Genomic DNA, 144179 nt, shown 5'->3' with positions numbered 1-144179 from the left:
CATGGAGTTCATGATTAAAACTTTATTAACAGTCGATATCTGTAATGTCAAATCCAAACTAAAGCCCAAAATATGTAACATGCAACGTGTCTAACATTAAATCAATAACAGCCGAAGGTAACGCCTGGAAAGTTCATCACAGACCCAGATATAGTCAGTAGTCTCCCAGTATCATGTGACAGGACTACTGTTGTAGTCGATATACATACACTGAAGAGCCAAAGAAACTGGTACAAGTGAGTAATATCGTTTAGGTTCCTTCGAGCACGCAGAAGTGCCCCAACACGACGTGGCATGGACTCGACTAATGTCTGAAGTAGTGCTGGAAGGGCATCATGAATCCTGCAGGGCTGTCCATAAATCCTTAAGAGTACGACGGGGTGGAGATCTCTTCTGAACAGCACGTTGCAAGGCATCCCAATAATCTTCATGTCTGGGCAGTATGGTGGCAAGCGGAAGTGTTTAAACTCAGAAGAGTGTTCCTGGAGCCACACTGTAGCAATTCTGGATGTACAGGGTATTGCATTGTCCAGCACGAATTGCGCAATTCCGTCGCAATTCACAATGGACGTGAATGGAATCAGGCGATCAGACAGGATACTTACGTACGTGTCATCTGTCAGAGTCGTATCTAGACGTACCAGGGGTCCCAACTGCACACGCCTCCCACACCATTACAGAACCTCCTCCAGCTTGAACAGTCACCTGCTGACATGTGGGGTCCATGGATTCATGAGGTTGTCTCCATACTCATACACACCCACCCGCTCGATACAACTTAAAATGCGTCTCGTCAGACCAGGCAACATGTTTCCAGTCATCGACAGTTCAATGTCTGTGTTGACGGGCCCAGGCGAGGCGTAAAGCTTTGTGTTGTGCATTCATCAAGGGTACACAAGTCGGCCTTCGGCCCCGAAAACTGATATAGATGGTGTTCCACTGAATGGTTCGCACGGTGCCACTTGTTGATGGCCGAGTATTGAAATCTGCAACAACTTGCGGAAGGGTTGCACTTCTCTCACGTTGAACGATTCTCTTCAGTCATCGTTGGTACTGGTTTTGCTGGATATTTTTCCGGCCGGAGATTTGATTTTTCACCGGTTTCCTGATATTCACGGTATACTCGTGAAATGGTCGTACGGGGAAATCGCTACCTCTGAGATGCTGTGTCCCATCGCTCGTGCGCCGACTGTAACACTACGTTCAAATCTTGATAACCGGCCATTGTAGCAGCAGTAACCAATCCAACAACCGCGCCAGACACTTGTTGTCTTCGTTGCTTACCGCAGATGCTGTGTCCCATCGCTCGTGCGCCGACTGTAACACTACATTCAAATCTTGATAACCTGCCATTGTAGCAGCATTAACCAATCTGATAACCGCGCCAGACACTTGTTGTCTTCGTTGCTTACCGCAGATATTGTGTCCCATCGCTCGTGCGCCGACTGTAACACTACATTCAAATCTTGATAACCTGCCATTGTAGCAGCAGTAACCAATCTAACAACCGCGCCAGACACTTGTTGTCTTCGTTGCTTACCGCAGATGCTGTGTCCCATCGCTCGTGCGCCGACTGTAACACTACGTTCAAATCTTGATAACCTGCCATTGTAGCAGCAGTAACCAATCCAACAACCGCGCCAGACACTTGTTGTCTTCGTTGCTTACCGCAGATGCTGTGTCCCATCGCTCGTGCGCCGACTGTAACACTACGTTCAAATCTTGATAACCTGCCATTGTAGCAGCAGTAACCAATCTAGCAACCGCGCCAGACACTTGTTGTCTTCGTTGCCGACCGCAACACCGTATTCTGCCTACTTACCTATCTCTGTACTTGAATGTGCATGCCTATACCAGTTGCTTTGGCGTTTAAGTGTAAATGATCTGGCGGACAGGGTGGACACCAATCTGCTGTTGTTTGCTGATGATAGCGTGGAGTACGGTAAGATGTCCAGTGACTGTATTAGGATGCAAGACGACTTCGATAACATTTCTAGTTGGTGTGATGAATGGCAGCTAGCTGTAAATGTGGAGGATGGGTAGGAAGACAAACCTGTAATGTTCGGATACAGTGTTACGAGTCTCCTACTTGACACACTCAAGTCGTTTCAATATCTGGGGGGGGACGTTGCAAAGCGATATGAAATGGAAGGAGCATGTGAGAACTGAGGTAGGGAAGGCGAATCGTCGACATCAATTTATTGGGGGAATTTTAGGAAAGAGTGGTTAAGGTGTAAAGGAGATCTCCTATAGAACACTGGTGCGACTTACTCTTTAGTACTGCTCGAGCGTTTCTAGTCCTTACCAGGTTGGATTGAAGGAACACATCGAAGCAATTCAGAGACGGGCTGCTAAATTTGTGACCGGTAGGTTCGAACAACACGTAACTGTTATGAAGAAGCTTTGGGAACTCAGATGGAAGCACCATTTAGAAAAGTTAGAGAACTGGCATTTGAAGCTGACTGCGGAAAGATTTCACTCCAGCCAACATACATTGCGCGTAAGGACGACGAAGATGAGATATGAGAAATTAGGGCTCAACGGGAGGCACATAGACAGTCGTTTTTCCCTCGCTGTGTCTGTTGGCTTGCGGATTATCGATGTAGATGAAAGGAAAGGTACTGAAAATGGCGCGAACCCAATTCAGCTCATTGTCAGTCAGACAAAATAGAGCGGGAGAATCATGTGGATCACGAGTGTCATCCACACTAGCAATGAAGGGTTAAATCATTTAACCACACCAAGAAAAATTTTTGAATGGTAGCTGTCTCTCAAAAACCTTCTCATATTTTTGAAATATACATGACGGCACAATTGAAAGTTGCCCGCCTCCTCCTTGAATGCGAATACAATATTTCGACATCGGAAATAAACAGGTATAACAATGGACAGTCTTATACAAAATCGATTGTTAGGATTCTCCTGCCAGTATTTCAATTTATTTTCTCTTGCCGATCGGCAAAAGTGACTTTCTCTACACAATAAATAATTCAAATTGTGGAAGCATATTGTGAAAACAGGTTCGATTAAGCAAACTCGTGAAATTTTCGGGGTCAAATAACAGCATAGAGGACTTCCAGTAAAGAGAGCAATACTGAGTCTGTAAGAAAACTGAAGCTCCTACGGATCAAAATGTAAAACTACAAAGAATTCCTTCAGTTAGCACCCCAGAAGTGATTGCAAACATTTGCCGAAGAATTATTCAGATCCCAAGATGAATTGGCCCAAGACGCGCAAGTAAATAGGAGGAGTTGGCAGTGGATTTTTTTTTTTTTTTTTTTTTTTTTTTTTTTTTTTTTTTTTTTTTTTTTTTTTTTTGTCATCAGTCTTCTGACTGGTTGGATGCCGTCCGCCACAAATTCCTTTCCTGTGCTAACCTCTTCATCTCAGAGTAGCACTTGCAACCTACGTCCTCAATTATTTGCTTGACGTATTCCAATCTCTGTCTTCCTCTACAGTTTTTGCCCTCTACAGCTCCCTCTAGTACCATGGAAGTCATTCCCTCATGTCTTAGCAGATGTCCTATCATCCTGTCCCTTCTCCTTATCAGTGTTTTCCACATATTCCTTTCCTCTCCGATTCTGCGTAGAACCTCCTCATTCCTTACCTTATCAGTCCACCTAATTTTCAACATTCGTCTATAGCACCACATCTCAAATGCTTCGATTCTCTTCTGTTCCGGTTTTCCCACAGTCCATGTTTCACTACCATACAATGCTGTACTCCAGACGTACATCCTCAGAAATTTCTTCCTCAAATTAAGGCCGGTATTTGATATTAGTAGACTTCTCTTGGCCATAAATGCCTTTTTTGGCCTTGGCGAGTCTGCTTTTGATGTCCTCCTTGCTCCGTCCGTCATTGGTTATTTTACTGCCTAGGTAGCAGAATTCCTTAACTTCATTGACTTCATGACCATCAATCCTGATGTTAAGTTCTCGCTGTTCTCATTTCTACTACTTCTCATTACCTTCGTCTTTCTCCGATTTACTCTCAAACCATACTGTGTACTCATTAGGCTGTTCATTCCGTTCAGCAGATCATTTAATTCTTCTTCACTTTCACTCAGGACAGCAATGTCATCAGCGAATCGTATCATTGATATCCTTTCACCTTGTATTTTAATTCCACTCCTGAACCTTTCTTTTATTTCCATCATTGCTTTCTCGATGTACAGATTGAAGAGTAGGGGCGAAAGGCTACAGCCTTGTCTTACACCCTTCTTAATACGAGCACTTCGTTCTTGATCGTCCACTCTTGTTATTCCCTCTTGGTTGTTGTACATATTGTATATGACCCGTCTCTCCCTATAGCTTACCCATACTTTTTTCAGAATCTCGAACAGCTTGCACCATTTTATATTGTCGAACGCTTTTTCCAGGTCAACAAATCCTATGAAAGTGTCTTGATTTTTCTTTAGCCTTGCTTCCATTATTAGCCGTAACGTCAGAATTGCCTCTCTCGTCCCTTAACTTTTCTTAAAGCCAAACTGATCGTCACCTAGCGCATTCTCAATTTTCTTTTCCATTCTTCTGTATACTATTCTTGTAAGCAGCTTCGATGCATGAGATGTTAAGCTCATTGTGCGATAATTCTCGCACTTGTCAGCTCTTGCCGTCTTCGGAATTGTGTGGATGATGCTTTTCCGAAAGTCAGATGGTATATCGCCAGACTCATATATTCTACACACCAACGTGAATAGTCGTTTTGTTGCCACTTACCCCAACGATTTTAGAAATTCTGATGGAATGTTATCTATCCCTTCTGCCTTATTTGACCGTAAGTCCTCCAAAGCTCTTATAAATTCCGATTCTAATACTGGGTCCCCTATCTCTTCTAAATCGACTCCAGTTTCTTCTTCTATCACATCAGACAAATCTTCACCCTCATAGAGGCTTTCAATGTATTCTTTCCACCTATCTGCTCTCTCCTCTGCATTTAAGATTGGAATTCCCGTTGCACTCTTAATGTTACCACCGTTGCTTTTAGTGTCACCAAAGGTTGTTTTGACTTTCCTGTATGCTGAGTCTGTCCTCCCGACAATCATATCTTTTTCGATGACTTCACATTTTTCCTGCAGCCATTTCGTCTTAGCTTCCCTGCACTTCCTATTTATTTCATTCCTCAGCGACTTGTACTTCTGTATTCAGTGGATACTGACTGCAAAGTCTTAATTTGAGGTCATTTGGTGTAACAGTTGTGTAGCAATTACCGGAGGATGCCGGTCATAAACGTGTGGGTTACCACACGTGGCTTTTGAATAACATCAGCGATGGTTTGCTAGACCCTTTCCATTACATCATGAGTAATGAAGCATCTTTTCAGTCACTTGAGTTCACAGGACACGAGATACTGCTCAACGAGGACCCCTAACATCGTGTGTCAATGAGCACTCCATGAAGAAACAATCGGCGTTTCGTGTGGTGCAACAGGAAAGCGCAGCATTGTACCGATATTTTTTGACACCATCCTCAACCCGGTTGCATGTATGGAAGTTGTTGATACATTTTGTGGTCAACTCACTGAATATGAAAGACAATACCGTTTCTTCCAGCAAGACGGAGCAACTGCTACGCATCTAAGGTATCCCAGGAACATGTTCACGCTGTTTTCACTGAGGAACGAGATGTCAGCGAACATGTATGGCCACCAAGTTCACCGGATCTAACAACATGTGATTCATTTCCTGCGGGTGAGGAAACAAATGGGCACGCAATGCAGGGGCTCAAAGACAACATCAGCCGATATGTTGCCGATATCGATGTCCGAACTTCGCGCCGGGTGTATCTGGATATGCTTAGATGTGCACAGCTACAGGGCGACAACTATTGAACCGTAACTCCTAAACGGTTTGTGTTAGCACATTCAAACTGCACGGTTGGCTGCAGGGCGTAATGGGAATTAGTATGCGGATACATGGTTTAGCGACGAGGCTTATGAGCAGTGCTAGCCCCGGCTTATGTGTCGGTTTAAGCTTTGACTGTTACTCTGCGTTTGGTTTCCCGCAGTTATTGCTGTTATGCCATGGTTCTTCTTCTTTCTACGTGTGGCAGCAGCGGTGTGTATCGATATTCGCACCTTGTACTATCTTTGGTCTGGTGCTGATAGTTTCCGGCTAGCCGGTGCGCGGCAGTCAGTCGGCTGGTGTGGATCAGCCAGGAAGTCTCCGTGCGGCGCAGTGGGCCGGGTCCGCTGGCAGTCTCTACTCCGTGTCAGAGTGTGTGGGATCTGTTCCGATTGCTACGAGGTTCGTGGCTCACGGACCCAGGACATCAGAGTCGAGTGGATATTTAATTACCGAAGCCAGTCTGTTCACATTGTGCCGTTGGTTTTCATGGTTGGCTGTTGGGGGTATTCCCGTGCGCAACAGAGAGTTTTAGAGTGGGCGAAAGTTTGGCCACAATCTGGTGGAGTTTAATTGTATTTTGGTTATTTCAAGTCCAGGTGCACCAGCGGAATTTTCTGCCTTGTGGCCGTTAGCGTTCCGGTTACCTGCCCTGGCCACTGACGTAAAATTCAGGCAGTGTCCTTTCCTCACCGTGTTGTCGCTGTCCAACACGTGTGTGTAATTTTGAGAGCTTATGCATACTTGGTTCTGTGCGGCTACGCCTTTTACGTTTTGGCTTTGGAGTTGCTTGTGCAGTGGTCGGGTGGAAAGCAAGTCGTCTTGTCAGTGGGTCCGTTGACTGTCTCTTGGTTGGGTTGCCGGCGGATCGGATATAGTTGGGCCGACTACCTGTCTCCCCTAAGAGAACGTTAATATTTCAAGTGCGGACCGACCCCCGGAAACTTCTGAGCGCCGCTGCCTGTACTGCCTTTTCTTATTGGCGTTTGTAATGGCTCATAGCCGATGGTTTGAATTTGTATGTTATTAGTTGGGTTTTAAATAATGGGCCTTCAGCCGCTTTAAAATTGAAAGTTCCTTACTTGTAAAGTCTTGCATTGTTTGGGCCTTCAGCCTCATTTAAAATATTTTTTGGGATAAAGCTTTGGGCCTTTTTCCTTTTTAAAATTCATTGTAGTTGTGATTTTCAATAATGGGCCTTCAGCCTGCGTAAAATATTGTTTAAAGATAAAGCGTTGAGCCTTCTCCCTACAAAAATTTATTTTAGTTGTTTTATCATCGGCCTTCAGCCGTTCTTAAATTGATACTCTTGTCTTTCAAGTATCAGACTGTGTGGGCCCTTCAGCTTAATTGAAGATAAGGTCTTCTGCCTTGTTTTTTTTCTTTTTAATTAATTTTACCTGCATTCTTAAATCATAGGCCTTCAGTCGTCTTTAAACTAAACTTGTTTGCTTTCCAATGTTAGATTTGTTGGGCCTTCAGCCAAGTCATAGAACCGACTTACGTGAGGCCTTCTGCCTTCTAAATATTCTGTTTTCAGTCTGAATTTTAAGTTAATGGCTTTCACCCGTTTTTAAATTCAAGTTGTTGTGCCCTTAAGGCTTAAAATAGTGTGGCCCGTTCAAAAATTTTGCTGTATTGTTTGGACAACTAAATATGTTGTTACAGGTGTTTGAGTGTAGCTGAAAGCCCCTTTTGGCCCCTTTCCACAATTCCAACTGTCCTGGGGATTTAAGCAGGGCGTTTCAGTCCACTTTCATTTGGATGGGTTCGTCAGTAAGCAAAATTGGCGCATTTTGGGGACTGAGGATTCGCATTTCGCGTTAGAGAAGTCTCTTCACCCTCAACGGGTGACTTCATAGTGCGCAGAGTTCACACACACAATAACCGGTGCGATATTCTATGATGGCATGGTGACTTCCGAACACTACGTGTAGGTTTTGGAAGTTGATTTCAACCCCATTACCTCTAGCGACCCTGATTTCGACAAGATGTGGTTCATGCAAGACGGAGCTCGACCCCATCGAGGCAGGAGAGTTTTGGACGTCCTGGAGGAGCACTTTGGGCACCGTATTCTGAATCTGGGGTATCCAGAGGCCATTTGGCATGGGCTGCGGTTGGCTGTCATATTCTCCGGTTTTGAACACATGCGACCCCTTTGCGTGGGCTATATTAACGATAAGGTGTACAGAAATAAACCCAAAACATTGCTGAGCTGAAAACAGCCATTCCGGAGTTCATCGACAGCATCAATGTACCGACACTTCAGCGGGTCATGCAGAATTTCGCTATTCGTCTGCGCCACATCATTACCAATGAGGGCAGGTATATCGAACATGTCATAACCTAAATCTGAATAACTGTAGTGATTTTTACATGTTGAATAAAGTGTGTCCATGTACTAATCTACGGTTTTTTTTGTATACACTGAAGCGCCAAAGAACCAGGTATAGCCACGCTTTTTCAAATACAGTGATTTGTAAACAGGCAGAATACGGCACCGCGGTCGGCAAGGCTTATATAGACAACAAGTGTCTGGGAAAGTTGTTAGATAGGTTACTGCTGCTAAAACGGCAGGTTATAAAGATTTAAGTGAGTTTGAACGTAGTGTTATAGTCGGCGCACGAGCGATGGGACACAGCATCTCCCAGGTAGCGATGAAGTGGCGATTTTCCCGTACAACCATTTCAGCCGAATGTACCGTGAACACCAGGAACCCGGTAAAACATCAACTCTCCGACATTGCTGCGGCCGGAAATAGATCCTGCAAGAACGGGACCAAAGACGACTGAAGAGAATCGTTCAACGTGACAGAAGTTAAACCCTTCCGCAAATTGCTGCAGATTTCAATGCTGGGCCATCAACAAGTGTCAGCGTGCGAACCATTTCATGAAATATCATCGATATGGGCTTTTGGAGCCGAAGGCAGACTCGTGTACCCATGCTGACTGCACGACACAAAGCTTTACGCCTCGCCTGGGCCCATCAACACCAACACTGAACTGTTGATGACTGGAAACATGGTGCCTGGTCGATGAGCCTCGTTTTAAATTGTATTGAGCGGATGGACGTGTATGGCTATGGAGGCAATCTCATGAATCCACGGACCCTGCTTGTTGGCAGGGCATTGTTCAAGCTGGTGGATGGGATATGTGCAGTTGGAGTGATATGGGACATCTCATACGTCTACATACAGACTCTTCTGTCTGAACACCTGCGTCCATTCATGACCATTGTGCACTCCGGCGGGCTTGGTCAATTCTAGCAGAACAGTGCGACACTCCACAGGTCCAGAGTTGCTACAGAGTGGCTCCAGGAACAGTCCTCTGAGTTTAAACACTTCCGCTGCCCACCAATATCACCAGACATGAACATTATTGAGCGTACATCATCTACATCTACATTTACACCCCGCAAGGCACCCAACGGTGTGTGGCGGAGGGCACTTTACGTGCAACTGTCATTACCTCCCTTTCCTGTTCCACTCGCATATGGTTCGCGGGAAGAACGACTGCCAGAAAGCCTCCGTGCGCGCTCGAATCTCTCTAATTTTACATTCGTGATCTCCTCGGGAGCCATAAGTAGGGGGAAGCAATATATTCGATACCTCATCCAGAAGGGCACCCTCTCGAAACCTGGACAGCAAGCTACACCGCGATGCAGAGCGCCTCTCTTGCAGAGTGTGCCACTTGAGTTTCCTAAACATCTCCGTAACGCTATCACCCTTACCAAATAACCCTGTGACGAAACGCGCCGCTCTTCTTTGGATTGGAGCGTATCTGGGATGCCTTGCAACGTGCTGTTCAGAAGAGACCTCCACCCCCTCTTACGGATTTATGGACAGCCCTGAAGGATTCATGGTGTCAATTCCCTGCGGTACTACTTCACACATTAGCCGAGTCCATGCCACGATGTGTTCCGACACTTCTGCGTGCTAAACGATATTAGTCAGGTGTACCAGTTTCTTTGGCTCTTCAATGTAGTTCAGTAATTGTCATCCTGTATGTATTTGATGTTGCTGTGGTTCAGTTCCAGCGTCTTCTATAAATGTATTTTTCATTGAATTTTCAGCGTAAATAAATGATTAAGTCCAATGCCGCTCTTTGTTTCTGTAATTTCACAGCATTTGCTTTTTACTTAGATGGGATACTTTTATCAGCACTACCCTCAAGGTGGTAGATTGAAAATATGTCTTTGGGTACTGTCGATGATCCACGTTTTGATGCTTTCCATTTGTGAAGTTGTCATTTTTCATGTGACGCTCGCCGTCTGTTGCATGGGCTGACGAGGAGCGCGGGGAGACTGGCGCCGGGGTGTACAAGATACGTTCCGAAGATGACGCCGACCTGGGGTCGGGGAAGGACTGGCAGCGGCTGTCCAACGGGGCGCAACATGGCGGCGCAGTGGGGCCAGCCGAGGGCGCTGCCACACCTTTCGAAGAGGCCGTCGCCTTGACAGGTGGGTGCAGCGCCAGGCGTCACACACTGCGGGACCAAACTACATTCACCATAAGAATACACCTGATGATGTAAACAAACACAAACGGCATGATTGGTCAGAAGCCGTAGCACACGTACACTAGTGTTGTTACACTCTTGGAAGTAGGTCCTAGTTACAGGGACAGGCAAAATAATGTGAACATTCTTAGTAATGGAATGGTTATGTTTGACGGGCAACAACGCAGATGAGGTACATGTCGTGCTGGACTGCGCGTGTTCAGTACGGACCAGGCATCAGTGCAGGTCGTTTACAAGTAGTGCACACTTCGTATCTGCGTCCACAGCTCGAGGTCTAGTGGCTAGCGTTGCTACCTCTTGATTCACGGGGTCCCGGGTTCAATTCCCGAGCGGGTTGGGGATTTTCTTTGCCCGGGCACTGGGCGTTTGTGTTGTCGTCGTCATTTCATCATCATCATTCGTGACAGTGGCTAGACTGGACTGTGCAGAAACTGGACAGTGTAAAAATTGGGACTTTGTATGAGCGCTCATAACCACGCAGTTGAGCGCCCCACAAACCAAACATCATCATCATTCGTAACTGCATTCAGAGACCGAGGTCCACGTGCAATGACAGATGTAACAGAGTTTCAAAGAGGGCAGATTGTGGGGCCGCGATTAGCTGGAACATCAGTAACCAAGACAGCCAACTTATTGAATGTTTCAAGAGCAACTGTTGCAGTAGTCATGACGGCCTAGATAAAACGTGGGCAGATATCATCGTGTAAACGTAATACTGGACGCGAATCAAAGCTAAATGACAGAGATCGTCGTACGCTAACACGAATTGTCTTGTCTCAAAACAACACAAAACAACTGCTGCTAAAGTGACTGCGGAGCTCAATAGCCATCATCCAGACCCCGTATCTATCGACAGTGTCCGCCGAGAATTCCATAAAGCGAATATTCGTGGACGAGCTGCCATAACGAAACCATCAGTGACGATATCCAGAGCAAGTAGGCGTAAAACGTGGTATCAGGAGCATAAATCTTGGACGGCTGATCAGTGGAAACACGTCTAATACTTCGACGAATCAACGTTTGCGTCATTTACAACTTCAGGCCGGGTTCAAATCTGGAGAACGCCAAAAGAAGCCTACAATCCTGACTGCTCGATTCCAACGTTTAATCATGGAGGTGGAAGTATGATGGTGGGAGCAGCCGTATCATGGTATTCTGCTGGCCCTACCATTACTCTCAAAGGCCGTGTTACAGACAACAATTATGTGAACACATTAGGTGATCAGATGCATCTGGTGATTCAAATTTTGTTCCCTAACAGTGATGCCACATTTCAGGAGTATATCCGCTCCTGCTCAGGTGAGTCCTTCGTTATCTGTAGCGATTCCCTGAGCAGTTTACGAGCTCTCGACCAGTGTTTTCCTCGTTCCCGTCTGGTGATGGCTATCCATGAGTCCCTGCATACTCTTGCGCGTTGCGGCCGCTCTGCGGTCTTCGTGTGGACCCCAGGCCATGTTGGGATCCCCGGCAACGAGAATGTTGACCGGCTGGCGAAAGAGGCGACTAGTGCACCATCTCTGGACGTTGGCCTCCCGGAGACAGATTTGCGAGCGTTCCTACGCCGCAAAATTCTGGACCTTTGGGACACTGAATGGCGCGCCCTGCCTTCACGCAACAAACTTCGGGCCATCAAGGGGGCTACCGGTGTGTGGCGCTCCTCCTTGCGGGTCTCTCGCAAGGCGTCTGTTGTCCTCTGCCGGCTGCGCATTGGGCACACTCGGCTTACGCACGGCCACTTATTGCGCCGTGAGGACGCGCCTCTATGTCGCTGCGGCTCCGTTTTATCCGTGGTTCATGTTTTATTGGAGTGTCCGTTTTTAGCTGCGCTCAGGCAGTCGTTCGCACTGCCTGACTCGCTCCCTGCCCTTTTAACAGATGACCCGGCTATGGCTGACTTAGTTTTACGTTTTATTCGGGCAGGGGGTTTTTATTCTTTAATCTGAGTGTTTCTGTTTTTATCTTATTGTTTTGTGTTGATTCTGGCCTTTGGCCTCCGGTTTTAAACTGATTTTTTAATGTGTTTCAAGTGGTTGGCTTTTCCTTTTTTATTTCTCTGGTCGGCCAACCACCGTCACACTCTGTGTGCTTTTAGTTCGTTTTGTCTGGTCTTTGTCTCAGTTTCTCTCGTTCCGTGTCGTCTGTGCTCTATTCTGTTACTCGTTTTTTATTCTCTGTGGGTGTTTTTTTTTAGTACTTGGACAAAGGGACCGATGACCGTAGCAGTCTGGTCCCTTTAATCCCCCAAACCAACCAACCTATATTCTGTATGTGCAGGATATCTTATTACTAAGTTACGTTAAACGAAACTAAGATATTCTAATATATTCACAGCCATCAATGTTTCTCTTAATCACTCTTTAGCTGTGTAGTTTTTGTTACAAAAATCATGTACAGACACACTGTTGTGCTCCGAATTGCGCGCTGTTAAAACGCAGTCTGAAAATGGCTGAGGCTGCTTCCCGCTCCGTAGTGAAATATGCGTGTCGATCGCGGTTAAAAACTGGCGAGAAATAGGTTGTACTTAATTTTTTTCATAAATTTACAGGAAAAATCGGCATTGAAGGTTTCCGAGGCACTATATTTGATACAGTTGAGGTACAAAGCAAGAAGGGAAAGCAGAAAGGTGGAAGGAGTATATAGAGGGTCTATACAGGGGTGATGTACTTGAGGACAATATTATGGAAATGGAAGAGGATGTAGATGAAGATGAAATGGGAGATACGATACTACGCGAAGAGTTTGACAGAGCACTGAAAGATCTGAGTCGAAACAAAGCCCCGGGAGTAGACAACATTCCATTAGAACTACTGATAGCCTTGGGAGAGCCAACCCTGACAAAACTCTACCAGCTGGTGATCAAGATGTATGAGACAGGTGAAATACTCTCAGACTTCAAGAAGAATATAATAATTCCAATCCCAAAGAAAGCAGGTGTTGACAGAAGTGAAAATTACCGAACTATCAGTTTAATAAGCCACAGCTGCAAAATACTAACGCGAATTCTTTACAGACGACTGGAAAAACTGGTAGAAGCCGACCTCGGGGAAGATCAGTTTGGATTCCGTAGAAATGTTTGAACACTTGAGGCAATATTGACCTTACGACTTATCTTAGAAAAAATATTAAGGAAAGGCAAACCTACGTTTCTAGCATTTGTAGAATTAGACAAAGCTTTTGACAATGTTGACTGGCATACTCTCTTTCAAATCCTAAAGGTCCCAGGGGCAAAATACAGGGAGTGAAAGGCTATTTACAATTTGTACAGAAACCAGATGGCAGTTATAAGAGTCGAGGGGCACGAAAGGGAAGCAGTGGTTGGGAAGAGAGTGAGACAGGGTTGTAGCCTATCCCCGATGTTATTCAATCTGTATATAGAGCAAGCAGTAAAGGAACAACAGAAAAATTCGGAGTAGAAAGAAAGAATGTGTGTGAAATCTTATGGGACTTAACTGCAAAGGTCATCAGTCCCTAAGCTTACACACTATTTAACCTAAATTATCTGAAGGACAAACACACACACCCATGCCCGAGGGAGGACTCGAACCTCCGCCGGGATCAGCCGCACAGTCCATGACCGCAGCGCCATAGACCGCTCGGCTAATCCCGCGCGGCAATGCGGAGTAGGTATTAAAATCCATGCAGGAGAAGTAAAAACTTTGAGGTTCGCCGACGACACTGTAATTCTGTCAGAGACAGCAAAGGACTTGGAAGAGCAGTTGAACGGAATGGACAGTGTCTTGAAAGGATATAACACGGAATCGGTATCGTAGTGGGGTGTTAATCTGGTGAAGTTTATGTATCGCTGATTCAAATCTCGCCTTGGTTATCTTTCGTTTTTCGTTCAATTTGAAATACCAAAGTCTCGTAATTGTAAATTTCATCATCATGTTTTTATAAGTAATGTACTCTTCTTGTTTCTAATTACATACTGCACGCGAAAGTCCTGTTTTCATTTTAAATATATATTCTTAACTTTCGATATTTTATGAAAGTTTGTTAATAAAGGCCTGCTTAAATTAAGAAAACGTACCAATTTTATTTTTAGGGTAAAAGTAAAAACCGAATATTCTTTGTTTGGACTATGACCATTTTATACCGCAGATTTAGTCTCACACAATCCAGAGAGGTAAGTGTCGTAAAAACGTGAAAAACGATCATTTTCACAGTATCGAGATCACCATACAAATGCTGCATTTTTACTTTTGCTACTATACCATTACAATATGATCCCAACAGAACTGATCTGGAACGAAGTTAAGGGATTTGTCGTGAGAAATAACAGACCGTTAAGCTACCAGACGTACTGGTACTAACGCAAGCAGGTTTTTAACATGTCACTGTCGAACGCTGGCGGCATATAGAACGTCTCGTCATAAAAGAAGAAGGGAAAATGCGGCGCCGTTGTGGCTTCGTAGATTCTGTTGTTGATGGACTCGTTATCAACGTAGCAGGTGACAGTTCCAGAAATGAAATGTATTCTTCCGATTTGGATAAGGAAGAAGCTAATGGATCATCAGACGACTGATGTAATTAATACCTTCAGTGGCGTCGGTATTCAAAAGTACGGTGAAATCGTTGCAGTATGCTATTGCATCACACACAGCGCGCTCAGAAAAATTGCCCTGTGTTTAAGTTAGCAATTTTCATCACCCTTGTTTGTTATTAAAATACTATGTTACGTGGTCACCAAAGAAGCATGCTGTAGTGCTGGAATTTTGTCGAATGTTATTTCATTCTCTTTAAAAGTTAAATGACGATCGAAGCTATATGGTTTCTCTGCTCGTCTCTTTTTACATATGAACTGCAACAGCTCACATAATTACAAGTTAGTAGGACCATCTGGCTGCCAGTGCTGTTCAAATTAAATTCGCCGGTAAAGCTGTTGTCCCGCATTATCGCGCAGTCTATGTGCGTGTAACACAGCATAAAACGTGTGCTTATGGTCGTACGTTATTGTACTGGACTCAGCTCGGCTTCCGTTCCACGTGAAGAGAAACCCGATGAGATTCAAGCCACACGCGGAGGGACACATGATGTAATGGTTACGTAAGGTTGATTGTTATGATGAACACAGTATATAGCTGAGAACAGGCGTGTGTACATATGCGCACGGGACGAAAAAAGTCAAAGAGGCATCTTGCTGAATACCGTTTAACGCCACCAATAACATGTATAACGGCCTTAATATGGTGAGTAAGAGCGTCCACGAGTTTCTAGAGGTGCAGCATATCTAGCTGAAGGTAATCATCCACTGCTGGATCCTGTAGGGCTACCAAATGCGAGAAAGTTGTTTGCCGGTTTCACTTTCTGTTCCAAATAATCTGGCACATTTTCTATGATATTAATAGAGGAAAGTGCCCCCTCTCACTTTTGGTTTTAAGAAAATTGAAAATAATAAAAAATTTAAAAGCATTCAATATTTGCATGCCCAGGTAACTGTGTGCATTTAACCGCCACTTGCTGCGCTGGCCTTGGATCGAATCTGCCCAGTCCATTACTGTCCAGGATCGCTGTGCCAGCCTGCCTGTAAGTCATTTTTAGGCAGAGTCCCACATACTACTACGTGAATACCTGCTGGTACCCAAGCCCCATCCCAGTTACAGATGTGCAGACCCTTAGAAAACCTTCAAATCAAATGGCTCCAAGCACTACGGGACAGAACATCTGAGGTCATCAGTCCCCTAGACTTAGAACTACCTAAACCTAACTAAGGACATCACACACATCCATGCCCGAGGCAGGATTCGAACCTGCGACCGTAGCAGCAGCACGGTTCCGGACTGAAGCGTCTAGTACCTCTCGGCCACGGCGGCTGGCAGAAACCTTCGCTCAGTTCCAAATACACTGACGGAAAAAGCGCAACACTAAGAAAGAGTTGTTCGACATAAACAACAATTGATAGGTGTGTTTCTACATGTAACAGATTATATCTGTTCAAAGTTCGATCCAATTGCGCCACTAATAGGATGCGTATGTAACGGTCGTAAACGCAACATACCTTAGAGATTGCACTTGGCGAGATGTTAGACAAAGATACCTTTAAGGCGACAAGTACTCCATTATCAGCACATCAATGGCTTTGGACGACGTCATGTACCAGGGCTATGAGAGCTGGATGTTCCTTCTGCGATACTGCACAGAGACTAGGCAGGAAGGTAGCATTGTACGTGATTGCTGGCTGCAGTGGGCACGAAAAAATACGGTTGCAAGAAGACCAGCTTCCGAGAGGGGAGAAAGTCGTGCTCGGCGTATGGCGGTGGCACATCGTACTGCATCTGCAGCAGCAGTTGGCACCGCAGTGACGTAGCGAACTGTTACAAATTGGTTACTTCGAGGACAGCTCCGACACAGACGCCATGTAGCGTGCGTTCCACTGACACCAAAACACCGCCATTTGCGACTTCAGTAGTGTCAAACGAGAGCTCATTGGAGAGCTTGGTGGAGGTCTGTTGTGTTTTCTGATGGAAGCTGGTACTGCCTCGGTGCCAGTGATGGCCGTGTGTTGGTTAAAAGGAGGTCAGTTGAGGGCCTGCAACCAACCAACCTGCCTGCATGCATGCCTGCTACAGACACAGGACATACACCTACTTCGTATGACAGCAGCAGCTTTCTAGTGGTTACCCCACGCTCCCAGACTGCAAATCTGTACGTCGTTCTCCTGATTCTTTATATTGTGCTGCCATTTATGAACAGTATTCCAGTGGGTGTTTTCCAAGGGGATAACGCTCTCCCACATACCGATGTTGTAGCCCAACATGCTCTACCGAGCGCCGACATGTTGCCTTGGCCTGCTCAATCACCAGATCTGTCTCCAATAAAGCACATGTGTGACGTCATCGGACGACAACACCAGCGTTAACTGTCCCTGTACTGACCGATCAAGTCCAACAAGCATGGAACTCCATCCCACACACTGACATCCAGCACAGTGCGTGCAGGTTTGCATGCTTGCATTCAACATTCTAGCAGTTACGCCGACTATTAATGTACCAGCATTTCACATTTGGAATAGTTCATCTCGCACTTACATTAACCTGCATACATGTCCAAAGGAGCAGGCACTGCAGTAACTACAGCCGTTAAGAAGCACGTTAACAGACAACCATCAGCTGTAGAATGCAACGATGACAATGAAAATTCGTGCAGGACCGGGGCTCGAAACCGGATTTCCCGCTTATTGCGAGCGGTCGCCTCACCATTTGGCTATCCGTGCATGATTCACGGCCAGACCCAATATTCCATACGTCGCCAATCACGTGCCCTTTGGGCGTGCGTGCATGTCCGAAGGAACATTGCTTCGTAATTCGTAATAACACAGGCACTGTAATATCGTATTTACCCGCCGATATCGGGCAAGCAATTTCCAGGTAAAATATCTCGCCTGTACGGGAATATCCATGATGGATGTACGAGTACAGGTCGTAGACGCATAGTCGACGGCAAAGGGAACTTTGGGTCTGGCCGTGAATCGTGCACGGATTGCCAAATGGTGCCGGCAATGTAGCTCAGCGTGTTCGGTCTGAGGTTAGCTGCCCTCTGTAATAAAATAAACTGAATCAGTGGAACGACTATGAACTGGAACAAGCGTCAGGGGACATCCGCCAAGAACAAATGCAACGAACTATAACGAACAAAATATACTACTGGTCATTAAAATTGCTACACCAAGAAGAAATGCAGATGATACACGGGTATTCATTGGACAAATATATTATACTACAACTGACATGTGAGTACATTTTCACGCAATTTGGGTCCATAGATCCTGAGAAATCAGTAAACAGAACAACCAACTCTGGCCGTAATAACGGCCTTAATACGCCTGGCCATTGAGTCAAACAGAGCTTGGTTGGCGTGCAAAGGGACAGCTGCCCATGCAGCTTTAACATGATGCCACAGTTCATCAAGAGTAGTTACTGGCGTATTGTGACGAGCCAGTTGCTCGGCCACCATTGACCAGACATTTTCAATTGGTGAGAGATATGGAGAATGTGCTGGCCAGAAAGGCCCGTACAGGACCTGCAACATGTGGTCGTGCATTATCCTGCTGAAATGTAGGGTTTCGCAGGGATCGAATGAAGGGTAGAGCCACGGGTCGTAACACATCTGAAATGTAACGTCCACTGTTCAAAGTGGCGTCAATGTGAACAAGAGGTGACCGAGACGTGTAAACAATGGCACCCCATACCATCACGCTGGGTAGTACGCTAGTATGGCGATGACGAATACACGCTTCCAATGTGCGTTCATCGCGATGTCGCCAAACATCATGATGCTGTAAACAGAACCTGGATTCATCCGAAGAAATGACGTTTTGCCATTCGTGCACCCAGGTTCGTCATTGAGTACACCATCGCAGGCGCTCCTGTCTGTGATTCAGCGTCAAGGGTAACCGCAGCCATGGTCTTCGAGCTGATAGTCAATGCTGCTGCAAACGTCGTCGAACTGTTCGTGCAGATGGTTGTTGTCTTGCAAACGTCCCCTTGTGTTGACTCACGGATCGAGACGTAGCTGCACGATTCGTTACAGCCACGCGGATAAGATGCCCGTCATCTCGACTGCTAGTGATACGAGGCCGCTGGGATCCAGCACGGCGTTCCGTATTACCCTCCTGAACCCACCGATTCCATATTCTGCTAATAGTGATTGGATCTCGACCAACACGAGCAGCAATGTCGCGGTACGATAAACCTCAATCGCGATAGGCTAGAATCCGACCTTTATCAAAGTCGGAAACGTGACGGTAGGCGTTTCTCCTCCTTACACGAGGCATCACAACAACATTTCTCCAGGCAACGCCGGTCAAGTGCTGTTTGTGTATGAGAAATCGGTTCGAAACTTTCCTCATGTCAGCACGTTGTAGGTGTCGCCACCGGCGCCAACCTTGTGTGAACGCTCTGAAAGGCTAATAATTTGCATATCACAGCATCTGTTTCCTGTCGGTTAAATTTCGCGTCTGTAGCACATAATCTTGGTGGTGTAGCAGTTTTAATGGCCAGTAGTCTAAGATAACAAAAAAAAAGAAGCTAGGTCACCGCTCGCGATTAGCGGGAAATCCGGGTTCAAGACCCGTCCTGCACAAATTTTCACTGTTGTTTTTCCATTCTACACCTAATGGTTGTCGATATTCGCAATTGCAAATATATTTAATGTATTTCGTGAAAACTGTAGTTGCCGCAGTGGCTGTTCCTTTGTAGATCAAGCATGTCTAAATGAACTTTGCATCGTTATTCAGAATAACACAGGCACTGCAATATATTATGAAAGAGGTTGAAATCATAATTTCATTGAACAACCTATTTTTGTTATAATTGAATGCGACAGGCTAGTCACAGCCATACGGCAACAAGGAGCAGTTATCAAACACGATTTAATTTTTCAAAAGGATCGAAGGTGGAAGCCGTTCGCAAGCCCTTCGTCTAATTCCAACTGATAAGCAGCTTAGCTGATGCTCTTTCGGGAAATGTTGGTCCAAGGCGAATTGTAGTTAGTCCTGACAACTTCGGCATGCTTTCTGGAATTATTGTGCAACACTCAGGAAAGTCGTGCGAAGATTTCTAGCAGACACTGATTTGAAACGTTTCAGCACGCAGAAAATACTGACACAGAGCCTACGCACGTATCCATTCAAAATCCAAAGCCGCCAGCCAATTTCAGGCTATGCGAAAGAGGACTGTCTTCGCAAACCATATTCTCTCAGCGACTGATAACGAAGGATTTGATGTTGACTGCATCAGGTTTACAGAGGAAGTACATTTCCATATAAATGAAGTCGTGAGTAAACAAAACTAGCGATTGTGGGGTTCCGAAAATCCCCATTTGTTTGGAGTGATACAACTGTGATCAACAGTGAACGTTACGTTACAATTTTGGAACAGTTTGCCGCCACACAGCTAGTGTTGGAGGATCAACCTCATCGCACCGAAGAGGTGTCTCGCTTTCTTCATGAATACCTAGGGAACAGAGTCACTGCGTTGAATTATTGCTAATTTATTGGCGCAGGGAGACATTGGCCTCCATATTCGCCCGATGTAACCGCTTGCGACTACTTTTTGTGGGGCACGTGAAAAGACACTGTCTACCGGAACCATCCCACGATTTGTATGGCATCTGAATCCATGCGAGGAGAAACGTGTGAAAACTCTTCCTCGCCGAACGGCGACCGTTATGGAGACTACAGATATTGTTACACGGTATTTGTGTGTAGTCGCGTGGTGGTGACTGTTTTTTTTTTATGTTGTTCCTGGCTGGATGAGGAGACGGTGGTTTCCTCTCACTGCAACACGAAATGTACACGTGGTTAAAATACACTTTATTACAGGAACCAACTGAGTACTTAACTTCAATGAAGTCCAGTCTGTACTAATTCTTCAATCTTGTCCGTGTCCACGTCACAACCGTATACAGTGACTGACGATCCCTCACAGCTAGCTAAGCTGCGAGGCGACGACTGTCACTGTGGAAGAGCACAGAGCGACGTGCTGGTCTGCAATGCGAACTGAGTACCGATGTGACGTACTGAGGTACTCCGGTTGGGATATTGCGACAGCTCGGTCGGTGGGGGCCTGTATGCATTTGGGAAGCTCACTATGTTTCCAAAACAGAGCGATTTTTTCGCTAAAACATCATCACGCAAATGACTAAGAATCCAATTAATAAGTTCAATACGGAGGTAGACTTAGAGAAAACTTTTGACAATGTTGACTGGATTACTCTCTTTCAAATTCTAAAGGTGGCAGGGGTAAAATACAGGAAGCGAAAGGCTATTTACAATTTGTACAGAAACCAGATGGCAGTTATAAGAGTCGAGGGGCATGAAAGGGATGCAGCGTTTGGGAAGGGTTGTAGCCTCTCCCCGATGTTATTCAATCTGTATATTGAGCAAGCAGTAAAGGAAACAAAAGAAAAATTCGGAGTAGAAAGAAAGAATGTGTGTGAAATCTTATGGGACTTAACTGCTAAGGTCATCAGTCCCTAAGCTTACACACTACTTAACCTAAATTATCCGAAGGACAAACACACACACCCATGCCCGAGGGAGGACTCGAACCTCCGCAGGGATCAGCCGCACAGCCTATGACTGCAGCGCCTAAGACTGCTCGGCTAATCCCGCGCGGCAATTCGGAGTAGGTATTAAAATCCATGGAGAAGAAATAAAAACTTTGAGGTTAGACGATGACAATGTAATTCTGTCAGAGACAGCAAAGGACTTGGAAGAGTAGTTGAACGGAATGGATAGTGTCTTGAAAGGAGGATATAAGATGAACATCAACAAAAGCAAAACGAGGATAATGGAATGGAATTAAGTCGGGTGATGCTGAGGGATTTAGATTAGGAAATGAGACACTTAAAGTAGTAAAGGAGGTTTGCTATTTGGGGAGGAAAATAACTGATGATGGTCGGAGTAGAGAGGATATAAAATGTAGACTGGCAATGGCAAGGAAAGCGTTTCTGAAGAAGATAAATTTGTTAACATCGAGTATAGATTTAAGTGTGAGGAAGTCGTTTCTGAAAGTATTTGTATGGAGTGTAGCCATGTATGGAAGTGAAACGTGGACGATAAATAGTTTGGACAGGAAGATAATAGAAGTTTTGGAAATGTGGTGCTACAGAAGAATGCTGAAGATTAGATGGGTAGATCACATAACTAATGAGGAGATATTGAATAGAATTGGGGATAAGAGCAGTTTGTGGCACAACTTGACAAGAAGAAGGGACCTGTTGGTAGGACATGTTCTGAGGCATCAAGGGATCATCAATTTAGTATTGGAGGGCAGCGCGGAGTGTAAAAATCGTAGAGGGAGACAAAGAAATGAATACACTAAACAGATTCAGACGGATGTAGGTTGCAGTTGGTACTGGGGGATGAAAAATCTTGCACAGGAGATAGTAGCATGGAGAGCTGCATCAAACCAGTCTCAGGACTGAAGACCACAACAACAACAACAACAACAATACGAAAGTTAGAAAAGCAATAGATCGGTCGCATTTTTTGCTGGATGATAAACTAGGTGTGATTTAAAAATGATGGCGGTCAAATTACCTAAGATTAAGGCACAGGTAGGCAAAGTAGAAAAAAGTATTAGGCTGATTGTGGATGGAAGGTAAGCGCCTAATGCCAAGTCGAACAAATATCTTAATAGTAAGTTGAAAGAACTATATGTGTTTGAAACCTCTTACAGTTTAAAGAATACTTATGAGTCAGCAAATTTCTTGAAGGATGTAGCAGTAGCAGAGGGAGCATGTCTGATATCTTTTGATATAAAAAATTTGTATACTAATATTCCAATTAAAGAGTGTCTTGAAGCGCTCAAGAATAATTTGATAAAGCATTGTAAGCTGAGCCACGCCGAACTTGTGGAATTTGTCGATCTACTAGAAACGTCACTATCGTTTAACTGCTTTCAGTTTAATAACAAGTATTACAGTCAGCGTGATGGCTTAGCAATGGGCAGTTGCCTAGCTAGTACGCTAAACAGCCTGGAAAGTAAGTTATTCAGGGACAACATAGCGCTAAGAGAGAAAACGGTTTATTATAAGAGATATGTAGATGACATTATAGCCATCATCATAGGTGATAGAATAGATATCAATGATTATTTAAATGCGCTGAATGCTATGCATAAGCAGATCATATTTACAGTAGAAGCTGAAAGTAATAATAATATTAGCTACCTAGACCTCACTATTACTAAAGCAGCCGGCCGTCATACGTTTAGCATTTACAGCAAACCAGTAGCTACAGGCGTTGTTATTCATGCGCAATCCAACCATCCATCTAAGTATAAAAAGTCCAATTTTTGCTCAATGATATATGGGCTGTCAAAGCTGCCATTGCAGCGTTAGACAAGAGATAGATGACACTTCCTGGCAGATTAAAACTGTGTGCCGGACCGAGACTCGAACTCGGGACCTTTGCCTTTCGCGGGCAAGTGCTCTATCATCTGAGCTACCCAAGCACGACTCACGCCCCGTCCTGACAGCTTTACTTCTGCCAGAAACTCGTCTCCTACTTTCCAGACTTTACAGAAGCTCTCCTGCGAACCTTGCAGAACTAGCACTCCTGAAACAAAGGATATTGCGGAGACATGGCTTAGCCACAGCCTGGGGGATGTTTCCAGAATGGGATTTTCACTCTCCAGCGGAGTGTGCGCTGATATGAAATTTCCTGGCAGACAGTCGTGCTTGGGTAGCTCAGAAGGTAGAGCACTTGCCTGCGAAAGGCAAAGGTCCCGAGTTCGAGTCTCGGTTCGGTACACAGTTTTAATCTGCCAGGAAGTTTCATAGCAAAGTACACTCCGCTGCAGAGTGAAAATCTCATTCAAGAGATAGATGTTCTCAAGCATAGAGCCTGCAGCAATGGTTATGATGCGGCCATGGTGGACAGGTTGTATACAAAAATTTTAAAAAAAGCAGGGGCAAGAAGGGAAGGCCGTCTAACAATAGTAGGGGTAAAAAGTATGTTCCAATGACATATCAAGGCCCGTCTTCTGACAGAATACACCGACAGTTTCGTAAGTCCGGCATGGTCCTGGCATTTAGCACGAAAAATAGTTTGCGCTCGAAACTTAGCCATACGATTGAAGACACCACCGATAAATTTAGGAACACAGGGGTATACAGATTAAAATGTGGCGGGTGTGATGGCTTTTATGTGGGGTAAACGGGGAGATGGTTTTTTACGCGCACTCGTGAGCACACGGGTGCCCACAATAAATCCGCTTTGGGTGAACATCTGCGGGACTCGAACCATAAACTTACTGATGTGCAACAAGGTATGAAAATCTTGCGTAAAGGACCTAAAGGAAGCAAACTCAACGTTTTGGAAAACATAGAAATTTACATCTATCTATCTAGAAATTTACAAAAACAGAAAGAGGTTTCCAAGCAAATTGTTGAACGACCAATTAGAATTTCTTTGACATATTTGATGCGGTGCTCTAGAGATCCTGTGCGGCGTGTTCAGAAACTATGATTGGTGTTGTGTATCTGTTATGCTCGGAAAAACCACCTATAGACTTTTCTGACCTGGCCTTCCTTAATTTCGTGTGCCTATGCAGGTTTTCATAGTCCGTCCGTACTACGTTCATAATGAGTGTATAGATGATGACAGCCTTTTCTAGTACGTTAGTACTTTTTTTAGCGTTTCAACCGTAGTGCCCAGACACGTAAAGCCCAGCATATAGGTTTTGATCACTCGTCACATTGTATCAAGTCGTGTTATGAACAGCTTACTATGTGTAAATTCCTGACTTCCATATATCAATAAGGGTAAATTATGTAGTTTTTATGGCGCTAATATCGATAATGCCTTTGCTTCAGATGTTTTTACTCTGTAATTGACGTACTTTATAGTATGTATAGTATGCATAGCATGTATAGTATGTACAGTGAGTGTATGCGAAAGTGTTCTTAGCATGGTATTTGATTAACAGTAATAGTAAAGTTGTATCGTAGTAGTAATGAGTGGTTACACTGTGGGACTGTGTGTGCACTGCTGGGACAGCGCTATCTGGTGGCCGGTCGTGAACCACTAGAACCGCAGCAGGTGAAACCAGCGCGGAATAGGGCAATGTGATGCCGACCGTTGTTAGTCGAGCAGCGGTCATGTACCAAGTAGTTTTATATTGTGATTTCGGTTTTACACATCTGATGGAAAATAATGACTATGAGAGCAGTTGTTTTTTATTTTTGTGACAATGATTTTATATCAGCTGGCCTACGTCATGTGTCGTTATAGCCAAATGGTTCATAAACGTTAACCTCCATTCAGGTATGTGGTACTGTACTAATAGTGATGTGTATAGTGTAACTCATGTAAGCCCTCCGTCAAACCTGTCACGTTATATCTTCACAGATCCGATGATGGCACCTTTGGTGAGCTGAAACCGGTCATCCAGTATTTAAGCAATCTTGGCTTTTGAATTATTATGGATTTTGTCAAAGGCTTCCTTTGTGGTGACCTCAATCGGATTGATGGAGCATGCTTCATCTTCGCTGCTTGACCGACCACGTTTAAATTCATGAATCGAAAAGTAAATTGTCTTTAATGGTGGTGCAGAGCCCGCGCGAACTTCATCCAGTTCTGATTTTATCTGTACAGTAATCCAACCCATCAAATGAAAATGTTTAATAACAGCATGGATCTCGATTTTCTTCTAATGATATTTTACTATAAAAATACAGCGACCAGCCACTTTTTTTTATTGAGCTTTATTTATGCCAATATGCATTTCGGGTTTGCACCCATCTTCAGCTGGCAAATTACATGTATCTTCAGTTTCTACAGTGGTACAATCTCGACAGCAGTTTGGATGCTGCAGCTGGCCTGTGCAAAAGCATCGATTCCAATCATTTACTTCAATTTCGCGAGTTTAAAGTTACGCACTATCAGTTGTTAATTTTACTTACGTTCTCCTCTCCTTGTTTTTTCTTGGCTTTTCTTCTTTTTTGTAACAGCACAAACATGTTTTTGTCACGTATTTTACACAGGCGCACTGCGTTATCCGGCATGTTGTCGACTGATAGTTTTTGTTCTCATACAAGCAGTATGAATTACTGCTTTGTATAAATGTGTTATATTAGTTTATTATCTTCAATACTGCCTAAGTAACAAAAAAAAAATTTATATACATCGTACTTAGAATACTTCTATCACCCAAGGCAATGTTTAGTAAACAGTAGCTTAGCTAGAACCCCAAAACTTTCGTAAAATATCACTCTGTCCATAGACAATCAGGCTTACAAAATATGAAGGCAGTACAAAAATGTTCCCTTCTTTCATGGAAATTTACCAGACTTATCAAATCACCCTCATAAAGCACTCCGGACTATTCTAGACCATTCTGGAATCTTCTAGAAAAAAACGTATGTTGATATTCGACAATACTTGTAAAAGCTCGAGATCATTATAGAACCATATCTAATTTTTCTCTCGAAAAGTATGTTGACTGGAAAGAGACAGAACGTGTTCTAGTGACCAACACAGTGTGATGGCAACGACTGCAGACACTCGTAGCTCTACAACCACAACGACTGCCGCTGTAAAATCTCTATACTGCACTACAAGAAAACCATCAGTACCACCAGAAACAAAAGTGCTCTATAATATTTCAGAATGTTCTAGTGTTTTCAGGGAAAATCGTAGAGTTTTCTGGAATGTTCCAGAATGTTTTAGGATTTTCCAGAATATTGTAGAATTTTCCAGAATATCCCAAGATGTTCCAGGATATTTAAGAATGTTCTCAAATCTTCGATTATACTTTTCTGGTGGGGATATAGTCCAGATCAGAAAGACATATACAGGCGATGACTAGATCCATGCTTCAACATACTCTTGGAAATCGTTTAAAGCAGATTAGGGAAAATGAAAGTGATGGGATACGAAATAAATTCTAGTACATTCTGGAACATTTTAGAGATTTCTAGAACCTTCTGGAAAATTCTTTATCAAACATTTTACAAAATTCTCCAATATACTCGAACGTTTTGGCACTTGATTCCCAGCTCTTCATCGACTGTCCATCAGAAGTTCATTGTTGTGAGGCCATCTTTTGACACCCACATCTTCGACCAAACACCGCAGTTCCAAACTAAAACCTTCTGCATGGTTGGGGCATGGAGGACTGTACAATCCCCTTAGGCCTGGGAGAGGATGTCCTAGTGCCATGCTTGGATAAGCCACATTTACATTCATTACATATATTAACTATGAGCTGTTCATGTACCATATGCAGTGGAGACTCAACTTCCTGAGTATGTCTGGTTTGTGGGCCAGAAGGCCGTAATGTTACCAGACGAAATGCGTACGTAAGTAAATATTGCTGGTAAGCGGTTAACTGCACTGTTAAGTCCTAATTGTCCTCCACCGGACACATCTTCGGGAAGCCCGCAAGATCAATCACAGCTGGTAGGGACGCGTGTGTTGCAGGGGTGGGCCGCTTCCATTACGTGCTGGTGACTGTCTGCGGCTTCTGCCTCATCTCCATGATTTTCGAGTCTCTGGCGGCGGCCTACGTCACACCGGCGGCCCAGTGCGACTTCGACATGACGTCATTCGAAAAGGGCTTCCTCAGCGGAACCATCTACGTGGGTGAGTACACACGTCACTAACACTGTGTCTCGCTGGTCGTGCCTTCTCCTTCTTCTCTTGTACACATCTGTCTTACGAGGTGAGCCGACTAGACATTTTTCATGTGGCTCTGTCCTCACGGAGAGAACCGTATCCGTTGCCGAGAGAGAAAGATAAAGAGAGAGACATAGACATAGAGAGAGAGAGAGAGAGAGAGACAGAGAGGTGGGGGGAGGGGCACAGCGGCAGGATCATGGCTCCCCCTTCCACACCCTCCCCAAAAGATTTTAGCAGAAGGGTTCGTAACACATATAAATAAAAATGTAAATGTTCCTTTTTTAAAAAATTGATGTATCTTCGAAAGTTCTTGACCAAGTGTTTTGAAATTTTGACAAAACACTGAATTTTAATACGACTGTGTTTTTAGTTACCTAGCTCTTTAACATATCTATATTTTTATACGTGTACTACCTCATGGCGCAACATGCAAGCAACCGGCAGCTCAGTCGTGAACAGTTCGTCCAAGGAGACACACGTTTCTCAAATTAGTGATTACGATTTATTGTCATAGTTACTGCTGGAAGAAAATGATGAAGAACACGTTCCACACTAACAGTTGCATAATGGAAACGCTCAAACACATCTCATATTTAGGACAAAGCTTGGCAGAAGTTTCTTTGCAACACATGAATCGTCTTTTATTTAAAGAATATGATTCATATTGCATAATACGTCAGAGTGAATTTTTAGCTCTTGGACTAAAACTTTTACATAAATTAAGTATCAATGCAGTCTACTGTCTTCATTCAGAGTAATATCTATTTTAATTCGAAATAAATACGCTGACTGCGAATATCTTGGCATCAACTGTGTTAGATAGAGATATTGTATCTGTTAGTGACATATGAAAATTTGTGTCCGAGCAGGACTCGAACCCGTGTATCCCACTTACCACGACCAATTTCTTTAAGCTGTTTAGCTATCCGTCCACGCTAGTTTATTTCTAATTAATTTCGGACGACTGTCAATCGTCATTATTGACTATTCATCCAGACGTGGAAGTAAATAATACCTATATGCTACTTTCAGGTTGAAAACATGAATGAAAATTCTAGCACTGACACAAACACTGAAACTCCTGCAAAGTGTCCTACAACAGCTGTTTCTGTTGGAAGTGAAGATGATTTATACGCTCAAAGTCCCAGGAAAAACATTAAGAAAATAATGAAATTGCTGCAGGGAAAAAGAACGATATTTACAAAACAAAGCAGCTTGAATGTTACCTGAAGTTAAAAGTAGTGGCAGTTGACAGATTATACATGTGAACATAATGAATTTAAAAGCTTATGTGACATGTTTTTGGCTAAAGATTTATCACAATTTATTTCACTGGCGTTCCCTTTCGTAAACGTTTTCATTTCGTCGGTTACATTACTTCCGTTTCGTAAGAATGTCCATTACGACCGGTAGTAGTAAGCAGCTATATAGTTTCGCTTTTGTGAGGATTCAATATTGCGCCAAGCGCAATGTTTCGCTTGACGTAAGAGAAATCAAAGGAGCCGCCACCTGCTTTCTTCTCTGTATACTCCATCTCCGTACTTTAGCTGATACGTCCCCTAACCTCCACTCACTACGTAAGGAGACCTCTTCCCGCAAATGTATCATTCACACTATTCCTGAACTCCTGTTTGATGAGTGGCGTAATACATGGAGGTGACAAAAGATATAAAATATCGATCTCCACATGTACAAATGGCAGTAGTATCGCGCACACAAGGTATTTTTACTCCGGCGATACGTGATTCGTGATTATGGGCGCACGACAGCAGTTAATAGACTTTGAGAGCGGAATGGTAGTTGGAGCTAGACGCATCTACATCTACATCCATACTCCGCAAGCCACCTGACGGTGTGTGGCGGAGGGTACCTTGAGTACCTCTATCGGTTCTCCCTTCTGTTCCAGTCTCGTATTGTTCGTGGAAAGAAAGATTGTCGGTATGCTTCTGTGTGGGCTCTAATCTCTCTGATTTTATCCTCATGGTCTCTTTGCGAGATATACGTAGGAGGGAGCAATATACTGCTTGACTCCTCGGTGAAGGTATGTTCTCGAAACTTGGACAAAAGCCCATACCGAGCTACTGAGCGTCTCTCTTGCAGTCTTCCACTGGAGTTTATCTATCATCTCCGTAACGTTTTCGCGATTACTAATTGATCCTGTAACGAAGCGCGCTGCTTTCCGTTGGATCTTCTCTATCTCTTCTATCAGCCCTATCTGGTACGGATCACACACTGGTGAGCAGCATTCAAGCAGTGGGCGAACAAGTGTACTGTAACCTACTTCCTTTGTTTTCGGACTGCATTTCCTTAGGATTCTTCCAGTGAATCTCAGTCTGGCATTTGCTTTGCCGACGATTAATTTTATACGGTCATTCCATTTAAAATCACTCCTAATGCCTACTACCAGTTAATTTATGGAATGAACTTCTTCCAGTTGCTGACCTGCTATATTGTAGCTAAATGATAAAGGATCTTACTTTCTATGTATTCGCAGCATGTTACACTTGTCTACATTGAGATTCAATTGCCATTCCCTGCACCATGCGTCAATTCGTTGCAGATCCTCCTGCATTTCAGTACAATTTTCCATTGTTACAACCTCTCAATATACTACAGCATCACCCCCACAAAGCCTCAGTGAACTTCTGATGTTATCCACAAGGTCATTTATGTATATTGTGTATAGCAACGGTCCTACGACACTCCCCTGCGGCACACCTGAAATCACTCTTAATTCGGAGGAGTTCCCTCAATTGAGAGTGACATGCTGCGTTCTGTTATCGAGGATGACATGTTGCGTTCTATTATCTAGGAACTCTTCAATCCAATCACACAATTGGTCGGACAGTCCATATGCTCTTACTTTGTTCATTAAACGACTGTGGGGAATTGTATAAAACTCCTTGAGGAAGTCAAGATACATGGCATTTACCTGGTAACCTGTGTCTATGGCCCCCTGAGTCTCGTGGGCGAATAGCGCGAGCTGGGTTTCACACGATCGTCGTTTTCGAAACCAATGCTGATTCCTACAGATTTCCAGTCTCCAGAAAAGTCATTATGCTTGAACATGATACGTGTTCCAAAATTCTAGAACTGATCGACGTTAGAGATATAGGTCTATAGTTCTGCACATCTGTTCGACGTCCCTTCTTGAAAACGGGGATGACCTCTGCCCTTTTCCAATTTTTTGGAACGCTACGCTTTTCTAGAGACCTACGGTACACCGCTGCAAGAAGAGGGGCAAATTCCTTAGCCTACGCTGTGTAAAATCGAAATGGTATCGCATGAGGTCCAACTGCCTTTCCTCTTTTGAGCGAATTTAATTGTTTTTCTATCCCTCTGTCATCTATTTCGATATCTACCATTTTGTCATCTGTGCGACAGTCTAGAGAAGGAACAACAGTGCAGTCTTTTTCTGTGAAACAACTTTGGAAAAAGACATTTAGGAGGAGCGTATGCGTTAGGGCAGTGTGGCGGAATTTGGCATGAATGGGATATGGCAGCAGACGACCGACGCGAGTGACTTTGCTAACAGCACGACGACACCGCCTGCAGCGGCTCTCCTGGGCTCGTGACCACATCGGTTGGACTCTAGACGGCTGGAAAACCGAGGTATGGTCAAATGAATCCCGATTTCAGTTGGTAAGACGTGATGGTAGGAAGCGAGTGTGGAGCAACCCCACAAAGCCATGGGCCCAAGTTGACAACAAGGCACTGGGTGAGGTGGTGGTTTTGGAAAAATTGGAAATTTTTGGTATGGACTATGGGACCAACTGCTGAGGTCATCGGTCCCTAGGCTTACGCACTACTTAGTCGAACTTTAACTTAGGACAACACACACACACACACACACACACACACACACACACACACACAAACACACACATGCCCGAGGGAGGATTCGAAGCTCCAACGGGGGGAGCCGTGAAGGTGGTGGTTTCTCTATACTGATATGGTCTTTGTTTACGTGGAATGGACTAGACCCTCTGGTTATATTCGGCTACCTTCAGCTATTCATGGACTAAATGTGCCCAAATAACGCTGGAATTTTTATGCATGACTACGCGCCACAATGGTTTGCGGTCGTTTTGAAGATAATTGGATAATTCGAGCGAATGATTTGGCAATCCAGGTCTCCCTATGTTAATCCCATCGAACATTTGGACAAGTAATCGAAAGCTCAGTTCGTGCATAAATTTCTACACCGGCAACACTCCCGCAATTATGTAGTCTGCAAAATCAGTAGGCTCAGTATTTCTGCATGTGACTCCCAACGACTTGTTGGGAGTCCATCCCATGTCGAGTTGCTGCATTGCACCAGTAGGAGATCTGACACGATATTAGGAGGTAGCCGACGACTTCTGTGCCCACAGTGTATAGTGGTTCTGCTGCTATCTGATATGTCATGACAGTGTCAAGGTCTATGAAATGAGCGGCTAGTACATGTTTCGGCATTAACATGGTGTTCCATCCTCAGGCATGATCGTGAGCTCGCACCTGTGGGGCTTCGTGGCGGACACGCGCGGCCGGCGGCAGGTGCTGCTGGTGACGCTCGCCCTCAACTTCGTGTGCTCTGTGGCGGCCGCCCTCATGCCCACGCTGCCCCTCCTCATATTCTTCAGGTTCCTCAACGGCGTCTGGTGAGTCCATCGCAGCCAACGGCGTCGCATGATGAAGTACTCGGTACTAAGATCGACGAATACATTGATTTATTCAACACAACCACGGTCTGTCGCAAAAATAATTAATGTAGAGTGATGAAGTTTTGGGAATATTTTGCTCTATGTAAAATAGTGAAGTGATTAGTATTGCTAGATCAGCCGACCAGCGTGGCCGAGCGGTTCTAGGCGCTTCAGTCTGGAACGACGCGACCACTACGGTCGCAGATTCGAATCCTGCCTCTGGCATGGATGTGTGTGATGTCCTTAGGTTAGTTAGGTATAAGTAGTTCTGATGACCGCAGATGTTGTCCAATAGTGCTCAGAGCCATTTGAACCAGTATTGCTAGATCACAGGTCAATGTGAGCGCGAGGTAAGCCATTGCAAATGTGAAATGCTGGTACATTAACAACCGGTGTAACCGGCTGAATGTTAAACGCAAGCCTGAAAACGTGCATGCATTGTGTGGAAAAGATGCCGAATGTCAGTTTGCAGGATAGAGTTCCATGCGTGTTGCACGTGGTCCGCCGGGCGGGATTAGCCGAGCGGTCTAGGCCGCTGAAGTCATGGACTGTGTGGCTGGTCCCGGCGGTGGTTCGAGTCCTCCCTCGGGGATGGGTGTGTGTGTTTGTACTTAGGATAATTTAGGTTAAGTAGTGTGTAAGCTTAGGGACTGATGACCTTAACAGTTAAGTCCCATAAGATTTCACACACATTTGAACTTTTTTTTTTCTTTTTTGCACTTCGTCCGTCTGTATAGGGACAGCTAATGCTGAATGGGGCTGACTTTGGAGTTTATGTCCAGTGATGTCCCATACATGCTCGGTTGGAGATAGATCTGGTGATCGAGCAGGCCACGACACTATGTCGACGATCTGTAGAGCATGTTGGGTTACAACAGCGGTAATTGGGCGAGGGTTATCCTGTTGGAAAACATCCCCTAGAACCTTGTTCATGACTGGCAGTTTAACAGGTCGAAGCACCAGAATGGCGTACTAATTTCAAGTCAGCGTGCGTGATATAACCGCGAGAGTGCTCCTGCTGCCTTACAAAATCGCACCCCAGACCATGACTCCAGGTGTAGGTCCAGTGTGTTAAGCACGCAGACAGGTGGGTTGCAGGCCCTCAACTACTCTGTCTGATCAACACACGCTCATGACTGGCATCGAGGCAGAACCAGTTTTCATTAGAAAAACACCACCCCTCCACTCTGCCCGCCAGTGTGCTCTCGCTTGACACCAGTGAAATAGCAAACGGCGGAGGCTCGGGACCAGCGGAAATTACGCGACAGGCCGTCTGGCTCAGACCTGTCCCTGAAGTAACCGATTTGTGTCAGTGTTACTGACGTACCAACTGCTGCTCAAATTGCTGCTGCAGATGCAGCACGATGCGCCAGAGCGATATGCTGAACACGATTTTCTTTCCTCTAGGAAGCTGGTCTTCTTGCAACCGTGACCACTCCTCAGCAATCATGTACAGTAGCCACATTTCTGCAAAGACTTTCTGCAGTGTCGTAGAAGGTACGTCAACTTTCCGTAGCCCCATTACACGACCTTGTCCAAACTCAGTGACGTCTTGATGATGGAGTCTTTGCTACCTTAAAGGCATGTTTTGTTAATAACTCACCGAGTCGAATTCAAAGGTAACTAACGCTAACGACCGGTACAACGTGTGTTTAAGGCGAACCTGATTTGCACCCTCGTGGTGGCGCTACTGGGGCCACTCTTATGCGACTGGCGCGATATCTTATAACATTAACTGCTTACGTAGCTTGTGCTATCTATTACTAAATGTGGTTTACTACGCGCAATGTTACAACAGAACAAATAGTCCTGTCACGGGAAAAGCCACGTCTAACACTCTTACTGCTCGTTATTTAAGTTCTGAAACTATTTTGTTAACCAATTATGGTACATAGAAGCAGTGCAATGTTACCCTCTGAAAGAAATTTTGTTGCTTTGACCATGATGTGCCTAAAGCAGGTTGCCTGTCGGACGTGAAAACCAGAATTACGTAATTATACAACATGTAACAGATAATATTTTACCTATTTAAACGTTCAAATGATAAAGGAAAACGGTCGCCAGCCTAATTAGGCATAAGAATGTGTAACATTCCTGTTCAAAAAATAGATTTAAGTATCTTAAATGGATAGACACAGTCTATACTTTCCCACACGAGAGTGCAAAGAGCCCACTCACAAGCATATGTTAACGTTGAAGAGAGTGCTGACAGTTATAGCAGAACAAACCTGTTTGCATGAGCACAACATATAATGACACACCCTTCTGCCAAACAGTTTCAATAACGTTATCATTAAAGTTTACTGTAGAATTATAAAATTGGGCATAAATTTAGTCTCTCTTTACCAATTACTTTTCTACCTGACTTGAAAATTAGAGTTCACTAGGAAATAATTTCTCACAGTTCCCTGGAGAAAACAAGTTACTATCTTTATAGGTAAAGCTCTTTTTGTTAATAACTTTCTATCAGTGAGCACAAAAGACAGAATATGGATCCTGTTAAACTGGCAATATATTCTTTAACACACATAGGGACCAATAATTTAGCAAATGTGAATATATAACTTTCAACAGTGATAGTTTTTAACTTTTACTGCACTGCGACACAAACTGACTTAATTATAAGACAATGACTCACCTTTTTGAATTTTTCAACAGGCTGCACTACGATCTTTACTATGCAAAACACTATGAGCCACAGTTATGAAAACACTTACTTTTGAAACTAACAGCAAATTGTTTTAATATCTCTTTTTACTATTCCATTACTTTAAAATGAATTATTCACATTATGCTTTTTGAAAGCTTACAAACATTGAAATAAGCAGTTTCAATTGCAAAAATATCTTCAGCAGACATCATTTACTATCTCACACACTTTTGCAACATTAACTTTAAATTTAATTACTTTGTTCTTACTATATTAAAGGGGCATTATTTAGTTAACAACTGAGCTTTAAGATTTTCGCAACATGGACACTAAGTAAGCAAATTTAGCATGGAAACGATCCTAAGTGGTTATGTGACTGGGGATAACTCAAGGTAAGATTTCAAAGTATAGTTTTTGGTTTACCTTATTATTTGTAACAAATAAAACATCCACATAAACTGATCCTTCACGTTACATTTCTACAACTCCTTATTTCCGTTGCAGTGATTGCGCAATGTGGTGGCGAGTACGACCTGGCAGGTGGATCAGCAGTTGATAATGATAAAGTTCTGTCACTTCCTGGTGGCGATGGCAGATACCAGCTCCAAAACAGAGCTAGCTATTAATCCATCCATCCGAGGCGATGGCGCATTGGGAAACGGCACACAAAGCCTCTCCGGCACCAGTACAATCCACTGTTGTTACATGTGCTATTGGCGGTTCAGTAGCTCGTGTCCGACTTACTCGTTGTCCCACCTCTTCCTTCATGCCAACCACATTTTGCGCGCGCTGCAATATTCCGTTCCGAGGGGAACCACAACACCTTTTATACATATAAAGATTAAGAACCCCAAGCGAAGATCAGCAATTACAAATGGTTCAAATGGCTCTGAGCACTATGGGACTTAACATCTGAGGTCATCAGTCCCCTAGAACTTAGAACTACTTAAACCTAACTAACTTAAAGATATCACACACATCCATGCCCGAGGCAGGATTCGAACCTGCGACCGTAGCGGTCGCGCGGTTCCAGACTGAAGCGCCTAGAACCGCTCGGCAACACCGGCCGGCCAGCAATTACTTAACAGCAACCAAACATATTAAATAAAACGGAACATTTGCACATATTGACATTTCTACAAAAAATTATTCACCTAAATTCCAAATATATTCAGGAAGTCTTGTCTCCGACCAAATGAGACAAAGTGTTTAACTAATAAAGAGAATACATTGCATAGCATTTTATCAGGTCATCAAAGTTTTTACAAAGAAAGAAGTAAACACTCTTATGATATCGATACAGTCAAATAATATTTACAACAATTTAACTACAGAATGCTAAATAAAACAAAAAGGCGAAATAAATTAATAGATCACTAGAGCTCTGGTGTTACAATCTGAACAGACATCATTCCGATGTAGAAATATGTCACACGGTTTCTTCTTGGCGCTGCAAGTTTTTTTTCCATCGGTGAAGATCGTAAGCTGGCCAAGTGCACGAGAGCCCGAAACAGAACAAGATGATTCACCAGAATGTCTAAGGGATCCAAAGCCAAGTTGTCCTGTAACGCAGTAATCCAGTACGCACCAGAGTCCACATGCGATGGCAGATTACCTCGATGAGTCAGGCGGTGCCACTAGCCATTTGATGATCAGTTGTGCCGTTACACGGCTTCTTTTTCTCTCTTTCTTTATTGTTATTTCAATTCCTCACGAAGGGGTGGGCTGGCGGCAGATGAAAACGCAAACGCTGCACAAATTTAAAAGATTTCTCAAATACATAAAAATCCCCGTGGTGTCTGTGGCATATAGCATGCGTATGTGTGATTGTCTAACACTGTCTCTGTACTGGAAACGTCACACACGCAAATGATCAAAACGACCCTGCTACTGACAACCTAAACCTAGGGAGTTCAATAAAACGAAGTATCGTGTTGTGGCTTTACTTCAGTTTAGCAAATCAAACCAATTAGTTCTACCAGGATGCTGCTAAAATGAATCACAGTTTGTATGCTGTAAATGGTTTCTCCTCAAAATTACTTCAATGATTTACTTCAAAGTTCTTTGCTGATTTACTTCAATTTTCTATATTCAGATGAAACTGTGAACAGATTTAATGAAAAATTAAATACCTAACAAACGAAAAATATCGTGGTAAATTGATTGTAATTTCTATTGCGAAAATAAATTACAGGGGTAATACCAGTCTCGGACATAGTACTGTCAGACGCCACTAGACCGCGTGACGAGCGAAAGATTGAGAATTTGACAGAAACATGATTGAAGACTCTCATTTATTGATTACTTGCCGTTGTTACACATTCCACATACGCTAAAATATATCTTAGCCGCGTTTCACAGTGATTTTAATTATTATAATCTACAGTGCCACACAAATGCTAAGATGGGTCTTGGATACAGGACCAACAACAGTCACTAGATGGCGGGCCGATCAAAAGATCGAGCAGAACACGAGATTTCCCGAACTGTGAAGTAAACGGTTCAAACAGTTCGGGTCATGCTCGAACACAGCCCTACTTGAAACATTGAAAACTGAACTCAAACAATAGGAGATGAATTTTCCAAAAATACAATGCAGTAAGTTGATAAATCGGTATGTCTTTTTTAAATAATTAGACATTTTTCACCAGTGATGACTAAATATGTATTTAAATTGAACGAAATATTAAAAAAATACCTAAAATATTTATTCATTAAGCACATGTACATATTTTTAGAGTCGAAATATGTCTTGCAGAAATTTAAGCGACTGATATGATAAAAGTATGTATTTTACCGTCAGATTTTAGCTACATTTTGCATTATAGGAATGTTTCATAGTCTGCAGTTTAAAACTAATAAAAGCATATTGTATGACGTAATACTTATCAGTAATCAATTTTTTGAAATTTTTGAATATTTCCAAAAGTCAGAACCAGAAACCTATAACGTGATTTTTATGAATGGTCCAGGTGAAGACACGTTCATTCGTCACATTCTGTGGACACCCCGTGATCAAATTGCCCTTCGATTTAAAGCGATTGCAGTTTCCCACGCGGCTTGCATTCGCTATAAAGCATCAACAATGCGCACGGGCAATCATTTTGTGTGTCAGATATTAAAAACCCTGGGCAAAGCTGGACACTGCAGCTAGTTTAAAACAAAGTTATCTTCGTCGCTGAAGGAGAACGTTATACACACTTTCATCTGGGTGTTGTTGCTGTTTCTGCGTTTCATCTTCAGGATCTGCGGGCCCTCTGCCGTGACGTACGCCTACCTGGGGGAGTTCCACTCGGACAAGACGCGCACCCAGGCCATCGTCTACGTCTGCATCTTCCTCTCCATGGCGCTCCTCGTGGAACCAGGTGAGTTGCAGGTTCTGTCTAATGATAGGCCGCGTTACGATTCATTACTCCAGAGGAAAACGCGAAGTAAGTCACTATCAAAACGTGTTGTATAAACACTACATTTTCACACAACACCGATGGAGGGCATCAATATTAATTGATTCACTCATTTTAACGATGTTTATTATGCTCACAGGCCAATTCCGAGAAATTTTTTTAAATCGTAACTGTTGGTCTTAGGCAGCTTAACTTAGTGGGCCCAAGTTGCGAGGAGCGTAGGCAACTTTGAAGATTAATGCAACACACTTTTTTCTCGGTCAGTGTCGGTTGAAAAAACGCTAAATTTGTTGTGAGACGTCGTGGAATGTTCCTGCTTCCCGTATAGTTTCATGAAGTTCCAGTAGGTGGTGGAGCTATACATAGCCTTCAAAATGGCGTCCGTAACGGAGGTGCGTTCCAGGCAGAGAGCTATAAGTGAGTTTCTTTTGGCGGAAAACCAGAACATCGCAGATATTCATAGGCGCATGCTGGATGTCGACGGGGACCTGGCAGTGAACAAAAGCACGGTGAGTCGTTAGCCAAGGCGTCTGTCATCACCACTACAACGTCGCACAAACCTGTCCGATCTGCCGTGTGCCAGCCAGCCGCAAATAGCTTTGACTGCTGTAATGCTGGAACGTGCGGACACTCTCACTCAAGGTGATGGACGGATCACAATCAGACAGCTCGCTGCTCAACGGGACGTCTCTGCTGGTAGTGCTGGCACACTCGTCCACAAGTTGGGGAACTCAAAAAAGTTTACGCATGGACTCGCGACTTCCGACTTCAATTTCTCAGTCCAATGAGAGATGCACTCCGCAATACATGGTCGATGGCAATGTTACGGCTCCAATATCGACCAGTGGAGTGGCACCATGCAGGTATACAGGCGCGCACATACAGGTGGCATAAGGCCGTCGCACTGAACGGAGATTATGTGAAAAATAGGGTTTGTTGTCAAAAGAGTGGGGAATAAAATGGTTTGTTGGAATCCTGAATAAAGCCAACTGCTCCCAGAAAAAATGTGTGGCGTAACTTGTTGACGCCCCTCAACAATACCTAAGCAGTCTGTTCCAGACACAGGTGTGTAGTGAAGCAAGTCTTCTGGTCCCATTTGTACATATTAAAAGTTTTTTTCGGATTAAGCTGATACAACAGCTCCATATTTAGCTGTAATATACAACCGCTCCCTTGATAAAATATGGGCTCCTACAGACTGATTAACGTGCACTGCTGTCGTCAGTTCCTGATGCAGGATTTGATGTCCCAGTATGGCTATGGAGATGACTCTGAAGCCATGGGCAGCCCTGTTGTCATGGATAATGTGCACTCATAATATCTCTTTATGTTTCAGCACTTGTTCCATTTTGCCCGGGTTATGATTCTGTAGCTGTGGACAATCCCCTTACTGCGGATCACCATGTGCTCCTAGCGCCTCTTCCTGATTCATAACCTGTTATTCCAGGTTTGGCCTTGGCAGTGAATTCGCAGTTATCGTCAGCACTGTTGCTATGGATCACTGCTCACTTCTTGCACCTCTTGATAATCCAGGACATAAAAAATGACTTCATTCTGGAAATAATCCTTTAGCCTTTCGCTAAGCTATTTCTGCACGATAACTTTCCTTCCAGGAGCGTTAGTCCTCGAAGGGTATGCACGAAAGCTTATGTGAAGTTCAAAAATAGGAGGGATGCGTTGGAGGAAGTAAAGCTGTGAAGGGCTTCCATGAGCCTACGCCTACATGCATACAGTTCAAACCGCTGTGCAGCACATAACAGAGGGAACTTTCATGTATAGAGTGTGAGAAGAATGTTTAAATGCATCTGTGCATGCTGCAATATAATTTAATCCTTTCCTCACAATCCCTATGAGGGCTTTACATATGTGGTTGTAGCATACTCCTAGATTCACAATTTAAAGCTTGTTCTGAAATTACAAGCTTATTATGGCTATTAGGCCATCTCAACCTAAAACGAGCTGACATAACATCTTCACTTGATAATGGCCTAAGGCCGAAATTGCAATCGTGAAATAAAGAAAGTGTTACAGTCACTGGCGTAAATATTATGTTTTTTATAAAATTCTACATGACTGTGGATCCCATGTATAAAAAGTTATTTACTTGTTCTGGAGCTCTGAAAGTAAGCTTTCTCAGGATAGTTCATGTCTATCTTAAAGTGTCTGCCACTCTAGTTTTTTCGCTGTCCGTAACACTCCCCTATGTGCCAAATAACCCTGTCGTCATTCATGCTGCCCTTCTCTATAACCGTTCAATACCCTCGTACTGATACTATACTCATGAGCAATATCTACAATAGGTCGGTCGAGTTGTTCGTAAGCAGTCTCCTTTGTAGACCGATTATATTTCCCTAATATTCTACCACTAAACCCAATTCTACAACCTGCTTTACCCGCTACTTAGCCTATGCTATGGTTTCATTTCAAATCCTTCCCAGATGTTACGCCATCGTAATTGTACATGTTGACCAGTTCCAGCTGTGATTCGTTGAAAGTATAGGGATAGAATACTAAATCTTTTTAGACTTTTGAAGTGCACAGTTTTACATTTCTGAACATTTTAGGCAAGTTGCCATTCTTTGCATCACTTTGAAATCTTATTTCGATCCGATTGTATTCTTGTGCAGCTTTTCTCAGACATTACCTCACTATAAATAACGGCGCTATCTACCAAAAGTCTGAATTTGCTATTAATGATACCTACCAGTTCATTAACATAGAACATGAACAGTAATGCTTGCAACGCACTTGCCTGGCACACACACAGAGTTACTTCTATATCTGTCAATGGCGGGAAACTTCCATCACTATAGGATTTCCCTCTGAGAGGTGGAAATTTGGGTCAAAGTCCTGGTCGAGTGCACGGTTTTAAGCTAGCGCTAAGTTTCAACTTCCAGGTTATGTGTTCCAGTCTTGGATTGTGGGGCTATTCCACAGCCATGAGCAACCTAGCTGCTGTGAATCCCTGTATACTCATGGCGTCGCTTCCTGATCCAGGACGTAGCGTTGTAGGATTGGCTTGGAAGTTGTGAAACAACTCAGTTCACTTAAGAAAGCCACGTCTTCCAGTCCAGGTGGTATACCTACAAGGTTCCTCTCAGAGTGTGCAGAAACAATAGTGCCTTTCTTAGCCATCATATACAACCACTCACTTGACGAAAGGTCTGTTCCTAAAGACTGGAAAGTAGCACAGGTCACACGAATATTCAAGAAGGGGAAATAGGAGTAACCCTTTGAATTACAGACCCGTATCGCTGACCTCAATTTGCAGTAGGATTTTGGAGCATATACTGTACTCGAACATTATGAATCACCTTAAAAAAAGTGACTTATTGATACATAACCAGCAGGGACTCAAAAAACTTTTTAGTGCAACATAGCTTTATTTCCATGAAGTAATGATTGCTGTCGACAAGGGATCTCAGATCGATTCCATAATCCTAGATTTCCAGAAGGCTTTTGATACCGTTCCTCACAAGCTACTATTAATCAAATTGCGTGCATATGGAGTATCGTCTCAGTTGTGTGGATTCGTGATTTCCTCTCAGAGAGGTCACAGTTTGTAGTGATGGACGGTAAATCATCGAGTAGAACAGAAGTAATGTCTGGCGTTCCGCAAGGTAGTGTCATAGGCCCTCTGCTACTCCTGATTTATATAAATGATCTAGGTGATAATCTGAGCAGCCCCCTTAAATTGTTTGCAGATGACGCTGTAATTTACCGTCTAGTAAAATTATCAGACGATCAATTCCAATTACAAGATGATCTAGAGAGAATTTCTGTATGGTGCGAAAAGTGGCAATTAGCACTAAACAAAGAAAAGTGCGAGGTCATCCACATGGGTACTAAAAGAAATCCGATACATTTTGGGTGTGCGATAAATTGCACAAACCTAAGGGCTGTGAATTCGACTAAGTGCCTAGGAATTACAATTAGGAGCAACTTAAATTGTAAAGACCACATAGATAATATTGTGGGGAGGGCGAAACAAAGACTGCGCTTTGTTGGCAGTCCCATTAAAGAGGCAGCCTACATTACAGTTGTCCTTCCTCTGCTGGAATATTGCTGCGCGGTATGGGATCCTTACCAGGTAGGATTGACAGAGGACATCTAACCAGCGCAAAGAAGGGCAGCTCGTTTCGTGTTATCGCGCAATAGGCGTGAGAGTGTCACTGATATGATACGCGAGTTGGGGTGGTAGTCACTGAAACAAAGGCGGTCTTCTTGCCGGTGAGATCTATTTACGAAGTTTCAATCACCAATTTTCTCTTCCGATTGCGTAAATATTTTGTTGACACCCACGTACGTAGGGAGAAATGATCATCATAATAAAGTAAGAGAAATCAGAGCTTTAACGGAAAGATTTAGGTTTTCCTTTTTCCCACGCGCCATTCGAGAGTGGAATGGTACAGAAGTAGCATCAAAATGGTTCGATGAACCCTCTGCCAGGCACTTAAGTGTGAATTGCAGAGTAACCATGTAGATGTAGATGTAGATGATTCTGCACAGGTGGGCAGCTGTTCACGGTTTGGACTCAAGATCCAGGAATTAATGTTGTAGAACTGGATTTGGCGGTGATTCCATAGCCGTGTGTAGCCTCACAGCCATACGGCACTTCATGTTGATGATTTCTCTTGCAATACGGGAACCTGCTGTTCGAAAACATTTCCAACTTACAGCTGCACATAGTCAGCTACACCCCACGATGGTTCTACTGTGCCCCTGCCTCAAGTAAGCCACCAAAGACTGACGGAGACATCTTCCATTCCACAATATCGCAGATGATGGGAGAGATGCCATAAGTGCATGGTGGTCCACAGTAGTGGGGCTGCCTTCATAAAGTGGAAGCGGCGCCAAGTCAGTCACATCAAAATTATCCGGACACCCCCAAAAACATGTTTTTTTTTTTATTAGATGCATTGCGCTGCCACCTACTGCCAGGTACTCCATATCAGCTGCCTCAGTAGTCATTAGACATCGTGACAGAGCAGAATGGTGCGCTCCACGGAACTCACGGACTTGGAACGTGATCAGGTGATTGGGTGTCACTTGTGTCATACGTCTGTACGCGAGATTTCCACACTCCTAAACATCCCTAGGTCCACTGTTTCCGATGTGATAGTGAAGTGGAAAAGTGAAGGGACACGTACAGCACAAAAGCGTACAGGCCGACCTCGTCTGTTGACTAACAGAGACTTCCGACAGTTGAAGAGGGTCGTAATGTGTAATATGCAGACATCTATCCAGACCATCACACACGAATTTCAAACTGTATCAGGGTCCACTGCAAGTACTGTGACATTTAGGCAGGAGGTAAGAAAACTTGGATTTCATGGTCGAGCAGCTACTCATAAGCCACACATAGCAGTAAGTGTCAAACGACGCCTAGGTTGGTGGAAGGATCGTCAACATAGGATGATTGAACAGTGGAGAAACGTTGTGTGGAGTGACGAATCACGATACACAATGTGGCGATCCGATGGCAGAGTGTGGTTATTGTGAATGCCCAGTGAACGTCATCTGCCAACACGTGTAGTGCCAACAGTAAAATTCGGAGTTGGTGGTGTTATGGTGTGGTCGTGTTTTTCATGGAGGGGGCTGCACCCCTTGTTGTTTTGCGTGGCACTATCACAGCAGAAGCCTACATTGATGCTTTAAGCACCTTCTTGCTTCCCACTGGCGACTGCATCTTTAACACCATCAAACACCCGTTCATAATTCACGGCCTGTGGCACTGGTTACATGACAATAACATCCCTGTAATGGACTGGCCTGCACAGAATCCTGACCTGAATCCTGTAGAAAACCTTTGGGATGTTTTGGAACGCCGACTTTGTGCCAGACCTCACCAACCGACATCGATACCTGTCCTCAGTGCAGCACTGCATGAAGAATGGGCTGCCATTCCCCAAGAAACCTTCAGCACCCGATTGAACATATGCCTGCGAGAGTGAAAGCTGTCATCAAGGCTAAGGGTGGGCCAACACCATATTGAATTCCAGCGTTAAAACTGCAACTCCCAGTACCAATTTATGATCCAGTACTTGGCGTTTCAGGACTGGCTTGGGTGTTGATTCTGCAGGACATAGGATCGTCAACTACTGTGAGTCACCATCTGCTTCTGGGTCTCTTCCTGATCCAGAGCTCAGTGTTTCAGGACTGGTTTGGTGTATCTGGAACTCTTGGCACCTCTTACTGATCCAGAATTTGACGTTTCAGAACTGGCTTGTGCAGTGATTCTGCAGAACGGCAGCCCAACTTCTGTGAATTACTGTCTGCTCATGGGGCTTCTTCCCGGTATATCGAGATTGCATTGATTGGTAATCACACATCTCCTGGCACCCTTTCTCAGTCCAGGGCTTGACATTTCAGGACTGGCTTGCAGGGTTATTCTGCACAACATGGACGTCTCAACTGCCATGAATCACCCTCACACCTGAGGGCTGTTTCTGATCCAGGACTGGCTTCATGAGCGTATCAGTCGCTCATGTCTCCACTTACTAATCAAGACTTGACTTTTCAGGACTGGCTTGGATGGTGATTCAGCAGAACATGGACAGCCCAGCTGCTGTGAATCACTATCTACTCTTCTGGTCTCTTTCTGATCCAAGGCTATTTCATCATTGGCTTGGTCTCTGTATCTCCAGCTCCTGGCACCTGTACCTGATACACTGTGTGCTCATGTCACCTCTTCCTGGTCCAGAGCTGAGTGTTGTAGGATTGGCTTGGTCAGTGTGTTTGCAAATCCCAGAACCTCTTCCTGATCCAGTACTCGACGTTTCAGGACTGGCCTGGGCGGTGATTCCTCAGCCCTGGGCTGCCCCGCTGCCTTGGATCACGATGCGGTCCTGGAGGGTTTTCCTGATCCTGGGCGCTGTTCCCAGCGCCGCCACCTTCCTGGGGCTGTGGCTGCTGCTGCCGGAAAGCCCCAAGTTCCTGCTCGCTGTCGGCAGGCACGACGAAGCGCTCGACGTCCTGCGCAAGATGTTCGCCACCAACAGCGGCCTCCCACCGGAGAAGTACCCAGTGAGCCAAACTAAAAGCACCTTCCCTGCTTCAGCATTACTTGGCGTCCTTAGGAGCCAAGCGTTTCAACACGGTCTGCACTTTCTAGACACCTAACTGTTGCACAGCTTGTTTCTCAGGATTCCATACCTCAAACGGAAAAAATATAGGATCGTTTCGTTTTCTGTATGTCTGCCTGCCTGCCAGGCGTCTGTCTACCCAACTGTTAAGAATCCTTTTTCTCAGGCAATCAGGTTGAAATTTATAGCCGCGCGGGATTAGCCGAGCGGTCTCAGGCGCTGCAGTCCTCGACTGTGCAGCTGGTCCCGGCGGAGGTTCGAGTCCTCCCTCGGGCATTGAAGCATCCCCAACTCTCTTGTGGTTCCCTTTTTAGGTACTCCATGTCGACGTTTGCTCGTAGATACGTATCGTCGATAGGTTTTCCGGCTTTACTTCCCCAGCGACGACTCTCCGATGAGGTGCGGGCCTTGTGTTTTGCTATTACTGAGAGTCTTGTAAATATCGCTTTTATTTAGTAATTAGTCCTGCTAAAACTCTCCCCTTTCATGATTAAGACAGCCTGCGCCACTTTTCGGCGGGAGTGGGGGCGTCAAAGAGTCACAAAAGTTCATATTAAGCAGTCCGTAAAACAGTAAACGTTCCCTTCAGTTAGCGTGTTAGTTAATGCCTACGCTTTCCGCTAGATGGTGTTGACTTACTGCTGAATAGCATTGGTTCCGAAAAACCTTCACTGATTAGTACTAGGTAAATGAAATAAGCACAACACACTTGTATTTCACTTTCACTCTGTATTCAAGGATTAAGATGGTGATGGGTGATGGTCTATTTAAAAGGTCCCTAGCCTGGAGGAATCTAAATAGTCCGTAAATGCCGATATGCATGCGCTCTAAGTCCAGATCCGCAACTAACGGCACACGACACTTTCAAAAGTCCACACGTTAATATCTGAATACCGATACCTCTGAATTCACTCGCACCAGCAGATAATTTGAGTTTCTGCCGTCTCTATGTCCGTAAAGTTCCAATTTAGCTTTAAAGTCCTAAAATCCCCTTAATACTCCGTTGCTACCAACAGTCAGAGATCATACACTGGATCACTTTTAATCTCCGTAACATTCTAACAGTTTATCGTGAATCTTAACACAATAAAGTCCAATCTAATTATTGTCTCCTGACTGACACGGGTTCCCCGCCCTTTAACGAAACAATCAAGAAAAAAAAGGCCGCAATAATGACTATCAGGCCTTTTTATCGGTTTTTCATCACAAGAGTTTAACGTCACTGCCTTCTCCATGACGGAGCTTCCGTGGATTAAACTACTTGCTGATATACTATAATTTTGATCTGCAGTTACCGAACTCTGTTTCTACACTATTTTCCCCTCTAAAAATTCTATTCTTAATTTTAAATTATTCTTTCTATAGCTTTTATCACTGCAAACTGAACCGGGGTGTTACAGCATGGATGTGTGTGTTTGTCCTTAGGATAATTTCGGTTAAGTAGTGTGTAAGCCTAGGGACTAACGACCTCAGCAGTTATGTCCCATAAGATTTCACACAGATTTTATTTATGCCACATACTAAGGTCTACGGTTCCTAGGTGGGGTAAAAAATTTATACTTCCAAGTCAATCCAGTCAACAGGTACGACCATTTATGTCGCATATTTTGATATTCGCAAATACATTCATTGAAACGTTCAGCTAGAGTCATGAAATTTGGAAAGATGCAAGGTTTCACTGTATAAGTACAGGAAAAACTTCTAAAATTGTTAAATTGTAATTATAAGCATATAAAATTTCTACTCTTTTAAGATCCAAGTCGTAAGCCGGACGCTTTCGATGAACTACGAGCGATTAGCAAAGTATCCGGAAAAAAGTGTAAAGTAATGAATTTTATGTTAACCTTATGTTATGCGTATTTATTTGTTGTACAGGGTGACCCAAAGGTTCGATAACAAAATGGTTCAAATGGCTCTGAGCACTATGGGACTTAACATCTGAGGTCATCAGTCCCCTAGAACTTAGAACTACTTACACCTAACTAACCTAAGGACATCACACACATCCATGCCCGAGGCAGGATTCGAACCTGCGATCGTAGCGGTCGCGCGGTTCCAGACTGAAGCGTCTAAAACCGCTCGGCCACACCGGCCGGCTGGTTCGATAACGTATGAAAAGGCATTAATTCAGGTAATAACACAGGTAGAGAGACAAAATTTGACAATCATTTCTGAAATGACGTCGGGTTTTAATGAAACCGAAAAACGAGTGCAAAAGCTGGCCAACAGATGGCGCTGGACAGCAACATGACAATGACGCAGCATGAGAATAGTGCATAGAGTGAGCTGCAATGGGAGGGGGAATTGAGAAGCGGCAGCAATCGCGGCATGTTCACTTTACATCTACATCTACATCTTCATAGATACTCCGCAATCTAGAGTACAGTGCATGGCGGAGGGTACCATGTACCACAACATGTAGTTTCCTTTTCTCTTCCACTCGCAAATGGAGCGAGAGAAAAACGACTGTCTGTACGGCTCCGTATGAGGACCGATTTATTGTATATTATCTTGGTGGCCCTTACCCGCAACGTATATTGACGGCAGTACAATCGTTCTGCAGTCAGCTACAAATGCAGTGCTCCAAACTGTCTCTATAGTGTATCTCGAAAAGAACGTCGCCTCCCCTACAGGGTTTCCCATTTGAGTTCCCGAAGCATCTCCATAACACTTAGGTTTTGTTCGAACCTACCCGCAATAAATCTAGCACCCCGCTTCTAAATTGCTTCAAGGTCTTCCTTCAATATGCCTTGGTACGGGTCCCAAACACTGGAGCAGTACTCAAGAATAGGTTGCGCCAGCGTCGTATATGCGGTCTAACCGAAGTCGATCGTTCGCCGTCCCCTACCAAAGTTCTCACGTGCTCGTTCCAGCAGTCCGGAACCGCGCGACTGCTACAGTCGCAGGTTCGAATCCTGCCTCGGGCATGGACGTGTGTGATGTCCTTAGGTTAGTTAGGTTTAAGTAGCTCTAAGTTCTAGGGGACTGATGACCACAGCTGTTAGGTCTCATAGTGCTCAGAGCCATTTGAACATGCTCGTTGCATCTGATATCGCTTTGCAACGTTGCGCATAGATATTTAAACGACTTGACTGTCAAGCAGTACGCCAGTAATCCTGTATCCGAACATTACAGACCTGATCTTCCTACTCATCCGCATTATCTTACATTTTTCCACATTTAGGACTAGCTAGGGTCATTCGTCACACCAACTGGAAACTTTGTCTAAGTTGTCTTCTGTTTTCCTAAAGTCAGTCAACTTCGACACCTTATCGTTACCACGGCATCATCAACAAACAAATGCAGACTGCTGCTCACCCCGTCTGCCAGATCATTTATGTATATAGAGCAACAGCGGTCCTGTCACACTTCCCTGGGGTACACCTGACGGTACCCTTGTCTCTGATGAACACTCGCCGTGGAGGACAACATACTTGGTTCTATTATTTGAGAAGTTTTGAGCCGCTCGCATGTCTGTGAACGTATTCCATATGCTCGTACCTTTGTTGACAGTTTGCAATAGACCACCTTGTCAAAAGCTTTCCGAAAATCTAGAAATTTTGAATCTACCTGTTGCACTTCATCCGCAGTTCTCAGTGTATCATGTGAGAAAAGGGCAAGCTGAGTTGTACACGAGCGATGTTGAAACTTCCTGGCAGATTAAAACTGTGCCAGACCGAGACTCGAACTCGGGATCTTTGGCTTTCGCGGGCAAGTGCTCTACCATCTGAGCTTCCCAAGCACGACTCAGCCCCCGTCCTCACAGCTTTACTTCTGCCAGTACCTCGTCCCCTGCCTTCCAAACTTTACAGAAGCTCTCCTGCGAGAGACCACCACAAAAGACAAGAAAATACACTTGGTTTTGTTAACTTTTTTTAACAACGTATTTTCTTAATAGGCAACTGATCATATAAAGTGTAATAGTCAGCCACCTGGATGCAAACAATTTTTTAAAAAAACTGATTAACCAGGTTTCGATAATTCTAAGACTATCTTCATCAGAATGTTAAAAGTTACCTAGAAAAATATATAAGGTATAAATAATACACATAAAATAGATAAATGTGTGAAAATTCTCAACTAAAACCAGAAAACTGCAATTACATGAAATCACATAACAACTTCAAAATTTCAGCACCAGTGCTCTCGTCAAATGACATGTTTGTGTTCCATGAGTCAAGAATAAAAATCATAATGAAAAATAGCTCATGGAACACAAATATGTCATGTGACGAGAGCCCTGGTGCTGAAATTATAATGTTGTTAGGGGATTTCATGCCTGTACAGTTTTCTGGTTTTAGTTGAGAATTTTCACATATTATCTACTTTATGTATATTATTTATACCTTATATATTTTTCAAGGTAATTTTTACCATTATGATGAAGATAGTCTTAGAACTATCGAAACCTGGTTAATGTGTTTTTTAAAAATGGTGTGTAACCGGTTGGCTGACTATTACATTTTATATAATTGCATACACGGTAGCTGAGCCCACAGTCGAAAAATGTTTAAAATATCAGGCAACTGATCTATAAATAGGGTCCAGAAGCTAAATATCTCTTTTAGCGGAATCCTAGCTATACCAGCGCATTTTCCGTAATTTGTACACAGAGATGTGCGGGCCGTATTTCCACAATAAACTTAAAAATGTAAATTTCGTTAATTGTCATTGACTTTTATTCACTACATGCGCTTTAAAGATGTACATTGAGGCGACAAAAGTCATGGGACAACAGTGTCCACATATACAGATGGCTATATTACAGCGTACATATAGTATACAAATAGAACGGTAGTGTATTGATGTAGTCTTTTGTACTCAGGTGATTCACGTGAAAAGGTTTCCGGCGCGATTATGGCCACACGACGGCAGTTCAGAGACTCTGAACGCGGAGTAGTAGTTGGAGCTAGAAGCATGGTACTTTTCGTTTCGGAAATTGTTACGAAATTCAGTATTCCGAGATCCACAGTGTCAACGGTGTGCCGAGAATACTAAACTTCAGGCATTCCCTCCCACACAGTCGAAGTAGTGGCTGACGGCCTTCACTTAACGACCGTCAGCAGCGGTTTTTGCTTAGACATGCCAGTGCTAACAGACAAGCAACATTTCGGGAAACAACCGCAGAAATCGAGGCGGGACATGAGATGAAATCTGGCTTTACTGGGCTATGGCAGCAGACGAACGACCCGAGTGCCCATGCCAACAGAACGACGTCGCCTGCAGGGTTTGTCACGTTAATGTATAACTACATTATTTGTACCAATGCTCCCATACTGTTGTAACGGAGTGTTAATTTCCTTCCTTTTTCATTGTTATTCTGCCTAAGGACGTTATTAATACTGATAATTTACACGTTGCCTTTGTACGCCAATTGTCACATGTTTCTCGGCGCGAGCGCCACCTGTCCTGTTTTCAGAGTTACTACGCTGGCCGATTACACTCATTCGGTTGTGAGTTCTGCAAGCTCCATGAGCTATTTTATATTAACGTGACAAACCCTAATTCTAGGGCTATATTTTATTTTTGACACATGGATCTATTCCGACAATTGTAAAAACGGCGATGGTACACTAGTCCTTACTAATGTAAAATTGTAAGTACCAGTCGTCGTTATCATACTTCTGTAATGCAAGAGTTCTCTAATTTGTCGTAAAATTTATTCTTGGCTTATAAGTTTCATACTTTTCTTATGTAAGCTATGATGTTCATTGACCTTAGGTTACCTTCTGAAGAAGACAAATTTATATTTGTCGAAGCCTAGGTAAAGAATTTCTTTATCCATTGCAACTGGTCGGCCGTTTATAATTTTATTTTAAAAAAATGTTTCTTTTTTTTTAATTTAAAACCATATCTATGAAAACTAGTATTTCACTTCTCTGTTGAATGTAAAGAAGTAGGTTTTAGGGAATGAAAGTTTCTATGGAAATCTCACCTCAGGAACGCAAAAGTAATCATGATTACTCAAAACCTTGAGCTCTAGCAACCAGAATCGCTTTATGGTCAGAAGTACATTCGGGAAAGATCGTGCTTCAGTAGCCTTACGTAGCGTGAAAAGTTTAGATTTACAGTTTGTCAACAACATAAAATTTCGGTTAAAGAGAGAAAGAATTCTTTGCAGTCCGTACAGTCTACCCGAGTGAAGCAGCGGTTGCTAACTTAGAAATTATATAGAGAGGCAACTAAGAATTAACAGAAAACATGCAAGTTTGTGTGTGCATGTGTGTATGCGAGTTTTTATTCAAATGACCCGTTGAAGTCAGCAGACGATGACTGATAAAGAAATTAGCAATTGAAAATAACGAGTGTTGTTGTTGTTGTTGTTGTTGTTGTTGTGGTCTTCAGTCCTGAGACTGGTTTGATGCAGCTCTCCATGCTACTCTATCCTGTGCAAGCTTCTTCATCTCCCAGTACCTACTGCAACCTACATCCTTCTGAATCTGCTTAGTGTATTCATCTCTTGGTCTCCCCCTATGATTTTTACCCTCCACGCTGCCCTCCAATACTAAATTGGTGATCCCTTGATGCCTCAGAACATGTCCTACCAACCGATCCCTTTTTCTGGTCAAGTTATGCCACAAACTTCTCTTCTCCCCAATCCTATTCAATACTTCATCATTAGTTACGTGATCTACCCATCTAATCTTCAGCATTCTTCTGTAGTACCACATTTCAAAAGCTTCTATTCTCTTCTTGTCCAAACTATTTACCGTCCATGTTTCACTTCCATACATGGCTACACTCCGTACAAATACTTTCAGAAATAACTTCCTGACACTTAAATCTATACTCGATGTTAACAAATTTCTCTTCTTCAGAAACGCTTTCCTTGCCATTGCCAGTCTACATTTTATATCCTCTCTACTTCGTCCATCATCAATTATTTTGCTCCCCAAATAGCAAAACTCCTTTACTACTTTAAGTGTCTCATTTCCTAATCTAATTCCCTCAGCATCACCCGACTTGACTACATTCCATTATCCTCGTTTTGCTTTTGTTGATGTTCATCTTATACCCTCCCTTCAAGACACCATCCATTCCGTTCAACTGCTCTTCCAAGTCCTTTGCTGTCTCTGACAGAATTACAATGTCATCGGTGAACCTCAAAGTTTTTATTTCTTCTCCATGGATTTTCATACCTACTCCAAATTTTTCTTTTCTTTCCTTTACTGCTTGCTCAATATAGAGATTGAATAACATCAGGGAGAAGCTACAACCCTGTCTTACTCCGTTCCCAACCACTGCTTCCCTTTCATGTCCCTCAACTCTTATAACTGCCATCTGGTTTCTGTACAAGTTGTAAATAGCCTTTCGCTCCCTGTATTTTACCCCTGCCACCTTTAGAATTTGAAAGAGAGTAGTCCAGTCAACATTGTCAAAAGCTTTCTCTAAGTCTACAAATGCTAGAAACGTAAATGCAAATGAAGCTAAAGGTAACGACGCAATTTGTTGCATCATATATCGATTACCATCTCACAAGAGTGAATAACATAACGTATAACGTTCACTGCCCCGTCAAATGCCGCATTTTTAGTGTTTACATGGCACTCACTAGAACTGCCTTACCACCCAATATACTGAATTATTAGCGCCGTTGCATTAAAAGCCAAGTAATTCGCGCTAACACCGCTGTGTGGCGCTAACTGTACATCCGAGCTACGACGACAAGAAAATTATATCAGTGAGCTCACATAATGTAACTGCAGATATTATTTCATAATAAATCACTTAAAGCCTTAACAGGTACGTGTCTCAGATTCCCCGGGAATGTGTTAAGCTATTATCGATCGCGAAATTAATCTGTGCCCATTCAGTTGGCGTCAGCTGTCGCTTATATAAACTTAATTTCATTAATGCACGCCGCCATGCATTCGAGGGTTGGATTCCCTCTCTTCTTCATCGAAGAGTTTCACTGCCTGGGCTACTCTCAGGGTGCGCCTTCGACGTGGAAGATCCTTGCCGTGTCGTCTGTTTGCCGCCGCCGCCGCTTGGTCGCCGCCTTCCGGTCCTTGCCGCCGCCGCCGCCGCCGCCGCCGCCGCCTGCCGGGGCTCGTCGCCCGTCGCCCCCGCCTGGTCGCCGCCTGCCGGGGCTCGCCGCCCCCGCCTGGTCGCCGCCTGCCGGTGCCCGCCGCCGCCGCCTGCCGGTGCCCGCCGCCGCCGCCTGCCGGTGCCCGCCGCCGCCGCCTGCCGGTGCCCGCCGCCGCCGCCGCCGCCATCCGGTGCCGCCTGGTCGCCACCATCGCCGCCGTCCTGACCCTGGTCTACGGCCGTCTTCGTCTTCATCCGTCTTCGTCTTTATCTGTCCCCGGTTTCTGTCCTCTCCTCTTCGCTCGTTTCGTTCTTGTTTCTCTCTCCCGTCATGTCCGCCCCCACCACCACTGTCACTACTACCACCACCGCCATTGTCTATACCTCCCCTTCCGCCGCCTCCACCACTATAACTTGGTGTGCCCAGTCCCACCTCCCTCCTTCCATTCCACCTCTCCTCACTGTCCCTTCACCCTCTATCTTTGTCGCCCCCTCTCCCGCTTCTTCCTCCCGCTCCTCTCGTTCTGATCCCTTCCCCCCACTCCCCCAGCCTGTCACTGCAGCTCCAGCTCGGGTGGTGGCCCGTCGGGCCACTGCCCACGCCCAGCTCTCCCCGTCACCTTCGCCATCGCCGCCGCCTCTGCCGCCGTCATCGTCATCGTCGCCGTCACCGTCACCATCTCCGGCGCCGACTCCGGCCCCGGGACCTGCCCCTACCCGCCACATTCCCGTTGTTCCCATCCCCCACACCTCCTCCACCGCCGTCAAGCGCCCCGGTGGCACCCCTGCTTCCTCTGCTTCCAAAAAGGCTGCACCTCGTCCTCCTTCCCCCACCCTTGATGCCATGGAAGTCTCCCCGCCTGTCCCTGCCCCCTCATCCTCCTCCTCTCTCCCTTCCTCCTACCGCTACCTCCTCTCCCGTCCTGATCCCTCTCTCCTTGAAGCCCGGAACCTCACCCTCTTCCTTCGCCAGCATTGTCCTGGTGCCCCCATCTCCCTCCTCACTCCTCGCCGAGATTCTGTTCTCATCTCCTCCCCCAGCCCAACCCTCCATACTGACATCCTCTCCCGTCTCCCCATCACCCGTTTTGGTCCCCACGCCTCCCTTACCCCTGCTCCTTCTCCATCTCCTACCCGCCAACCCCAACCCCCGCGTCGCCCGCCGACCCTCACCGCCGTGATCACGCGGCTCAGTCCGTCGATCACGGAGGAGGAGGTGTTGGCGGAGCTCCAGGCCCATCCCACGCTGGAGGTGCGGGCGGTCCGCCGCATTTTCAACTCGGCCGGCCCCACCCGCCTTATGCGGGTTTTCTCTGAGGACGCCCCCTCCATTGACCGTCTCCTGAAGGAGGGTGCCCTCCTCTTCCACCAGCGGTACAAGGTCGACCCTTCCCGTTCCCCTCCTCAATCCCTGCGCTGCCAGAGGTGTCTGCGCTATAATGCGCACCCCACAGCTGAGTGCCGCGAGGCCCCCACCTGCCCGCATTGTCGGCAGGCGCACTTCCTCCGGCAGTGCCCTAACCTCCAATCCCCTCCCTCCTGTAATACCTGCAATCTCCCTCATCCCACCTACTCCCAAAAGTGTAAAGCCCGACCCCCTCCAACCACTCCTGAACTCACCGTACCTGTCCGTCCTCTGGACGCCCCCACCCCCCCTGGCAATTCCCTTCGTCCCCCACCCACCGCTGAGGACATCATCAGGTTCCTCACCATCGTCCTCCAGAATGTTCATCCCTTTCAGCGCCCTCACACCCTCCAGCAGATCTCCCTTGCTGCCCGTTCCATCTTCCAACTCAAGATGTACGCCACCTACTCCAACAACCAGGCCCATTTCACCTTCTCCCGTCTTGACACCCTCGTTTAAATCCCAGTCATGGCGCGACAGCAACGTATCCTTTTCAACAACATACGCTCCCTTCCTGCCAACAAAAACCTGTTCCTGCACACCCTTGCCACCCACCGCGTGGATGCCTTCCTCCTCAATGAAACCTTCCTGCAACCCCAACACACAGTCCACACTTCGCCCTACCTCCTCCACCGCTCCGATAATCCCCTCCCGATTGCGCGTGGCGGAGTTGCCATTGGTCACCACCGCCAGATCCCCGTTCGGCTCCAACCTCTCCTTCCCGACCCCACCGAACACCTGATCCTTAGTCTCTTCTTCCCCGGCCTTACCGTTACCTGCGCCACCATCTATGTCCGCCCCAACGCTCCTATTCCCTTCGACTTCCTCTCCCACGTCGATCGTACCTTTTCGTCCTACGTGATCGCCGCCGACCTCAACATCCATAGTCGTTCCGCTGCCCAGTTACGGCGATGGCATCGGTTCCTCTCCACCCTTCAAGGTGACCTCGTCCCCATCCCCCGGCATACCCGTCCTGAATCCAACTCCACTCCTGATGTTATCCTCTCCTCCCCCAACCTCCTTGGCCGCATCACGGTGGATGTCCTGGAGCCTATTGGTAGCGACCATCTCCCTGTCCTCCTCACCGTTTCAGACGGTCGTCGCCCTCGCCCCGACCCTCGTACTGACCCTCCCCCTAAGTATGTCCACGACTATTCCCGAGCCGACTGGAATGCCTACCGGGATACCCTTTCCACCCAGGTCGATAGCCACCCTCTCACCTACCACCACCCTGACGATGTCACCCATGCCGCCTCCTTTCTCCAGCGGACCTTGTCTGAGGCCGTGGAGGCCCACGTTCCTACTGTCGCCATCCACCCCCACCGTCCTACCTTACCCCCACAGGCCGTTCTCCTCCTCCGTGAATCCCGTCGTCTCTACCGTGCCTTCCTCCGCACGCGTGACCCGGACACACTACGCCGCCACCGGCAACTCCAGCGACACGTTCGTAATTTGCTCGCGGCTAAGAAACGCCGGGACTGGCGACAGACATGCACCCGTTTAAATGCAACCCTACCAATCAACTCGTCCAAGTTCTGGTCGGCCTTCCGTCGCCTTACCGGAACTAAACCCTCCCCCTATTATCCTCTTCTCCATGATGATCACCCTTTCCCTGACTCCCTTAGTAAGGCCAATCACTTTGCCTCCTACCTCTCCGATGTATTTTCCGTCCCCGATGATCCCCAGTTCGATTACTCCCTCTTCCCAGATATCCGCGATCGAACTGACACCTCTTCCCCTCCCCTCGCTCCTGGCTTCCAGTACTTGGACAACATTACACACACGGAACTCAATGCCCCTATCACTACACAGGATCTCATTGCTACACTCCGCACAAAACGCAACACCGCTCCTGGTCACGATCGTGCCACCTACCGTCACCTTCGTGAAGCTCCTGTCTCTTTCCTCTCCACCCTGGCCAGGCTCTACAATGTAGTCCTGTCCACCGGTTACTACCCCGACCTGTGGAAAACCTCCCGTATCCTCATGTTCCTTAAACCTGGCAAACCGCCGTCCGCCGTCTCCTCCTACCGTCCCATCAGCCTTACCTCGGTCTTCAGCAAGGTCCTAGAATCTATCCTCACCCGCCGCATCCACCAGCATCTCCGCCAGCACCGCCTCCTTCCCGTCACCCAGTGTGGCTTTCGGCCATCCTTCTCTTCCGACGATCTTCTCCTTCACCTCACTCATCTCCTTTCCGAACAGCTTAATTCCCGTCGCTCCGCCATCTTCCTCTCACTTGACCTCGAACGCGCTTATGACCGCGTCTGGCATTCCGGTCTCCTCTTCAAGCTCCAAACCTTCGCCCTTCCCATTAACTACGTCCGTCTGATCGGTTCCTTTCTCTCCCGCCGTCCTTCCTATGTCACCATCCATAACACCGATTCCTACACCTTTTTCCCCTCCGCCGGTGTGCCCCAAGGCTCCGTCCTCTCCCCCCTTCTGTACCTTTTGTACACAGCGGACATGCCGCCGCCGTCGCCCCCTGTCCACCTCCTCCAGTTTGCCGATGACACCGCCTTCCTTGCCCTTGCCCCCACCCTGCAACGCTCCCAACGCCTTCTCCAATCCCATCTTGACCGGTTCACCGCTTGGTGCAACCAGTGGTTGCTCAAGGTCAATCCCTCCAAAACCCAGGCGATCATTGTAGGCAAAACCACCCCTTCCTTCCGCCTCCTTGATTTCTACCTCACCGTCTATGGCCGTCCTATCGCCCTCACTCCCACCCTTAAGTACCTTGGCGTCACCCTCGACCGTCGCCTCTCCTGGACTCCCCATCTCCAGACAATCCAAGCCAAGGCACGTTCCCGACTCCGTCTCCTCAAGCTCCTTTCCGGCCGCACGTGGGGTCTGGACCCCTCCACAATCCTCCACACCTATAAATCCCTCATCCGCCCTATCCTTTGTTACGCCCATCCAGCCTGGATCTCCGCCCCCCCTACCTTCTATAAATCCCTCCAAATCCTTGAACGCCATGCTCTCCGCCTTGCCTATCGCATCCGTCTCCCCTCCCCCACGCGGATCCTGTATGATCTCATCCCCTTCCCCCACCTCCTCCTTTTCCTTGAAAGGATACGCATCCTGTACACCTCACGTAAACTTGATCCCCCTCACCCGCTCGTTTCCCCGCTCCTCTCCCACCCCCGCCCGCTGCCGCGCCTGTATTCGCACGTCCCACCCGGTCTCCATCTCTCCACCCTCCATACCCTCTCCCAAGGTGGCTTCCGCCAGCTCCCTCTCCCTGATGATGTCCTCGTCCCCTCCATCTACCCCTCCTATCAACTTTGACCCTGCCCCACCCCCCACTTCCCGTGTCCTTTCCTTTCGGCACCCTCCCTCCCTTCTCTTCTCTTCCCATCTTTTTCCCTCCCCCTCTTCCCCTGGGCTTCCTCTCCCCCTTCCTCCCTCCCCCCTATCTCCCCTGCCCGTGGCATCTCTGCTCTGCCCTCTCGCTCTCCCACTCCCCTTCCTCCTCCTCCTCCTCTCTTGGCAGGTCCCCGGACTCGCACACGTATAGTGAACATTCGCGCGCCGGAGATCGTCGCCTTTTGTGCTTCGTGTGTGTGACGTCATATAGTGTTTTTGGTGTCCGCCGTCCCACTCCTACGTTCACTTGTGCCGTCGGACTCACCAGTGTTTTGTGCGCCGTGCCAACGTGTTTTCAGTGTTGTTATCGTCACATGTGAACGACTCCGTGTTTTTTATGTCTCTGTGACCTCTCTCTTTTGCCCGTCACTCTGTTCATTGTCATTCACCATGTTTTATACTCTTGTAAACCGCTATGGCTGAAGAGCGGCGTAGTGTGCCGCTGCCAGCCTACCTGAATTGTACAGGTTTTAAAATAACAATAAAGTAAAAAAAAAAAAAAAATGCACGCCGCTTCAATTCAACGGTCGTCATTATTGGTATTATCTCGTCACTAAGTTTTGGAAGGCAAATAATGCCTATAAGAAATATTGAAACACGAACATAAGAGCAAGTAGCAATTGTGGTGTGGTAAGCCTAAGATATTAGAGATGGGGAATCCGAGACATGTATTTGTTTAAAAACAAATGAAACAGTACAATGTAGTGCTTAGAATCAATGAATCAGCTTGTCCTTTGTAGTCATATAGGCCTACAGATTATATCATCTTGAATGTCTACATTGCCACATAAACACAAATGAGGTGCGAGAGCGCCAATCATCGCAGAAAGTATGAAACTTTCAGTCAGGTGTCTTGGCAGTTTCGTACCTCCTGCACCAAATGCACTGCTTTTGTGTCATGTGACTTTCCAGTTGGCTGAGGACAAATTTTTGTAAGTTGGACATAACAGATCTTGCCAAACTCGTTTCCCTGTATTCTAGTGGCTAATTTTGATAGGTTTTGTGAGTGATAATCTGTATGTGCTCTTGAAAAAGCGTATCATGAGATACAATTTATTGAGATAGCATTCTCTAAATAGAGGCACTGAATTAAGGAGTTATGCCCATAAGGTCTGCAATACTTTATCTATCATTTATTTAGTGACTGGATGGTAACATAACAATAGGGTCGCATACCTGTTCGCACCATTTTGCCAACATGAATTATACCTAGAAAAGTGCTTTTACAAATTCTTCCTATTGGCAGCTGCCAGAAGCAATTGATTCTTGTAAACTTGGAATTAAATGACAGAAAAATGAATTTTTTTTATCAGTCCAGTGGTCTTAATTCAGTCGCATTTGTTATACTGCATAATTATACGGATCAGAGCAGCGAATATACATTTAGAAACAGGCTATAAAACATCAAACGATATCAGTAAGATGTATTGCTCGGCTGTTACCCAGACTATCTTGCAAGAATATTTTCAATGAATACTGAGTACTAGTGGTTCCCTACGTGTACCTATAAAGAAGGATCATGTTTTTAAAAATAAACAGTGTGCTTATGTTAAACAAAGAAGGGCATAATTATCACACAAGAAACTAAAATAATTATTATATCAACATTTCATGATACAAAGTTGCTGATAAACATACCTCAAAGGTCAATAGTGTGAAATATGTGGAAGCGTTACCAGACTTCAAAAGAAAACTTAGAGAGTACATTGTGGAGAAATATTTGAAGGCCAATCCAAAAGAACTAGGACAGCAATTGTCGCTATAAACCAGTTTGAATAACATTTTCATTTATACCATTGATTAAAAATTTCTAGATTTTTTATGAAGCTTATAATTTATTAATTTTAAACATACAACTGTAGAACCTTCCAAGTCCTCTAACTGTGATTTGCATTTTATTCACAACTGTTTTGATTTATTCGGTATCACTCGAGACATTGATCAGAAAATAAATATGTTGTCTAGACTATGTTCACAATGAACACATTAAAGAAATGAAATACACCTACTGGAAACCTTGGCTCACTTCACAAGTAAAAACTGAATCCCTATTATTTAACTTTTTTCAACTATTCCCTTGTGGTCCATGAAGTATAGCACTCCTTGGTGATGATTCACATTTCTTACTCACAGTTAAATTATCCTTGTCACACAGAGCAGGACTGCAAATCTTCAAATGTGTGTGAATTCCTAAGTGACCAAACTGCTGACGTCATCGGTCCCTAGACTTACACACTACTTAAACTAACTTATACTGAGAGCAACACACACACCCGTGCCCGAGGGATGACTCGAACCTCCGGCGGGAGGGGCCGCGCAATCCATGACATGGCGCCTCAAACCGCACAGCCACTCCGCGAGGCAGCAGGACTGCAAAGTGGCTGATGCACACAGATCAGAAAATACCGTAACAGACTGGAGGATGTAACACAATGGTCAAGCATGGTAGCTTTTCATCAAATATTCACAAGTCGCCTGGGTACAACTCATATATGTACACTTGACAGAACTGGAAAAGATGTTAAAACATTTCAAAGTAATGCAGAGATCGGTATGTCTCCTTGAAATATAAAATCCAGACTAAAATTTAAACCAATTCCTACAGTGTAACGCCTTTGTGATACCAGTATAATGTCACATCTGGCTCCAAACCACTTACAATTCTTGCTAAAGAAGTTTGATTGATATACAGGTATATATATTCCCTCAAGTACTCACAGCAAGCAGAAGTATTACCATTTTATTATAAACTTCCCCTGGAAACGAGAGATGAAGTTAAGTTGCTGTTGGATTGCAGTTTTTATCACAGAATCAGGACGCCAAAAACAAAAGTATCAAACTACCATTGTTGATTTGCCTGAGAATTATTTATGATACACAAGTACTAAGATGCCTGTATTGTGAAATATCCAAACATAGCACATTTACAAAAATAAACATACAAACATCGACATGTAGAAATCAGATAATTGTTCTCAAACACATAAATAAATAAACATAAAATAATTAAAGTCACTGAATGGTAAGCAAAAACGTAAGTGTCTTCTGTGGGCAACAAATTTGAGAAAATGTGCTTGAAGGTACCTACCTGTAAGATTTAGTGGACTAAACAAAATACAGTCAAATACAAATTCAGGGCACATAGTCCAGAGTAGAACAAAATCGATTGAAATTTTACTGTTTCATTTTTGAGTAGACCTACTGTGGGCATACCTATTCTAAGTTGTAGTTTGGAAATATCATTTTTGATCTTTTTTCGCTTGAAACACGGGATCGTCTGTCTATTATTGTTTACCCCTGCTTTGAAAATAGGCGCTCGCATGGAACAGAGGTGGCCATAATACAAAGATGTCGTTTCATTATTTCAAACAGAGTAGGAAACAACATGGTTTTCTTTCCGTCACAGCAGTGGATCTTGTGATACGTGTGTCAGCGTCATCTTGATACATATATTTATCAAGCTCGACTATACTTGCAGCACGTGGACTGTGTATACTGTGGATCAACCATCTTCCAGCTTGGTCAAACTCTTGCCAAATGTTGCCACTGCTAGAGCTGAGCCGGCCGGTGTGGCCAAGCGGTTCTAGGCGCTTCAGTCTGGAACCGCGCAATCGGCTACGGTCGCAGGTTCGAATCCTGCCTCGGGCATGGATGTGTGTGATGTCCTTAGCTTAGGTAGGTTTAAGTAGTTCTAAGTTCTAGGGGACTGATGACCTCAGATGTTAAGGCCCATAGTGCTCAGAGCCATTTGAAGCATTTGCTAGAGCTGAATGTGCTCACCACAACTGGTTTGGCTGGTAGTGGACTGTCTGTAAAACACCGAGTGGGTTTATGTCGTATTGCACAGCAGTTGTTAATTAAGGCATCTTTTGTTTCTTGTAACCAATGCCCAGGTTTTGGAAGTCCATGGTCCCTGAAGCGAGAATCCAATAATGTTCCTTCACAAGTAATTGTTGTATCTGCAGACTTTTGAACGAAGCGGGTACAGATTCCATCCTCAAGTTCAGCAGTTACTGTATTAATGGCTTCATTGCTTTAACCTAAGATTGTCAGTCTCAGACAATGACTCTGTAAACCTTTGCTTAATAAGAGAACTTTTGACAAGGTTACATTTCTTACGCTGTTGATTTCTACTATTACTTGCTCAAAAGGAGATACTATTTCGTAAGATTTTTCAATAACTGGCCATTCTTCATTGAACAGTTTTGTTTGTGAATCCACACGGAGGATGGCGAAGGTGCTTTGCAAAGGCTCTTTGATTTTCAAAAGCCTGTCAAACATTTCATACGTGGAATTCCATCTCGTAGGACAATCACGTTTCGCTGTCGAAATAGGGAAGCCCATTTGCTTCTGAATGTTGTGTAATTTCTCAAGTACTTGAGGACTTCTTTTGAAAAATTGCACTATTGACTTCACATTTGCCCTTCTGTCTGTAGTTGGTTCAAGGCTCGCTTGCACAATTAAATTCAGTGTATGTGCAAAATAAGGTACATGCCACCATTTGCACATCACAGCCTTCACCATATTAGGTACATGATCTGTAGCGCAAGCTACAATTTTATTGCTAATACCAAAAGTTGAAGTTACGTTTTGTAATTCACTGGAAATGTTTTCAGCTGTATGCCCGTCGTGGAATTTTAAACTAGATAACAAGTATGACTTCAGATTGCAGTTTTCATCAATGACGTGAGCATAATTCTCATTTTTCATAGATGTCCATCCATAGGTAGTAATGCAGATCTAGGATGCAGCTTGCACTGCAGATCTTACTCGCACTAGTGTCTTGTCGAACACTTGAGAAAGTAAATTGTTGGAAGGCGTTTTTCTACTGGGAGGTAAATAGTTTTCATTTGATAAATAAGTCATTTTTCTAAACTCTACACTCTCAACTACATTAAACGGAAGATTTCTTTAACAACAAGTTTTAAAATCTGTTCGTCTATTTTCTCTCGTTTGGATGAAGGTACTGGTCTTGATGCAAATCCAGTAATCTTTGAAACTTCCTGGCAGATTAAAACTGTGCGCCGCAACGAGATTCGAACTCGGGACCTTTGCCTTTCGCGGGCAAGTGCTCTACCATCTGAGCTAACCAAGCACTCCTCACGCGCTGTCCCTACAGCTTTACTTCTGCCAGTATCTCATCTCTTACCTTCCAAACAATACAGAACCTCTCCTTCGCAGGAGTAAATAAACGATGTCATGTCGTATAACATGACTCATGTCATCCGACATGGCATTCGTCATGTCGTGCAATATAACACAACGTGTCATTAAAATTTAGGGTGCATGCATCTCTAGACTGTGATACTTCCTTTGTAGATGCATCACACTCTCTAGAAGCACATAGTGTCTATTTGTTTTTACAGTTCTCAGCATACATGTGGCAGCCGGTGGAAAACAAATCCACGTCTTCGGTCCCGGGATCGAATACCGCCGCTGCTTAAATTTTCGTTAATAATCAGCATTGGCGGCCGAAGACTTCCGGTATAAAAAGTCACCCTCATTCTGCCAACGGCCTTGTCAAAGAGGGCAGAAGAGCGGACAGAGATTCTGGCCTCTCTTGTCCTAGGGGTGGGAAACTGCCCCTAAAGGCGAAATAGCTATGATCAACGGCATGAGGATGGAGAAGGCAATGGAAACCACTGCATTAAAGACATGTAACGTGTATCCACAGGACATATGGCCTGTAATTGAAGAAGTGTCATGACGATCTCTCCATTGGCAAAAGACTCCGCAATAGTCCCCCGTTCGGACCTCCGGGAGGGGACTGCCAAGAGGGAGGTTACCACGAGAAAAGGGTTGAATAATCAACGGAAGGATGACGTTCTACGAGTCGGGGCGTGGAATGTCAGAAGCTTGAACAGGGTTGGGAAACTAGAAAATCTGAAAGAGGAAATGCAAAGGCTCAATCTAGATGTAGTGGGGGTCAGTGAAGTGAAGTGGAAAGAAGACAAGGATTTCTGGTCAGATGAGTATAGGGCAATATCAACAGCAGCAGAAAATTGTATAACAGGAGTAGGATTCGTTATAAATAGGAAGGTAGGGCAGAGAGTGTGTTTCTGTGAACAGTTCAGTGACGTTCGTTCTTATCAGACTCGACAGCAAACGAACACCGACAACGATAGTGCAGGTATACATGCCGACGTCGCAAGCTGAAGAAGCAGAGATAGAGAAAGTGTATGATGGAAGACGGGAATGCAGTTGTAGGGGAAGGAGAAGAAGAAAAGGTTACAGGAGAATATGGCCTTGGCTCAAGGAATGAGAGAGGAGAAAGACTAATTGAGTTCTATAACAAGTTTCAGCTAGTAATATCGAATACCCTGTTCAAGAATCATAAGAGGAGGAGGTATACTTGGAAGAGGCCGGGTTATACGGGAAGGGCCGCGCGGGATTAGCCGAGCGGTCTTAGGCGGTGCAGTCATGGACTGTGCGGCTGGTCCCGGCGGAGGTTCGAGTCCTCCCTCGGGCATGGGTGTGTGTGTTTGTCCTTAGGGTAATTTAGGTTAAGTAGTGTATAAGCTTAGGGACTGATGACCTTAGCAGTTAAGTCCCAAAAGATTTCACACACATTTGAACATTTTGATACTGGAAGATTTCAGTTAGATTACATAATGGCCAGACAGAGATTCGGGAATCAGATACCGGATTGTAAGCCGTACCCAGGAGCAGATATACTCAATTAACAATATAGTAGTCATGAAAAGTAGGCTGAAGTTTAAGACATTAGTCAGGAAGAACCAATATGTAAAGAAGTGGGATACTTGAGTACTAAGTAACGATGAGATACGCTTAAAGTTCACTAAGGCTGTAGATATAGCAATAAGGAATGATGGAGTTACACTTGAAGTTCACTAAGGCTATAGATATAGCAATAAGGAATAGCTCAGTAGGCAGTACAGTTGAAGAGGAATGGACATCTCTAAAAAGATCCAAAAAGAACAATCACAGAAGCTGGGAAGAAAAACATAGGTACAAAGAAGGTAACTGCGATGAAACTATGGATAACAGAAGTAATACTTCAGTTGATTGATGAAAGGAGGAAGCACAAAAATGTTCCAGGAAACTCAGGAATATAGAAATAAAAGTCGCTGAGGAATGAAATAAATAGGAAGTGCAGGGAAGATAAGACAAAGCGGCTGCAGGAAAAATGTGAAGACAGTGAAAAAGAAATGACTGTCGGAAGGACAGACTCTGCGAACAGTAAAGTGAAAACAACCTTCGGTGACATTAAAAGCAAGGGTGATAACATTAAGAGTGCAACGGGATTTTCAGTGTTAAATGCAGAGGAGAGAGCGAATAGGTGGAAAGAATACGTTGGAAGCCTCTGTGAGGGGGAAGATTTGTCTGATGTGAAGAAGAACCAGGAGTCGATTTAGAAGAGATAGGGGATCCAGTATTAGAATCGGAATTTAAAAGAGCTTTCGGCTTAAGGTCAAATAAGGCAGAAGGGATAGATAACACTCCACCAGAATTTCTAAAATCAGTGGGGAAGAGGCAACAAAGCGACTATTCGTGTTGGTGTGTGGAATGTATGAGTCTGGCGACATACCGTCTGACTTTCGGAAAAGCATCTTCCACACAATTCCGAAGACAGCAAGAGCTGACAAGCGCGAGAATTATCGCACAATCAGCTTAACAGCTCATGCAGCCAAGTTGCTTACAAGAATAATATACAGAAGAATGGAAAATAAAATTGAGGATGCGCTAGTTGACGATCAGTTTGGCTTTAGAAAAAGTAAAAGCACGAGAAAGGCAATTCTGAGACTGCGGTTAATAATGGGAGCAAGACTAAAGAAAAATCAAGACACGTTCATAGGATTTGTCTACCTGGAAAAAGCATGCGACAACGTAAAATGTTCGAAATTCTGAGAAATGTAGGGGTAAGCTATAGGGAGGGACGGATCATATACAATATGTACAACACTCAAGAGGGAATAAATAATAAGAGTGGACGACCAAGAACAAAGTGCTCGAATTAAAAAATGTGTAAGACAAGGATGTAGCCTTTCGCCCTTTCTGTTCAATCTGTACATCGAGGAAGCAATGATTGTAATAAAAGGAAGGTTCAGGAGTGGAATTGAAATTCAAGGTGAAAGAATATCAATGATACGATTAGCTGATGACATTGCTATCCTGAGCGAAAGTGAAGAAGAATTACATGATCTGCTGAACGGAAAGAACAGTTTAATGAGTACACAGTATGGGCTGAGAGTAAATCGAAGAAAGACGAAGGTAATGTGAAGTAGTAGCAATGAGAACAGCGAAAAACTTAACATCAGAATTTATGGTCACGAAGTAGATGAAGTTAAGGAATTCTGCTACGTAGGCAGAAAATAACCAATGACAGACGGAGCAAGGAGGACATCAAAAGCAGACTAGCTACGGCAAAAAAGGCATTCCTGGTCAAGAAAAGTCTACTAATACCAAATATCGAACTTAATTTGATGAAGAAATTTCTGAGAATGTATGTCTGGAGTACAGCATTGTATGATAGTGAAACATGGATTGTGGGAAAACCGGAACAGAAGAGGAACTAAGCGTTTGAAATGTGGTGCTGCAGACGAATGTTGAAAAGTAGGTGGACTGATAACGTAAAGAATGAGGAGGTTCTACGCAGAATCAGAGAGGAAAGGAATGTGTGGAAAACAGTGATAAGAAGAAGGGACCGGATGATAGGACATCTGTTAGACATGAGGGAATGACTTCCATGGTACTAGTGGTAGCTGTAGAGGGCAAAAACAGTAGAGGAAGACAGAGATTGGAAGACACCCAGCAAGTAACAGAAGACGTAGGTCGCAAGTGCTACTCTGAGATGAAGAGGTTAGCACAGGCGAGGAATTCGCGGCGGACCGCATCAAACCAGTCAGAAGAACGATGACAAAAAAAAGAAATGTAGGTTGAGAGATAAAACTTGATAGCTATTTCTGAAATGACGTAGGGGTTTTATTGGAACCAAAAAACGAGTGCAAAAACCGGCGAACAGATGGCGCTGGACAGCAACAGGCAGCATAGAATGAGCTGCAGTCAGAGAGGAAGTTGAGAGGTGCCAGCAATCGAGGAACGTTGCCTTAATACATGCATCTACATCTACATAGATGCTCCGCAAGCCACCGCACGGTGCATGACGGAGGGTACCCTGTACCATTACTTGACATTTCCTTCACTATTCCACTCGCAACAGAGTGAAGGAAAAACGACTGTCTGTATGCCTCTGAATTAACCCTCATTTCTCGTATCTTATCTTCATGGTCCTTACGCGCACCGTATGTTTGCGGCAGCAGAACAGTCCAGCAGTCAGCTTCAAATGCCCGTTCTCCAAATTTTCTCAATAGCGTTTCTGAAAAAAAAAAAAAAAGTCGCCATCCCTACAGGGATTCCCATTTGAGTTCCTGAAACATCTCCATAACACTTACGTTTTGTTTGAACCTACCAGTAATAAATCTAGCACCCCGCCTGTGAATTGCTTCGATGTCTTCCTTCAATATGCCTTGATGTGGATCCCAAACACTCGAACTGTATTCAAGAACAGGTCGCACCAGCGTCCCATATGCCGTCTCCTTTACAGGTGAACCACCCTTTAATAAAATTCTCCCAATAGACCGAAGTCGACCATTCCCCTTCCTTACCACAATTCTCACATGCTCGTTGCACCTCATTTTTTTTATTGATTTATTTATTGATTTATTTAACCTGGCAAGATTAGGGCCATCAGGCCCTATCTTACATCTAACCAGGCATTCTACTTATTTTACATTCATACGTTTTAGTAGGCACGTTAAACTACATCTAGTACAAAAAGTGAAATAAACAATTAGAAAGGTACACCTGGAAAAATACATACATATAGAGTTTATATTCGTAGATCATAAGTACTGTTATAATTAGACATTATTGAAGAGACAAATTTTAGATAGGAGTGCTGGCAGCAGGGAGTATGAGGGAGACTCATGGTGAAGGGAGGAGAAGAATAGACATGATGGAACATAATTAAGGAAATATAAAGGAAAAGAAGATTCCCTGGCTAATAGAGATAGATGAAGGGGAAGGCATCTCAGGAGCAAGATAGGAGACGCTAGCTTTGCTGTTTGACAGATGAGAGGATTGACCTGGTACATTAATTTTGTGGAGAACTTTATGAGGATGATAGTAGGAAATGCTTCAACTTCTTCTTAAAAGTAGCAGGAGATTGAATTTTGCGCAAGGTAAGGGGCAGTTTGTTCCAGAGGAGGACAGCGGCAACTGAGAAGGAGTTTGCAAAAGTTATTGTTTTGTGAGTGGGCACAGTTAGGATACCAAATAAGAGTGACCTCGTGTTTCGATTATGATGGCACGACAGGTTTTTAATCTCTGAAGCAAGGTACTGGGGTGCTTGCGCGACGAGGAGTCGGTGAAGTAGACATAGAGTGTGGTAGTCACGCAATTTGTCCGGCCGCAGCCACTTTAGCTCGGAGTATGAAGCACTAACATGATCATATCGGCGAATATTGCAGGTTTAACGCACACAGGCATTCATGGTTAGCTCTAGCCGTCTTTTGTTTTCACTACTCGTGCCTTGTTGAATCACATCACAATAGTGGAGGTTCTGTAGAACGAGTGCTTGCACGAGCTGGCGTTTCAGGTCCTGTGGAAATATGTTCCGAAACTTTTTGAGAGCATAGAGACAAGCAGACGTTTTTCGGCACACTGCGACTGTATTCTCCGCCCAGTTGAGATGCTCATCCAAAGTTACACCCAAGTTCTTCAATATTTTCTAATATGGTATCGGAGTACCGTCGAGCAGAATAGGAGGTAGCTGTTCGCGGAAATCTGAACTTATTAATTTCTGATGGGCTATTAAGATTACTTGCGTCTTTTTTGCATTTAGTTTAAGCCCCAGGCTATTCGCCCATGTCACTACCGAAGACAGATCATCATTCATCTGAGCGATTGCAGTGTTTACGTCTTCAGGTCTGACGCTTAGGTAGAGCTGGAGGTCGTCGACATACAAATGATATTTACAGGAGGACAGAACCGACGAAATATCGTTGACATATAAAGAAAACAAAAGTGGTCCTAAAACTGATCCTTCTGGCACTCCCGAGGAAACATGTTTCCAGGAAGATTTTTCATTTACGCAGACAACACATTGCTGTCTGTCTTTTAAGTAGCTTTCAAACCATCTCATTGCACTATCAGAGAAATTAAGCTGTTGCATTTTTCTGAGCAATATGTCAAAGTTAACAGTGTCAAAAGCTTTGCTGAAGTCCAGTAGCGTCAATATTGTTGCCTTTCGATTGTCGATGGCACATTTCAGGTCATCTGTTACTTTAATTACAGCAGTGTTTGTGCTGTGATGTTTACGGAATCCAGATTGAAATTTGTCATATAGGCTGAATTCATGCAAGTGTTCAGTGATTTGGTCATGAACAATATATTCGAGTGCTTTGGAAACAGCAGGCAGTATGCTAATTGGTCGGTAATCACTAGGCAGTTGCGGGTTTTCGATCTTAGGGATGGGTCGAATTATGCTTCAGAAGAGATTATGCATCAGAAGAGATTCTCATTATTGCCTTTCTTGCCGTATTTGTTGTTACATGTTTTACATGGAAGCTATCGTTGTTAGTTATCCTGTTTGGGGATTCTTGTGGACGGTAATTATCAGCCGTGTAATTATCAGAGGTGCAGAGAAGAATTCATTTAATTCGTTAGCTGACACATGAAAAGTAGTTTCCGATTTTGCCTTTCCGACCCCCAAGCTACGGAGATTCTTCCATAGAGTCGTGGGCGACAGATCGCTGCATACAAGGGAGCGAGCGTACCTGATTTTAGCATTGCGAATGCATTGTTTCACTCTGTTCCGTAGGTTTCTGTATTCTTCGAAACGCTCGGGTTTCGGATCTGCCTTGAAACGCCTGTGGGCAGCATCCCTATTACTCATCATTTGACGTAATTCAGCTGTCAGCCACCTGTCGCTTTGCAGCGTTACGTCCAGACAGCCAAACGATTTAACTGTATCAAGCACGATACTAATGATACTGTACCCGAACATTACACGTTTTGTCTTCCTACTCATCCGCATTAACTAACATTTTTCCACATTCAGGACTAGCTGCTATTCCTCACACTAACTGGAAATTCTGTATAAGTCGTTTTGTATCTTCGTACAGTCACTCAGCTTCGACACCTTACCGTAAACCAGAACATCGTCAGCAAACAACCGCAGATTTGTGCATACAGAGAACAGCAGCAATCCTATATGTCTCCCCTGGGTCACTCCTCAAGTTACCCTCGTCTCTGATGAACCCTCGCCGTCGAGGACCACATACTGGGTTCTACTACTTAAGAAGTCTTCCACGTGCTAGTACCTTCGTCACCGCCTGAAATGGGGCGCAGTGTCAAACGCTTTCCGGAAATCTAGTAATATGGACTCTGCCTATTGCCCTTCATCCATGGTTCTCAGAAAATGACAAGCTGAGTTTCGCACGAGCTATGCTTTCTGAAACCATGCTGATTCTTGGACATAAGCTTCTCAGTCTAGAGAATATGTTCAAGGACTCTGAAGCAAACTGAGGGATATTAGTCTGTAATTAGTCTGTAATTTTGCGGGTCCGTTCTCTTCCCCTCCTTACACTACTGGCCATTACAGTTGCTACACCAAGAAGAAATGCAGGTGATAAACTGCTATTCATTGGACAAATATATTATACTAGAAATGACATGTGAATACACTTTCACGCAATTTGGGTGCATACAAATCAGTACCCAGAACAACCACCTGTGGTTGTAATAACGGTCTTGATACGCCTGGGCATTGAGTCCAACAGAGCTTGGATGGCGTGTACAGGTACAGCTGCCCATGCAGCATGAACACGATACCACAGTTCATCAAGAGTAGTGAATGGCGCATTGTGAAGAGGCAGTTGCTCGGCCACCATTGACCAGACGTTTGCAATTGGTGAGAAATCTGGAGAATGTGCTGGCCAGGGCAGCAGTCGAACATTTTCTGTATCCAGAAAAGCCCGCACAGGACCTGCAACATCCGGTCGTGCATTATCCTGCTGAAATTTATGGTTTCTCAGGGATCGCATGAAGGGTAGAGCCACGGGTCGTAACACATCTGAAATGTAACGTCTACTGTTCAAAGTGCCGTCAATGCGAACAAGAGGTGACCGAGACCCACAGATTCCGTATTCTGCTAACGTCATTGAATCTCGACCAACGGGAGCAGCAATGTCGCGATACGATAAACCGCAATCGCGATAGGCTACAATCCGACCTTTATCAAAGTCGGAAACGTGATGGTACGCATTTCTCCTCCTTACACGAGGCATCACAACAACGTTTCAAGCAACGCCGGTCAACTGCTGCTTGTGTATGGGAAATCGGTTGGAAACTTTCCTCGCGTCAGCACATTGTAGGTGTCGCCACGGGCGCCAACCTTGTGTGAATACTCTGAAAAGCTGATCATTTGCATATCACAGCATCTTCTTCCTGTCGGTTAAATTTCGCGTCTGGAGCATGTCATCTTCGTGGTGTGGCAATTTTAATGGCCAGTAGTGTATCTTGGCGAACTGTTTCGAAAACAGAGACATCCCTTATCACCTTCTGTACTGCTCACAATATAAATGCTTCTTTCCATATCGAGATTCAGTTTATCAAACGTTCATAGACTCATCAAGAAATAATTTTCTTCTTGTATAAATACAATATATGCAAAACTCAACGAAGAAGGTTACCGGCTTACATCTTCCCGGTGTACGAGTATCAAGAAAAGCTGAAGTCATTGTGGTTGAGACGTCTAGTCCAACATTCACTTACTTAAGGGATGAGGTCACAACACTCGGCAATGAGAAAACCAACAAATGATCATGGTGAGGACTAAGCAGTAATTTAACATTACGAAACTGGTGCACGAAAAAATTGTTTCTTAAAGAAGAACAGAATAACGGAAACCAACTCTAATACCATAACATATATGCAAGCGGAACACATTTATTACATGCATTCAGGAAACATGTATTGAAGCTCACTAAGTCTGCTTCGTAAATAAATGAAAGCAAAACGTGTTTGGCGTAAAATCAAACAGCCTTTAATCTGGTTTCACAGATGGACCACATCTTCAGCGAGATGGTAATAATAATCTAAAAGCAAATGTCCGGATTGATAGACTCATCATTGCCGAACCCAAATCGCTACGAATAGAAACTTAAAGTTTGGCGTCGTTTAAGTACTGATTTTTGGAAATTCCCCGGCCAAGATTAAACGTTTTTTGAAAATATGTCACTATTAAGGCAATTTTAAAGCTAGACCTATGAAAATTAATATTTGGTTTCTTCGTCACAAATAAAGAAATACGTGTTTCAGCATTTTCAGAAATTTAACTCCTATGGAAGTGAAATAGTGGGCGAAAGATTTTTTTTGAAAATGAAACCATTATACAGAACTAACAAACTAATTGTGAAGCTACATCTATGAAAATTGGTGTTTAGCTTCCCAGTTCCAATTACAAAACATGTGTTTCAGTGTTTTCGCAAATTCAGTCCCTAAGGGGGTGAGATATGGGATGAAATGTTTTATAAAAAATTTCATTACGAACGCATTTTAAAGCTGTCTATGAAAGATTGAATTTGTCTTCTTGGTTATAAATAAAACAATAAGTATGTCACTGTTTTTGGAAATTCAACCAATGCAGGGGTGAAATAGGGGGTGTAAAATTTAAGAAGATATTTTGCTTTTTAAAAACAATTTAAACTAAATCTATGAAAACTGGTATTTCACTTCTCTGTTGAATATGAGGGAATGAAAGTTTCCACGGAAATCTCTCCTCAGGAACGCAAAAGGCATGATTAATCAAAACCTTGGATTCCAGCAACCAGAATAAATTTCTGATCAGAAGTCGTTCGGAAAAGACCATGCTTCTGTAGCCTTACGTAACGTGAAAAGTTTAGATTTACAGTTTGTCAATGAGATAAAATTTCGGTTAAAGAGAAAAAAACCTTTGTAGTCTGTACAGTCTACTCGAGTGAAGCAGCGGGGGCTAACTTAGAAATTATAGAGAAGCAACTGAGAATTAACAGAAAACATGGAAGCTTGTGTGTGCGTGTGTGTATGCTTTTTTTTTTTCCTTTATTGAGTTTCGATTTCCTCCGAAGGTGGCGGGCTGGCAGCAGCTTAGTACATCGCTCTTCAGCCTACAGAATTTTTAAAACATAAGAAGAAGATAATAAACAATAAAAGCAGGCGATAAAAACGGTGACTTAAATTGTAAAATAGCGGAAAATTGTGGAGGTTAAAACATAAAACAAATGGTTGGAAATGCTAATAAAATACACAGGAAGCAGACAGGTAAAATAGTATACAGCAATTAAAAAAACACTGCAACAGTCTGGTTTCTGTTTGCAAGAGATATAAAAAAAATCACACCCAGCGACAGTGTGATTTCTGTTCGCAACACTTGAGAAAAGACACACATCACTTAAAACATTGCACTAAAAAGTAGGCAAGAGCATGACACACCACAGCCAAGGACAGATGGGGGGGGGGACCTGGATAGATGAGGGGGGAAAAAGGGGGGAGGAGAGGAAAAACGAAGTGGGTGGAGGAGGGGAGGAACTGACAGAGGGAGAAGACTCATAAGGGAGCAGGGCACATGTGAGAGGGAGTGGGGAAAGGCGGAGGAGGGGAATACAAATGGATTTGGGGGAGAGAAGGGAGGCAGAGAGAGGGTAGAAGGGGAAAAACAGGATGGAAGGGGGAGAAGAGGAAGCCCGGGTAAAGGACAAGGGAAGGGAGGGGGAGGTGAGGATCAGAGTTGATAGGAGGGATAAATGGAGGGAGAGAGGGCATCATGTGTGAGGGGGAGTCGACGGAAGCCACCTTGGGAAAGGAGATGAAGGGTGTAGAGGTGAAGGGTAGAGGGGACACAATGGTGAAGATGTGGCAGAGGGTGGGGTTTGGAGAGGAGAAACTAGGGGATGAGGGGGATCAAGGTGGCAGGAGGTGTAGTGGATGCAGGTATGTTCGAGGAAAAGGAGCAGATGGGGGAAAGGAATCACGTCATAGAGGATTCGCGTGGGGGACGGGAGGTATATAGAGAAGGCGAGGTGGAGTGCATGGCGCTCGAGGATCTGGAGGGACTTATAGAATGTGGGGGGTGGGGTGGATATCCAGATGGGACTGGCATGCAGAGGATGGGACGAATTAAGGATTTGTAGGTGTGGAGGATGGTAGAGGGGTTCAACCCCATGTCCGGCAAGAGAGGAGTTTGAGGAGGCGGAGGCAGTTGTGGGATTTGGACAGAGCTTAGATGAGGGAGTGTATGCGTATCTTTGAACAAGTAATAAATTACTTGTTGAAATCAGGAGACGATGACTGATAAACAAATTACCAATGGAAAATAACGAGTAGTGGCATGCAAATGAAGCTAAAGGAAATGACTCAATTTGTTGTATCATATATCAATTGCGATCTGACAAGAGTTAATAATATAACGTATCACTTTCACTGCCCCGCCAAATGCCGCATTTGTGGTGTTTACATGGCACTCACTAGAACTGCCTTACCACGCGATCAGCTGAACTGTTAAGCACCGTTGCTTTAACAGCTAAGTAATTCGCGATAACGTCGCTGTGCGGCGCTAGCTGTACATCCCAGCTACGACGACAAAGAAAATAATATCAGCGACCTCACGTAATGTACGGTAACTGCAGATATTATTTCATAATAAATCATTTAAGGCATTAATAGGTAAGTGTCTCAGTTTCCTCGGGAATGTGTTAAGTTATTATCGACCATGAAATTAATCTGTGCCCATTCAGATGGCGTCAGCTGTCGATCATATAAAGTCAACTACAACAAACAGCTTCGCGTTTCGGTATTGGGCGTCGGTATTGGCATTGCATCGTCACTAATTTTTGGAAGGCAGTTGTATGCCTTAAAATATTAATTAAGCGCAGTATCGAGTAGAAATGGTAGTCCTACTGCACTGTAAATGTGATCTGAAACATTCTGGGCAGAGTTAAGTATGTGGAACAAGGGAACTACAATTTGATCTACCTGGCAGCTTCAAAGAAATTTAAATCACAATATAGGCCTTCATGGCCTGTTCGGGAGGAGTTTAGTTATATATATATTTTTCTAGGTAGCTTTTACCATTCTGATGAACATAGTCCTGTTAGCTGACTATTAAAATGTATATAATTCCATACACGGTTGCTGAGCCCACAGCTACAAAATGTTTAAGGTATCAGGCAACTGAACTACAAGTAGGGTCCAGAAGCTAAAAATCTCTTTCAGCACAATCTTAGCCATACCAATGCATTTTCCGTAATCTGTACACAGAGAAGTCGGGCCGTATTTCCACAGAAAATTTAAAAAATGTAAATTTCGTTAACTGTCATTAACTTTTATTCACTACCTACGTTTCAAAGATGTACATTAAGGCGACAAAAGTCATGGGACAACGGTGTGCACATATACAGATGGCGATATTACAGCATACATATGGCTCGTTGCTGTGGTCTTTATTCCAGAGACTGGCTTAATGCAGCTCTCCATGTTACTCTATCCTGTGCAAGGTTCTTCATCTCCCAGTACCTACTGCAGCCTACATCCTTCTGAATCTGTTTAGTGTATTCATATCTTGGTCTCCCTCTGCGATTTTTACCCTCCACGCTGCCCTCCAATACTAAATTGGTGATCTCCTGATGCCTCAGAATGTGCCCTACCAACCGATCCCTTCTTCTAGTCAAGTCGTGCCACAAATTTCTCTTCTCCCCAGTTCTATTCAATACCTCCTCATTAGTTATGTCATCCACCCATCTAATCTGTAACACGACATTTCGAAAGCTTCTATTCTCTTCTTATCTGAACTATTTATCGTCCGTATTTCACTTCCATACATGGCTACACTCCATACAAATACTTTCAAGCACGACTTCCTGCCACTTAAATCTATACTCGATGTTAACAAATTTCTCTTCTTCAGAATCGCTTTCCTTGCCATTGCCAGTCTACATTTTATATCCTCTCTACTTCGACCATCATCAGTTATTTTGCTCCCCAAATAGCAATACTCATTTACTACTTTAAGTCTCTCATTTCCTATTCTAATTCCCTCAGCATCACCCGATTTAATTCGACTACATTCCATTATTCTCGTTTTGTTTTGTTGATGTTCATCTTATTTCGTCCTTTCAAGACACTGTCCATTCCGTTCAGCTGCTCTTCCAGGTCCTTTGCTGTCTCTGACAGAATTACAATGTGATCGGTAAAACTCAAAGTTTTTATTTCTTCTCCATGGATTTTAATACCTTATCCCAATTTTTCTTTTGTTTCCTTTATTGCTTGCTCAATAAACAGACTGAATAACATCGGGGAGAGGCTGCAACCCTGTCTCACTCCCTTCCCAACCACTGCTTCCCTTTCATGCCCCTCGACTCTTATAACTGCTATCTGGTTTCTGTACAAATTGTAAATAGCCTTTCGCTTCCTGTATTTTACTGCTGCCACCTTTAGAATTTGAAAGATAGTATTCCAGTCAACATTGTCAAAAGCTTTCTCTAAATCTACAAAGGCTAAATATAGGTTTGCCTTTCCTTAATCTATTTTCTAAGATAAGTCGTAGGGCCAGCTTTGCCTCACGTGTTCCAACATTTCTACGGAATCCAAACCTTCCCCGAGGTCGGCTTCTAAAGGTATACAAATAAAATGATAGTGTATTGGTGTAGTTGTCATTTGGAGTCAGGTGATTCATGTGAAAAGGTTTCCGTCGTGATTACAGCCGCACAAACGGAATTAACAGACTCTGAACGCGGAGTGGCAGTTGGAGCTAGAAGCGTGACATATTTGATTTCGGAAATCTTTAGGAAATTCAGTATTCCGATATCCACACTGTCAAGAGTGTGCCGAGAATATTAAATTTCAGACATTATCTCTCACGACGCATAAAGCAGGGGCCGACAGTCTTCACTTAACGAACGAGAGCGGCGGCATTTACTTAGAGATGCCAGTGCTAACAGACAAGCAACATTTCGTGAAATAACCGCAGAAATTAAGGCGGGTCGTACGACGAACTCTGACTTTACTGGGATATGGTAGCAGACGAACGACGCGAGTGCCCATGCTAACAGCATGACATCGCCTGTGCCCCTCTCCTGGGCTCGGGACCATATCGATTGGATTGTAGACGCCTGTAAGACCGTGGCTTGGTCACACGAGTCCCGGTTTCAGTTGGTATGAGCTGATGGTAGGTTTCGAATATGGTGTAGACCCCACGAAGTCATGAGCCCAAGTTGTCAACAAGGCACTGCGCAAGCTGGCGATTGCTCCATGATGATTTGGGCTGCGTTTACATGGAGTGTACTGAATCTTCTGGTGTAGCTGAACCGATCATTGAGTAGAAACAGTTATGTTCTGCTATTTGGAGACCATTTGCAGCTATTCGCGGACTTCACGTTATGGATGACAGTGCGCCATGGCACTGACCAGAATTGCTCGCAGCTGGTTTGAAGAATATTCTGGACGATCCTAGTGAATGATTTGGCCACGCAGATCGCCCGACATTAATGCCATCGAACTTTCATGGGGCATGCTAGAGAGGTCAGTTGTGCACAGAATCCTGCACCAGCAATAGTTTCGCAATTGTGGCTCAGTATTTCTCCAGGGGCCTTTCAACGACTTGTTGAGTCCAAGCCACGTCGAGTTGCTGCCCTATTCCGGGCTAAATGAGGTCCGACGCGATGTTAGGAGGTATTCCATGAGTTTCGTCACGTCAGTGTAAAGACGTTTAAAAAGGGTCCTGAACCCGAAAATTTGAATATGACGTTTTCTGAAAAGTCACATTCCTCACGAAGAGGGTGAAATAGGGGATGAAACATTTTTTTGAAAATACGTCGTTACTTATGCTATTTTGAAGCTAGATCTACGAAAATCGATATTTGGTTACTTCGTCAGAAAGAAAGAAATACTTGTTCCAGCATTTTTCGAAATTTAAACCCTTTGGAAGTGATATAGTGGGTGAAAGATTTCTTTGAAAATGAAATTATTATTACGGAAATAACAAAGTATTTTTGAAGATACATCTACGAAAATTGGTGTTTAACTTCTCAGTTAAAATTAAAAAAAATATATTGTTCAATGTTTTTGGAAATTCAGTCCCTAAGGGGTGAAATATGGAATGAACGGTTGAATATGACCTCTCGGTTACAAATAAAACAATAAGTATGTCATTGTTTTTGGAAATTAGACTCCTGTCAGAGTGAAATAGTGGATGAAATGTTTTTAGAAAATATTCTGCTATTTTAAAAAAATTTTAAAACGAAATATATGAACATTAAGCTAAGTCTATTAACGGTTGAATTTGGCTTCTCGGTTACAAAATGGCTCTGAGCACTGTGGGATTTAACATCTGATGTCATCAGTCCCCTAGAACTTAGAACTACTTAAACCTAACTAACCTAAGGACATCACACACATCCATGCCCAGGGCAGGATTCGAACCTGCGACCGTAGCGGTCGCGCGGTTCCAGTATGTAGCGCCTAGAACCACTCGTCCCCTCCGGCCGGCCTTCTCGGTTACAAATAAAACAATAAATATGTCATTGATTTTGGAAATTCGACTCCTGCGAGGGTTAAATAGAGGATGAAAAGTTTTAAGAAAATATTTCGATAATTTAAGAAAATTTTAAAACTAAATGTATGAAAATTTGTATTTCACTTCTCTGTTGAAATTAAGAAATATGTGTTAGGAAATGAAAGTTTCTATGGAAATACTACCACAATAACGGAAAAGGCATGATACAGGAAAACTTGAGCTCCAGCAACCAGAATCGCTTTCTCGTCGGAAGTGTATTCCGAAAAGACCATGCTTCTATGGCCTTACATAGCGTGAAAAGTTTAGGTTTGCGGTTTGTCAACAACATAAAATTTCGGTTACAGAAAAGAAAATCTCTGCTGATACAGTCTACTCGAGTGGACTCGTTTAAATCAAAAGACGATGGCTGATAAAGAAATTACTAATGGAAAATAACGAGTAGTGAAACGCAAATGAAGCTAAAGTAATGACGCAATTTGTTGCATCATATATCGATTACGATCCCACAAAAGTGAATAATATGACGTATTACGATCACTGCCCCGCCAAATGGCGCATTTGCGGTGTTTACATGGCACTAACGAGAACTGCCTTACCACGCGATCTACTGAACTGTTAGCGCCGTTGCATTAACAACCAAGTAACTAGCGCTAACACCGCTGTGCGGCGCTAGCTGTACATCCCAACTACGACGACAAAGAAAATTATATCAGAGAGCTCACATAATGTAACTGCAGATATTATTTTATAATAAATCATTTAAGACCTTAATAGGTAAGTGTCTCAGTTTCCTCGGGAATGTGTTAAGTTATTATCGATCATAAAATTAATCTGTGCTCATTCAGTTGGCGTTAGCTGTTGCCAATATAAAATCAACTTCAGTCAACTAGTGGACATGGATATGGCAGTCATAGTCGTTGCTAATTCATCACTTGGTAGTCCTGGTCGTTAATAATTCATCACAAAATTTTTGGAGACGCATGCGTGCGTCTAACTATGTCTTAAAACAAAATGGAATTGCTTGTGTTTTATGTAGCTTTCATCAATGTTGTTGCTTCTGGAAGTATAAACTGCCCCCACAGGGTTATGAATAGGAATGCTTCCTGTAAATTGTATGTTTTTTCTTTCCGAATCGCTTTTTTGTTGGTATGAACTGCACGTAATGTTCTCATTACCGTACACGCTCCTGACAGCAGTGCCACAGTTGTTGTTAAGCATTTGCAAATGTGCACGCTCCAGCTCAGCAAATCTATATGGCAGTCATAGTCGTTTCTAATTCATCACTAAATTTTTGGAGACTCATGTGTGCGTCCAACTATATATTAAAACAAAATTGCAACTGATGTGTTGGTAAATGTGCCAACACCTTGTAGATAGAGGAGGCCTAAATGCACGCTATCTAACGCAGACGGGCGTGAATTCTGGAACAGGGTAAGTAGTGAATGTTTATAAGAAACGTATGCCGCTCCTCGAATACTTAACTTTTATTTCTTGTTGTGAATACAATGTTCTTGATGAGACATTTCATACGATCACTATCAAACTGTGTAAGGCTAATGGCGCCTTGCTAGGTCGTGGCCATGGACTTAGCTGAAGGCTATTCTAACGGTCTCTCGGCAAATGAGAGAAAGGCTTCGTCAGTGTAGTCGCTAGCAAAGTCGTCGTACAACTGGGGCGAGTGCTAGTCCGTATCTCGAGACCTGCCTTGTGGTGGCGCTCGGTCTGCGATCACACAGTGGCGACACGCGGGTCCGACATGTACTAAATGGACCGCGGCCGATTTAAAGCTACCACCTAGCAAATGTGTGGTGTCTGGCGGTGACACCACAGCAACAGCAAGGAACTCACGTGTTGTACGAAAAGTGTGATTCAAAATCTTTGGTGGAGGACCGTTTGTAAAACAAATGAATTACACTTTCGACGTACCTGGCAGCTTTCAGGAGATAATGGTAGTCATAGTCGGCTCTAAGTCAGCACTAATTTTTTGGAGGCGCATGGGTGCGTCTAACTATGTATTAAAACTGAATTGTAACAGCAAGGAACTCACGTGTTGTACGAAAAGTGTGATTCAAAATCTTTGATGGAGGTACGTTTGTGAAACAAGGGAACTACACATTTGACGTACCTGGTAGCTTTCAAGAGATTTACATCCAAAGTTTCTGACACATACGCCCATTTTATTCGTTAGTGTTACTGCCCTCAGAAATTTAAGCCCCGCCCAATGACGTTACAGAGTGTCAAAGCTATAGACCCCGGCGCCCGTAAATGTATGCATATACAGTGTGATGACGTTACACACTTTCTAGAACAATGGAAAAGGATAAATGCATCTGTTTTAGGTAAGGGTCACTGTACTGGAAACGAAAATTATAAGCGAAAACCGTTCTGATACATATGACAATGGAGTACATGTACTGGCATTGATGTTGTTAAGATTGTGTGACAGGCAGAGGTGATAGCATGGACCAAAACACGAAAAAAAGAGCTGTAAACACGGACTCTAAAGCTGCGAGAAGTTTTCGCTACTAGGAACCAGATCTGCTCTATTGAATAAGGTATGCATTTTAGAGCCCATGTTTACTGAACATTTCTTATTTTCGTCCATACTACCTTTTACGGCGTAAAGTCAAGCGCGGCACGCCAGTCGGGAACGACAGGGAAGAGGAGAATGTGGGAAGAAGTCAGCCAATCGCACACTGACCGACCTCCCTTCCAGGACGACAACGCTCCAGCAGCGGCCCCTATGTGAAGAGGACATAAGCGCTGCGCCCGACTGATGGCGGCCCACTTCTATAGCAGCATCAACGATAGCCACTTGATAGCAGCGTCGAAAGCAGTTCAGGACACACTTTTGTCATTTAGAGATCAGCAGTCAGTGCAAAGACATTATTTCGTATGTCGCCCTTTGCTTGCAACACATCTGTGTAATTGCCGAAGTTAAGTATCTGCAATTGTCTTTTTGTAATAAAACTCATTAATACGAGTTGTTTGACTGTTTGTCCAGCGAACTGAGTAGGCAGGCTTCCTAGACACAAGACTACAATCTAAGCGACAGCATCACCGTTACATGTATTTCACTATCAGAGGTATCGTAACAGTTTTCACTTATAACTTTTGACTCATTTGTTTCCAGTACAGGAATCCTTACCTCAACATGATAAGCTGATACATTTATCCTTCTCTGTCATCTATCTCTCTATCTACCTATCTATCAAGCTTGTAACATCGTCGTGGAATCACCCTGTATGTACATACACTAATGACCCAGAACATTATAGCTCAAATGGCTCTGAGCACTATGGGACTTAACTTCTGAGGTCATTAGTCCCCTAGAACTTAGAACTACTTAAACCTAACTAACCTAAGGATATCACACACATTCATGCCCGAGGCAGGATTCGAACCTGCGACCGTAGCAGTCCCGCGGTTCCGGACTGTAGCGCCTAGAACCGCTCGGCCACCGCGGCCGGCGACCGTTTACACTACAAGTGGTTGATGATATCGCTGTTCCTGTGGCAGACAACGCTGCGCGTAATTCTCGACTTCAGGCAGTGCGCGTGCTGTGTCACGACAGTTGAACATCCCGTGGTCCACTGTACGAAAGGTGCTTCGAAACATTCTCAAACGGTATCTGAACAACATCCATATCGTACAGCAGCTTGCACCACAGGACGCACAACGACGTGTTGACTTCGATCTGCACTTTCTTGCAAGGGGCCTGGCCCAGGAGCATGCTATGGACAGACGAAGCTCATTTTTCTCTGGTGGGTGAGGTGAACACACAGAATAGCCGAGTGTGGGGATCTTCACCTCCAGTTACTGTGCATGAAGTTCCTCTGTACGGCGAACGTGTCACCGTATGGTGTGGCTACGTTCATCATTGGCCAATTCCTTTTTGAACAGACTGACGCTCAAGGACCAAACGTGTACAGTGTGACTGGCCAGCGTTAGTGGGATATGCTTCGCCAGCATGTCATACCCGCCCTACAAGAGAGAGACGCATTGAGTTCAACAGTTTTCATGTAAGATGGGGCCCTACTGCACATCGTTTGTGAAATTCACCTGCTTCTCCGAAACACATTAGGAAACGATCGAATTACCAGCCGATCCTTTCCAAATGCTTGGCCGGCACGATCACCTGATCCCACTACCTGTGATTTCTGGTTGTGGAGCCACCTGAAGGACAGGGTTTACCAAGGGAACATTCACACACGTGCTGATCTGAAGCGCAGCATATCGAGAGAGGTAGCCAGTCTACCTACGAACATACTTCGTTCTGCCGTGCCGATTGCAATCCTGCCCTTCTGGAGACTGACGGGCGCCATATTGAATCTCTTTGTAGCAATAATGGTACTGGTATGTAATGGTATGATGTACCGTAGCAGCGCATTAAAAGTGTTTCAAGTGGCTCTGTGCACTATGGGACAACATCTGAGGTCATCAGTCCCGTAGAACGTAGAACTACTTAAATCTAGCCAACCTATGGACATCACACACATCCATGCCCGAGGCAGGATTCGAACCTGCTACCGAAGCGGTCGCACGGTTCCAGAGTGAAGCGCCTAGAACCGCTCGGCAACGCGGCCGGCGTGTTTCAATTCAACCGATTCTGCATTATTTGTCTTCGACATGTCCTTGACATTAATGCTATAAAGTTTGGTGCTCGTACAGTAATTAGTTTCCGAGTTATAACGTGTTGAATAAGAAAAGTTTAATTACAGTGGTGGTGGTGTGTTGGGGCTTATGGACGCTCAACATCGAGGTCATCAGCGCCCTGACACACATTAAAAGGAACGAATGTGGACAGACCTAAGAAAACTAAAGCACACACTCAAAGAAAGCAGGAAAAGAAGGAAAATGCTACATAAGAAAGTAAAACCTAAGGAAAGGGGAAACATAGCAACAAGAATGTCACAGGAAATTGTTATTGGCTGGCCACTTACATAAAATATGGGCGAGCTTGTCACACAGTAAGCAAATTAAAATCCCCTCCCTAAAATCTTTGTAAAAACATTTGACAGGGCACAGAACTTTAAAACTTTAACCACATTCGTCCGAGTGTTGCCTAAAAGAGATGGCAGGTCCGCTGGGAAGTCAGCCGCGACCCGCTGGTCAGAAAATAAAACACAATCCAATAAAACGTGGCGCACAGTGACCTGGACGCCACAAGCACCACACATTGGAGGGTCCTCTCGCCGGAGTAGGAAGCCGTGCGTCATAGGGCTGTGGCGTATCCGAAGCCGAGTGAGGAGAACCTCGTCCCGCCGATGGGGCTGAAAGGAAGTACACCACACACGCGTTGTGGGCTTGACTATACGGAGCTTATTGTCAGTCACTTCCAGCCACTCGTCCTCCCACCGACGCATGACCCGTGAGCTCAACAGCGAGGTGAGTGCGTGCAAGGGGATAGCACACTGAGATACGTGTGGATCGAGACACGCCTTCTCGGCTGCGAGATCTGCCCTTTCATTCCCAGCAATGCCGACATGCCCCGGAACCCAGCAGAGAGCTACAACCTTCCCCAGTCGCTGTAGTCGGAGGAGGGCATCCTGGATAGTCGGGACAATTTTGTCTGCCGGATACAAACGAAAAAAGGCGGTCCAGAGGTGGATGGGCAACAAGACGTTGAGCAGGCGAGCTGGGAGCTGCAAGAAACTCACAAGCCTGGCGCACCAGCAGGAGCTGCCGCCGGATGGTAAGTGGCGGTTCGCCAGCCTCAGCACAGAGGCTGGGTACGGGACTGGTCCGATAAGAATTATAAGCGCCCGGTGTCTGAGTCTGTTCGAGCAGCACGAGCATTTCGGAAACTGCACAACTTGTCCAGTGTTCGAGGAGTGCTGTGGTGTGTGTCTTCAATACGTGGGGAAACCAAGGTGAAGCTACGTCCAGACATCGTGGAGTTCGGTGGCCACCTCTCAGCACAGATGTCGGACGTCGTAGGCTGGGACAGGCAGCGAACTGTGGTGGAACTAACATCAGACTTTAATGCTGCGCAGAGTACAAGTGTGCCTGAACACACAGTGCACCCAACATTGCTAACGATGGGCCTCCGCAATCGAAGACCCGTGTATGTGCCAATGTTGACACGACGACTTCGACAACTACGGCTGAAATGGGCAATGGACGATGGCGCAGTACGAGAGCTTTGCACGGTCTGATGACGACACATTCTTCATTATGCTAATGGGAGGGTACGAATCCGTCGCCTTCCAGGGGAACACCTCCTCGGCACATGTTCTGTGCGATGGAGACAATCTGGCGGCAGTCCCGCTATGCTCTGGGGAACATTCGCGTGGGCTTCCATGGGTCCAGTAGGCACCATGACGGCCAAGCAGCATCGTACACTCGTTGCAGACCACGTACACCCCTTTATGACGACCACCTTTCCCGACGGCAGTGGCATTTTTCAACAACGTAATGAGCCATGTCATAAGGCCCGGAGTGTGATGGAGTGGTTTGGGGAACACAGTGGCCAGCTCCAGTTGATGTGCTGTCCCCCCCAAGTCGCCATATGTGAAACCAATAGAACACATCTGGGATGTGATTGAACGTGGCGTCAGAGCTCATCACCCCCTTCCCCGTAATTTACGGGAAGTACGTGTGTGCAGATTTGGTGCCAACTCACTCCAGCGACCTACCAACGCCTCACTGCTTCCATGCCACGTTGCAAGGCGTCCCAGATATGCACAATAATGTTTGGTGGTCAGCGGAAGTGTTTAAACTCTGAAGGGTGATCCTGGAGCCACTCTGTAGCAATTCTGGACGTGTGGAGTGTCGCAATGTCCTGCTGGAATTGTCAGAATGCACAATGGACATGAATGGATGCAGGTGATCAGACAGGATGCTTACGTACGTGTCACCTGTCAGAGTCGTATCTAGATGCGTCAGGGGTCCCATATCACTCCGACGGCACACGCCCCACACCGTTACAGAACCTCCACCAACTTGAACAGTCCCCTGATGACATGCATGGTCCGTGATTCATGAGGTTGTCTCCATACCCGTACACGTCCATCCGCCCGATACAATTTGAAACGAGACCCGTCCGACCAGGCAACATGTTACCAGTCATCAGCAGTTCAATGTCGGTGTTGAGGGGCCCAGGCGAGGCGTAAAGCTTTGTGTCGTGCAGTCATCAAGGGTACACGACTGGGCCTTCGGCTCCGAAAGCCCATATCGATGATGTTTCGTTGAATGGTTCATGGCCCAACATTGAAGTCTGTAGCAATTTGCGGTAGGGTTGCACTTCTGTCACATTGTAAGATTCTCTTTAGTCGTCATTTGTCCCGTTCTTGCAGTATCTTTTTCCAGTCACATCGATGTCAGAGATTTGATATTTATCGGATTCCTGATATTCACGGTACACTCGTGAAATGGTCGTACGGGAAAATACACGCTTCATCATTACCTCGGAGACGCTGTGTCCCATCGCTCGGGTGCCGACTATAACACTACGTTCAAACTCAAATCTTGATAACTTGCTACTGTAGCAGTAGTAACAGACCTAACAACTGCGTCATACGTGTCAGCCCCTCCATTCTCGCACAAGCATGGTGGCCAACTCAAAAGGTCTACTGTCACCTCTGCATTGTTAGTATTTAGAATCGAGGAGATCGCAGGAGCGAGGAACTGCAATGTTATCCGTACGCCTGGGTAAGGTTACCCATTAATACGGGCGCATCTGGGTGACAGAAGTGGTCGAAAACGCTTGACAGAATCAAGCTTGAAAGAAGAGCGGTTTAAAGGGCAGAGGAAAAAAAGTGCCAAGGGAAAAAAACCTCTGCGACAGTGTCAGGGTGGGTAGTAAGGGCAGTAGCGGTTTCTCGCTATTTGCGACAGATCGTGCAAGGTAAGGTTATGTTAGCGGTTGGGTATCATGCATCAGTACCATAGAAGCAATGCCAGATTGTCACGGAATGATCGGTCCTGTCGAGGAGGTGAGCGCTGCTGCTGCTGGGCCGACGATGTCTCCTGGGCCAGCTGCTGCTGCTGCTGCTCATGTAACAGCCATGTCGTTGTAGGTTTGTCAGTTCGATGGTCCTCGAAAGAACTGGCAGTGTGGTATGTGTTGGGAGTTTGTTTGTGAGTCATGTTTGGCTTCCCTACGATTGCCAGTTCTCATGGCAGACGCTCAGCTAGCAAGCTAGTCAGTGGCTAATGTGGAGGGGCTCGCCTCATTGTGTCGTTTGAGTAGTTACGAAGTTACCATAGATGGCTAGTCCCTAAGGAGTGTCTTTGGGCGCTTGTGTTTCCATCTGTGGTTGTGACCGTAGCTGCCCAGGTGTAGGATGCGAGGATTGTTCGAGTGACTTAATTTCTTGTACAGTCGTGTGGCGAATTTTTTGAATACCTCCTGCAGAGTCCCCAATCGGTATTCTCGGTGAGGGTCCGCTGTCCGTGTGTATCGGGGAGCGTTGCTTATGATACGTCACGCCTTGTTCTGTATTTTCTGGAGGCGGTCCAGGTGTGTGGACGCTGCGTATCCCCAGACAGATTCTGCGTGTCATCAGTGGTCTAATCAGTGTCGTGTATAATGTCCTAGACACCCTCCTATTCAGTGTACTGTTCCTCTTGTGTTGTTTCAACCTCGCGTTTGCCCTGTTGGTCATGTGTTGTATGTGGTCCCCCCATGTAAGCTTCCGGTCTAGCCAAACACCGAGGTATCTGACTTTCGCAGTAAAGCGTATTGGGCTCGCATGTAGTGTAATTGGCCTGCAGTTTTGGTTTCTGCGCAGTAATTTCGGCCTGCGAGTGAACAGAAGTGCCTGTCACTTGTCGACGTTTACTTTAATACGCCACTTCTCCAACCGAGGCTCGGCGGTTCTGAGTGCTGTCTATAGTCCGTTATTAATGTTTGACGGTTTCCAGTCTTGCGCAAGGATGGCTGTGTCATCCGCGTTGATGGCAACCGTCGTGTTTTTAACAACTGTGTCAGACGGTTGTTGTCTTATATAGGCGTTGCCGACCGCAGCGCCGTGTTCTGCCTGTTTACGTATCTCTGTATTTAAATATTCATGCCTATACCAGTTTCTTCGCTGCTTCAGTGTGTAAACATTAAATTTCCCAGACTATACAGGAATGTCTGAAGACTCTATCCAGTAAAACGCCAAATTGGACACTTTATGCACTTTCTCGATGCCACTGGGGAAACACCTTTTATGACACTCATTTACAAAGTGGGTCGTTGTCTGAAAGTCACCACACATACGGTGAATCGAAAAGCCTCACTTGTGCATTTTTTATTTACTCATCCCTTGTTCAACCTGGTATCTGTTCAGCTGTACCTACATTTCCATAGGACGCTGAAAGCCTGGAACTTTAACAGTTGGGTTGTCTGTAAGTTCGTGGTTCTGGGTTTCCGTGGTTTGCCACACACATTTCCTCTAAGCGTCGTGGCTGAACCCCGTGGAGAGAATTTGCACTCCTACTTGATATGATGATCTTCTGGATTTGGGGCGTTTGCTATGCAAAGAGGGATTGATTAGTTTTTAGAAACTTGGCTACGGTTGTAGAGAGCTGCCTTTTGACTATGGTGAGCTGGATAGACAGTACTGGCAGCCATGGCAGTGGAGCCCTGCCTTTCATAGACCATTACCCTGAGTGCAACTAGACATCAGTTAATACACCCGGGGTCAGCTCCCCCCCCCCCCCCCCCCCCCCAACTCCCCCACATTATTACCAACTTTAGCACCTAATGAAACTGCTGGATGAAAGATATTTCTTGATACATTTTTATTTTTAAAATGATGAAAGATGGATGATAATTAGTTTGTGTGTGTGTGTGTGTGTGTTAGAATGAACGACGAAGGAATTCGAGCTGCATCGCTAGTGCTACCCACAACTCCTTCTCAGATAAGAAAGCTAACTATCCACAGTGAGGGCAGACACTTGTTACAAAACATGCTTCACTTGGATTACACCTCTCCATTGCGGCACTGGCTTGACCTGCACACTGCAACTCTATTTAGAATCAACTAAGTTAAAATGTGTGCACTATAATTATTGTTCGTAAATCACTAGGTTGGAGAACCCCTTTTTCTCAACTATCAGAAATTGGGAGACTTCTTCTGTTAATGCTTTGTGTCTCACCATAGCCACTGATAGTATCAGTAATAACGATAATAATAATAATAATAATAATACTGTTTGAAGCACTATACTAGCTCTTATGTACTTTCTTCTGTGTCGTACTGTCAATTAATTTATTTATCTGTTTCGAAGCGAGTAATAAAGCAATTTCCTGGGTACTACTGGAACTATTGCAACTCGCAGAAGAAATTTTTTTGAGATGTTTAGCATTTCTTATGTATATATCTCACTTTTATCATCAGCGATACGTGGCACAAAGTGCGAGATATGTGTGTAGTGGATGGACTATATGAGAAACCTGTAACCTCTACCGCATTAATGCTGCTAACTGAGAAAAAGTATTTATTGATAACTTATATAATCAACAGTAGAGTCTTAGAAAATTGTGACGACCTTTGGAAAATAAATTAGTTTCGTGACTGAAACAGAATCGAATCTTTCAATTTTTACCCCTCAGAAAATTTCATTTTACCCCTCAGGAGGTAATCAGGTTCGAAATATGGCTCTGAGCACTATGGGACCTAACTGCTGAGGTCATCAGTCCCCTAGAACTACTTAATCCTAACTAAGGATGTCACACACATCCATGCCCGAAGCAGGATTCGAACCTGCGACTGTAGCGGTCGCTCGGTTCGAGACTGTAGCGCCCAGAACCGCTCGGGCACTCCGGCGAGAGAGGTAATCAGGCCCCAGGTTGGAAACCACTGTACTAGAGATTATTGACAATCGATCTCCAACACAGCATTCAGGAATGGAGCAGAGAAGGAGGGGAAGAGATATTGGTACCAGAAGTACCCTCCGCCACACACCGTAATGTAGATAGAAAGGTAAAAATTGACACACATGCTTGGAATGACATGGGGTTTTATTAGAACAAAAAAAAAAAAAAAAGAAAACACCCCATTTTACATTGTATACCCGTTCGTGTCGTAAAGTTAGTAATGATGAAAAAATACACCTATGGATTAAAGGACTTGGTGTACTTGCTGAGAATGTAACTCTAACTGGTGATGTAACTCTGTACTATAATTATTAACAAAGTGATCTGTAGCGTCAGCCATATAGCTTATATAGGGAACGAGTGACCTTCGTTACGTTACGCGCTGATAACGGACTTAGACTCTGCAGGCACCAGCGAGAAAGCGTTGGTGATGATCGTGTGCTCAGTCGCCACTTTCGTCACGCTTGGCCTCCCAGGTCCCCAGACCTCAGTACGTGCAGTTATTGGCTTTGGGGTTACCTGAAGTCGGAAGTGTATCGTGATCGACCGACATCTCTAGGGATGCTGAAAGACAACATCCGACGCCAATGCCTCACCATAACTCCGGACATGCTTAACAGTGCTGTTCACAACATTATTCCTCGACTACAGCTATTGTTGAGGAATGATGGTGGACATATTGAGCATTTCCTGTAAAGAACATCATCTTTGCTTTGTCTTACTTTGTTATGCTAATTATTACTATTCTGATCAGATGAAACGCCGTCTGTCGGACAATTTTTGAACGTTTGTATTTTTTGGTTCTAATAAACCTCCCTGTCATTCCAGGCATGTGTGTCAATTTGTACCTCTCTATCTGCATTATTCCGTGAGTTATTCGGTTTTCAAATTTATACTGACTTTTTGATCACCCGGTAGACGACTTAAGTCGTGTGTCGCTGGGACGCCTCTGACCTCGCCGCCCGTGCCTGTGTCCAGGTGGCGGCCCTGCAGGGGGACGCGCTGACGTCATCGCCAGTGGGCGTCAACACCAAGTCGCCGCTGGCCATCGCGCGCCACATGTGGAGGCAGACGGTCCCGCTGTTCAAGCCGCCATACCTGCTGTACACCGTCGTCGCCTGCTTCATCCAGTTCGGGCTCTACGCCAGGTGGGTGTCGCCTCCAGTTAACGTAGTCGTAAGTGTCTGATCCAGTCCAGGGGCAGGTAACTAACAGGCCCTATTGCATCGGGAAGACAAGTGTCATCAACTTTTGCCGTACGTGTCACGACTTTGGGCCGTTCGACTATTCGAGCCTGTAAGAGTAGTGTGCTTTACGCTCCAGTACTGTTTGAAGACCTGGTCGATGTTAGTGTCACATTGACGTTTCATTCAAAGGTGGTAGGCCTCGTTTGCACTCAATTCCAGAGACCAAGAATATGGAACATATTATCACATACGTGACTCAGTCAAACAAAGGCTCTTTTAACGACACGAGCTATTACAGCTATACCTGCACGACTACTCCGCATTCACACATAAGTGCATCGATTCACTTTCATACTATATCTCTACTGTTCGACTCTCGAACAGCGCGCGAGAAAAATGAACACTTAAATCATTCCCTGCGAGCCCTGATTTCTTTCATTTTGTTAAGATGATCGTTTCTTCCCAGTAGATGGACGTCAGTGGAATACACCGAAACGCCAAAGAAACTAGAATAGGCATGCATATTCAAACACAGAGATGTGTAAACAATCATAAGACGGCGCTGCGGCCGCCAATGCCCATATAAGACAAGTGACTGGCGCAGTTGTTAGATCGGTTAATGCTGCTACAATGGTAGTATCAAGATTTAAGTGAGTTTGAACGTGGTGTTACAGTCACGCACGAGCGATGGGACACAGCATCTCCGAGGTGGCGACGAAGTGGGGATTTGCCCGTACGACCATTTCACGAGTGTACCGTGAATATCAGGAATCAGGTAAAACAACAAATATCCGACATCACCGCAGCCGGAAAAAGATCCTGCAAGAACGGGACCAACGACGATCGAAGAGAATCGTTCAACGTGACAGGAGTGTAACCCTTGATGACTGCACGACACAGAGCTTTACGCCTCGCCTGGGCCGTCAACACTGACATTGGACTGTTGATGACTGGAAACATGTTGCCTGGTCGGACGAGTCTCGTTTAAAATGGACGCGTACGGGTATGGAGACAACCTCATGAATCCATGGGCCCTGTATGTCAGCAGGGGACTGTCCAAGCTGGTGGAGGCTTCGTAAAGGTGTGGGACGTGTGCAGCTCGAGTGATATGGGATCCGTGATATGTCTGGATACGACTCTGACAAGTGACACGTACGTAAGCATCCTGTCTGATCACCTGCATCCATTGTGTATTCCGACGGACTTCGGCAATTCCAGTAGGAGAATATGACCTCACACGTCCAGAAACGCTAGAGAGTGGTTCCAGGAGCACTCTTATGACTTTAAACACTTCCGCTGGCCACCAGCCCCCCCCAGACATGAACATTATTGAGCATATCTGGGATGCCTTGCAACGTGCTGTTCAGAAGAAATCTCCAGTCCCTGGTACTCTTACGGATTTATGGACAGCCCTGCAGCATTCATGGTGTCAGTTCCCTCTAACACTACTTCGGACGATTCCATGCCACGTCATTCTGCGGCAGTTCTGCGTGCTCGCTGGGTCCTACACGATACTAGGCAGGTGTACCAGTTTCTTTGGCTCTTCAGTGTATTCGTCTAAAGCATTCTGCAATTGGTTTTGATCTTCTGATGACTATACTAGACGATAAGCGAGAGCATCAACTGCAGACAACCTAAGATGGCTTCTCAGATTTCTCCTAAATCGTTTATATAGATAACGAACAACAGTGGGCCGGTATCACTACCTTGTGGGACACCAGAAATCATTGCGACATTTCTGACAGGAAATCACGAATGCAGTCGCACAACTGAGATCATAGTCCATAGGCACGCAACTTGATTCGAAGTCGCTTGTGAGTAATTGTACCAAAAGTCCTCTGAAAATCTAAAAATATTGAATCAGTCTGAAATCCCTGTCGGTAGATCTCATTACTGCATTTACTGCATCATAATAAAAAGCGTTGTGTTGCACAAGAACGATGTTTACTGAACCCATGCTGTTTGTCAATAGATTGTTTTCTTCGAGGTAATTTATAATGTTCGAGAGTCCTACTGGAAATCGACTTCCGTGGTATGGGCATGTAATTCAGCGAATTAGTCCTATGTCCTCGAGGATTCGTGTGACCTGCACAACTTTCCAGTCTTTAGGTATGGTTCTTCCGTTGAGCGAGCGATTGTACACACATCAAAAAACGTTTCGCATCACCTCGGTTCAGAGAGTTCCGGAACCTGCACAGAAAATTGAAATAGAGATCAACATAAACATCATTTCCGCCCTTTTTATGGCTCATGAAAACCACACATTGCATGTTATACCACCACACAGCGAGACCTTCAGATGTGGTGGCCCAGATTGCTGTACACACCGGTACCGCTAATACCCAGTAGCACGTCCTCTTGCATTGATGCATGCCTGTATTCGTCGTGGTGTACTGTCCACAAGTTCATCAAGGCACTGTTGGTCCAGATCGTCCCACTCCTCAACGGCGATTCGGAGTAGATCCCTCGAAGTGGTTGGTGAGTCATGTGGTGTCACCGCCAGACACCACACTTGCTAGGTGGTAGCCTTTAAATCGGCCGCGGTCCATTAGTATACGACGGACCCGCGTGTCGCCACTGTCAGTAATTGCAGACCGAGCGCCGCCACACGGCAGGTCTAGAGAGACTTACTAGCACTCGCCCCAGTTGTACAGCCGACGTTGCTAGGAAAGGTTCACTGAGAATTACGCTCTCAATTGCCGAGACGATAGTTAGCATAGCCTTCAGCTAAGTCAATTGCTACGACCTAGCAAGGCGCCATTTATCCTTTGCTATGTATCTAATGAAGCATGTACAGTAACAAGACCAATGTTCACCAATTGTGGATTAAAGTTAAGTATTCCAGCAGCTACGTACTTTTCTTTATAGCATTCATTACGTATCCTGTTTCAGACCTCACGCCAGCCTGCGTGAGTTTAAGCGCGTGCCTTTCGGTTACCCGTCACTGTGGATTGGCTGTCTTGCCAGTCCACAACAAGTCACATCGTCCATAAGCAGCCCTTTTCAGTCTCCCAGGCATGTTCGATAGGGTTCCTGTCTGGAGAACATGCTAGCCACTCTAGTCGAGCGATGTCGTTATCCTGAAGGAAGTCATTCACAAGATGTGCACGATGGGGGCGCGAATTGTCGTCCATGAAGACGAATGCCTCGCCAATATACTGCCGATATAGTTGCACTACGGTCAGATGCCTTTACGGCGCTTCCCTTGACGACCAGCCATGAATGTTGGTCCCACATAATGCCACCCCAAAGCAGCAGGGAACCTCCACCTTGCTGCACTCGCTGGACAGTGTGTCTAAGGCGTTCATCCTGACCGGGTTGCCTACAGATACGTCTAGTTGACGGCGTATGAGACACTCATCGGTGAAGAGAACGTGATGCCAATCCTGAGCGGTCCATTTGGCATGTTGTTGGGCCCATCTGTATCGCGCTGCGTGGTGTCGTGGTTGCAAATATGGACCCCGCCATGGACGTCAGGAGTGAAGTTGCGCATCATGCAGCCTACTGCGCGCAGTTTGAGTCGTAACACGACGTCCTGTGGCTGCACAGAAAGCACTATTCAACATGGTGACGTTGTTGTCAGGGTTCCTCCGAGCCATAATCCGTAGGTAGCGGTCATCCACTGCAGTAGTAGCCCTTGGGCGACCTGAGCGAGGCATGTCATCGACAGTTCCTGTCTCTCTGTATCTCCTCCATGTCCGAACAACATCGCTTTGGTTCACTCCAAGACGCCTGGACACTTCCCTTGTTGAGAGTCCTTCCTGGCATAGAGTAACAATGTGGACACGATCGAACCGCGGTATTGACCGTCTAAGCATGGTTGAACTACAGGCAAACACGAGCCGTGTGCCTCCTTCAAGGGGAATGACTGAAACTGATCGGGTGTCGGACCCCCTCCGCGTAATAGGCGCTGCTCAAGCATGGTTATTTACTTCTTTGGGCGGGTTTAGTTGCATTTCTGAACAGCAAAGGGACTGTGTCTGTGAAACAATATCCACAGTCAACGTGTATCTTCAGGAGTTCTGGAAAGCGGGGTGACGCAAAACATTTTTTGCTAAATATGGAGCTATTACATCAGCATATTCTGAAAACAACCTGACCAATATGAAATCTGGGCCACATATCTTTATTAAGTGGTTTTAGTTGCTCTGGTACACTGAGGATATCTTCGTTTGCGTCACGTTTGCTGAGGTTCTTTATCTGAATTCTGGAATATTTACTTCATATTCTTTAGTGAAGGAATTTTGGGAAACTCTGTTTAGTAACTTCACTTTAGTAGCACTGGCATCGGTAATGTTACCGTCGTTATCGTGTAGCGAAGCTATCGACTGTGCCTTGCCGCTGGAGTACTTTACATACGACATCATGTGCATTTTATTCTTGTAGAATAGATCTATAATGTTAGCATTTCTGTCTTCTTCCCTTTATTACTGCAGATTTTTAGTAAGTTATAAATAAATTTAATTAGATTAAATGGAGAAACTAATTAATCCTAAAGATTTCGTACCTTGGGAAACAGATGTATTTGTTTACATAACTAAGGAATCTATAGAAAGGGAATAGTATCTGTTATTATTTAGTTATTTAGAATATAGTGTTGACCATATTTATTCTGCAGAAGATGGAAATATAATTGGCCTTGTTATATTTTTGGAAATTATTATATTCTCAAATATATAGCAAGTTTAGTTGGACTTAATTACGAATATCCTCCATTAATGTCGGATTTTTTTAAACAGAATAATATAAGTATTCCAGAGAAATTCGAAAGAGTTAAAGCAGACACATAAAATATGTAGCTGATTAGATGCTGGTCAATAGCGATTTTAAATCGCTGTTTAAATTTACTAAATCTACCTTTATGCACACAAAAATTTAACAACGAACACAAGTCTTTCTTAGTGTTTATTTGGTGTTGTTTTACTTTTATCGAATCTAACTTTAATCTTGTAATTTAGATCTATATTTTTATTTCTAATTTCTTCTTCCAACAAATAATTGGAACAATAACAATCTGGCATCTTTTCGAATTTAAAAATATATCTATCTTTTCCACAATATTTTTTGATTGTAATGTAGGAAATATCTATGTCTGATCCTTATTCTAGATCTTCTAGTCGTTTACAGTTTTTTTATTTTCATATTTCCTAGTATTTGACCCATTTTTACATTTTCGATTGTTTCTTTAGCTTCTTCTTGCACAATAAAATCTCTTTGTCTTGGAAAATCGTTATTATTTTTAAGTGAATTATTTTAGGGAAAGAGTGTCCATTAAAACTGGAAAGACCATCTATCTTTATTTCCAAAAATGGTTCTTCCTTGGGATGGTAAAAAAATTTTAATTCTTGTCGAAGGCTGCTGTATGGCATACAAACAAATCCTTCTTTTTTTAAATTTTCTCTGCCTTTACTTATGGCTATAAATTTATATTTATTAGGCCCTTTAACAGTGGATACCGATTTTTTACCATTTTGTTCACCCAATACGACAACATATGTAAACTTGTTTTTATCGTTTACAACAAAAGCATAAATTTTGTAGACTCCACTTGTAGGAAAGTCTATCCATTGTCGTTTAAAATAATTTTTTGTTTCTTCTTCTGTTTCTCTCATTTTTGTTCCTTCCCCAAAATATTTTTGTATTCGACTTTTATAGATGTAGTACTACCCAAAATTCTACCTTTCTTTCATATGTATTTAAATTTTCTAATTTTTGTTCTCTCTTTTCAATAGGTTGCAAATATACTACGTTAAATGGTTTAATTTCTTAAATGGGATATGGATAAATTTTGTGGAAATTATATATTCCTTTTCTGGATACAAGTGGAATAATATAGTTTGTCTTTATTAGTCCCAATTCTTCGATATTTACTTCCTTTGGTATTGTAGAAAATAAAGAAGTAGATTTAGAGAAATATGTCTCCCCAGATTTTGTAAAGCATGTTTGTTTTACAGAAATTACATTCTCTGACTCTTCTGAAATTTCTATACAGTTAATAGGTTGCTGTTGTCGTGGTCTTCAGTTCTGAGACTGGTTTGATGCAGCTCTCCATGCAACTCTATCCTGTGCAAGCCTCTTCATCTTCCAGTACCTACTGCAGCCTACATCCTTCTGGATCTGTTTAGTGTATTCATCTCTCGGTCTCCCTCTACGATTTTTACCCTCCATGCTGCCCTCCAGTACTAAATTTGTGATCCCTTCATGCCCCAGAACATGTCCTACCAACCAATCCTTTCTTCTAGTCAAGTTGTGCCACAAACTTCTCCCCAATCCTATTCAATACCTCCTCATTAGTTATGTGATCTACCAATCTAATCTTCAGCATTCTTCTGTAGTACCACATTTCGAAAGCTTCTGTTCTCTTCTTGTCTAAAATATTTATCGTCCATGTTTCACTTCCATACATGGCTACACTCCACACAAATACTTTAAGAAATGACTTCCTGGAACTTAAATCAATACTCGATGTTAACAAATTTCTCTTCTTCAGAAACGCTTTCCGTGCCATTGCCACTCTACATTTTATATCCTCTCTACTTCGACCATCATCAGTTATTTTGATCCCCAAATAGCAAAACTCCTTTGCTACTTTAAGTGTCCCATTTCCTTATCTAATTCCCTCAGCATCACCCGATTTAATTCGACTACATTCCATTATCCTCGTTTTGCTTTTGTTGATGTTCATCTTATACCCTCATTTCAAGACACTGTTCAATCCGTTCAACTGCTCTTCCAAGTCCTTTGCTGTCTCTGACAGAATTACAATGTCATCGGCGAACCTCAAAGTTTTAATTTCATCTCCATGGATTTTAACTCCTACTCCAAATTTTTCTTGTGTTTCCTTTACTGCTTGCTCAATATACAGATTGAATAGCATCAGGGAGAGGCTACAACCCTGTCTCACTCCCTTCCCAACCACTGCTTTCCTTTCATGTCCCTCGACTCTTATAACTGCCATCTGGTTTCTGTACAAATTGTAAATAGCCTTTCGCTCCCTGTATTTTACCCCTGCCGCCTTCAGAATTTGAAAGAGAGTATTCCAGTCAACATTGTCAAAAGCTTTCTCTAAGTCTACAAATGCTAGAAACTTAGGTTTGCGTTTCCTTAATCTTTCTTCTAACGTACGTCGTAGTGTCAGTATTGCCTCACGTGTTCCAACATTTCTACGGAATCCAAAGTTAAAACTAAAAGCAGATAAAACAAATTTAACTAATTTTTCTGTTTCCTCTTTATTTTTTGTTTTAATTTTTATTTGTATTCCATTTAATATTTTCGTATATTTGTTGCCCCACTAGATATATTGCAAGAGATTGTTGTAAATAAACAACTGTTCGGTAACGAATCGGTAAATTTTTGCCACATTTTAGATAGTGGAACAGAATAAACTGAGCTTTCTCGAAATATTTGCTAGTGTTTGTCTTTAATTCTAAATAGTCTGTTAATGGATTGAATTCCTGTTCTCTTTGGAAATCTGGATTAATGTAATTATAAATTGTTGCTTCCAGTCTTGTAATTCCATTTTCTTCAGCTAATTTAGAAGCGAATGTTTCCTTTAATTTACTCTCTGTGCAATGTAAAAAATCTAAATCATGGCTTCCAAGCTTTTGTTAACTCCTGTTTATTGTATATTTTCACTGTAGAATTAGAATTGATCCACGTTATACAGTCTTTTCCAACAGAATTATCGTTGTTTACTATAACATCACAGTCTTCTTTACATTCTGCTTGTTTTTGAAAATTAAAATTATTTGTTAAATATTTGCACATTTATCCTTAGTTAAAAATTCCTGCAAAACCTTGTGTTATGTCTAAATACAGTAAATAATAGTGTTCCTTTTTAAGTTCTTCCAAAATCTCTGGTAACTTTTTAAAAAGTGTTTCGGGTTTAACATCTGCTAATTCTGTTTGTATGGAAAAGCGATAGGATTTTTATATTTTTTGGATAATTTTTATTCCTTTGCTAATAATTTGTTTAGTTCCTTTAATTATTTGTGTATTGAAATCTAATAAATATGGAATTTTGGCTTTAACTCCATGTCTAGCCAGATTAAATTTAGAAAATCTAGATCTTAAAAAACTGTTAAAATTACCACATGCTGTTTTTTTTACAAGGAGCTTTGCATTTTTCATTTCTCCTTCGCAATCTATAAAATCTGTTATTTTAATAACCATAATATTATCACAAAAAAGATTCTGTTATCGGTTTAAATTCTTCTAATTTTTGTTCCACATTTGTAAAGATAATATCTCCAATATTTGTAACAACATTATTATTGTTTAAATTTTGTTAGTAACCATAATCGAAATCTTTCATTGGTTGGTTTTACTTTGTTTCTCAAACGTTCTGTTATAGAATATTTCTTTTTGTTTGTAGCACTCATTTTAATGTCAACTCCCATTTATACAGGAAAATACTATTAGTTTTGCAAAAACTAAATATGATTTAAAAAAGGTTAAAAAAAGGAAGAAATAAAACGTATCTGAAACTAAGATGATAAAAGCATAGCAATGTGATTTTCGTACCTATATGAGGCAGGGATTGACCCAGTGAGCCAGAACCTATCTTTTGCTCCTACTGTCATTCATCGCTGTAGGAGTATATAATCACTCATTAAGACCATCCGCGGACAGGCAGGGTGACGACTCCAGCGTGCGACCAAATGGTGTAAATTGTCCTGAAGATGACCCCATCGTGGGTTGAAACTGGTTGGCGGCAAAATAAATAATGCGATTGTGACTGTCATTCTGAATAATTGATTATAAGTAAATTAATCGCTGTTTATCTCCATACAACTATGTTGTCTAATAATTTGCTGGTTACTTTACCATTCGGAAACGCCAAATCTGACTGTGACTTGAAACACCATGAAACTTGGTATGCGACCCATGTGTTGTGCACTCTGAAATAGGCAGCTCAACAGGTCTACACCATACATGTGTATGTCCATCACTTGCATTCAGACAGAACCGGCTCTCATCGTTGAAGTCAAAGCATCATTGCACTCTCCAGTTGACTCTTTCACAATATCTGAGTAGCTGTGCCTGGCAGTGCCGTGGTGTTGGTAATAGTCTGGCCTGCGAGATCTGTGGTCAGAGTCCTGTTGCAAGCAGAGATTCTGGCGAAACATGTGCCCAGATTTTTTACCTGGATGATGTTGAGTTGGCCACTGCTGCTGGCACAATGCATCGATCTCGACGTGTGTTTATACATCCAGAGCCTGGTGTACAGGTGTGGACATGTTGGACAGACCATTGTTGAAAGCAATGATACACCACTGATGCACTGTGCCCAACATGTGCAGCAGTCCATCATGATGTCCATCCACCTTCCTGCAAGCACACAATTCAATACTGTTCATACGGGTGAATTTGTTCAGTAGGAGGCATGGTCGAACCCTAGAATGAATGTTGCACTGTTCATCTATAAACTCTGCACAGTTGCCACCTGCAGAGACAAAACACAGGGTGCACATCTGTGCACTACCTAATGGCCAATGACTGCGACAAAACAATCACTACCACTAAAACCCATCCATAAGCACTTATTATATGCTGTGCCAGTGAAAAAGGTCCTTGAGGGTGTCGCATTTTTTCCAGTAGTGGAGATGCAGACGTACATGAAAGACTCAATCAGTTCTCAGTGTCAGACACAGCAGAAGAATGGAGCACCTCAGCCCTACACCTTCCCATCCTGAATTGAGCCATTCATATCAAACGGTGATACACAGGGTGATTTTTCCACTGTGTCTAACTCTAGGGACTGATCAATGAGGGGGTACAGAACAGAAAAGGTCTAATGAACTTATGTTCGAAAATGTATGGTTCCCATGCTAGAGACTATTTATTCAATCATGCTTTGTTATAGAGACTGCAGTCTAATATGCACTGTCCCATGCAGCCACAGTTACAGTATGCATGGTTTCCTCCTAGAGGGTGGTACTGTTCTTTACACTTCATACCCTAGTGCCCTCTCCTGCCTTAGTAATTCGTAATGCTGTGTCCAATTCACTTCCCTTGCTGAATCACCTTGTAGTGGATGTGATACAGCGCTGTTTACAATGGTTCCATGTTTAAATCGACAACGCGTGGAGATGGTGTTTACTTATGGAAAGGCAAATGGCAATGGGCGACAGGCAGCAAGGTTGTATCAGGAGACCTATCCACACTGACAACAACCACAGCATTCAATGTTTGCAATAGTGTTTCGCCATTTGTCTAGGACAGGTTCATTTCAGGAAGTAGGATATCATGATGGATGTATCTGAAATCTTCGCACACCAGACTTGGATAGAAATATGATTAACACTGTGAAAGGTGCCTGCTGTGTCAGTACCAGGCAGTTAGCCTGCCAGAGTGAGACATTCTCCATGACAATTGTTACTACCCTTATCACTTACAGCGTGTGCAAGACTAACTAGCGACAGACATCCCACATCGAGGGCAGTTTTGTCACTTGTTTGTTAACCAGGCAACAACAGTTCCAGGATTTGTGTCCCCTGTCCTACTCACAGGTGAGGCCACCTTTGCACAGAGTGGTATCCTCAACTCCCATAACAGTCATCTGTGGGACAGTATGAAAAACCCCTATAGTATAGAGACAGTGTAACATCAGCATCGGTGCAGCCAGATTGTGTGGGTTGGGATAACTGGCCACCATATTTTGGGACTAGTCTTCCTTCCACATCGCCTAACAGGCTAGAATTGGCAGTGTTTCTCGCAGGTGACTTTGCTTTCCCTGCTGGAAGAGGTGCCACTGATGATTCAAGGGGTTATGTGGCTGCTCCATGATGGTGCTCCAGCCCACTTTGTCATTAACATCTGGATGCATCTCAATCATGTCTTCCCTGTTCAATGCATCAGTCGAGGGATCCAGTTACATGCTCTGCTCGTTCACTGAATCTAAGACCATTTTATTCCTGGATATAGAGACATCTCAAAAGTATCATGTATACAGAGCCCATTCCTAATGTGGAGATGCTGGAGCAACTTTTTCATGCTGCCTTTGATACTGTTCATACGTAGCCTGCCCGATGTGAAGGCTTGAGATACAACATGCTATAGTGGTTACACGCATGAGTTGAGACACATGGAAACCTTTTACAACATTTACTGTAACTGTAGAGGCATGGTACAGTGCATATTAGACCGCAGTCTCTGTATCAGTATATACTTGAATAAATGGTCTCAATGCATTTCCAGACATAATTTCATTAGACCTTTTTTGATCCTTATCCTCTCATCGATCAACTCTTAGAGTTTGTACACAGTGGAAAAAATCACCCTTTATATACATAATAATGTGTGACTACACTGCTTCCGACTGTTTGTTCTTTCAGCAGGTAAATGTAACTTACTAAATTAGGAGGATAGTCGCTACTCTGAAAAAGGTTCTGATTCAAAACCTATATTAAACAGTGCATATTAACCTAGTATTGGTAGTTTAATATTTACTTGATTATAATTGTATTTTTCAAGCAAATAGTTGTCTTCATATGTTTCAGTTGAGGCCTGTACTCAATATATCGGTACCTCCTCTACATCTTTACAATGAATGCCATTAATCGTCAGCAGTTTTTAATCTTTGAATCTAGATAGTGAAGTAAATGGGCTAAAAAAGCAGTTGAAACAGAATAAAGGAAACAGTATTATATTTTCGTGGCCACAGTCAATAATCTGAAAACGGAAACGTTAATGCAGAATAGAAGGGAGTGCCAGAGAGACTTACATTCAGTTATTTCGTGATCACTGTACTGTAGTGCTGCATCTTGACGCCTCACCGAAGAATTCTCCAAACACTTTGCTCCAACCAATGCACAGCAGCTGCAGCTATAGATTTTGATGCACAGCGTTCTGTGTTAGGTTCAGGTGAATTTGTCATGTCAGCTATATTTCTCAGTTCTGTGATGATGAAGCAACAGACAGGAGATCTATGTTTAAGCGCAGACCTGTCTGCCTGACGACTGGATCCAAAGTGTGAACCATTTTGTGATGTGGACTGCATTATCCTACCATGTGCAAAATGGATACACAACTAACTCTCTGCTGGTTTCAGCTGATAGCCATTTTCAATAAACTCCTCAGTGCTGAAATGATGATGCTTCCAAGGCCAAACCATGGCTGCCAGAGAAAATCCTATGTGTAATCAGATCAATGTTATTGCTCAAATCAATCTATTCTCTATGATGCATCGCTGTGACACTTCAAGATGGGTGAGGTTATTGTGCTGCACCAAGAATCTATGGGTGGAACATCCAAAATAAAGGAGAAAGTAAATATCTGGTTGTGAAAATAGCCAGTATGTGTCATATTTTTCAGCCACAAAATGTATTTTACTTGTCAACCTACAAGGGGTAGTCGCACCATTTTAACTATCATCTCAAAAATTTAAGTTCTGTAAGCAGCGTTCTGTTTCAATTCACTTAAAACTTCCAAGCTAAGAGGCCTTGTTTCACGTATAAAAGTATTCTCTGAAATTTCAACTGTGGGATACCTCTTTGGAGTCGCTGTTTTACCTCCGAAGGTATCTCTCACAGTCAAAGGTGAAACATCTGGGAATACCCTTGGTTCAGAAATTTAACTGAAGTAAATATTGGCTGTGAAGGTCTACACTGTATAAATATTTGTTGTTTGCAGGTCTCTAATTCATCAACTGCCTGCACTGTTTGGTATCAGTTTTCTCGCAACATGCTACAATACAATGGTTCAGGGATTTCAGTGTGTACCAGAACTGCAGATGCGTACCAGCAAATAAATAAGAGACTCATTACACGATTTTCATTTTTTCGAGTTCATAATTAAAATCTCATGACTGGCTGCTTTTACTAACACATTCGTCAGATCAGCAAGTTGTCACAACATGCAGGTACTCATTCATGACCCATTTCTCACATGTGCATCAACCCACCAACCTGCAGTTCCAACGGCTTCCTCATCTGGCTGCCAGAGCTGCTAAACCGCATGGGCCAGTACGGCGAGGCCTACCCACACCACCCTGCCACCGTGTGTGACGTCATCGCCGTGCTCGCGGGCCAGCTGCCACCACCAGTCGCCGTGGAACTGCTCCAGGCCAACTACTCCAGGTAAGCTCAGCGTGCGACGCATAGGGTGAAGGCAGGAGCTCAGAAGCCATCCCTAGTGCAGCTGTTGGGTGTCTGTTCAGCTCTCGTCTGATAGTGTCCCACTGAGGCATTCAGGAAATGTCATTGATGTTGTGGTCTTCAGTCTGAACACTGGCTTGATGCAGTTCTTCCCTGCCCTGCACAAACCTCTTCATCTCTGCATAGATATTGCAAACTACACACATTTGAACCTGATATCCATAGTCAAACCCTGGGGCATCTCAAGAGTTTTTACGACATACACTTCTCTGTACGATCGAATGGGCTATTTCTTCACATCTCATGATGTGTCGTATCAATTGATCCCTATTTTTAGTGAAGTTGGGTCAAGATTTCTTTCCTACTCCATTCGATACTGTACCTCTTCTTCTCTCCTACTTATCAAATCTTCAGCATTCTTCTGTAGCACCACATTTTAAATGATTGTATTCTCTGCTTGTGTATATATTTTACTGTCCACTTTGCACTTCCATATAAGGTTACACTCCAAGGAAATACTTTCAAAAAGGCTTTCCAACGCATCTGTAATAGCTGTTGTCGAACTTCACATTTATAGAAACACTTTTCTAGCTGTTACCAGTTTGATTTTATATCATACCCAATTTAGCTGTTGGCTGCCCAAGTAATCAGTTACCAGCGGAAGAATACTCCTGTGGAGCACAAAAACGGCGAATACGTTCCTCTTTAAAAGACTCTGACAGAAAATTTGGGGAACCAGCTGCCTCAGTACTCATTCCAGCTTCCTTACCAAATATTTTGGCAAGCGAACATATCCGCCCTCTTTTGATGCAGACTGTTGTAAATCCTTTTACCCAGTCTCTCTTTGTAGTTACAGCTTCATGCCTTCATAGTCAGCACTTCCCTGTCTATGTGTATCTCTTACTAACAGTCTCCTTTATTCTCCCATTGATTTAGAGTATATCCCGCTACCCCTGCTTCTCTCTCAATTACAATCGCTCCTTTTGTCTTTCATTCTCACTGCCATTGCCTCCACCATATCTCAGCATCTCAATAATTCTGGCAGGTCCAGCTTGCTTTTAGCCCTATACCAACATATTTAAATTTTTGCTCCAAAAGGCACCCTCCCTTACACCTGTGTGTTATAGTTCACAGGTGTGGAAGGGGTAATTCCTACGACCCTCCTCAAGCCTATGTATGGTTTCCCCTCATCTGTATTTTTCATTTCCACTCCCTCCTCTCTCTTTTTCTCACACTGCTTCTAATTCCGGGTACTTCTGTAGATATTATAAACTAACACACAGTGTTGTACCCTTTAATAGTTTTGGGTAACGCTTGTAATAACAATGCTAATGATTTAGCTTCTGCGAATAACTACCTAAATTTCAGCCAAAAGCGGTGTACGATGAAAGATGGAAAGTATGAGAAAGACCAAGTACTCAGTAACAGAAATTTACAATACCACAGGAGTTGTAAATCGACAAGAGACAGATTTTCCGGTTAGCTCTGTAACTGGTATGCTACAATAACACTACGTTAATTAGCCAATATGTATGCAAGTCGTTACTCAAACTAAATCTTTAACCCTAGGACAGACATGTGTTTCAGCGTTTTCATTATTTTCAGCACCTAAATCGATACTGTGTAAAGATTTAGTGTTCAAATGCCTCTGTGATGCCATAATTGGTTTAGTCTTATCTTCATAGTCGCTATGAGAGAGATGTGTAGGGAGTTATACTAATTCCTATACACGTAGTACTGGTTGTAAGTAGGCTTTTATGGGATACTTGGAGTCTAATCCTCAAGTCATGTCAGTTCATCTCTTCCAGCATTTCTGTGAGACTGTGAGTTAAACGAACCTTTCACCATTCTTGCTGCCCTTCTCTGTATACATTCAGTATCTCTTGTACGTCCTACACAGTCCAGTCACATTAACGTGCTCATCACTTATGTTTGCCATCAATATGCAGTAGCCATTCACAGATGGCAGGCGGGAGCAATAGCAGTGGAAGGTGTATAAAGGGAGTCAGAGAGGCTGTGTGGAAAAGAGTGCAGTCATTGACGTAATGCAGAAGTGGAGAAATTTCTTTTCGTTTTTTTTATTTGTGGTAAGGTCTTATGGGACCAATATGCTGAGGTCATCTGTCCCTAAACCTACACACTACTTAATCTAACTTAAACTAACTTACGCTAAGGACAACACAAACACCCATTCCTGAGGGAAGACTCGAACCTCCGATGGGGGGAGTCGCACAGACTGTAACAAGGCGCCTCAGAATACGCGGCCACCCCGCGCGGCCAGAAATGGAGCGATTTACCTGATGTCCATAAGGGCATCATCATTGACTTTTGGACCAAGGGTGGAGATATTTCCGAAACAGCTAAGTCTGTAAAGTAGTCACGTAGCACTGTGCTTAAAGTACGACATTCACAGCAAAATGGCACTATCCAAAACTGGAGTCAAGGCAACTGCGTTGAACCACAGCCAATAGGTGATTGGTGGACGATGGCTATGGAGATGTGTGTGGGCGAATAGATACGCAACTGTTGAGCACCTGACCACCCATATAAACCAAGGGGAAGCCACCAGCGTCTCCTCAACGACCTTTCAGCAAACGTTGCTGTGTATGGGTCACAGCAGCAGGTGCCCAGGTCATGGCCCCACGCTTGCTGCTATGCTCTGACGATGAAGGATGGAATTTGAATGGCAATACCACAACTGGATATCCACTGATTGGTGACAGATGGACTTTTCAGATGAATCACATTCTATGCTCCTTCGGACATATGGCTGTTGGCACTGGCCTATTCTGGGTCGCTATGTGCCATGATAGGCGAGAGAAATGGTGAGGGAGTGGGTAGATTCATGTCGGGGTGTGCAGTGAAACAATGGTAATGCCCTGGTCACCTCACAGTGTTAGACCAGGATGGTGGCTGAAGACACCTAGGTGGCTAGGAGGTCACAAGGTAGTGCCTCCCCCAGCCGGATCATAGGCAGCCTGCAGTCAGCTGGCTGAAGTTGCTCAGAGGGCAGAGGCCAGCTGGACCTCATCTCCCCATGCTGACGAAACTTCCCCGAGTCTCGCAGCTGCCACGCCACAGATATGGTGTGCCTCATGCCAGCACTCGATGAATTAATCAGTGGCAAGTTGCCAACCAATTTAGATCACTAGCGGTGAGTCGTGCCTTTTTTGAAACACAAAATATTGCCATTCTCTCAGGTTCAAGAAGCGGACGGAATTCTTTGAACTCCTAAACTCGATTATTTATACCATTATAGCTAAGCTTCTGTCAAAGTGATACTGAAGTGGGACTGTAAGGTTGCTTCATTCTATCTGTAACGTCAGATTTTCCTAGTTCGCTCTACTGCTCACGCACAGCTTTGTAGGCCCAGTTAAATTTGCCAGTGTCTGAATTACAAAATATTACCTCACTCTTCGTAACCCCATGTTACAGTGTTGACACTTCTGCACGCTTTGACCATGTCCTAGTATAGCAAGCCCTCCTGGCTGGAATGTTTTGATATAATGTGAACAATACCTTCCAGTGGCTCACTCGATCAGAACATTGGCTGGGCTGACCTCCACTGCCTGACAGCACATAGCAATAAAACTTTTAAAAAAATGCCAAATCACAGGCCGACCTTTTCCGGTGTGCAGCAGAAGGGTTCAGTCTGGAGGAGGGAGCATTAAGGTATTGGGAATGTCATCGCGGCATTTCCTGCTTGATCTCCTCATTCTGGAAGGGACGATGAATCAACACAATTGTGCGTCTATCCTTGAGGACAATGCCCACCCCTACATGCAGTTCGTTTTTCCTTGGTATGATAGCACCTACCAGCAGGACAACGAAATGTGTCACACAGTTCACAGTGTATGTGCGTGGTTCAGAGATCACCAGGATGAGTTTATTGTGCTCCCCCGGCTGGCCACCAAATTCCCCAGGCTCCGTCGGGCTGTACCCACCGTGGATTCTTAACGGAGAAATCTAGCACAGCTGACTAAGGCACTGGAGTCGACACGGTTTCAAATAGCTGTCAGTAGCCTTCCAGAACCTCACTGACTCGCTTCCTGCATGTCTTTCAAGGTCTGCATTGCAAGCGGTGGATATTCGAGTCTTTCGACGGGTGGTCGTATTAATGTGACTGGACAGTGTATTTAATATGTATCTATCACACTTGAGTAATACTCTGCAGTGGGTCACACGACTGTTCTGTAAGCAACCTCTTTGCCTGCTGGTTCCATTTCCCTAGTATTTTATCAGTGAGTGGAAGTCTGCCATGGGCCTTGTCTGTGGCTGGGCGTGTGTGATCATTCCATTCCGTTTCAAATGCACACAAACTGTTACAGCTAGGCATTTATACGAGTTGACTGATTCCAGTTGTGTCTCACTGATATTTAGTCCTTTGATATGACAATCTTTTTTTTCTTTTTTAGGGTACACAATGTTACATTCCTGGACGTTTAAACCAAATTGTCAATGGTTGCACCACTTTAAAATCTTACCCAGATATCGCTGAATATCTGGCCAGTTCTTTTTCAGACACTGCATTTTAGTTAACTGCGTCATCTGCAAAAAGTTAGAGATAGCTTTTCTACTTTTAATAATTTTTTTTTTTTTTTTTTAGTCGTCAGTCTTCAGTCTTCTGAAGTGTTTGATGCGGCCTGCCCTGTGCCAACCTTTTCATTTCAGTATAGCAGTTGAAGTTTATTTCCTCAGTTATTGGCTGGATGTATTCTAATCTCTGTCTTCCTCTACAATTTTTACCCTCTACAGCTCCGTCTAATACCATGGAAGTTGCTCCCTGATGTCTTCGCAGGTATCTTATCGTCCTGTTCCTTCTTCTAGTCAGTGTTTTCCATATAGTCATATCCTTGTCGATTCTACGAAGAACCTCCTCGTTCCTTACCTTATCAGTCTATCTGATTTTCAACATTCTTCTGCAGCACCACATCTTATATGCTTCAATTCTCTTCTGTTCAGGTTTTCCCAAAGTCCATGCCTACCAGGTTATTAATATACAATATGAACAGAAAAGGGTGCCAACTTCCTACCATTTAGGATGCTTGAAGGTACTTCTAAATTTGCCAACAGCTGTCCATCGAAGGCAACATGCTGCATCCTTCCTACCAGAAAATTTTCAATCCAGTCTGAAAATTTTTTTGTACTTCATATAATGGTTACCGAGTATTGGTGTGCTTCTGAATCAACTGTCTTTCGAAAGTTTGGATATCTTGCTACTTTAGACCACAATTTTTTTTAATATTGGCGATTTTAATATGCACGCTTGAGTAAAAACGTTTACCATGTCCACTTTTACAATTTTTGAGTTATGCATTGCTTCTTATAGTTGGAACAGCAACATCTGCCCTGTGCTGGAGTGCGTGTCCAGTAACGCAGTGGGCCTTGCCCATCGAGTGTCGAATGTATGGTGGACTGGGATTTCGAGTTTCACATTTACAGTAAAGCTGCAGATTTAGTGCGGGCATTGGATATCGAAAGAAAGCAAAGACAGATGCTTGTACTGAGGCGGGATCGACAGTTTGAGTTCAGTAACGTCACTCAGTCCGGCGGTGGCCCACAGCTGCTAAGAGTTGACATCGGAAGTTTCAGCATTTTATCCGAACTGAGGTCGCCTGAAAACCATGAATAGTTTATCCAGACATGTCGCCATGAAAGACTCCGAAGGCAAAAATCTGCAGACGACAGAAGTAGGTCACATCTCAATAGTGCATTACATAGTTGTCGTTCCAAGGTTCAAATTAAAGTTTGTGTGCAGTACAAGAAGAAGTGTGAGAGTATTTTCAGCATATTGCTTCACATTGAAATGATCTGCACACGTTTTCTTTCTGGGATAGAAAGGTATATGTACATAAAATGCTTTGACGAAAATTTTGACCTGTTTCCCTAATGCCAAAAAAAAGAAAACCTTGCAAACATGTGAGGAATTTAAAACTGATAAACGGTTGTGAATAAGAGACGAAGGATAGCACTGATAAATGAACGTGAGGTGCATATGCAGAAGGTAGAGGCAACAACAGAGCGCCTCTGGAAAGCAAAATAAACTTCAAGAAACATGCTCATCGCACGTGCGACATGCCTCTTCTACCTAAATCTGACATTATAGAATGGAGTTGATAAACAAGATGAGAAACACAGTACCGTAGTTGAAAATGAGTAAACCAGTAGCTCTTGTGCTGGAAATGAAGCAAATGCTGTGCTTTCGTGAATGTTTTTGCACACTTCCTATATTAGGTACTACCTGTTACGTGCATATCGATAGTTTTGTTTTGATGAGTGGTGATGCGTAACTAAGGTGCTGTATGTGCTACGACGTCAGCTACCCTCACTTGTCTGCCTGTTGGGCTACGCATAGCTGTCGACTGCAGCTCTGTCCCAGCTGCCCCAACGCACGATGACGACGTGGCATGTGCAGCAGCAGCGTGCGTCTGTGCACCGTGCTATTCAAGTAGCTGTACATTATGCAACAAGTTTAATAATTTTTTAACACGGTCTATGTTCACTGATGTGAAAGAAGATGTTCTGTTTCCTACTTCACTCTCTTAGGACTTTTTATGTTTTTTACTTTCTAAAGTACCCTGTGTCCTTCCTGAGGCTTCAGGCTAATTCCACATCAAATTTTATCACAATCATTTTAGCTGTTTAGTCGTGACAATGTAGTAATATTATGAGGGCTTGTTGAAAAGTAAAGCCTCCGAATTCTTTATGTGAAAATTCTTAAACCTTTGTAAATTAAACAAACTTTATTAACGTTCTACATATTTTTTCTTCATGTCTACATATATTTCTCAACATAGTCACCTCTGCTCGCAGTGAAGTCCTCAAAGGTGTTCTTTAAGTTTTGGAAGCAGATGAAAATTGAATGGGGTCCAGTTTGCAGTGTATGGGAGCTGCTCGAAGACAACTGTTTATCCTCAACCAACACACTCATTGCTTTATTCTGCTCAGTTTTTTCTCGAATTATTTCATTTCTAACTCCATATTTTCTTGTCTTTGCTACTGCTCTCCTCATTACCTCCATTTGTGTGGCAGTAATCTTACAAACATATTTCTCTTGTAGTGCCGATCTGTCCGTACCATACACTGTAATTAGTGCCTTAACTTCAATCTAAATTCGCATTTTAATTTTCATACTTGCCTCTTTCTTTCCTGCTAATGCGTCTGATAGTACAGTCTTAGTTCTGTTTAGTACCTCTTGTTCTATTCTCCCGTTAGTACCTAGTATGGTGTGAAAATATTCTAAATTGTCTATTTTTTCAAGAAGCTTGCTGCTACAGAGTATATTGAGTTCTTCTTCCTGTCTGTTCAGTTTTGAAGCTCACATTACTTTGCTTTTTTCTGCATTCACTATCATTCCCTTCCTCTTCAGTTTCTTCATACCATTCCACTACAGCCAACTGAAGTGTTTTTGGAGTTTTAGCCACCAGTTCTATCGCGTGTGCCTGGTGCTCACAGGGAGAAGTCAAACCTAGCAGTTACATACATCCTCCCGGCACAGAACACGACTTTTCTAGATTCGACTTGTTTGCTAGTATCTACTGGATACTACAGTCACCTGTAAATTTATCCTGTAGAGCTGGTCCTGCTAGTCAGTGCCAGTTAATAATTTTCTTCACCATGCTTGGATCCTCTTCCCCGAATATTTCGTGAATTGCTGGAAAAAAGAGCTCATTTCTGTCTTCAAACAACGTAAAGCATTCGTTACCAGAGTTACATCATTTCAACTGTGCATTGTCAGATTAACCGTTAATACAATGTGTTACGGCGTAAATGAAGCGCCGGAGCGCCAGTCGGGAAGGAAAGAGAAGGGAAGGCTATAAGAAGAAGTCAGCCAGTCGCACGCTGACCGAACTTCCCTCCAGGACGACAACGCGACAGCAGCGGCCCCTGTGTGAAGAGGACATAAGCGCCGCGACCGACTGGTGACAGTCCGGTTCAGAAACGGCTTCGGGGTTACCCACTTGGATAGCAGCGTCAATGGTAGCGACTTCAGTAGCAGTTCAGGACAGACTCTTGTCAGTTAGAGGTCAGCAGTCACTGCAAACAATTTCGTATGCCGCCCTTTTCTTGCGATACATCTGTGTAATTGGCATAGTTAAATATTGTACTTAATTAATTGTAATAAAACTCATTAATACGACTTGTTTGATTGTTTGTCTAGCGAACTGAGTATGCAGGCTTCCCAGACACTACACAATGTACTTTACAGTGAGCACCAGGCTCCTCTTTCTCTCTGGTCCATGTACAACAGAGTAAGTCCATTAATTTACATTTTACGTAACTGCTAATGTAGGCTCTTCGGTTATTCCTTGGGGGGGCCACCGTAACACCTTCCAACAGTGACTGCACGGAATAACATGTCCACGACAGAAAATGACGACTTACATTCACCATCGTACCCATGTGTGGTGCAATTCAAGTGTATACTCGTATTCTTGGCTCTGAATTAACAGAAGCCTGGCAACAGCGTTTAGCTCCATTCTAGCTCAGTTAACAGGATAACAGTTTTCTGCTTTATATTCGCAAGAATATCATCCATTTTTCGAAGAGCCTAAGAGTGTAGGCCTACCATGGCATTTCACAACGAAATGGAATGTTACCTTAAAGTTCTGATTTTTATTCTCTCTAATATTTAATGAGCGTTTTATTAATGTGATTGCGTATTATTATTAATTGATTTTTTATTTATGGTTTGGTTTAGCGATTCCTTTTTACTAAGTTAAAGAATACGGTAATACCATATGCGTTTCGCAGGAGCACTTCTCGTTGAGTCTCCTCGCTGGAACTTTTCTACCTGAAATCGCTGAAGATAATTTATCGCTCTACGGAAATCAATCGGTACAGCCAAGTGCTATGCTGTGTCAAGTGTATGGAATGTGGCGTCCAACTTTAGTTCGTGAAAATATTTAGGTCTTCAGAGAAATATTCTCGACGAACCCAAAAAGCGTGGAAAACTGCAGATTCGCACCATCAAACCACACACTTCCGAACGACTTGCGTCTTTATAATCACTGACTATTTCTTTTGAAATGATTAAGGGTTATGAACTCTACGCCCACGCGGCTTCCGACAATCTCTTCTCAATCCGACATAGAACATCTCTCTTCCAGTGTCCAACATGGAATAATTATCTCTTTCCCATTGCTTAATACGGTCTGTATATCTTTGTTATTGAGTTCGCACGGAGATGCTTAAATGGCACAGAGTGTTTATCTCTCGCGCAGGCAGTTTACATTTATCGTTGTATTAATATTCTGTCGCACTTACCACCGCCACACCTTCACCCGCCCATGCTAGGCAAAATTTTTCTGTCTGACTCATGTAGTACTATCACCGTTAGAGGGTGGTACGGGACTACATGTAGTCACTGCCCTGTGGAAATTTACTGCCTCACCAACACAGTTAGACCGCAATAGACCTGTATTGTAACATATCACCACGGACTACAAGTCCATTAAAAATAAAAAACACTGTTAGACTGTGATAGACCGGCGATGCTGTATATTGCAACATATCACCCCGGACCGCAAGTCCCTTATAAAACAAAAGTAAAAAAAGACTTTATGATTCTGTATCTGTATAATATGTAGACTGGCCATGGCCATCCATGGAAAGCGTATCTGAAGAAGAGAAATTTGTTAACATCGAGTATAGATTTAAGTGTCAGGAAGTCATTTCTGAAAGTATTTGTATGGAGTGTAGCCATGTATGGAAGTGAAACATGGACGATAAATAGGTTGGACAAGAAGAGAATAGAAGCTTTCGAAATGTGGTGCTACAGAAGAATGCTGAAGATTAGATGGGTAGATCACATAACTAATGAGGAAGTATTGAATAGGATTGGGGAGAAGAGAAGTTTGTGGCCCAACTTGACCAGAAGAAGGGATCGGTTGGTAGGACATGTTCTGAGGCATCAAGGATCACCAATTTAGTATTGGAGGGCAGCGTGGAGGGTAAAAATCGTAGAGGGAGACCAAGAGATGAATACACTAAGCAGATTCAGAAGGATGTAGGTTGCAGTAGGTACTGGGAGATGAAAAAGCTTGCACAGGATAGAGTAGCATGGAGAGCTGCATCAAACCAGTCTCAGGACTGAAGACCACAACAACAACATCTGTATCTCATGCATGGAACAGGTTCCGCTTATTATGCACATTCCAATCTCTTACTATGCACATTCTAATCTCTTTCTGTGTGTTCAATGCTCACATGTTTATATTGCTTTACGTAAAGGATGTCAAAGAGTAATGTGCAGAGGCCATCGCCTTGCTTGATCCTTTTCTCCACTGGGAATTTTCTTGATTTTTCACCATCAATACGAACCACTCCATGGGTTGTTCATACACACTCCTCATGGTTGTCATCAACTTTGCGTATGCTATTTGCGGTATTTTGTATAAACAAAGAAAACTGAATAAGAGTGTTTTCTCGAAAATTTGTGTAAGAGCCGTTTTTACTCAGTATTATAAGAAAAATAGTGTGAATAAATTCCAGTGGGATGGAGACCTACGCAACAGCTGAGGACCTATTAGTCAGCAACTGGACAGCAGTGCAGCTGAGTGCAGGGTCTGGTGCCAACTGGACGACGATGGTGAGGAACCTGACAAGCTGGGGCGGTGACTCCACCTCGAGCACTGCCTCCCTGGAACTGTCTCCAGCACCGGACGTGTGCGTCGCCACGGTGAACCCAGTGAGCTTCCAGAATACGCTCATAACGGGCGCGGGCTTTGCTGTCAGCTACATCGCCATCAGCCCCATCATCAAGGTCGTCAGCAAGAAGACCATCCTCGGTAAGTTTCACGCACCGCTGAGGACTCCCCACTTACAGTCAGCTTCAGACCAAAGATTCTCCCATGTGCTATGCAAGACGGGAAATGTACATTTCGTTGGTGTAACTCGTATTTCTTCTACGTGACGATTGCATGCATTCACTCCTGCATCTAAATCTGTACTCTCTGAATCACTGTGCAGTGCGTGGCAAAGGCTACATCTATCTTGTCCTCATTCTGAGTTTAACATCCCTCTCATTAGAGAGGAATATTGACTCAGTTTTTCGCACAAGCCAGTGATTAATTGAGTATAGCGTCCCCAGTGCTATATTACGAAAAGACTTAAAAAACGGTATTTATAAAGAAGAGACATTTAAAATTTGAATAATAAGTGGACACCAGCCGCTCAGGCGAACATACATTTTTCTCTATATTATAATAATTTCTCTGTGTAAGTTTCGAGGGCAAAGAAATATAACAAAATGATCTAAAGAGACGACAAGATACGCTCTTTTGTTAATTTTTTAGTCGTCTTCATTTCTTCTCTTGTCTTGATTGCGTGTAGACGGACATCTTGCGAGTGCTGGCAAATGTAAGCATATTCGTACGAATTAAGCATATAATATATTGATTTAATATTATTGACCACTTTTAATTTGTAAAAGGTGATCCCGATTTCATGTCTTGAATTAACCTGCATTCCAGTAATTTACAGTTCAACAATCGCAGTGGCCGATGCAGCCAACGACGCCATTACGTGGCGATATTAACTTATAAAATTTAGCGGAAGCGAAATACTCGCCCGCTATTAACACAATATACATTTTTCTCCACAGCAGCCAGACGTTGCAGAAAATACGTAGCTTTAAGATTCTTATTTTCAGTACCATAGCCGAGAGCCAGAGCCAGGACTCCGACTACGAGGCAATGGTTAACGGAGGTAAGAAAAAATACTCTCGCGCGTGTGTGGGCCGCCATTGTAATTAATAACTAAAGATATTTTGCTTTAAAGCGAACTAACTAGCCGAGGAAATTAATATGAAAAGTTTATTCCATTGTTCAACTTATATGCTCATGTTTTAAGATTCAGTGAGTCTAACGTTCATTAATGTAAAAAATAATTTAAGATTAATATTGTTAAAAAGGAGAGCTTCACAAAACCATTTAATCGTAAATCAAAATCAAATGAAATATCATTTTTATTAAGGCCCACCACGTAAGTCGGCAACAATCAAAATAATAATTATATTAAAATTACGACGGCCGACAGATGCGAGATGAGGCAGACAAAATGGTAACAAAAGATTGTTGTCACGGTCCTGATGTCAACTGACGGTGTGTGTAGAGTCTGTGCAGCGACTGGTTTTGAGAAACGAATGAACAGTGTAGCGCTACCTTTTACATTACACTGGTCTACAGTGGGCTGTTTGCAGAAGCCAAAGTAGTCTTAATACACTCATGCTCATAAATTAAGGATAACTTGCAGAATGTGATGCCACACAACGTGGCACTACACAAAACTGGTGCTAATAGTATAGGCACTTAGGGAACACACACGACACAGATCTGTAAGTGATACGTTGAGAAAACCGTCCCGAAATACATGTGCTACAAAACGCCACTGTTTCCTGCGCATGTAGCCCAACGTCAATATGGGATATGATCACCATGCACACGTACACAGGCCGCATAACGGGTTGGCATACTCTGGATCAGGTGGCCGAGCAGATGCTGGGGTATAGCCTCCCATTCTTGCACCAGGGCCTGTCGGAGCTCCTGAAGTGTCCTAGGGGTTTGAAGACGTGCAGCGATACGTCGACCGAGAGCATGTCAGATGTGCTCGATGGGGTTTAGAACAGGCAGGCTACTCCATTCGCCTGATATCTTCTGTTTCAAGGTACTCCACCACGATGGCAGCTAGGTGGGGCCGTGGGTTATCATCCATCAGGAGGAAGGTGGGACCCACTGCACACCTGAAAAGGCGGACACACTAGCGCAAAATGTCGTCGCGATACACCTGACCTGTTACAGTTCCTCTGTCAAAGACATGCAGGGGTGTACGTGCACCAATCATAATCCCACCCCACACCATCAAACCACGACCTCCATACAGGTCCTTTTGAAGGACATTAAGAGGTTGGTATCTGGTACGTGGTTAATGCCAGATAAAAACCCGGTGAGAATCATTGTTCAGACTCTTCTGTGAACATAACCTGGGACCACTGTTCCAATGACCATGTACTGTGTTCTTGACACCAGGCTTTACGTTCTCTCCTGTGACCAGGGGCCAGTGGAGTGCACCTTGCAGGTCTCTGGGTGAATAAACCATGTCTGTTCAGTCGTCTGTAGACTGTGTGTCTGGAGACAACTGTTCCAGTGGCCGCAGTAAGGTCCAGAGCAAGGCTACCTGCAGTACTCCGTGGCCGTCTGTGGGCACTGATGGTGAAGTATTGGTCTTCTTGTGGTGTTGTACACTGTGGACGTCCCGTACTGTAGCGCCTGGAGACGTTTCCTGTCTGCTGGAATCGTTGCCATAATCTTGAGATTGCACTTTGTGGCACACAGAGGGCCCGTGCTACGACCTGCTGTGTTTGACCAGCCTCCAGTCGCCCTAGTATTCTACCCCTCATAACGTCATCAATATGTGTTCTTTGAGCCATTTTCAACACACAGCCACCATTAGCACGTCTGGAAACGTCTGCACACTTACTCGCTGCACCGTACTCCGACATGCACCAACACTCTGCGTATGTGGACTGCTGCCAGCGCCACCGTGCGACGACCGCAGGTCAAATGCACCGCAAGGTCATACCCTGAGGTGACTTAAACGCGCAAACCGCCTACCAGAGCGTTGTTTCACCAAGTATCAGCATTATCCTTACTTTATGAGCATGAGTGTAGATTTCGATGTGCTGAATACGAATATCAGTATTAAAATTGTCTTTTAGCTCAAGGTTGCAAGAAATGTGGGACTTTACGTTTCACGTATATTGCTAGCGTAATCAATGGGATATATATTAATGAATTGAACTTACCTGTTTATTCGAGCTGTTTCTTGGTCTTCCACTTGTGTGTGGTATCCCCAGCACCTCCCTGTAGCATCCAGCAGAGGACAACATAGCAGTGGTCCACTGTCCTGCATATCGCTGTTCCATGAGAGAAATGTCCCGGAGGAACCTCTCGCCATGCTCCTCATTGAGTGCACCACAGTTCTCTGCGAACACATTGCAGTGGGAGTAGAAGAAGTGCATCTTCAGGATCATGTTGCACCCAGTGTCCTCATAAACATGAGTGAGTTCGTCCCCAAAGACCCTGTAATTTTCGGCGCTACTATTTAGCAAGAACAATGTTGTCACATTACGAAAGCAATGCCACAAATGTAGCATACCAGCGTTTACTGTGGACTCAAAAGTGTGTGTCCCATGCGACGGGGCGGTAAATAAAGAAGAGGAAGTGCGGTTGCAGCGTTTTCACACGAATCTTCATATACAAATGTTGGTTAAAAAATGTTATTGCAAATTTTCGCTCTCACGTAAGTCTCAGGGGATGATTTCCACACTTGGTGCATTAGCACAATTCCACACTCGCGCATATGTTATAGTTTTTGAATTAATTATTCACTCAGACATGAGTACAGTTTATGCTAGGGAACAAAAATTAGGCTATAATAATATAGCAAAATCAGTTTTTCATGACACAGTTCAGTCACTATTTATTGGCGTTGTCCTTTTATTTCACACAATGAAATTATCACTGGTGAGATGGTTTACAGTTTTACTTTAATAATAATTTGACTCTGAGCCCCCAATAGCAGTAATTTAGGCTGCTATAATCTAAAGTTATTCAGTCAATTCGAACAGATCCACAATTCCTACTGTCCTCTTTGTTCTAACAGTTTTGGCGCGAAATCACAGACCGCCACACGTTCACTTACGACGATGTAAATCGTACTCACACAAATAATCGTAGCACTTCCAGTTCACCAAATATATGCTTGCACACTTGCACTATTAAACAATACTCTTTGTCGAAATAAATCGGCGCGAAAAAAGTTCTCAGCCGACCACATGGGCCACCCTCAAGTGGACTTGATCGCCACCCACCCTCCAAAACGACTGACCAACGACTGACCTGTCTCACGAGTTAAAGTTACAAATTTTGATACATACATCCCTCGACAGAAATAAGTACACCATCGGAACCGCGCTAAAATGGACATCTCATTTACTATTATACACTAATTTCTAGGATTATTCTATCGCCCGTAAATCAAGTTTTAGTTTTTGCAAAATTTCGCCACGTAGCGCAAATTTGTTTGTTTACATCTGTGCTGCAAAGTTTTAACATGGAACTGCATACAGCACTGTTTTTAGACATAATCTATAGCGATCAACACATTGCGCTGCTCAAAATCTTCATATCTATAACAAGTAATTAATTATGGGCGATAAATGTTAATAATAATTTGCAAACAATGAAAACTATTGCAAGTTAAGTATATAGTATAACTTAACTAGTTTAAAATACGTGTGACACCACCCAAAATATTATACAGTGCCGTTCTTCACGTCATGAATTTTCTATTGAATTTTATAAACAATTTTTCATCAAACTTTGTTAATTGCTCTTTACGGGCTTAATTGTTTATGAATCTTAACATATGACTACGGCACTCGATCCGCTATGACGAGACGTGTTTAATGAGTGCTCGCTCACCCCTGTAGGTCGGTATTTACTATTTTTATTAATCTTTCAGTACTCGTGATATTAACCGATTTTGAGGTTACTATAACTTTTGCGTCTCGGGACTTGAAATAAAGATCGATCTCTCAGAAGGTGCATGTTGCCGACCACAATCCACTGCCGCATCGCTCTTCACCGTAAGTTACATAGTTTTCGCGTAATCCGCGAAAAACCAAACAACGCCCCAAGCTGCATGCCACGTGCTCGCTCGCCCGGCCGCGGAGACCGACCGTTGCAAATCTTCGCGCTCGCTCTCCACAAAGCAATCCTTGCGTACTAGAAACATCCATCTACTAACCGGGATTTGTACCGTCAAACCCAACAGCTGGCGCGTCTGTGGACCAATGAATATCGCATTTGTAATTTTCTCTGTTCTGTGCACAGCCTTAACAAATGGTGTCATGATTCCCAACTTTAATGTGCAGCGTTGGGAGAACAATTTTGTTCAGATTTACTAGAGCTTCATTGGCAATATTTTTGTACCCAGATCCCAGATCTGTCTGTGAAGGCCATTCCCTTGTGTACAGTGTCCTTCTCGTGCACGACTGTCCCATTCACACAGATAGCAGAAATACTTATTGTTTGTGTAATCCCCTTGCAAACCCAACAACATCGCAATGACTTTGAAATCCCCACGCTCTAGCCACTCATGCTTATTGTAATTAACACTGTCTACACTGTATTTCAGCAGGGTACAAATTTCTTCAGCTAAGAAGCATATGTCACACGGATGGATGGCCTTTGATGTTCCATGCGGTTCAAGAAGACGGACATTGACCAAAGCAGTGAAACAAGCATACGTATCGTATTTTTCGTATTTCGCGTGTGGACTTGGAGACCGAGATAAATCCTGTGCTGCATCTCGTGTTCTTCTACAGTGAATGCTTGGATTCATGGTAAAAACCTCTCCATGAAGTTTGGTGAGCCTGCTGTTTGACGTGAACTCGCAAATTGTTACATTTATATGGTACCTCCCTCGATGAAAGGAGTGAATACTAAAAGGAATATTCAGTACCCTGACATCCCGTCTACCATTCGACCTATCACTCATCGCGAACGATTGCCAGTTCATGTTCCCCCAACATGTACCACCATCAAGCAATGGGCGCGATGATGGTGAGTTGGCAAATACAGCCGAAACACTGCTGTAATCTGCCAGTGACATTGACCCTACTTTTACACCAACATAGTCATCTGGAGAACCACGCAGAATCACACAGTGTGAACTCAGAAATATGATTAGGGAGTTGCGTCTTACCTTCACGACTGGAGATGTGCGGCTGTTGTGCCCGAACTGTTCTAGGCGCTTCAGTCCGGAACGGCGCTGCTGCTACAGACGCAGGTTCGAATCCTGCCTCGGGCATGGATGTGTGTGATGTCCTTAGGTTAGTTAGATTTAAGTAGTTCTAAGTTCTAGGGGACTGATGACCTCAGATGTTAAGTCCCATAGTGCTCAGAGCCATTTGAACTATTTTTGAACTCACGAGTGCCGCTGCCGTTACAGCGGTGTGCCTGACGGTGTCCGGGGCGTGCGGCGTGGCCGTACTGTGGGCGCAGACCGACCTGGAGGTGCTGCTGCTGCCGATGGCCTTCATCGTCCTCTCCGGGATGTGCGTGTCCGTCGTCAACGTCGTCGTCGTCGATACCGTCCCCACCTATCTCAGGTAAGCATTTCCAAATGAAGTGGACAGATTTCATTTTCTTTTCGAGTGCATACGAGCGACACGAACAGGGTCAGTCCAACATGCACTGAGGAACTGTTTTGTGTAAGCTTACAAGTACGGTGATCACCAGCTGAAAAATAAGAGTTAAAGGCAGTACTAAGCAAAGGAGAGAAGGCTGAAACGTCGATGGAATTAATCGTAAATATTATCAAGTCCTTTACACTGAAAAGCCGAAGGCATGAGTATTCAAATACAGAGATATGTAAACAGGCAGAATACTGCGATGTGGTCAACAACGCCTAAATACAGGGTGATTCAAAAAGAATACCACAACTTTAAAAATGTGTATTTAATGAAAGAAACATAATATAACCTTCTGTTGTACATCACTACAAAGAGTATTTAAAAAGGTTTTTTTTCCACTCAAAAACAAGTTCAGAGATGTTCAATATGGCCCCCTCCAGACACTCGAGCAATATCAACCCGATACTCCAACTCGTTCCACACTCTCTGTAGCATATCAGGCGTAACAGTTTGGATATCTGCTGTTATTTCTCGTTTCAAATCATCAATGGTGGCTGGGAGAGGTGGATGAAACACCATATCCTTAACATACCCCCATAAGAAAAAATCGCAGGGGGTAAGATCAGGGCTTCTTGGAGGCCAGTGATGAAGTGCTCTGTCACGGGGTGCCTGGCGGCCGATCCATCGCCTCGGGTAGTTGACGTTCAGGTAGTTTCATAACTAACCTTTTTCGTAGGACTCTCCATACAGTTGATTGTGTAATTTGCAGCTCTCTGCTAGCTCTGCGAGTCGATTTTCCTGGGCTGCGAACAAATGCTTGCTGGATGCGTGCTACATTTTCATCACTCGTTCTCGGCCGTCCAGAACTTTTCCCTTTGCACAAACACCCATTCTCTGTGAACTGTTTATACCAACGTTTAATACACCGCCTATCAGGAGGTTTAACACCATACTTCGTTCGAAATGCACGCTGAACAACTGTCGTCGATTCACTTCTGCCGTACTCAATAACACAAAAAGCTTCCTGTTGAGCGGTCGCCATCTTAGCATCAACTGACGCTGACGCCTAGTCAACAGCGCCTCAAGCGAACAAATGTACAACTAAATGAAACTTTATAGCTCCCTTAATTCGCCGACAGATAGTGCTTAGCTCTGCCTTTTGTCGTTGCAGAGTTTTAAATTCCTAAAGTTGTGGTATTCTTTTTGAATCACCCTGTATAGCAACAAGTGTCTGGCACAGTTGTTCGATCGGTTACTGCTGCTACAATGGCAGGTTATCGAGATTTAAGTGAGTTTGAACGTGGTGTTATAGTCGACGCAGCGAGCGGTGGGATGCAGCAACTCCAAGGTAGCGATGAAGTGGGGATTTTCCTGTACGGCCATTTCCTGAGTGTACTGTGAATATCAGTAATCTTGTAAAACGCCAAATCTCCGGAATGAACTGATGCAAGAACGGGACGAACGACGACTGAAGAGAATCGTTCAGTGTGACAGAAGTGCAACCCTTCCTCAAATTGCTGCAGATTTCAATGCTGAGGCATCAACAAGTGGCAGTGTGCGAACCATTGAATGAAACGTAATCGATATGGGCTTTCGGAGTCGAAGACCCACTCGTGTACCTTTGATGACTAACTCACCTGGGCCCATCAACACCAACTTTGGACTGTCGATGACTGGAATCATGTTGCCTGGTCAGACGAGTCTCGTTTCAAATTGTATTGAGTGGATGGACGTGTGCGGGTGTGGAGATAACCTCATGGATCCATCGACACTGCATATCAGTAGCTCTGTTCAAGCTGGAGGAGGCTCTGTAATGATGTGGGGCGTGGGCAGTTGGAGTAATATAGGACCTCTAATACGTCTAGATACGACTCTGACAGGTGACATGTACGTAAGCATCCTGTCTGACCATCTGTATCCATCCGCGTCCATGGTGTTAGTTCCTCCAGTACTACTTCAGACATTAGTCGAGTCTATACCACGTCGTGTTGTGGTACTTCTGTGTGCTCGAGTCGGCCCTACACAATGTTAGGAGGTGTATCTGTTTATTTGGCTCTTCGTGTTCCGGGAGTTGTTAGCCGACACAGTTGCGTGTGCTGTAAGAAAAAAAAACCCTGATGTAAGCATCATTATGCGTGAAATAAGCCCTGATACCATGGTTAGCGATGGTCTCTCTTGTGATGGTTGACTGGCCCATCCTTTTTTTCTGATACCATTACTGGAGAACGTTACTTCCAATGCCTTACAGACTCTGTGCATCCTTTACTGTCAGCACAGCATTAGTGACCCGTGGTGGCAAGGTGGAGCACCGCCACACTGTGCCATACACTGGATCAGTCGACGTGGGCCTGTGGAGTGGCCAGCTCCATCTCCCCATTTTACACCACATGACTTCTTCTTATTGGGTGTTTTAAGGGGCAAATTACATCATCAGGTATGCAATTTTGCCAAACTACTGGTATATATCACAGAAGAGTTCCGCAGGATGCCAGTACAAGTCTCTCAAGCTGCTTGTGACAACATTGCCCTTCGTCTACTTGCATGTATCAGTTTGGATGGTGCTTTGATGGACCATGCTGTGTACAACAAACATTAAAATTCTTGTAAATGTTTAAGTTCAGTTTTATGGTCATTGTGTTGCTAGTTTCTTTATATCATGTACATAATTATAGGCTGAAATCCTATGATTAGATTCATGAGAAGCCATTCAGAGAGTAGAAAAATATGGGTATTTAGGCATCATGTTATACGAAACGCAAAACTTCCTACCTCGTGTCAGCACCACAGACTCAGCCACTATCCGTTAAATGTGAATATAGCTAAAAATATATTTACCATACCGCCATGGCTGATCAGAATATATGACAAGTACTTTCAAGCTTGACACAGAGACCTGGTGTTTGGGCTTATAAACTGACAGTGGCAATACTGGTGAAAGTGTTACAATGAACATGCACTGAGGTCTTGATACAATTCACAGCTCCTACCATACAACATTGGGAGATCCCCTCACTGTGATTTTAGGGATATGGCCTGTTGAATGTCCGTATCAAAGGTAGGAAGTCTATTAGAGATGTATCGGACCTGTCTTTTATTTTATTTTATTTTGTTTACTTATTTATTTATTTATTTATTTGCTCTCACCTGATGGGTTTGAATCTACCACGCATTTTATGCGGACCTAGAACCTACGTGCACTTGCGTAAATTTTTTCCCGCCGTCAATAGAATCAGTTGCTGGCAAGCAGTAGTCGAGTGAGGTAGTGTGTAATGCTCGTGTCAGATTTTCATTGCGAGGGAAATGACGGAACGGCTGGAGCAGCGCTACTGCATGAAATTTTGACAGAAACTGGGCGACAGCCAAGTGGAAACCATTCGGAAGATTCATACGGTTTTCACTGACGATGCTGTGGGCATCACACAGTTTAGGGAGTGGCTCAACCAGTTTCAAGACGCCTGTACGTCATTCGATAGTGAGCCAAGCTCCAGACGCCCATCAACATGCTGAAGTGACCAGGTCATTATCAAAGTGAAGGCTGTGGTGATGCGGGACCTACATGTGACTGTCAGAGGAATTGCAGAAGTTGTGGGCATCGGCACTTTTTCGGCACATTCCATCGTGACCGAAGATTTGGCCACAAAGAGAGTGTCGGCGAAATTCGTGCCCAAGCTGCTGACCGAGACACTTACTTTGTAAACACCATAATCAGTGGTGATGAGCCCTGGGTGTACAGGTACGACTCGCAAACCGAATCCCAATCGTAACAGTGGAAGCATTCATCGTCACCGAGACCAAAGAAGGCCCACCAAGTGCGCAGCAACGTCAAAGTGATGCTCACTGTTTTCTTTGAGTCCTGCGATGTGCCACACCATGAGTATGCACCTCAGTGTCAAACAATCACCACTGAATACTACAGGAATGTCCTCCATCGCCTACGTGATTCTGTGCAGCGCAAGAGACTAGACTTGCGGTCAACAGGGAATTGGCACCTCCATCACGACAATGCTTCAGCACATTCCTCGCACTCGATTCAGACGTTTTTGACGAAAAACCAGACGCATCTTCTTACTCTCCTGATATACCTCCCTGCAACTTCTGGCTGTTCCTCAGGCACATGGGGCCACTGAAAGGAAAGCTATTTCAGACAAGAGAGGATATTGTGGCAGCTGAGCTACATTTCGAAAGAGGCATGCTTTCGACAATGGCGGCAACACCTGGAGGAGTGCGTGGAGTCCCAAGGCAACTACTTTGAAGGTGATTAGGTGTCTACCGCTCCAGGTAAGCCATTTTCTTTTTCCTAGCTAAAAGTCACATACTTTCCTAACAGGCCTCGTATAGAGGAGCAGTGTACTGGCTCTAGAGAAGGTCAATAACATTATGCCAGGCAATTACTCTGATAGTAAATTAGAAATAACAAACAAGTTAATGAGAGGGAAAGGAAGCATGGGATAGCACCAATAGTGTAACGCGTGTTTAGGAAATATTTTCTAACAGTAATGAAAGGTTACTGATGGGTGATATGTATCCATCCTCATGGTTCATCCACATTATATCTGGTCACCAACCATCCTCAAGATGTCTGAATGGGATTTAAAACCGCGCGATCATTACGGTCGGAGGTTCGAATCCTGCCTCGGGCATGGATGTGCGTGATTTTCTTACAGGGTGTTTCAAAAATGACTGGTATATTTGAAACGGCAATAAAAACTAAACGAGCAGCGATAGAAATACACCGTTTGTTGCAATATGCTTGGGACAACAGTACATTTTCAGGCAGACAAACTTTCGAAATTACAGGAGTTACAATTTTCAACAACAGATGGCGCTGCGGTCTGGGAAACTCTATAGTACGATATTTTCCACATATCCACCATGCGTAGCAATAATATGTCGTAGTCTCTGAATGAAATTACCCGAAACCTTTGACAACGTGTCTGGCGCAATGGCTTCACATGCAGATGAGATGTACTGCTTCAGTTGTTCAATTGTTTCTGGATTCTGGCGGTACACTTGGTCTTTCAAGTGTCCCCACAGAAAGAAGTCACAAGGGTTCATGTCTGGCGAATAGGGAGGCCAATCCACGCCGCCTCCTGTATGTTTCGGATAGCCCAAAGCAATCACACGATCATCGAAATATTCATTCAGGAAATTAAAGACGTCGGCCGTGCGATGTGGCCGGGCACCATCTTGCATAAACCACGAGGTGTTCGCAGTGTTGTCTAAGGCAGTTTGTACCGCCACAAATTCACGAAGAATGTCCAGATAGCGTGATGCAGTAATCGTTTCGGATCTGAAGAATGAGCCAATGATTCCTTTGGAAGAAATGGCGGCCCAGACCAGTACTTTTTGAGGATGCAGGGACGATGGGACTGCAACATGGGGCTTTTCGGTTCCCCATATGCGCCAGTTCTGTTTATTGACGAAGCCGTCCAGATAAAAATAAGCTTCGTCAGTAAACCAAATGCTGCCCACATGCATATCGCCGTCATCAATCCTGTGCACTATATCGTTAGCGAATGTCTCTCGTGCAGCAATGGTAGCGGCGCTGAGGGGTTGCCACGTTTGAATTTTGTATGGATAGAGGTGTAAACTCTGGCGCATGAGACGATACGTGGACGTTGGCGTCATTTGGATCGCAGCTGCAACGCGACGAACGGAAACCCGAGGCCGCTGTTGGATCACCTGCTGCACTAGCTGCGAGTTGCCCTCTGTGGTTGCCGTACGCGGTCGCCCTACCTTTCCAGCACGTTCATCCGTCACGTTCCCAGTCCGTTGACATTTTTCAAACAGATCCTTTATTGTATCGCTTTTCGGTCCTTTGGTTACATTAAACCTCCGTTGTAAACTTCGTCGTGTTGCAACAACACTGTGTTCTAGGCGGTGAAATTCCAACACCAGAAAAATCCTCTGTTCTAAGGAATAAACCATGTTGTCTACAGCACACTTGCACGTTGTGAACAGCACACGTTTACAGCAGAAAGACGACGTACAGAATGGCGCACCCACAGACTGCGTTGTCTTCTATATCTTTCACATCACTTGCAGCGCCATCTGTTGTTGAAAATTGTAACTACTGTAATTTCGAAAGTTTGTCCGTCTGAAAATGTACTGTTGTCCCAAGCATATTGCAACAAACGGTGTATTTCTATCGCTGCTCGTTTAGTTTTTATTGCCGTTTCAAATATACCGGTCATTTTTGAAACACCATGTAGGTTAGTTAGGTTTAAGTAGTTATAAGTTCTAGGGGACTGATGACCTCAGAAGTTAACTCCCATAGTGCTCAGAACCATTTCAACCAATTTTTGGATTTAAAAAGTAACCAGTGATACTTTTGACTGTGGACAGCATAGACATGTAACAGAAGAAGGAAAGAGCAAATTGAGTGATAAAAAGCATACATGACATTGTTATGGACAGAATACTGTGTGATATGTGGAAAAATGTGCTTCAGAAGGTGTCATCACATGAGTTAGAATTGTATCTGTCAGTGAGACACGAAAATTTAAGAGTCGGAACCCAGAGATTGTCACAGGAAGAGTAGTGACAGGTAGTAGCTAGCGTGATTTGCAATAGTCATAGTCCTTGTATATGGAGGCAAATACACTGACCATCCCGAACACTATGACCACCGACCTGCTATATAAACATGCCCAGGCAGTAGAGAGTCACCTGGAAAGGGATGACTGCTAGCCAGTCGCACTCATACTGTGCATCTAGTAGCAGTGAGTGTGCAGTCCATGTCTAAAACGCTGAAAGTGCATGATCTATATGAGTTTGACTGAGGGCAGATTGTCATGGCCCGCAGGGATGGCACAAGCATTTCAGAAACTGCGCGACTTGTTGGATGTTCAAAAATGGTTCAAATGGCTCTGAGCACTATGCGAATTAACTCCTGAGGTCATCAGTCGCCTAGAACTTAGAACTAATTAAACCTAACTAACCTAAGGACATCACACACATCCATGCGCAAGGCAGCATTCGAACCTGCGACCGTAGCAGTCGCTCGGTTCCAGACTGTAGTGCCTAGAACCGCACGGCCACTGCGGCCGGCTTGTTGGGTGTTCGAGGAGTACTGTGATGAGTGCCTTCAACATGTGGGGAAACCAAGGCGAAAGTAGGTCCAGACACCGTGGATTTGGACAGCCACCCCTCATTACACATGTTGGACATCGTATGTGTGCAGACTGGTACAACAGGGAAGACCACGAACTGTTGCAGAACTAACATCAAACTTCGATCCTGAGCAGAGTACAACACTCCTAACAATGGGTCTCAACGGCCGATGGCCTGTACATGTGCCAGTGTTAACACCACAACACAGGCAACTACAACTGAAATGGGCAAGTGACATTCGGTACTGGACGTTGGCGCAGTGACAGACCGTTGCAGAATCTGACGAATCCCGATACCTTCTTCATCATGCTGATGAACGGGGGGCCAATGCTTCGCCTTCGAAGGGAACAGCTCCTCAACACCTGTACTGTAGGGCACAGACAAGCTGATGGCGGCTCCATTTTTCTCTACGCAACATTTACGTGGGCATCCATGAGTCCAGTGGGGCTTGTGCAAGGCACCATGATGACCATGTACACCCATTCATGACGATCACATTTCCCAATGGCAGTGGTATTTTGCAGCTAGATAATGCACCATGTTACAAGGCCAGAGTGGTTCAAGGAACATAGTGGAGAATTCCAATTGATGTGCTGGTCCTCCAGCTCGTCAGATCTGCACCTGGTCAAATATATCTGGGATGCGATTGAATGTGGCATCAGAGTTCATCGCCCCCCTCCCTGGAATTTACTGGAATTAGGTGAGTTTTGTGTACAAATCTGGTGCCAACCCTCTCCAGCGACTTGCCAAGGCCTCATTGCTTCCATGCCAAGATGGATCATCACTCTTATCTATGCCAAATCAGGACATACCAGCTACTAGGTAAGTGGTCATAATGTTTCGGCTGGTCAGTGGAAATAAAATCACTTTGTAAAGAGGATGGTACACACAAACACTATACTATTACATCGCAAATGTTACCATAGGGAGGACATAAGATGCTTGTGACCTCAAGTCAGCTGCCTTCTACGAGCTTCAGCTGATCCAAAAGTAGAGAGCAACGTTCAGGACGTTGTGAACAAATTATGAGGAAGGCAAAATATAACTGGTGCAGATGTGGGTGATGTAAGTTGGGTTGCCTATTTTAAAGTGCATGAAGTTCACTGACTGACAAAAAAGTGAAACATCCAGAAGACATGGTCAGATGTCAATGGAGACAACATTGGTGGGTTTGCAAATGACTAGAATTGCAATTCTCTATGACAATTAGAACGACCACTAGAGTGCATTAATATTGTTCATGTTTAGTGTTATCAGCAGGCATGACAGTGTATGTATATAAGGGACACAAAGAATGTCAATTGTTAAGAGTCCATGTACTAATGTGAGACCACATTATCGGCACCTGACAGAGTTTGAAAGGGGCCTCATTGTGGGCCTCCATTTGGCCAGTGGGTCAAATTGTGCAATGCCTAAAATCATGAGCGATTTAGATGTGACAGCGTCCCAGTGTTGGACTGCATAGGAATGGGAGGACAGGCACACTCATCATCAAGATTCCGATTGACAGACTGCCATTAACAGCTGCATTTACATTGGTGCTGTGACCAGGAACCATAGACAGCTGATGAATGATGTCACATTGTGTTCACTGATGAATTGTGATTATGCCATACATCGAATGACAATCATTACCCAGTGTGCTGGCAGCCTGCGAGGGAGTACAATTTTTCATTACCCAGTATGCTGGCAGCCTGCGAGGGAGTACAATTTTTCCAATGTACTGCCCAGGAGCAGTGATGTTAGTCCTGGTGTTATAATGTGGGGAGCCATCAGCTATGACTTCAGGTCATGGCTGGTAATAATTGGGAGAACTCTAATGGAACAACGGTATGTCGTGAATATTGTGCTTCCTCAACTGTTGCCTCTCATGCGATAAAATCATGGTGCCATTTTTCAACTGGACAATGCTCATCTACAGGTGGCACATGTCTCTGTGAACTATGATGTTGAGATGTGGTCAGACCCCCCCCCCCCCAATCTGTCCCTGATAGAACACATGTGAGACCAGTGTGGACATCACAACGTCATCCCAATGACAGTATCCAGGACCTGGAGGGTCAATTACAAAAGATGTTGGCCAGCCAGGTTGCCACAGCAAAGGATTCAACAGATTTATGAAATCTTTCCCAACCGATTCAGTGTTTGCATCCATACCAGAGGCAAGGAGGGGGGGGGGGGGGGAGGCAATATAATACTGATATATGGGGTCATCTTGCCAACGTCGATGCAAATTAAACTCGATTTTGTAATCAGGCACCCTCTCAACGTATGAAGTTCCATTTAGTCTCCTCTTTCACTTCACTTTTCCGGTCAGGCTGTGTATTTTCCACTCCAGTCTTACACTGATGAGTCAAAACCTGCTGAATAGCTTGTTTGTCCGTCTCTGGAACGAAATACATCACTGATTCTGCATCCGACAGGTTGTTGGTAGGTTTCTGAAGGTATGTACACTACTGGCCATTAAAATTGCTGCACCAAGAAGAAATGCAGATGATAAACGGGTATTCATTGGACAAATATATTATACTAGAACTGACATGTGATTACATTTTCACGCAATTTGGGAGCATATATCCTGAGAAATCAGTACCCAGAACAACCACTCTGGCCGTAATAACTGCCTTGATACGCCTGGGCATTGAGTCAAACAGAGCTTGGATGGCGTGTACAGGTACAGCTGCCCATGCAACTTCAACACGATACCACAGTTCATCAAGAGTAGTGACTGGCGTATTGTGACGAGCCAGTTGCTCGGCCACCACTGACCAGACGTTTTCAATTGGTGAGAGATCTGGAGAATGTGTTGTCCAGGGCAGCAGTCGAACATTTTCTGTATCCAGAAAGGACCGTACAGGACCTGCAACATGCGTTCATGCATTATCCTGCTGAAATGTTGGATTTCGCAGGGATCGAATGTAGATCCACGGGCCTTAACACATCTGAAATGTAACGTCCACTGTTCAAAGTGCCGTCAATGCGAACGAGAGGTGACCAAGATGTGTAACCAATGGCACCCCATACCATCAGGCCGAGGGATACGCCATTATGGCGATGACGAATACACGCTTCCAATGTGCGTTCACCGCGATATCGCCAAACACGGATGCGACCAACATGATGCAGTAAACAGAACCTGGATTCATCCGAAAAAATAACGTTTTGGCCATTCGTGCACCCAGGTTCGTCGTTGAGTACACCATCACAGGCGCTCCTGTCTGTGATGCAGCGTCAAGGGTAACCGCATCCATGGTCTCCGAGCTGATAGTCCATGCTGCCGCAAACGTCGTCGATCTGTTCGTGCAGATGGTTGTTGTCTTGCAAACGCCCCCGTCTGTTGGCTCAGGGATCGAGACAGGGCTGCACGATCGGTTAAGCCATGCAGATAAGATGCCTGTCATCTCGACTGCTAGTGATACGAGGCCGTTGGGGTCCAGCACGGCGTTCCGTATTACCCTCCTGAACCCAACGATTCCATATTCTGCTAACAGTCATTGGATCTCGACCATCGCGAGCAGCAGTGCCACGATACGATAAACCGCAATCGCGATAGACTACGATCCGACCTTTACCAAAGTTGGAAACGTGATGGTACGCAATTTCTCCTCCTTACACGAGACATCACAACAACGTTTCACCAGGCAGGTATGCACAGCTGTCAGCATGTCTTTGATTACCACCACAGGTCCAATGCAAGCACAGGAGAACGTCCCCCATAGCATGATACTTTTCCCACCAACCTGTGTCCAGGGCATACTGCACGTTTCGAGCCACCGTTCACCTCAATGACGGAGTTTGTGAAGGCGACCATAGTCCTAGTATAGCAGAAAATGAGATTCATCCGAAGAGCCGACATGTTTCCATTTATCGACTGTTGAATCCCGACGGTCCTGTGCCCACTGGAGCCGAAACTGACGATGTCGTTGGCCCAACGTGATAACGTTTAAAGGTGGTCTGCTGCAGAGGTCCATGTTCAACAATGTACGACGAACAGTGTTCTCTGGAATACTTGTGAATGAACAGGCATTGTACTCTTTCTGCAGAGACGCCACAGATCACCATTTATCCTACTTCACAGAGCAGACAATTCTCCGAACATCAAGGTCTGTGAAGTCAGGGGCTTCCAACCATTTACCGCTTAGTGGTAGTTTCATTGTTGTTCTACGTTTTTCTATAGGTGCTCACGACACCAGCACATGAACGTTCGACCACCTTTGCTGTTTTCGAGACACTCATTCACAAGCTATGCACAATAATAACCAGCCCTTTCTCAAAGCCACTGATCTCAATGTATTTACCCATTTGCAGCCATATTTTCGCTAAGTTGATGTCTATCCTTGTCTGTTTTGCTTACGTACTTTCGTTACTGTGTCACGTGCTCAGAATGCCACCATGCGGCATCCAACGTCATGGTGGACAGTGGTCATAATGTTTTGGCTGATTGGTGTATTTTGGGTACCACTAAGCCTGCCACCACTTGCCACACCAATGTAAGTGGTATGTATGGGTAGAGCACCTCTGGTATTCCAATGTTTGTGTAACCATTTTTATACAAAATTGAAATTTTGGGGGGTCTGGATACTTACTCGTATGTGTCCTGTATGATGGGCTGGCACCAGCATACTGTGCCAAACCTAAGTGTTATCGTTTGAAACTACAGTATGTAAAAGTCTGCAAATCGGACAAACTGATCGTACAGCAAATTCAAGCTGAGCCTATGCAGGCAATAAAGGCACATACACTTTCTCCTATCGAATCGACAACAAGGTACGTTAATACTAGAGACCAGCTGTTCTAGTTTCCAGACTTGACTTTAATATAAGACCTCTCTATTCAGCAAGGGGGACATAGGGTGGTCAGAGTGGAGCACAGTAAGGTTTTTATGCCACCTGGGATCCTGCATAAACACCCCTCTCTCTCTACTGATCATCGCGTATGACCGAGTGAAGATGTTTTATCTCTCAATTACTCAAATTACAGAGCTGTTGGTGTGCATTTTCTTATTGCAGAGCCATGGCGGTGTGCCTGTCGCTGTGTTTCGGCCGCCTGGGAACCTTCATCACATCACTCATGTTGGGTGCCCTCATAGACTCCAACTGCGTACTCGCCATCGGCATTCTTGGAGGATACGTTGTTGGTATGTAGACAGTTAGTTGGGTATTTTGATGTTCTGTGGACCATAAGAATGTCCTCTCACTATGATACAGAATCAGTTAGTTTTACAATTATATATAGTACATAAGGCAACATGTTTACCAAACTCTTTATTTGCTTTCTCACATACAGTGTGAACATTAACAAATTCGACAAACTGCAGGGACTAATTCCTGGCTGGAAATGGAGGAAAAACAGTCGTATAAACATCTGTCCAGAAATGCGTCATTGCCACAGTAGATGGTGCTGACGAATGGAAATTCCTCTGACCGTGTGCCATGTGTTTCTTGTTTGTTGCAGATTGTGTGATTGGCACAGAGTACTGTAAGCAGCAGAATGATCCAGTATCCATGTCAGAAACAAGTCGATATGGTGTTTGTGTATGGCCCAGAAGGTGGAAACGGTAGAGATGCAGCACAATTGTATCGAAACAAGTACCCTCAAAGACACCAACCACATCGAACAACATTTCAAGCCCTTTTTGGACGCTTGTGTACTCATGAGTCCTTTCAGATAGACGAACATGCAGGGAGGCAGCGCACTGCGCGTACACCAGTTTTGGAGGACCAGATTGTACAGGATATTGAGATGAGCCCCAGTACAAGCTGCTGGCAAGTGGCCCGCCAACATGGTATAAGCCAAAGTACGATTATGTGGTGTCGGCCAGAGTGACCGAGCGGTTCTAGATGTTAAAGTCTGGAACCACGCGACCGCTACGGTCACAGGTTCGAATCCTGCCTCGGGCACGGATGTGTGTGATGTCCTTAGGTCAGTTAGGTTTAACTAGTTCTAAGTTCTAGGGGACTGATGACCTCAGCAGTTAAGTCCCATAGTGCTCAGAGCAACTTGAACCATTTTTTGAACGATTATGTGTATCCTGCATGACAACTGCTACCATCCCTATCATCCCTATCCTTGGTAAAAGAATTTCATTGAACAGCTTCAAAGTTAGGTGATATTATAGCAGAGTAGAGAATTACAAGACAGAGTGGATGCTATCTAAATTCATGCATTTCTCTATAATCAGTTGTACATATGTACCTTTAAAGAAATGCTTTTATGCGCTTGGTACACATTCAAATTAATAACTAATAGATCTGACTATAACAGTTTGAAATAGATACGTTTCTCTATGGGCATTGTATCGAAAAGCATGTCAGTGCAGCGAGATGTAGTCTGTCTATTGTGCATGGTGTGAGAAATATATTTGTCTTGCCTATTTCTATGATAAGTTTCACCCCACTGTTTGTGAGAACACTCACAAGTAGACAGTCAGTGAGGATTAAGCAATCTGTCAAGACATTACATATACTTACTTGATTATTAAATGTATCTCCCAATGTTTTATTTCAAAAAAAGAATGCAAAGAAAAATCTGATTATCAAGTACACTGAGAAAAAAAGGAAAAGAAAAAAGAAAGAGAAAACACCCATGAATCTAATACAGACCAGCAATCTGGAAGTACAACACCTGTAGATAAGTTACAGGATTGGTAGTGCATCAATACCCCATTCCACCACCAGGGGTGTGAGCATAGTGCACTGTCAAAATGGCTACCTTTGCTGGTGCATATTTTGGGTGTCTGGATATGCTTGAAAAGTTTTTCATTCCACAGATCGACGAAGATGACTGAGATGGTATGGTTTACTATTAGCAAGATGGTGCACCATCGCATTTCCTCAGGAAAGTTTGAAGTTTTCTCAATAATCACTTCCCAGATTGTTGGATTGGCTGTGGAGAGCCAATTGCGTGGCCACCTTGCTCCTAAGACTTGACACCACCGGATTTCTTTCACTCAGATTTCATTAAAAACCAAGTGTATGTTCCTCCCTTACCAAACAATTTAGCCAATCTGAAAAATCAAATCCATGCTTCTGCTGCACAAGTTACACCCAATTTGCTGCAATTAGTGTGGGAATAAATTGATTCCCAGTGGGATGTTTGCTGTGCCACAAATGGTAGTCGCATTGATCCGAAATGACGCATGACATTTTCATGTGAAGCTGAGGTTGTTTGCTACAAAATGACACATTTACTAATTTTATCAGTTATCTCAATAAATTCCTATATGATTCTAAAGCTGTAAAGTCCTTGTTGGATCACCTTGTATATTAATACAATATGTTTGTTCTTAGATGATTCTTCAATGCTATGCATTGAAAATAGAATTTTCCATGATCGACTTCAATCTTGATTTTCTTCAAAAACTATGACATGTTTAGTAAAAATCCAAAACACGTGTCTGTTTATTTTCAGTCTAGAATATCCTTGCAAAACGTAGCCAAAATCAGTGACACACGTCAGATCTGCCCTTGTGACATTATTATTGAGTCAAGGGTTCATGATTGCATCTTTTAAAGATTAACTGCAATCAGTAAATCTGTTGTCCAACATAGACATTTTTGGCTGAGAGAAAAATAGATTGTAATATACTCTATTTTCATTTGTGTAGATCATTTATTTTGATATTAACAGCAAATGCTGCAGTCAAAAGCTTTTTTATAAGTAATGAAAGTAATTAACATAAATTAGCTGCCCAACATGGCTCATAACTAAAATGAGTTGCAAAACTTTGACATGGAAGGAGCAACAGAGGAAGTGAAAGGAAATTTTGAAAGAGCAATAAGAGAACACGGGGAATGGATACCAGTGCTGATGATCATAGATGGCATAGCCAATGTGGCTGAATGTATGGAACATTCAGAAAACCTGCATAAAGAAACTGACAAAATGGTGAGTGTAGAACATAGCCTCAGAAGAAACAAAGCAGAGACGAATGAGGCAAAGAGAGGTAGAAAGCAGAGCAGTGACTCGTTTAAAATCGTGACTGTGAGCAACACAGTAGTGGAAGGAGTGAAAGAATTTTCCTGTCCAGGGAACAAGATTACTCATGGTGGTTTGAAGCAAGAAAGATATGAGATGTAGATTAGCACACATCACATATAGAAATGAGGAAGACTTGGTTGAAAATGTACACCTGGTGCACAGTGTTGTGCAGAAGTGAAGTGTGGACCATCGGAAATCCAGAGGAGAAGAAACCAGAAGCGTTTGAAAGAGAGTGCTATTGAAGAATGTTAAAAATTAAATGGTTAGATAAAATATGAAAAGATAAATAAGAAAGAAAGGACATGTTAACCAGACATCTGCTTCGGCATCCAGCAATAGTTGACATGGCACTGGAAGGAACAGTAGAGGAGAAAACAGTTGTGGTGGATGGATAGTAGAATATTTAGTACAGAAACAAGAGGATGTCAGGTGTTGTAGTTACATAGATGTTAAAAGATTACCTGGGATTGGACAAGATGAAGGATGGCATTAAAACAGTCAGCAGACTAAGAAACTGAGAAAGGAAAACATGACTCCAACTGGGTATCTCTGGGTACTTTTGAAATCACTTGTTGTTTATACTCCCCTCTAGGGACACAGGCTGGCAACGGACATGTTGCCACTCTTTCACACTTTGATTAAAATAATCCAAAAATAAATAAAAATTATTGAAGCTAACAAAAGATACTACCTTCATTTGATGAGACATTTGTTTTGATTCAATTGGTTGGCCTTTAGCTTACACCATAGAGCCAGCACATACTCTCATACTTACAGAGGATATATAGGTATTTACACAAAATCAGAATTAGAATGCACTGAACTCTCACTAATCTTGTCCTCAATGATTAGCCCTCTTAGTAATCTGGCCCCCTTCTGGAATCTAGTCACTCAAGCAGAAGTGACTTGCACAACAATGAATTACTGTACACAGCAGTGTTTGTTAGTTTATTAACCCATATTAAACAATGCTATACCGTTTGAAATGGTGGCTTTCTTTATAGTTCAGCAGCATTGCTTCTACAAGGAAACATGTTACATTAGATCTCAAGCAAAGCTCAAAACTTTAGATAAGTTAAATCAAGGTTCTGTGCAGAAAGTCATTGTTGTAGAGGACAATGTTGGATGAGCAACTATTTATCAAAAAGAAAACTGATGCCATTTGACAGTATGAAACTCAAATGGAGAGTGAGTTGTGAAAACGGAAGGTTATGCAAAACTGTGAGAATAATGAACTGGCTGTAGCTGTTTAAAGATGGTTCGTACAACAATGCATTAAAGGAATTCTTGATAATAAAGAAAAAGCAGTTGCATTTAACAAACAACTTGGTGGCAGTAACTTGTCTGCAGCAAGTGAGGTTTGCCTGCTGAACTAGAAAAAACGACACAGCATGCAACAACTGACGGTCACTGGGGAAAGTTGGTCAGCTATTGAAAAAGATACAAAAGCAAGGAAGAATATTTACCTGCTAATGCCTTGTACAATGCCAATGAAATGGCCATCTCCTACAAAATGCTTCCCTGAAAGCTTTTAGCTGCCAAGAATGAGAAGCAACGTAGTTTGTACAACCAACAGAAACAGCACATAACATTAATGACATGTTGTAATTCAAATGGGAGTTATAAACTATCACTCATGATGACTGGGGGCCTCAACATCCACCTAGACATAAATGGATTACCAGTGCAGAATTGAGCTCAGAAGGAAGCATGAAAGGACATTTTCCCGGTGATTACACAAAACATTTGTAGCTGCTGTGACAAAAAAGCTGAAGAAGAAAAAAAGGTTCTTCTGAAAGCTATCCTTCCAACTGACAATCCACCCAGTGATCCTCCTGATGTGACTTTAAGGTCCAATGGTACACAAGCACTGCTTCTTCCACCCAACATGACAGCCCTAATTCAGGCCATGGAATTTTGAAATCAATGAAATATCATAATCGACATGCACTTCTTGTCTTCTTGTCGAATGAATACAAAAATGAATTCACCAAGTCTATGTCGAAGGCGTGGGAAGAAGTCAACTTACACAACTGTATTTTCCAAACATCAGAAGCATGGCATAAAGTGGACAATACTACCATAATGAAGACCGGGGGAAAGTGCAGCCAGCCATTGATGCAGATCTCGAGCCAGCACTAAGCGACAGCAATGAGTCAGTTAATTTGGAATCGTTGGCTACTGACATCTTCTGCAAGGTCCCAGCAGGTAGGGAAATTGATAAAGTGACTGAACAAGGAAAACTGTGAAACAGATTGAACATTAACATTGGCTTACACACACTCAACACAGAGGTTATCAGTGAGACATTAATGGATGAAGAAATAATTAAAAGGTATGAAGGAAAGTAATGATGAAAGAGATTAAGAAGAGGGCATATACAGTGTGACAATTTCCCATAGTACTGTTGCTGAAGCATCTTCCTGGAGACATTATGCAACAACCAGACACATGAAGTATCAATTTAATGCTTGTAAACCAGTTGCATGATAAAGCACACCACTGTTGGGTACCATCATTCTGACAACTAAAAATTTGGGAAATCTTTCATTGTGGGCAATAGCGCTGTATATGTACACACTCAAGAACCAAGTTTTGTATGAAAATGAATGTTTCTTTGGATTTAGTAAAGCACAGTCTCTATCTACTCAAACTAAATTTCACACACTTTCAATAACCTGGCACTTCCCCAATGTGGCACCCATATGTGCAGGGAATGGCCCGACTAGTCAGAGTTTAGTGTATTTATTTTTTTGCATCATGCGCACACACACACACACACACACACACACACACACACACACACACACACACACACACACACACACAAAAAAAAAAAAAATTGTGCTTTGCAGAAGGCTTTACTCCAGACACAGACCACTGCAGTTGTGTGGTTTGTCACTCATTCCCAGCAGATACATAGAATATTTCCTACTTTGCCTTTCATGTAGGACAACCTCGACAATGAGTCCAAACTGAGTGGCAGTTTGTGTGCCTTGTATTACAATGTTTGCCACTCGACTGCACTATGCTGAATCACAAACTAATGGAAGGTCCTTCCCCTTGTTTGCAGCATGTGGCCTTGCATCGACATTGCTGCCATCAGAAGCAAAGTTGAAGGAGCTACGTGGCTGAGGGTGTCCACACCAGCATCGGTTGTTCTTTCTCCAGAAGTTCTGTTGTACACTTCTTGCAATTTTGTGAACTCAAATGCTATATTAAAATTGTACAAATTATTTTTGTTACATTCTAATTGTTTTAATCAAGTGAAAATCCCTTTTTTTCTTTCATTTACATATATTTCTTATTATTAGTTTTCTGCATAAGGTTACAGTGTTTTTTGTTTTGCTTGTTGGAATTCCACTTGCTGTGAGTTTATTTGTCAATTCTCATTTTTTATTTGTGGTTCACTGTTGCTGTTTCAGTTTACACTTTCCCATTTTGTCATTTGGAGATAGTGAGTGGAGCTGTGGATGCTAGGGAATGGAGTGCCAAGTGGAGAAATCGGAACATTTCTGACATATTCTTCTGTTTCAGTTCAGTAGAGGGGTGACAGCCAGAAACACTTGTGCCATGTATAGGGATAACACCATTGCACAGAGCACAGAAAGAAAATAGTTTTATTGTTTTAAGGAGGATCGTTTCTCACTAGTGACCCTCCATGTTCAGGAAGACCTTCAAAGCTTAGTGAAGATCATTTAAATGCATTAATCCACAATGACCCACATCATTGTACTCGAGAAATGGTAAATGTGACAAACTCTAATCACTCCACCATCATGTGACAGTTGCACACGATGAAGAAGGTTCCGAAATTGGGTGTATGGGTATTGCATGCTCTCAGCCAAAAATCATGCAAATCAGTGGGTGGCAGTATGTGCATCTCTGCTTGCTCATAATCAGCTGCCAGATTAACAACACTGACCATTCCTATCCTGTGTAGATACCAGTGGCAAGAAATAGTGTCTTTATGGTAACGTGAGGAAACGAAAGGAGAGGTTGTGCCCAAACAAAGCAGCAACTCCTGGTACAAAGACATGCATGCATCCACAAAAGACAATGTTACGCATCTGGTGAAACAGAAACTCTGTACAGAACTAAAAGTTGTTTGCCCAAGGTGTACACATGAGTGCTGACATTTATTGTCATCAAATGAGACGTCTTGCAGGCACAATCTAAAAACAATGCCATCCACATTCTGCTAGACTAACAAAAAACACGCCATAGAAGCTGAGTTGGGAAGTCATTCCACAACCACCTTATTCACCATAACTTGTGCCCTCAGATTTTCATCTTTTATACTCTCTATCGAACAACCATTAAGGAACTTCCTTTTCGGATGCACTCCAAACATGGCCCGATGACTTCTTCGCCTCAAAATCACGTGATTTCTATGATTTTAGAATCGAGAAGTTACCACAGCACTGGCAAACTCTTATAATATATTATTGATGACTAAAGTCTGTCATGTGTACATGTTGTGTTTATTAAATTTATGGAGGAACATTGCAAACTTATGCACCAACTCAGTAATATAATTTTTATGATTATGGTAATAATAATAATTATTATTATTATTTTTATTCTTCAAAATTCCTCTAACCTTACCTGCATCATTATACCTTCCACATATCTATGTTCATTATGGTGTTTTTTAAAAATATATTTATATTGTGATTAAATTATTATTCTCTTGTGGAGATTCAGAAATCTGTTGTGAGTTTTGCACCACTTCTTGCCAGGAAGAGCAAAGACTTTTCAAAAACTTAAGTACTGTATGTGATAGTTTATTTGTCACCTCAAATCGTTTGCAGAAGGCGTAGCGTTCTCAAGATTAAGAACAGAGTTCGCAATGCCCCTTAATTTATTTGTGTCGTGATCATGTTCGATCATGACTGGATATGAGACATAGCAACTAGGAACAGAGGAGCCTAAGGGACCAGACAGAACTGGAAATTTTCTTTGCTATACTACACCACACGTTAAAAGAAATTGGATTCAAATCACAAACAAGGTAAATGGCAATGCTCCTTCTGCCTTAACTACGACATTTGCCGACATGCAGTCGGTCCTTGTTAGCTGTATGAAAACTATAAAAACACCGATATTACTTTTGCCATTAATAGGAGATGGATAGCATGGTAATACTTTAAGTAATAAGCAGGCACTACAGAATTTGAGAGCACAATAACCAATTTAATTAGTCATTATTGCTAACAATAGGCTCTGTACAATTTCAATTTTCTATCTTGCTGGCTGTTTCTTTAAATAAAGTCCTTTAACATCTTCAATATTTCATCTTATATGCACACATAAATTCTTACATAGCACTGCAAAATAGTAATATTTTATAATAACTAATTAGTGATTGCGGACCACGCCACATATGCATCCTCCATCTTTAAAAAATATATCAGGACTATGATAACAGAAGAGGATTACAATTCTTCAGCTGTCAAAAAATAAGAAACACAAAATATCGCTATCGAAACAGTTTATGAACAATTCGTATTCTGCGCTGTGGCGCGTAAGATATTCTTTGAAATATCAGGTGGTCGCTGCTCAGCGACGATCTAAGAAATTTTTACACAAATTATATGGCTTTTATGAGCCTGCATGGTTACATTATCGAATGCAAGTTTATTTAAGCTATCGAAACAGATACTAATATTAACTGCCTCCCATGAGGAGGGGAGGAATATCGGAGGTATTACTTCCGTCCTCTTGTCACACGTAATATTAGTGGCTTTCAATACATGTCAGTTGCTGAAATCGAGTAGTCATATAGTACTATACACTTGACGCTTCATAAATATACCATAATAGAGAAAATATTCATTGTAAAGACCATTAGTAAAAATTGTCTTTGTGCATTTCAACTGCAGCTGTGTTTTGGTCACAATAAAGAGCTATATACCGGGAGCTCAAAAGTCAGTATAAATTTGAAAACTTAATAAACCACGGAATAATGTAGATAGAGAGGAAAAAATTGACACACAGATTTAGAATGACATGGGGTTTTATTAGAACAAAAAAAAAGTATTGCTAGACGCGTGAAAGATCTCTTGCGTGCGTCGTTTGGTGATGATCGTGTGCTCAGCCGCCACTTTCGTCATGCTTGGCCTACCAGGTACCCAGTCCGTGCGATTATTGGCTTTGGGGTTACCTGAAGTCGGAAGTGTATCGTGATCGACCGATATCTCTAGGGATGCTGAAAGACAACATGTGACGCCAATGCCTCACCATAACTCCGGACATGCTTTACAGTGCTGTTCACAACATTATTCCTCGGCTACAGCTATTGTTGAGGAATGATGGTGGACATATTGAGCATTTCCTGTAAAGAACATCATCTTCGCTTTGTCTTAGTTTGTTATGCTAATTATTGCTATTCTGATTGGATGAAGCACCATCTGTCGGACTTTTTTTTAACGTTTGTATTTTTTGGTTCTAATAAAACCCCTTGTCATTCTAAGCATGTGTGTCAATTTGTACCTCTCTATCTACATTATTCCGTGATGTATTCAGTTTTCAAATTTATACTGACTTTTTGATCACGCTGAACATTAAGTGGAGATGTCAGGCAATGTCGCAGAAAAAAAAAATTCATATAGATAGATGTACCTATATAATCCTAAAATGCTTACAAACTATGAAATTGACATGACATTTTCATTTTTCTTTCACATGTTTTCCAAATTTTCAATGTCTCTAAAAGCTCGATAGGCTCGCATTTATTTCATCGTAATATTCCTTCTTATTTCACACACATTGTACATTGGTTTGTGGATCACACTGTGCCATTGAATTGTTTGTCAATAATCGCTCACGATGGGAGTCCCTTTTCTACCATTTCACTGAATGGAGTTTGCCATTCTCCATCAACTCGTGGAATGGTTCAAATGGCTCTGAGCACTATGCGACTTAACTTCTGAGGTCATCAGTCGCCTAGAACTTAGAACTAATTAAACCTAACTAACCTAAGGACACCACACACATCCATGCCCGAGGCAGGATTCGAACCTGCGACCGTAGCGGTCACGCGGTTCCAGACTGAAGCGCCTAGAACCGCACGGCCACATCGGCTGGCAACTCGTGGAATATGGAACCTAAATACAGAATACTCTGCGTTAGTATTGGTTAAAATTATCTGTTTATTTACAGTGGGTTCAGGATGGGTAAGGATCATTTCTTTCTTTCTTTTATTCCGCACTGATTTTTGCTCTTGTTTATGACAGTGGTTAAGGCAAATATCAACGTCGTTCTGACCGTGACCGAAATTTATTCTAGTCGTGACCATTTTATTCCTTGCTTAATACAAATCGTTCTCTTTCAGTCTCTAAAATATGATGTTTGCTATGTACATATAGAACAATGTCCTTCAAAGTAGTATGAAGTCTCAATTATTGTCAGAGCGAGCCACCCGGACCCGGCCATCAAAGTTTCACCCTATATTTCTCTCATACGCCGCTGCACAGCAATGTTGACAGTCAAACACCGGCCAGTACCGCGCGCGCAATCGTAGATTGGGTGGGTATGTGTTGTGTTGTCCGCCGATGACTTGCTGCGTTTAAAGCAGATTGCTTGAGGCTTGCTGCTGTTGCTTTAGCGAGGATGCCTGCTCGAAGTCATCTCGTCCTACCACTTGTCAACTGCCCGTAAAGGACTCACAGGTAAGTGAAAAGAAGTTATTTTGCTGGTTTGCGAGGGCTGCATGACGAACGATACTTATTCACTGACCGTTGCACACGTTAAAAATAAAACTGATACTCACAAGATGGGGTATAAAGAGTCGTGACACAAACTCACTTTTCGACGCACAAATTCATCACTTTCACTTTGATAGGCGTTCTTGAACTAAACGTCACCCTTCATCTCACTTTCTCTTTGTAAAAATAACACTTTCACAGAAGGATGACAAGATACCTTGTCTAATAATATTTACGTAGTTTGCTTACACATACATACATATTCTTAATCTAGTGGTCACGTCCGGTACAGAACAGCTGTCTATCATTTTCTTTATGGCACTCTCTTGCCTACCAGTTAAAATTAAAGTCTTCCGCTTAAGTCTATGGTTCAAATGGCTCTGAGGACTATGCGACTTAACTTC

The 144179-nt window shown here is 43.7% G+C and overlaps 1 protein-coding gene across 1 annotated transcript; it reads left to right on the top strand.

Moving 5' to 3' along the window:
- Positions 1-27387: 27387 nt before the first annotated feature.
- On the top strand, positions 27388-133231 carry LOC124552341 (synaptic vesicle glycoprotein 2A-like). Its single transcript, XM_047126611.1, has 9 exons — positions 27388-27451; positions 31965-32127; positions 38063-38184; positions 45008-45249; positions 90468-90637; positions 103591-103755; positions 114268-114563; positions 120790-120949; positions 133096-133231. The coding sequence occupies exons 1-9, from the start codon at positions 27406-27408 to the stop codon at positions 133229-133231; spliced, it is 1500 nt and encodes a 499-aa protein (XP_046982567.1). The 5' UTR covers positions 27388-27405.
- Positions 133232-144179: the final 10948 nt, after the last annotated feature.

The sequence above is a fragment of the Schistocerca americana genome, chromosome 10 (assembly GCF_021461395.2).
Source record: "Schistocerca americana isolate TAMUIC-IGC-003095 chromosome 10, iqSchAmer2.1, whole genome shotgun sequence".
Taxonomy (NCBI): Eukaryota; Metazoa; Arthropoda; class Insecta; order Orthoptera; family Acrididae; genus Schistocerca; species Schistocerca americana.
Note: the sequence above shows the minus strand (reverse complement) of the source record. Positions and strands in the feature narration are given on the sequence as shown.

Coding starts and splice junctions, on each gene's coding strand:
- LOC124552341 (XM_047126611.1), top strand. CDS start 27,406: ATGACGTCATTCGAAAAGGGCTTCCTCAGCGGAACCATCTACGTGG. Junction 90,638..103,590: donor CAGTTCGGGCTCTACGCCAG/GTGGGTGTCGCC, acceptor ACCAACCTGCAG/TTCCAACGGCTTCCTCATCT. Junction 120,950..133,095: donor ACCGTCCCCACCTATCTCAG/GTAAGCATTTCC, acceptor TTCTTATTGCAG/AGCCATGGCGGTGTGCCTGT.